Source organism: Adiantum capillus-veneris, chromosome 23 (assembly GCF_014529385.1).
Source record: "Adiantum capillus-veneris isolate H3 chromosome 23, ASM1452938v2, whole genome shotgun sequence".
Classification (NCBI taxonomy): Eukaryota; Viridiplantae; Streptophyta; class Polypodiopsida; order Polypodiales; family Pteridaceae; genus Adiantum; species Adiantum capillus-veneris.
The window spans coordinates 50,487,361-50,599,742 of NC_140953.1; the positions used below are offsets into that span (position 1 = coordinate 50,487,361).

A 112,382-nucleotide genomic window follows, 5' to 3' on the forward strand; every position below is an offset into this window, starting at 1 on the left:
GCAAGGGCCAAAAAGTGGTCATTTTGAGTCATACAAGGTGTCATTGGGAAGCCCTAGCGGTAAGGAAAACACAAAAAGTGACTAGCCAAGAAACAAACCCCAGTGGCATCTACTGTGATTTTTGGCACTGACAGTTTTTTATATACAGGGCATACCAACAGGATCCACAAGCTCCATGTTTGCCAAATCCATTTTCCATAGGTCAAAAAGGTTGAAATTTTGGGTAAAACCAACCAAGATTGCTTAAGTGACCGAGCATGCGGAGTTAACTTATCTAGATCAAAATTTAAAATTACAAGTGACACATAGGTGTAAAAGACTATACAAGTGTATCGAAAGCCATTGGAAGTGGAAGAAGTCAAAAATCTCACCAAAGCCAGCTACCGCAATAGTTGCCACCTGTGCCAGATTGGGACCAAGATGGTGTCATTTGATTCCTAGTAGTGCAACGATCCCAAATATGCCTTCCTTGACTCATGTGGACAAGTAAAAGTCCCCTAATCACCCAAAAACTGAACTTCATAATTGAGCCAACATGCATCAAAAAGTGTACAAACACTTCATACAGAGTGTCAAAAAACTCACCAGGTAAAGGCCCACCAACGGGAATTGATTGGGCTAAAAAATCCCACCAGTGTCAGCTATCGTGATTGCTACCATCAGGTCTAGCTTGGAAATTTGACCCTGCCAGCCTGTAAGCAATCTTGCCAGGTTTCCAAAAATACCTTGGTTGAACCAAAAAAACTCCAAAATCACTCTCAAAAATCTTGTGAAAGATCAAGATTTGATTTGTCAATTCTTAACCTAGGTTTTAGAATTTTTGTAAATTTTTTTTAAAAATGAATTTCAATAACAATTTCAGAGAGAAAATTGGATCACTCAAAAATCCAAGAGGCAAAGTACTTGATCTCGTGTAAACAAATATCCAGTTTACCAAGAGCAAAGGCTGCACAAGGAGCTAGATCACCTCATAGGTAAGAGGTTGGGATTTTGCAAGAGAGTTTCTGTCTTTTTTCATGTATTTGAGATTGGGCAAGTATCTTTTGAGAGACGGTAGAGTAACAACGGACCAAGGGACTCTAGTATCAATAGAGGAGAGTGTAAACCAAGATAAGATAGATCCCTTAGCTCCAGTCATAGAAGAGGGGAGTGATACTGACACCTCTTTCAGCAAATCATATCACTGGATGTCTAACGAGAAACTAGGAGGCTTCCAACATCAAGGGACCATGGGAGGTAGCACCTCCCAAAAACCCTTCCTAAAGGGAACAAACGTCCATGGAGCCTTAGTTTACGCAAATGCTCGAGGAAAACAATGTATCTGTATTGAAGAACGGCCTGCTAGAGGATTATAAATAATCCTAGTAATAAACGATGAATGATGATAGATTTTTCAATGAAGAGGGAGACCACTACCTCACTGTCAAAGACCTAGAAAACTACAATCGGTATGGAGATAATGTACAAAAGGGAAGATGGTTATGGAGACCAAGAACTACCTCCTTAACTTAGCCTTCTTGAGCCTTTCACATTCATGACAAGAGAGTGGCAAGAGTAGCTACAATTCATGAAAATATTGGAATTTATAAGCACCAGGATGGGAGAGTCATCTCTTACTATGGTTTCATGAAACCCCATGTGAATGAATTAAGCAAAGACAAAGTCCTGTACTTGTTTTCTTACGACATGATAATCGGAACGAATATCATTTTTGTCGATAAGTACGGACGAGAATATGAGCTAACAACACATTATATAGATATTGGCGTGCACTTCTTTTCTTATCCTCAAGCTTTATAAATCATACTAACCCATGTTCTATTAACCCCTAAAAACCTATAGACAAGGCTTCTTCTTGCTTTGAATTCGGCAAGCACCTTTTTCCTTTTGTATCATGCAATCTTGCTTTACAATGGGACATGGACAAAACCCCTTCTCTCTCTATAGTATCACCGCATTTGTGGTTCTCTTAAGAAAACAAATCAAATGCACTTTACTCCAAATCTAAGAAAGTGTGCAATGGCTCTCTAATTCTTTATTTTCCACCCGTGCCCACAAAGCATCTTTGATAGACGAGATGAGTGTGCTACCATGAAACAATTGGAATATGTATATTATAAAATCAAAGTAGGCATCTTATCAAGTGGAAAAACATGCAATGGCACCACATTCAAGGCCACGACTCCTAGATAGGTACATGTACAAGATAGTGATCATTGTTGAAGCAAGGAACCCAATCACACCACTTCGAACAGGCTTGCAAAACCTTTTCCCTTAATCATTTATTTTTTGCCTAAGCCGGCATTGTAAATCCTAAACCCAAAAGAGTCTGATTATTTTAAAAAACAAGTATACTTAATAAAGAGGTTAGATGCCTTAGTCCATCACATTTTTTGAAGTAGCTATCCCTTTCTAACCAAGTACCCAATTTTCTACCTTGGATAATAAGTCAAAATTTGTAATTATTAGGGGATCTGTTTTTACTTTAGAGCTCACATAGTGAAGATCATTCCTAGACTTGCACGCTCACTACCTTTTGTATGGGTAAACATTGCTAATGAAACTTCATGCGTTGCTTCCTCATACTCTTGGCATCATGTACATGTTCAAGGTGCTATGTTTAAGTGAGTGTGTGTGACGCAATGAGCGGTTTTATCTCTAGGTTTCCTAGTGTGATTAATTACTTGTTTTGAGTTGTTGATGTTTTTAAGTGAAACTAAGCATCGACAGAGTTAAGTAGGACTTACGAGGAGCCAAATGACCCCTCATTTGTCATTTTTGGTGAAGGTGAGAGGTGGCAACAATTGCGGTTGCTCACCTACCTGACTATGACTTTTGTAGGTTTTGATGTTGAGAACCTATTGCCTATAGCTTAGATACCCCTAATCTCAAGTTTCATGTCATTTGGAGTTCATTTGACATCTCTACTACCTGAGTGTTAGTTAGGCTGCATGGGAGACTTAGGCATTTTCCCTTTTAGTTCCTTGCTTGCTTGAGAGTGACACTTCTCTCCTCAATGCATTGTCATTGGGGCATTGGATTTGACGTTTAGATACACTAGTCGGGTTAGCCACGTCCGTGGATTGACATATGTATGTTGGTTTGAGTTCTCACTAGGCTGTATCATCCAATCACGAACATCTGCCAACATTGGCGTCATTCCCGGGGACATAGAACTTACAATAGCGGAAGTCATGGTGAGATTCTTCTTTACCCAAGGTTCAAGTGTTATAGTTCATTACATTTAGCTTTAGGTAGGAGAGCCAGTGAGACTTGCTGATTTTTGAGGTAGGATGAAGAGCCGTGCATTCTCTTTTGGTTGCCTGGTAGGTTAGGACGACCTTAGTTTTTGGTTTTAGTGCATTGTGCATTGAGTCCGCGATTCGAGTCTTGTTGTAAATTGTGTTTGGTAGGAGGTTGTGGTAAAAAAGAACTAGACTTAGAAATTTCACTATCATCTATCCCAGTATCACTTCTTTCTATTCCGTTTTGTTTTGTATTTTGCTACTTTGTTATTTAGGTTAGATATAGGGTTAGTAGTTAGGTTAACATTACACTTTGGTGTTGCTTGGACAAGCCAAAGTTACTTTTGGATGCCATATTGCAACTTTTTGACGATAAAAGTGATTGAATAGGCTAGAAGTGTGCATTACATGAGAACGGAGTGTATGATATGAGAAATTATTTCTTGTACACTTGCATAAAATCAGGGAGAACGTATCTGGAAATTTTGGCTATAGTTTGAGTCATCAACTATGAGTTAGACATAATTTTGCAATAATTGACCAAGTTGAACTTAAAACTTTGGGTAGGGGCCAAAAAAGTGGTCATTTTGAGTCATACAAGGTGTCATTGGGAAGCCCTAGAGGTAAGAAAACCACAAAAAGTGACCATCTAGGAAACAAACCCTAGTGGCATCTACTTCAATTGCTACCACTATCAGTTTTTTATATACAGGGCATACCAACAGGATCCACAAGCTCCATACTTGCCAAATCCACTTTCCATAGGTCAAAAAGGTTGAAAATTTGGGTAAAACCAACCAAGATTTCTTAAGTGACCGAGCATGGGGAGTTAACTTATCTTTTGATCAGTCAGCATTCAAAATTTCAAGTGACACATAGGTGCAAAAGACTATACAAGTGATTGGAAAGCCCATGGAAGTGCCAGAAGTCAAAAATTTCACCAAAGCCAAGTACCACAATAGTTGTCATCTATGCTAGATTGAGACCAAGATGGTATCAATCTGATTCCTAGGAGTGCAACGATCCCAAATATGCCTTCCTTGACTCATTTGGACCAGTAAAAGTCCCTCTAATCACCCAAAAACTGAATTTCAAAGGCCAACTTCTAATAATTGAGACAACATGCATCAAAAAGTGTACAAACACTTCATATAGAGTATTAAAAGACTCACCAGGTAAAGGCCCACCAACAGGAATTGACTGGGCTAAAAAATCCACCAGTGTCAGCTATCGTGATTGCTGCCATCCGATCTAGCTTGGAAATTCGACCCTGCCAACAAATTGATGGGCATTATCTTCTATGAATTGGAAGGATTCATATGGTGGTGAGTTAAAGAAAGAGGAGGAGGAGGATGTCTCAATGCAAGGTTATATGATGATGTGATGCTCTTGTATGCGGCTCAATTTTTAATGATCCTAATGTGTCTATGCAAAAATATGATGATGTCAATGCTCTTGTATGTGGTTCGCATGTTTATGAACCTGATGTGTTGACTAATGATGAGAATTCTGAAGATACAAGTGTTTCACTCTTCTTATTGCCACAAATGTGGAAGGGTTATGATGATGATTTGAGTAGGGAAGTGGGTGCTATTCTTTAAATGCATGTGGATTTCTAAATAGAAGTGCAGAGGTACTCAAAACAAGGTGAGATATAGGAGATATCTAAGGGTCGTAATGTAAATATGATGATACATGTGATGAGGATTCTTCACACTTTGAGATAGGTAGTCTAGAGGGTTTACATGAATTGAGAGACTAATATGAATGTCAAGAGGGATATTATGTTGAGCTTATGCAACATTTAGATGAAAGATGGTTTGGAATATGACTTCTTTTCATGGGTGGACCAATGGGGGGTTTTGCCAAAAGTCATGAATGTATGGCAATCTTTGGTATTAATTTATGTATGGAAGCTTTTGATATTATTTGATGATCTAGGTGGAGTTGATGGCCAAGATATGGTCTATAAAATTTTAGAAGGGCTGGCATTTGATCCTAGCGATTTTAGAGATTTCTTAAAATAGGATACATTGGAACATGATATTCTATTAAAACATACTATGCCTCCTACATGAACTTTTGATGTTGTACAATCTTGGTAAATTCTATGATGCTTAAGACCTATGGCACTTTATCTACTTGCCTTTTGATCCAAGAGTTTGAATGATGTTAGGGTTTTGCATTATTAACTTACCAAAGGAAAAACCATGCATGCCTTGGATAAGATTGGGACATGGGTGTATATATAAAAGTGGAGAACCACTTGTAAGTGAATCACAAGGGGGAAATAGCTCTTGAGAAGCCCCTTGAGTTCATGGACATGGAGATGTGCATTCTCAATTGGCAAGTGGGATTGTTGAGTCCTGACCATGGTTCTGGCACTAGTGTTTTGAGGTTGATGCTATAATCTCTTGTTGTTGCATCAAATTTCACATGCTTGGCCTTGTGGGCAGCCGATCACTAAGTGGGTTGCTTTTCCCATTGCAGGTTCTTCCCACTTGGGTATGCAGAGGCACATTAAACAATGCCATGAATTATGGAGGGATCTTTCACATGGAGATTACTTAATGGTGTGGCTAAGTGAAAACTCAAAGCCCCAAAATTATAAGAACCCTCTCTTTCTATTTGGAAAAAAAAGACAACGTTCTTTTGGACAGCATGTGATAGTTTTGGATGAAGGAGGGGGAGGAAAAGTGAGGGTTTCTATTGGGTGCATGCAGGAGGAGAGGATAAAGGAGAAAACTTGGCTCTCCTTGGACTTTAGGAGTAAGAGAACAAGAAAATTTCTCTTTTTGGTGTTTTTGGGTTGGACAAGAGGGAGAGAGAAAAATATCTTCTTCTTTGGCTTCTTGTGAGAAGACTTTTAAGAAATAATTAGAAGTCATTTGGCTTGATCAGACTCCGATAACAATAACTATTTCCATTGTAGCTCGCTCATTTTGTGTATTCATTGTATTCAAACAATCAAATTGAGTTTAATTTTTCCCCTATTGCATCTTGTGAGTCTATTTAAGTTCTCCAACCCTCCCATAATAAGAGACCTGACATCTTTTTGGCATCTCTTGAACAACATAATATGTCACACTATGGTAAAGAATGATAGGTACCATGGCTTGTTCTTCCTCAAGCTCGTTATTTTTCCACATAATTGACTCGAACTTGGTTTCCACTGAGAAAAATGAGGATGCAATACCAAAATAGGTTGTGTTCTCCCCCCCCCCCCCCCCCTTAAACCCACCCCGGAATCCTTTGATCGCTAGTCTATTCATTTGTGCCATATTTGGAGGAGAGTTTTTTGCAAGTTCAGCTGATTTTGCAAGGGGCACTTTTGCATGTTACCATCATATACTCTCAGTAGAACACAACTTCATCCTAGTTGGAGCCATGTTTGCTCCAAGTATATGAGATATGATCTTAGCATTCTCGATTCAACTCCCCATGAAGATGGTTTAAGGAGTTCAGTTGCTCATTGTGTCTCTTCTTCTGCGATATCAACTAGATTAAGATTCATAATATGTCCAACTCTAGCTAGCACTATATAAGTCCAAGGTTCACTAATTCCTTCAAGCCTTCTAGAATCCTCACCATAGATATCATAATAGTCATCCAAACCTACAAAATCAAGGAAATGGACTCACTTAAGTTTGTATGTTTCATTACATAAAAGTATTGGGCTATATAGTCTTGCTTAGAAGTCCTTTCAACACACACACACACACACACACACACACACACACCTCTGCTACTCAATAATTCTTTGTTAGGACACCTACCAATATATTTTCTTATTATATTTGTGCAATCATGCACCATCACTCATTTTCTTTTCTCCAATTGTTGATTAGAGGAATTGTATTGTGTTTTATCCCATTTGGAGAGAGTAGCAATAAAGTCTCTAGCCATAGAATTGAGATCTATTATACTTCTTGGTGGTGAGGTCCAAAACCTTGAAAGGGATTTACCTACTAAATTCATCCCAAAACCCTCAAATTGAGTGTGCATCATCTAAATCCCTTTCTATCATCTTTCTTTGCCTTATATTGAGTTTGATTTTGAGTAAATCTTGCTTTGCCTTATATGGATTTTGTTTTTGAGTAAATCTAACTCAATGTTCATACTCTTTCTTTAGTCACCTTGGGACTCTTTATTCATGGGTGATTTGTTTTAAAACCAATTGTTGAGTGATATTCACTTGTAGCTTGTGTTGTGAACCGCCTCCTTGGACATAAGTGAGCAATTGTTTTTGAACTAATCATGATACCACACTTGTGGCAAAGTTGCAATGTCTAAATTTGGATGAGCACCTTTCTATCATACAAGGTTCTTTGTTTTGGATACACTGTCCTTAATAGGACAAAAAAATCCACATTTGCCCAATGATACACGCCAATGGAGGTATCTTTTCATGAGCAAACTATCAGAGTTAGCTTAACATATACCCTTCCATTGCTATGGTTGGTAGTCTTTTTGACACCTCCATACTCTTTCCTTTTTCTTTCACATTATCCCACTACTTTAAAGGATGTTGTTGATCTTGAGGTATTGAGTTCCCTCTTGGTCCATGTACGCATCTTATTTCCATATCACTCTCCCTGTCCTAGACAATAGGATGTCATTGTCACCAATTTATATTTCATATTAACCAAAGGGATCCACATAAATATGATCAATATCCTAGAGAATAGGATGTTGTGGGCAACAATTTTGGTTGCACATTAATTTAAAGGATCCACATAAATGTGAGAACCATTACTACTTTTAGTGAGATATTCCAAATTGGGTTTAATATAAACCTAGAGCTACGCATGAGTCTAAGACCTTTCAAAACTCATGACTCCAAATAGGTGCTTCTCGTATATAGTCTCTAGTTGTGAGCCTTGGTTAACACTTCTAGTAGTTAAATCCTTACTCTTGGAGCCTTTAACACTAGCACACCTAGTTCCTACCAATTTATTAGACCTCAAGTTCACTAGTTTGCAAAGACACTCTACTGAAACCCACGTTGCTACCTAGATTGAGAGTTTAATCACAAAAGTGAATTGCATAGGTTTAGCTACACTCTTGCTCAAACCAACAATTTAGTAATTTTGCAAGTCTTGTCCCTAAATTTATCTAGATTTTAGGTAAGTTTTTAAAGCACGATCACTTTTTCCCAATAACTATTTAAGTAGGTACCAACGATAGCAGACTAGTTCTCTAAGTTGTGTGTTGCACCAAAGCTTTGATTCAATCACTTCCATTTGACTATCTTTGCTTGACATCTATGCCCATCACTTCCATTTCACTATCTTTGTTTGACAATGATGCCAAAAGGACATACTACCCATGTAGACCATGCCAAAAGGACAAATAGACTAATGCTTACTTGCACAAAACGGGGGTTGAGTGTATCATTAAATGGCTAGAAATGAAAAATCTGAGCTAGTTTCCAACCTTGCCTTGAAAAAAACCAATATGTAAAGTTGTGTAAATACTGGAAAGTGCTTCAAATTTTAGCCTAGATATTGGGAAAGTTTCAAGTATGTCCTTTTTTGTAGGCAGTGGGATTATGTAAGAGTTGACTCGAGATACATGACTCTTGGAGTAGCTAAAGACTTGGGAGAGTTCTTTACGCAACTTTGGCACACTTGAATTGTTTGGTTGCTTGTTTTTGCTTTGTATGTGAGCATTGTTGACATCATCCATTTAAACATTTTCAAAACCTATTTTCACCCGCCAAATCATCCTTAGTTATAATTTTTCATACTCTTTTAGCTTAGCATTTTATTTTTCACAAAGAGTATGGTAAGTAGGCAAACACCCTAACACAAACTAGGTTTAAAAGTTGCTAAATAGTGCATCAAGCATGACTATCAAATTTTTGGTTGATTCCTACTTCCCAATATCTAGTTGAGGAGTGTGCACCTTGAAAAGTTCAAAATCTACCAAAAGTTAGAAGAGCCCAAAAGCTCTTTATAATCAGGGTTGAAAGCTTAGTCCAAACCATGCCTAGAGGTGATCATCCCCATGGTGATACATCATTTGGATCACAAAATCCCATCTAGACACATGGAAATGGGTTAATTGAGCGGTAAAATGGGACTTTTGTCTAGATTTCCTAGATAGGTATTCTGTTTGATATTATCTCGTATTATTTGTGCAAGGTAAAATGATGTGATTAGTAGTAGTTGCTATGTATTGCACTTAGCTCAATATACTCACTAGATATAGCAAGTATGTATGTTAGTTAAGAAGTTGATATGTATTATAGCAAGTAGGTGGTACCCGCAAAATGTTTACTTACATCATGTAGAATCATCCTTATAAAATAATATTAAAATGAAAAATTGGAAAAATTTATCGATTCAATATAAGCAAGCTTCTTTTATTGATTCCTTTATATTGTATTTTGTCCAACTACATTTAATGTACATATCTTTTCTCTTGGAAGACACGTTTCTGTTCTAGATTTCAGTATTTAAATATCTTGAAAGAAGTGCTACAAGTATTTATCCCTTTTCTTGGTCATAGCAAAGTGCAGCTGTTGTACTAGCCTTTCACATGTATGGTAAATGAGATCAGCTAATAAGGATTCCCCTGATCAAGATCAATGTGGAAAAATATCAATGAAACAATAGTGTAAAAAAGGTACAATCGTGGGTATAAATGTCCTAGTACAATCCCTAGATTGAGTCAATTATTCCATGGTTCCAAAAAAAAATGTACATGTTTAAAATTCACCCATTGCAAGGAATGCTAGTTATGCTGACCTTTCCATGAGTTGTTGAACTATTTCCATAAAAACATACAACTTGCAAACAATTTTGGTAACTAACTGAGAGAATTTGAGGCCACTTGAATAGGAGGCTATACTGGAAAGTTTGATCTTAATCACTTACTACATTCATCTTTTCAAAACTTCTCTTTAAAGACATCCAAAATTACTTATTCATTACATATAACACTTTCATATGCTTTGTTAAGCATGTTCTTGCTCAAATTTGTTTTCATTTCAACCAGGTAATCTTTCCTTTGAGACTTTGCAGTCACCAATATCATAGCTTTCAAATTGGCACTCTTGCAACAAGTAGCCAAAGCAATCTACATATTTTCTGAGTTTGTACTACCAAAAAAGTTTGCATGATGACAACACGACATTGCGGTATGGTGCATGAAAGTCCTCATGATTATAATCCTTTAAGTCATGACATCATAATTGGAATATGGACAAGACATTTGTACAATCATATTTGACAATAACAATCTCGCATGAAAAATGGCCTAGATTACTTGTACTATTGACCGTCTCTTCTACCCCTAGTCCTTGGTTGAGACTTGATTCTTGTCAAGACATTTCTAGCCATGGTTCTCCTCCATTCATGCCTGCAATGTTTGCGAACCCAACTAGAGGCAAGAAATGTGCACCAAACTTTCTTACTAACTTGACTTCAAGGGGCACAAGCAAAACAACCTTCTTAAGTAATACACAAGTCCTCTCCTTTCTCTCTCTCTCAGATACCAAAATTTGAGTCATCTGAGGTGGAGCGTTTTCATTGGCAGGAACTAGAGTTCAAACCCCGTCCGCGTGTGACCGTGTACTGGCTCTTGGGTGTCCTATACCGTTTTTGCTTCCTTTTAAAAGTAAAATACATTGAAATAAGCATCGTAATAATAAACACCGGTATCATAGCATCGGTATATTTACCAATAACAACCGCCGAAATACACGCAGTTATTTACGCTTGTATACATGTAGGTATTAGAGCCAAAAAATTTATCTAATGCCGACGGTTGTTCTGAGGCCTATATCGGTGCGTGTACTGAACTCTGTTCCCACGACCAAACCTACAAAAATTTAGAGAGGCTTGGGAACTGATAAAACAAGCCGGAAAATCTGCCTATAATCTGTGTGGTCAGCAATCTCAATTTCCTAAAAAGAGGTAAATAACTCACATTTATCTCAAAAGCTTGTGAAACTTGAAAATGTGCGTTGTTAGATTCAAAAATTGCAGCATACATACGCAAGAAAGAATACAAGAGCCTTCACATTGGATGAAGAAAGATTTTCGCTGTTACGGTGCCAAAAACCTCTCACAATGTCAAGTCAAATTGAGCAGAAAAGCAAAATTGTTAGTATACTCACTTTTCAGGCAAATACCTGTCCCCTAACATCATTATTTTTTAAAGTCACTTTGAAAGGAAGGCCTCAAGATTCTTGAGCCATCTTGAGTACTCTCTCTGCTCTTTGTGATACATGTACGTAAGAATGAAGCTACCTAGCTTGGCATCGATTCCTCGAGCCTCTAAGTACTTCAAGAACCCCTTTTGCACAGAATCATCCAGATCCCTGCACCAAGACACAGTACATGACTATGAGAAAACCGTCCTGCAAGATCAATTAGTCTGGAAAAGTTCAAAAATTCAATTCACTTTATAACAGGAAATGTATGTACGATCAACTTACTCAAATAGAGGGCCTTCATAGGGGAGATCCTTCACCCCTGTCGCCACTTCTTTATAAACCACATGTTCAATAACCGGCTCCTCACCGTATGTAAGGCACTGAATCTCCAAGTATGGATCATCACCTCCTTTAGATATCTTTACAGTCATTTGGACAACTTGGGATGGCGCACCCTCGATCTCATCCCCTTCCTCATCAGGCTCAGGATAGGGTTGTACTTGGAACAAACACGACACAGTAATATCTTCATTGTTGTAGCTCCTATACAAGAAAACTTCCTGGGCACCCTCCTTGTCTTTTATTGTGAATGGCTTCGGGGGCGTTTTGGCTTCTCTCTGCACAAATCCAGTCGCTCAATCAGATCCAAAACAACTTTTCATATAATATGCATCATACACCATTATACACATCAAGAAGCTAAAAAATAGCAGAGAACAATTATTGCAGGTCAGTTTCTTTTTTGGTCAATCATGAAGTAAATCACTGAGGAATACTGGGTCAAATTATAAGTCTGTGTCTCACTGTATCAACATGCCAATTAAGAAAGGAAAGCCAAACTTAATCACACATGTCATGAATACTTGTCTTATATTGAACTAAAATCCCAACAAGATGCAGCTTCTTTCGGGGTGGCAGGCTTGATTTCAGCCTCAGGATTTTGGTTACATCTGCCTTCTCTATTTAAGCAGAGAGACAAGGAATAGGGCCATAGGATCATCCTTGCTCGCTTGTACTCCAACCTTCTCTCCAAGAGAAAAATACAATAATGCAGACACATTCCAATCTTTGTTATCCTGGTTATTGTGAGCTTGACAACCTATAAGGGGACTTGCTAGCTGACGCTTGCAAAGTCACACACAACCCAAGGATAGCAGGTAGTTTTCACACAAAAAAAGGTATAGAAACCCGCTTTAAAACATTTTTCCCAGGTCCTTTTCTCCCTCAACTTTTCTTTTCCCTTTCCCAGTTTTATCGGCAATCCTACAATAGTGAAGGCATGTCACTGCCAATCTCATTTAAAAAGCCATCCCCCCCAATAGCATGCTACTAGTTCAATAATTGCTCTTGAAGATGCAAATGTTACAATAAACCCATAGAGGAGAATTTGATACAGAGAAGCCCAGAAAATAGCTGGATCAAAACTGTCTCATGTCATGCACGCCAAGCTTACTATATTTAGACGCCATACTCATCACTCTCTCATATGTTTCTCTGAAGCCATCACTTCACGCTGCAAATTCTCAACTCCAAAACACAAGCAACTCATACGGATATGCCGAGCGATGAATTGGGAACATTCAATCCATCAAAGTGTGCAACCCATAGTGCCCATCTCAGAACGAAGTCACCACCATGGAAGCAATCAATGCGGAAGACATCGGGGCTTCCCATGCTGCAGCCCACCAAGAAGAAGAAACACTGTCATGATCGCTTGAGAGACCCTCAAGGTGCGGTGTGCCATACATCTGATATCTGCAAATTTACACATAGCCGCTCCCGTGCGGCAAGCTCAGTCCCATGCAATGTTGTTGTTAGGGTAACCCAACTTGTGGCACCATGTGGGAAAGCCCTCTAGCCACCTAGGAAGAGATAATTGATGACATGGTCCAATAGCAAAAGGATGCAACCCATCTAGCCAATGATTGTAAAGCACCAAGCCTATATAGAGGCTACTTTCTAATCAATCAATTGCACTTTGAGTCCTATCATTATGTCTATACTCTCTCTCTCTCTCTATGCTCTTCCTAGTTACATGGCACGGCCGGTCGGGGTCGGGAACGGGACACGCATGCCACACACACAGAGCATCACTTTGACCACAAATTTACACTAAATAGACCAAAGAACATGAGTCATATAGACGCAAATGTGCTAATAAAACATCGATGGATACAAAATGAAAAGTACATGCCACAAGGGTTCAAAAAGGACAAGGGTAGAGGTCGTTGGAGAGAGTAGATTGTAGAGGCGAAGGTGGAGAGGAGAGGCTAGACCGTAGCGGCATAGAGCAATTGGCTTGAGAGTTGAGAACTTGAGATATAGTGACCCCAAGGGTGGATTTTATAGCCATTGGGTTGCTTCAAAGTTCCAAAAAATGGCTGTTGGAGCGAAACTGGCCATTAAAACGATCAGTTTTTCAAATTCTAAAAAAAATTGACCGTTGGCTGCCATCCGTCCCTGTGACGTTTTGGCTGTGTTCCCACTTGGCATGCTATTTTCCGTCCGTCCCCACCGGTCCCCATCCCGGAACCGGGCGTACCCCATCTCTAGGCCCCGTCCCCTTCATCCCCTGTTACTATGGTGCTCTTGCTCTTGGCATAACCTAACTCTAATCACCATCTCTCCAACCCTAACCCTAACACCATGGTTAAGTTAAGGCTTCACTCTCCATAGGCTTATGCTAACCATTGGCGATTAGACAGTACGCTTCCACATCAACTAACCCTTCAAGTGGTATCAGACCCGACGGTTCGCGCCTGTTGGGTTAAAGGCCTAAATAACCCCTTTTTGTACATTTTTATACTTTGTTTAGGTTCATACTGAACCTGCACACATTTTTTAGACACATTTTTTAAAGGTCACTTATAATAAAAGTGGGAAAACCCAAAACTCAATTATTGAGTTTTCCCCAAAAACGTGAGCCCTCTCTCTTCTGCTAGCGCTTCCTCTCCTGCTGGCCTTCGCCTCCTCTCTCTGCACACACACTACACTTCCTCGCGTGCTCTTTCACTTGCACACACCGCCGCGCGCTCATCAACTGGTATCAGAGCCCGATTAGGGTTTGCCCCCAAACCTGCAAACGCTGAATTTCAGCCAAGAAGGTCAACTTTCACGCGAGATTTTGCAATTTCGTCGCCAAAGGACTCGTCCTCGGACACTAGAGAGCTCCCGACAACCAAAATTGACCTAAAACAGGCTGAAATTAGGTCAACAGGAAATTACAGGTTATAACAGCAAAATACAGGATTTGCAAATGATGTATTAAGGTGTGGGCATACTTTTGCTAAGTCCCTGCTACCCGAAAACCTTGAAATTGCCGAAAAACAAGCCCTAAAGGCTAAAACAGGTGTTTTAAGCAAATTTCATATTTACGCAGGTTTTTGCAAGTGTTTTTTATGGTGCGATTACATTGGGGAAAGTGCAAATAGATGCAATCCACGCACATTTGACAAATTTTGTCGATGTATGACCATCTGTGGCTCAATTTCATGCAATTTTGATGCTACAAATTGGGGTTTTTGCGCTTACATGCTTCTAAAGGCTATGTATTAGCCTTATGTATGTCTTCTGAGGTTAAAAACAACTAAATTTGTTCTTTTCGAGCACAAATTTGCTCGCTGAAATTTCTTGCGCATAAATTTCAGAAATTGAATTTGTGTCCAAATCGTCCTATTTTGCCCCACATCGCTCCTGTGACCATTTGGAGCTGTAGTGCACATCTCTGTGAGGCTATACTCCGATTTTTGCGCATTTTGCCCTAAAATTCGGCGTATTATCCCTCTTATTTCGTGCAACTATAACCTCATCTTCTTCGGATGTGAAGAACCTCTTCGAGATTAGGAGGTTCGATGGAACAGGTTTTGATCTTTGGAAAGGCAAGATTCAAGAAATCCTATTTCTTAAGTATTTCGAAGGGGCACTTGAACAGGTGAAGCCACAGAATATGACAGATGAAGCATGGGTTAGCATGAACAGGAAAGCCGTTACATATATTAAAATGGCCATGACAGATGAGACCATCATTGATGTGAAAGGTTTCACGACTGCTTTTGATGTGTGGGAGAAGTTAAAGGGAATGTATGAAAATACAACGCCTGTCAACCAGGTGCACTTGATGCGAAAACTTGTTGGCATGCAGCTAGATGAGTCCAAGAGCGCGGCAGAGCACTTGTCATTGTTCGCAGGTACTTTGTCGCAGTTACAGGATTCTGGCTTGCCCCCTTTTGATGATAAGCTGAAAGCTATCTTCTTGCTTATGACCTTACCTGAGTCATGGGAAACTTTGGTGGTTTCGTTGTCCAATAACCCCAATTTGACCTTTGATGGTGTTAGGGGTTCTATCTTGAATGAAGAAATCAAGAGGAAAGCAAGTGGAGAGGGAGGCAGCTCTGCCAACATGGTTAGAGGCAAGACAAAAAAGAAGAATGCTTATGCACAAAGGAGTAAGAGTAAGAGTAAAGAAAGGGGAAATGCAAGCAAAGGCAAGGGTGATGTGACTTGCTATCAATGTGGCAGGAAAGGTCACAAGAAACCGGATTGCAGGTACTATAAAGCTGAGTTAGAAAGGAAAAAGAATGGTGGAGACAAAAAGAAAGAGAAGGAAGTCAAGGCAGATGCACAGGATAGCTCAAAGGACAAAGAGAAGGCCAATGTGGCTTCTAGTGTCGTGATTGAGGAGCTGTCAGATGTAGAGGACATCTTGTGTGCCACTTTGTCAGATGATGATGCTTATGACTTTGATGCCTCTCTAAATGTTCATTCACAGGATATGCAGATCACCAAGAGTGATCTTATTGATGCTTTGTTGACTGTCAATGATGCATTGTCCCAGACTTGGATTGTTAATTCCGGTGCTTCATTTCATGTGACTCCTATCAAGGAGTGTTTCTCTACTTTTGATGCGGGCAAGCGTGGCCATGTATACCTTGGAAACAATCATGCATGTTCCATTGAGGGTATTGGCACTGTGCATCTCTCCATAGATGGCACAAATGAGCTTGTCTTGCATGATGTTCGATATGTGCCGGGAATCAAGAAGAGTCTGCTTTTTGTTGGTCAGATGGATATGCATGGTTACAGCATCTTGTTTGAGAGAGGGTCATGGAAAATGACCCTAGGCTCAAGGCTGATTGTAAAGGGCACAAAGAAAGGGACACTTTACTGCATGCATGGAAAGGCCGTGTTGGGCAAGTTTATTGCATTGGCTGAAATTAACTCTCACATGGAGTTGTGGCACAAGAGGCTTGGCCATATGAGCCAAAAGGGCCTTTCTAAGCTTTGTACTTTGAACAAGCTTGATGCTAAAGGCACAAAGCTTGACTTTTGTAATGAATGTCAATATGGCAAGCAAGTAAAGCGTTCTTATTACTCTGGTGTCTCTCGTAAATCTTGTGTGCTTGATCTTGTACATTCCGATGTATGTAGCATGCCTACTAAGTCTATGGGTGGTGCATGTTATTTTGTCTCCTTTGTTGATGATCATTCTAGGAAAATTTGGGTTTATTTGCTTAAGTCTAGGGATGAAGCCTTTGCTGCGTTTAAGAGATGTCATGCATTTGTGACCACCCAAACTGGTAGAAAGCTAAAATGCTTGCGTACAGACAATGGGGGAGAGTACACAAGTGCTGAATTTAACAAGTTTTGTGAAAATTTGGGCATTAAGATGGAGCTTACTGTGCCATACAACCCCTCTTCTAATGGTGTGGCTCAAAGATTCAATAGGACACTTTGTGAGAGGGTGAGATGCATGTTGTCCACAGCTAATCTCTCTCATGGATTTTGGGGAGAAGCTTTGAAAACTGCAGTGCATATATGCAATCAATCCCCTCACATGTCTTTGAAAGGTGACATCCCTGAAGAGGTTTGGTCTGGCAAGCCTGCTTCATATGATCACTTACGCATTTTTGGTTGCGAAGCTTTTGTGCATGTTAGACCTGAGTTGAGGAGTAAACTAGATGCGAAGTCCATTAAAGGCCTCTTCATGGGATATGGTGAAGAAGGCGAAATGGGTTACAGGATTTGGTTACCTCAGCTCAAAAGGGTTGTACGCAACCGGGATGTTGTTTTTAATGAGGTAAGGCTGCTTCAAAACAATTGTGCCTCAAAGCATGACCATAAAAGGGTGAAATTTCAGCATAACCAACCACCTGTTAGGCCTAATTTTGACCCTCAGGATGCACCACAAATGGCTGAAAATGTAGACGATCCAGTGGTGTTTGAGCCAGATGATGTTGGACAGCAAATTGAGGCTGTCACAAAAATACGAAAGCGTAAACTGACGTTTAATTGCACTTCAAATACTCAAGAGAATTAGAGGGAGCGAGAAAACTTGACACTTCATTGGGGACCAGAAGATGGGCTGGTCCCCCCCCATAAAGAGAATATCTTTATTACTAAGAGAGAATCTTTACAAGCACAGGAACGGGGCATACGCCCGTCCTCTATTCTTTCTTCTGTTCTGTTCTGACTACTGACTGAGAAAGTGTTTCCACTTTCTTTCTGCTTAGGGGATTTCCCATCTTCTGCGAGACTGGTTGGAAGCTCTCGAAAAGAGAGTCTATCTTCCAAAACAGCTCATCGGAAGCTCTCACAGAGGAGAGTCCATCTTCCGTTATGTGTTGCCTTCATGCTCATTCATTCATGCATCGAACACAAAAGAGAAACAAGCAAAATGCACACGCACATGCTTGTTGTAATTTTCTGCACATAACCTGAAATTCTTACCTGTGCACACCCCTACGCCGAAACAGAGGTCTTCTTCGCGATGGAATCGCGTCAAACTTGATGTAGACTTAGGATAAGGAGAGAGAAGAGAATTTCTATGGCTGATCTGCTGAAAACAGCCCTAATCGAGGTGATTAGGGGCTGAAAACAGAGAATTACAGCAGCCGCACTCTGCTAAGAGAGCGTCTACGGCAGCTTCTCGCGATGAAACTTCACCAGAAGGTGTCTATGACTGTGAGATCCCTTCTTCTTGACAATGGGAGCACAAGGCTACCACATATGTCGCAAGGGGCTGCTCTCAAGCTTCAATGGAGGGCTCCACCGCATAGAGCACGCTCACATTAGGGGGGGTAGGTGCACTACCAGCCCTGAAAATGGGGGAGGGGGGGCTCCTAAATAGCCATCAGGGAGAGGGGGCGCTAGGAAGAGAGAGAGGGTGAGAGTGAGAGTGAGAGAGTTAGTTTGCATTGGTAAGTGTGCCACTTGGCACACTTACTTTAAAAACTTAAAAACCATTCAACTTTTGACTTTAAAAACTTCTAGCTCATTAATTAAAAATGTGCAACTAACTAACAAATGCTACCGATGATTCTTTTATGAGAACACCAAAGGTCTGCCGGCGCAATGCCGCACGGGCACTGCACCGCCTTTACCTATTCACACTTGTCCGGCCACCCGCCCGGGCACGAACCGTTAAATTTAATTTCACGAAACTTACCCTAAGGCTTTATTAACTTTATTAGCCTTAGGGTCACTGTTCTAAGGACCCCATCTCATTCATGTGCTTGTACGGACGCGCGTATTTTTCTGAGCCTAAAACCTGAGGCTACTGCTTACCCCTTTCTGAAGACCCGATTTTCCAATCACTAGGGCTTCAGGGTAATTTCTGCTAAGGTCCCTCTGAGGTGTTTTAGCCCGCATTTAGGCTCACCTGAGGCCTTAGAACTGCTAGGTCTATTCTGGTGTGCACACAACTAATTAGATAATTCTTTTCTCGTAAATAAATTAATTATTTACAAAGTCTGACTTAGTTACATCCCTCTTGGTTCTAAACAGTTGACCTCAACTGTAGAACGTCAACATAACTGTGCAAGATGTCAGGGTAGTCCTTGAGATCGGACTCAGTCATCCACTTTGCATCTAAAGGAGTGTAATTCTTGAACTTAACTAAATACTTTCGATGTAGACTCCCCGACTTGAGTTGTCTCTCCGAGTGGTGTATTATCTGTTCAGGTTGAAGGATTTCCTCAGTCTCTTCGACTTCTGGAGGATCTTCTTGTACTGGCGCCACTGGAGGAGGTCCAACATAGGGTCGGAGGAGACTGACATGAAAAGCATTATGGATTCGCCAATTATAAGGTAAATCCAATCTGAAAGTCACATCATTGACTTTATCTGTAATTTTGAAAGGGCCGTAGAATCTATGGGAAAGTTTGACAACTTTCCCTTTGCCGACCCGCTTTTTCAATCTAGCTTTCTCAAACCGAAGCAGGACATATTGTCCTTTTTCAAGATTGAGATTTCTTCTGTGCTTGTCTGCTTTTCTCTTCTGTTGCTCTTGAGTACGAAGAATCGCTTGCTTTACTTGTTGATGGGCAATATCAATATTGCGCACAAATTCATCTACGGCGAAGATGTTTTCTTTGGTCACCATAATAGGAAGTAAGAGTGGCTTCCCGTAAATAATTTCGAAGAGGGCTTTACCAGTTGAGGAATGTATGGTATTATTATACGCAAACTCAACTATTGGTAAGTACTGTTCCCATTCGGATTGTCGTTCCGAAACATAGCACTTGAGGAGATCTAAAACAGTGGCATTAGCGATTTCTCTTTGACCATCTGTTTGAGGGTGATAAGCTGATGAAAAATCAAGCTTAGTTCCCAAGTTTTCAAACAATCCCTGCCAAAATAGACTAGTCATGCGGGGATCTCTATCGCTGACAATAGTCTTTGGCAATCCATGGTGTTTAAAAATCTGAGCTAGAAATATTCTAGCCATGTGATCAACTTTGAAGAAAATGGGCTTGCTTACTGAATCTGTCTACTATAGTCCAGATTGCATCATTTCCATTCTTGGATCGAGGGAGATCCGTAATAAAATCCATGGCAATACTTTCCCATGGCGTGTTAGGCACAGGGAGCGGCTGAAGCTTGCCATAAACTTTATGTCTATCATACTTCACTTTTTGGCATACTAAACACTCACGTACATGTTTTTCAATGTCCGCACGGAGTGTTGGCCAAAAGAAATACCTTTCGAGGGCACTAGTGGTGGAAGCAATTCCCCGATGCCCGGCATAAGGAAAATTATGTGCTTCATCCATCACCTTTTGTCGTAAGGGCTGAGCTATGCATATTGCTTGTTGACGATAGAGTGTATTATCCCTGATAGAATAAGGTGGCTTTGAGTGACCAGCTTGAAGATCTGCCCAAATTGTGGCGAAGTCTGGATCTTGAGGATACATCTCGCTGAGAGATTCTAGTTCCTCATGATAAATTGTTGTTAGTGCATTGATCTTTGGACGCCTGGAGAGAGCATCTGCAACTGCATTCTTTGTTCTTTGTTCCAGAAGTGTGTAAAATCTGAAAATGAAACATTGAAAGAAAGTTGGCCCATCTCATCTGCTTTTCTGATAACTTTCTCTATGTGAGAAAGTAGCGAAGACTTTGATGATCTGTCTTGATAATAAAATCAGCTCCTAATAGATAGTGTTTCCAAATGGAAAGAGCATGAATTACTGTCATTAGCTCTTTTTCGTATATGGAGGCATGCAACTCTGCATCTCTAAGGCGCCGACTTTCATAGGCTATCGCGTGACCCTCTTGGTTCAAAACTACTCCTACACAATCTCCAGATGCATCGCAGTATACCTCGAAAGGTTTGCGAAGATCAGGGACGGTGAGAACAGGTCCGTGACTGAGTAGATACTTAAGCTTTTCAAAAGCTTGTTTTTGTCCAGACCCCCAATGGAATGGAATCCGCTTCTTTGTCAGGTCATGGAGGGGACCTGCTATCGCGGCAAAAGCTCGAATGAAACGCTGATAATAAGAACAGAGGCCAAGGAAACTTCGCACATCATGTACTGTAGTGGGCGTAGGCCATTCTACAACTGCTTGAATCTTATCAGGGTCCATTCTCACCTGGTTGTGAGATACTATATGGCCCAAATAGTGGATTTCTTTTAGAAAGAACTCACTCTTCTTAGCATTCACAAATAATTTGTGTTTGCGTAATTTTTCAAACACTAATGCGAGATGCTTATAGTGTTCGTCTTCCGTCTCTGAGAAGATTAAGACGTCATCAAAAAAAACGCCTGTAAAGCTTCTGTATGAGTGGAAGATTCTATCCATCATTCTGTTGAATGTAGCTGGTGCATTAGTGAGTCCAAAAGGCATCACTAGAAATTCATACAACCCGAAGGTTGTTCTAAATGAAGTCTTATGCACATCCTGAGGAGCTATGCGGATTTGATGATAACCGCTCTTCAAGTCTATACGACTAAAGACACTGGCTCCTTGTAACTTATCAAGAATGTCGTCAATCCGAGGGATTGGAAATCGATTCTTGATTGTGATCTTGTTTAGAGATCTATAGTCTATGCACATGCGGAATGTGCCATCCTTTTTCTGTACTAGCAAGACAGGTGAACAATATGGAGAAGTACTAGGCCTTATTAAGCCCTTCTCCAAAAGTTCGTTAACCTGCTTGAGAATTTCCTCTTGCTGCATGAGACTAACTCGATAAGGGGGCTGATTTAGAGAAGAACTTCCTAGGATCAAATCAATTGTATGATCCTCAGGTCGCGATAGTGGGAGTTCATTTGGAAGATCATCTGCAAAACAATCTTTATATCTTTCTATTAACTTAAGTCTTTTTTGCTCTAAAGAGGAAGAAAGTTGTGAAACAGACACATCTCTCTCTCTTGCAAAAATCAAGTACGCTGAAACACACTTTTTCATTTCTTTCTTGATGGCAATGTGGTTGGCGATACGAATACGCCAATCACCTGCATCTGCAAGTACAAGATACTCCTTTCCTTTATGAGCAAAAGATAAGGTTTTTTGAACATAGTCAGGAATGGGATGCATCTTATAGTGCCAAGGCATTCCCAAGATAACATCGCATCCTTCAAGTGAAGCTAGTAAGAAAGACTCTTGATCCTTGTAGTCGTCGACCTTTAGATTCAACTTCCCTATGATTGGAGTAGAGTTTGAGTTCTGCCCTTTGAAAGCTGATTGCGCTTGAATAGAGACTCCGAAACGATTGGGCTGCAAGTTCAGGTTGTCAGCTAGCTTGGTAGAGATGAAGTTGTCTGTGCTACCAGGGTCAAACAAAATAAGAGCCCGCTGGTTGTTGATACTACCCCATGCTTTAAGAAGAGCTCTTTCTTTTCCATCCTTGGTTGTATTTCCCTGTACGTCTGGGACTGCATTGGAAGAGGGTGGTTGTGGAGGTTTGGTTGGACAGTCACCCTTCATATGACCAACTTGTCCGCACTTGAAGCATCTTCCTTCACTAATGTAGGTTCGCAACTCAGCAGGAGAGAGATATCTCCCTTTCTTGGACTGATTTGGCTTTGCTTCTGCTTCGGAGGCGGTTCTTTTCTTCTTTTGAGAAGAAGTAGAAGAGGTAGGCTGCTCATGGAGAGCCTTCTGCTTAGCATGGTAAGTGCTTTGCTCCATCTTCCTGGGAGTACCCTTGTCATGTATTCCATCAGCTATGCGGGCTGATTCCATAAGTATCTGCAAGTTACCTCGAGGGTAAAGCTTCATAGCCTTTTGCAAGGCTTCATCCAAACCTGCTTCAAACTTGCGCATCTTCTCCGAATCGTCAATCTTCTTAAATGGAGTGACTTTCAAGAGAACGTCCCAAAAGCTATCCACATAGCGTGGAACAGTTTCGTTCTCTGACTGTGAAAGTGGATCCCATTCTTTCTTTACCTCTTCCTCATAGTCTAGAGGAAGGAACTGTGCATAGAACTCCTTCTTGAAAGCGGTCCAATCTTGGGGTTTGCGATCTTCCAAGATAAGGGTTAACCACCAATTGCTGGCGGTGCCTTTCAGGTACAAACTAACATGGCGAAGCTTGGATCTTTCTTTAAAATTCCCTTCAGCAAATGCAACTTCAAATTGGCGGATGAAAGCCAAAGCTTTGTCATTATCACGCCGTCCATTGTAGGTGTCGAATTTCACATCTCTATCTCCCGACTTGAATGTTTTCTGCCTGTGGTGCTTCTTCTTATGGTGCTCCTTCTTTCTATGCTTAGACTCCTTGGGAACAGGAGTCCTTTCCCTTGAATGTACTTCTTGCTGCGACGGATCGTCGAGAAACATGTCTTCCGGAGAAACTATGTCTTCCAGATCCTTCATGAAAGAGAACTGAGGGGAATCAGGGGGATCCTGCTCTTGAACTTTTGGATTAAACCGCAGATGACGTTCTGGAGATTTCTTCTGCCTCTCGTGCATGCGGGAAGTTCCAATCAAAAGATCTTTTCTTGGTTGTGGCGCCTTTGGGTTTTGCGGGATTTCTCCCGACCCCATCGGCATTTTCTCTCCTTCCCTTTTTCAAGAGTATGGAGAATCTTTTGGATTTCTGGATGGGAGAGAGCTTTCTGCAACTCTTCCACCTGCTGTGGAAGGAGAGAGAACTCTATCTCGCGTCCTCCCATTTCTGCAGTCTGCCAAAAGTCGTCAATCCCTTCAGGAAGAGAGAGAGGACATTGCTCTGATACCACTGTCACAAAAATACGGAAGCGTAAACTGACGTTTAATTGCACTTCAAATACTCAAGAGAATTAGAGGGAGCGAGAAAACTTGACACTTCATTGGGGACCAGAAGATGGGCTGGTCCCCCCCCCATAAAGAGAATATCTTTATTACTAAGGGAGAATCTTTACAAGCACAGGGACGGGGCATACGCCCGTCCTCTATTCTTTCTTCTGTTCTGTTCTGACTACTGACTGAGAAAGTGTTTCCACTTTCTTTCTGCTTAGGGGATTTCCCATCTTCTGCGAGACTGGTTGGAAGCTCTCGAAAAGAGAGTCTATCTTCCAAAACAGCTCATCGGAAGCTCTCACAGAGGAGAGTCCATCTTCCGTTATGTGTTGCCTTCATGCTCATTCATTCATGCATCGAACACAAAAGAGAAACAAGCAAAATGCACACGCACATGCTTGCTGTAATTTTCTGCACATAACCTGAAATTCTTACCTGTGCACACCCCTACGCCGAAACAGAGGTCTTCTTCGCGATGGAATCGCGCCAAACTTGATGTAGACTTAGGATAAGGAGAGAGAAGAGAATTTCTATGGCTGATCTGCTGAAAACAGCCCTAATCGAGGTGATTAGGGGCTGAAAACAGAGAATTACAGCAGCCGCACTCTGCTAAGAGAGCGTCTACGGCAGCTTCTCGCGATGAAACTTCACCAGAAGGTGTCTATGACTGTGAGATCCCTTCTTCTTGACAATGGGAGCACAAGGCTACCACATATGTCGCAAGGGGCTGCTCTCAAGCTTCAATGGAGGGCTCCACCGCGTAGAGCACGCTCACATTAGGGGGGGTAGGTGCACTGCCAGCCCTGAAAATGGGGGAGGGGGGGCTCCTAAATAGCCATCAGGGAGAGGGGGCGCTAGGAAGAGAGAGAGGGTGAGAGTGAGAGTGAGAGAGAGTTAGTTTGCATTGGTAAGTGTGCCACTTGCCACACTTACTTTAAAAACTTAAAAACCATTCAACTTTTGACTTTAAAAACTTCTAGCTCATTAATTAAAAATGTGCAACTAACTAACAAATGCTACCGATGATTCTTTTATGAGAACACCAAAGGTCTGCCGGCGCAATGCCGCACGGGCACTGCACCGCCTTTACCTGTTCACACTTGTCCGGCCGCCCGCCCGGGCACGAATGGTTAAATTTAATTTCACGAAACTTACCCTAAGGCTTTATTAACTTTATTAGCCTTAGGGTCACTGTTCTAAGGACCCCATCTCATTCATGTGCTTGTACTGACGCGCGTATTTTTTTGAGCCTAAAACCTGAGGCTACTGCTTACCCCTTTCTGAAGACCCGATTTCCCAATCACTAGGGCTTCAGGGTAATTTCTGCTAAGGTCCCTCTGAGGTGTTTTAGCCCGCATTTAGGCTCACCTGAGGCCTTAGAACTGCTAGGTCTATTCTGGTGTGCACACAACTAATTAGATAATTCTTTTCTCGTAAATAAATTAATTATTTACAAAGTCTGACTTAGTTACAGAGGCTCCTGAAGGGCATTTGCAGCCAAGAAACAATGCTGAAAATGGTGCTGAAAATGATGTACAGCAGCCCATTGTTGATGATTTTGTCGTGCCACCTGATGTAAACCCATTACCGGATAATGTGGATCATTGGGTGAGGCGGTCTACTTGTCAAAGACGGCCTGTGAGTCGATATGACCCCTCTTTGCATTACATTATGTTGACAGATGAGGGAGAGCCTCTTACGTATAAAGAGGCAAAGACATGTGAGCACAGCGACAAGTGGAAGCTTGCTATGCAGGAAGAGATTAAAGCTTTGCAAGCTAATCATACTTGGGATTTGGTTGAATTGCCCAAAGGAAGGAAGGCTATTCCTAACAAATGGGTGTATAAAATCTAAACTGTTGATGCAAAACCCAAGTATAAGGCAAGGCTTGTGGCAAAGGGATATGTTCAAACCAAGGGCCAAGACTTTCAGGAGGTGTTCTCTCCTGTTGTGAAGATGACCACTTTGCGTGTATTGTTTGCCATAGTGGCTGCTCTTCATTTGGAAATGGACCAAATGGATGTACATACGGCTTTCTTGCATGGTGATGTGGAAGAAGAGCTTTACATGAAGCAACCCGAGGGTTTTGTCATCCTGGCAAGGAACATTTGGTATGTATGCTCAATAGAAGCTTGTATGGGCTGAAACAATCATGTAGACAGTGGTACAAGAAGTTTGATCGCTTCATCCTTAAACATGGTTACAAAAGAAGCCATGCAGACCATTGTTTGTATACCAAACGTGATGAGGATGGCAGCCCGATCATTCTTGTGCTCTATGTAGACGATATGTTGAGAGCTGCAAAGAAAAGAAGCACTGTAGATGCTCTTAAAGGGCAGCTGAAATCTGCGTTTTCAATGAAAGACCTTGGGGCAGCTGAACATATACTTGGAGTGCGTGTTACACGGCAAAGAGACAAGCACCTATTGTATTTGTCGCAAGAAAAGTACATTGAAAAGGTACTGAACAAATTTAACATGGCTGAAGCAAAGCCTCTTGGTGTGCCATTACAGCCATATGTTAAAATCTCCAAGGATGATTGTCCTAAGTCAAAGGAAGAAGCCAATGACATGCAAAGTGTGCCTTATGTTTCAGCTTGTGGTTCACTTATGTATGCTATGGTTGCTACTAGGCCTAACATAGCCCATGCAGTGTGAGCCGGTTTATGGCTAATCCAGGCAGGTTGCATTGGGATGCAGTGAAGTCCATTATGAGGTACTTGAAGGGACTAAAAACAAATGCCTCTGCTATGGTAAAGGACCAATGGAGTTGAAGGGATTTTGTGCATAGTTATCAGGAACGGGAACGCGGAACAAAATGCCATTCCCTGTTACGGGTACTCACGTTTGAAACACGGAACGGGGATTCGTAACGGGAACTTGGAATGGGAACGGGGAACAAAGACATGAAAACGGCCATTCCCTGTTACTATGATTTTGTGACTCTGACATGGCTGGTGATGTGGATACGCGGAAATCCAGAAGTGGCTATGTATTTACTCTTGCGGGAGGTGCTGTTTCATGGTGTTCTAGATTGCAAAAGATTGTTGCATTGTCTACTACAGAGGCTAAATATATTTCAGCCACTGAGGCTTCCAAAGAAGCTATTTGGTTAGCACGCCTATGCAGTGAGTTTGGCTTGCCTGCCAAGGCACCTATGCTTGGTTGTGATAGCCAGAGTGCTATATGTGTGGCAAAGAACGCCATGTTTCATGCACGCACAAAGCATATTGATGTGCGGTATCACTTCATACGAGAAGTGCTTGAGGATGGCCTTATTACATTGGTTAAGGTCCATTCATCACAAAATCCAACCGATGCTCTCACTAAGTGCTTACCCAAAGCACAACATCATCTATGCATAGAGATGGTGGGAGTCATGTAGCTTAAAGGCGCCATTTATGCCTTTAAGTGTGAGGTTGTTGGGTTAAAGGCCTAAATAACCCCTTTTTGTACATTTTTATACTTTGTCCAGGTTCATATTGAACCTGAAAAGGTCAATTATAATAAAAGTGGGAAAACCCAAAACTCAATTATTGAGTTTTCCCCAAAAACGTGAGCCCTCTCTCTTCTGCTAGCGCTTCCTCTCCTGCTAGCCTTCGCCTCCCCTCTCTGCACACACACTGCACTTCCTCGCGTGCTCTTTCACTTGCACACACCGCCGCGCGCTCATCAGCACCTAGGCTTAATTACCCTCTCGCCGTATCCCTAATCACTAAGTGTCGCTCATTAGCTTGGGCATGCTCTTGGCAATACCAATAAGCCACTACCCTTCTTAATTTGTGGCATTTTTTGATTAGCGGTGCTTAATAATCTTGTGTATGTATTCAATTTGTGCTCGTTTTCAACCTACTTCATCGCAAAATTGCTCTCATTGGAGCCACCATTGGTTATTGCAATTGATGTGTGTGTGTGTGTGTGTGTGTGAATCCTTTCACGACGCCATTTCATAGAGTGTCCAATTGCAAAATTATCTCAAGTTTTGGGTCTTCCAATTGTGCGTGTAAAATCTCTGCGTTTTCAGCTCTTTGGAGCTTCCTTAATCTCTGCACTTCGTTCCGATTAATCTCTTTAGTCCATTTCCAACTTTAGGTGTGTGTGTGTGTGTGTGTGACTTCTTAGAGCCTGCAGTATTAAATTGATATACTTTATTTTTGGAGACCTCTTATATGGGATATGTCATGGGGTGAAGTGGCTAGCACTCTATGTATAGAGTGTTGACTCCCGGTAGAGCTCAAGTTCAAATACCCATGGCGAGTTTTTTGGTGAGCTTCACGGATTTGGATTGCTTTGTCCTTTTCTTCTTTTTCAAAATCAAAAGCAAGAAAAGCTTGCACGCGAGGAGGCTCGAACTCGATACTTCGACGAGGTAACCCATTTGCCTTAACCACATCCCTGCCTCCTATTCCCTACGCTGAAGTTTTGACAGTCCATAATTTCGCAATTGTTGATACCAGCCGGCATCAATAGCTCTGCACGCCAACTGCCGCCTCTATCACAAACTGGTGACGTGGCAAGCCTTCGGACATAAACACTCGCAAACACCTTGCGGCAGAAATGCCACGTGGCAGCAATACAAGCCCCAAAAAACGCGCCGACAGGCTGACGTGGCAGTGTCGTACGGAAATTGCGTTGGCTAAATTTGGCGACTTTTGGTTACAGTTGCTTTTGAGTTTGAGAAGCTTTTGAGTTTAACTTTTGGGGCTCTGCTTTTGGGCATCCTTTGTGAGAATAAATAAGTCCTTTGGGACTCACTCCTCAGAGCATTTGGACGCAGAGTCTGAGAGTGAGTACCCGCGGACTCTCTTGTACTTTGCATACAGATTAATATAAAAACAAATAACGAAAGGGGCGCCAGTCTTTGGGGCCAATACCTCTTGGCACGGAACTACACCGGGCCGTGTCGTCTTTTGTGAACTGTTTTGAAGTGAATATCTGTTGTGTAGCGGTAGAATCTTGACTTGGGGGTCCAAATTTGTTACAGTGGTATCAACGCACGGCTGATTTCTCTTCTACCAGGAAATCCGACCTTTTTTTCACGACACTTATGGATTCCTCAATCGACTTCTTCTACATCTGCTGATGCGGGAGGAGATCACGAAGAAAATTCAACCGAATTAATAGGGGAAGAGTACGGGCCACCTCGGCCTACTTAGTACGAACTTCAAGAGATGGAACGTCGACAGCAGGTTGACGAGTGCACAAAGCAAATGATTAAATTTGCGGACCCTTAGTTTGCAATTTTTTTGTCTCAGTAATCCATCGCTGAAATGCACACTCAGTGGCATAAAGCCACCGAATCACCCATCAAACCGGCAATCAAGAAACCTCCTTCTCCGAGGATGTTTACAGAACAAGAACTACAGGAGGTGGTTCAGACTCAAATCAGTCAGCTTTTGGACGCGAACAATCAATCCAAAAAGCAAGTGAAAAAGCACAAGAAGGGGACTGACTACCCTGGTTATTTGGGCCGTCGATCTTCTTTTGCATCTGCAAGAAAGTAGAAGAAGCGTGTATGATTTGAAGGACTACCCTGTTCTTCTTCTGACAGTTCTTCTAGCTCTTTTGACTCGAGCGAGGAGGACTGAAAAAGAAAAAAGCGAAGCAAAAAGCAAAGGTTTGGAAAGGGCAAGAAAAAGACAAAGAAACCCAAATTTTGCCCAATTTCTGACAATTCTACAGAGTCATCCTCTAACAGTTCGGACTCAGATGACCATATGTTTAATGAAAAGAAGAAGCGCTTCTACAGAGCCAACCAATATGACTTCCTTGAAGATAAAAGCAAGAAAGCAAAAGAGTTTGATAAAGGTGGACAGTCGATAAAATTTGAATCCTTTTCTGGATTCCGAAATGCTCCGAGAGCTTTGGCCTTCATCCAGCAATTTGACATAGCGTTCTCTGGAGGGTACTACTCAGAGAACTCCAAGCTTAGAAAGGCTGCACCTTTCTTAAAGGAAATGCTCGAACATGTCTGAACTTGCTAAAGAACGCCAAGATATTTGAAACCGGCCTGTTCAATCCAAAAAGGGCGGTAGACTTTACTTTAAACCTTGATTTAGCTTTCACCCATTATTAGTCGTCTATTTTACCTGTACTTTCAAGACACAACAAAGGGGAGAGGGATACAGGCTGCTAGATTGCACCTGTATGAGTGGACAGACACCAGATTGGCCCCTAACTTAGGCGCCCCTTTCGGTATTTCTTTATTGTTCAAAAGAGGGAATAAACGCTGTGGTTCCTACAAGCTGCCCCGCACAAACTCGGCTGAATTTCCACTGTTCCAGCCCGATTTCGGCAGCATAACTGTACTAGAACCTTTCACGGTCAGTATTCCCACGCATTGACTGACTTTCCCGACGCATACGGGCACTTTGCAAAACCTGGCGAGAATCTGCAGCACGCTGAATTCTCTGTTTTCAGCCCTGAAAACGCGCCAGATCACCTGTACAACGGTCCCCTTGCGTCCCCGAACCTCCTGGGGGTATTAGGGTCCGTTTAGGGCCAAAACCCTAAACCTGCAAAAATACACAGCAGGCTGTAATTCACTGTTTCGGGCTCCGTTTCGCGTGCCGGTCGCATCCGTAGCAAGTCCTCGAGCTCCCGCACTTGTAGGGCTACTTGCCCTTTGAATCGGACGAGATTTCTGGCGTGAAAGCTCTCCGAATTCACCTGTACCTGCGGGGGGATTAGCCGCTAGCTAATCCAGTACCTGTGCAAGAGGCTCTTGCCTCGGCAATCGCGCATGAACCCACACAACTGTACATTGGTCAAATGAAAAGCCCACTAGAGGGGCATAACATACTGCCAAAGGGGAGAGAGAGGGCAGTGCGTAGCGTGCAGGGCATCACTCCTGGCACCGCACTGTGCATAAGAGGGAAAGCAAGCACTCCATAGCTCTTAACCTGTGACAAAGACTTGCAAAATGAGCCTCCCAGCTATAAATCACGTTTTTGCCTTCTCTATAGGTAGTAAACTGGCCTCAGAGTGCCAAGTGTCACTCATTTGTGCATTTTCCCGCTTTAGACCCTCGGGTCTAAAAATATCTCACCTGCAGCCTCTGTTGACTTGGCCACAGAGTAACAAAATGATCCCCATGTCAAACTGCACGTAATGACGCGAAGACATTTTCAGGTCCCAAAATAGCAATTCCCTAAATTTTAGGAGATGCTGCCATTGTATCTTTCTAGGTCATCCGACCCTCTTTGTACACTGCGGCCACATCCAGAACTGAAATGTAGCCTCTGTAGCAAAGGATTCCACTTTGGCTAGTCAATGACCCCACTTGGCTAACCATAGTCCTTGTCCAACCTTAGTGCTCTCTTGCCCTCAGGCCTGGACTCCCTCTGGACAGTTCCACACTAGCTATGCAATGCAGGGCAGTTAGATTTCCCGAGGGGTGTTTCCAAAAAGTGAAAGTAAATAGATAATAAGAAAGAAATCAACAAAAAGGATAGATAGTAGTCACACGCTGGTGACATACCCCCCTCTTGAAATCTCAAACGTCCTCGTTTGCATCTATGTCGTCCATGCTTACTGTCAACACTGATGTATTCAACACATGTCGACACATATACGACACATACATGCTCATTGTCAACCCTGGTGTATTCAACACCTCGTCGACTCATGTATTGCCTGCGTGTGAACCCTGTCCCAATGACATAGTGGTAGCTTCGCACTCTGCCATTGCTTTGAGTCACTAACTTTCCAATGACAAAATGGTAGCTGCTCATTTTGCCACTGTCTTATAGTACACGTTGGATCCCGTAACACTTTCGAGCATACCCAAACCGACAGTTTAAGAATGCAGTTACACATGTACTCCTGAATAGAAGCAATCATTGTATCCTTGACAAACTGACAAGAAATACTCACTTCTATAGCACTAACCAAACTTTTGGACATTCCATAAGAGCAATTGCCAAACTGACAATCTGTACAGCTCTAACATTCATGTAACAGGTATTTCATTTGAGCTCACTTTAAATACCATGTACATCATTTGTTTCAGAAGCCATTGTCACACTGACAATCCATGTAGCTTTGAAACTCAAGGGGTCAAGGTAGGTTGCAAATCGAAGGCTTCCAAGTAAAGTGATAACACAGTTGGTGACTCTGCAAGTTCACCTTCTTCCATCCACTTAGCATCCATTGGTGGATAGTTTCTGAACTTTACCAAGTAACGCCTAGCAACCTTGCCTTTCACTTTCCTTTCTTTGTGTGCCAAAATCTGTTCAGGGACCAAGATCTCGTCAAGTTCCTCGACTTCCGGCTGATCTTCAGCTGGAATAGCTTCTGGCACATCACCCACATAGGGTCTGAGAAGACTCACATGAAACGCATTGTGAATCTTCCAACTGTCAGGCAATTTCAGCCTATATGCAACATCACTGATTATGTCGCACACTTGAAAAGGCCCATAGTAACGCATGCTGAGCTTTGGAAAGAGTCTTTCCTTGCCCTTCATCTTCTTTAACCTTGCCTTTTCAAACCGTAGAAGCACCCAATCACCAAGTGAATATACCACTTCACGACGGTGACGATCAGCTGCTTTCTTTTGCTTTGCCTGAGTCCTTTCTAAGGCCACTTTGACCTTCTTGTACATTTCATCCATGTCTTGAACATACTTATCTGCTTCAAATATCTTGTCCTTTGTATGCAGTATGGGAGGAACTTTCTTGCCACCTTCAACTATCTCAAAGGGTGCCTTGCCAGTTGATGAATGCACTGTATTATTGTATGCATACTCCACCAATGGCAAATACTGCTCCCACTTTCCTTTATGCTCTGACACATAGCACTTCAGCAGATCTAGGACAGTAGAATTTGCCTCTTCTGACTGCCCATCTGTTTGAGGATGAAATGACGAAGAGAATTTGAGCGTGGTACCCATATTCTCAAACAAGCCTTTCCAGAACAAACTAGTCATGCGTGGATCACGGTCGCTAATAATCGACTGTGGCATGCCATGATACTTGAAAATATTGCTCATAAACAAGCGTGCCATCTGATCTGGCTTTATCTTCTTCCTGACAGGAATAAAATGAGCCTGTTTGCTGAATCTGCAAATAATGGTCCAAATACCATCATTTCCTGTCTGCGTTCTTGGAAGATCAAAGATAAAATCCATAGCAATACTTTCCCATGGTTTATCTGGAATAGGTAGTGGTTGCAATAACCCTGGTGCCTTTTGCCTGTCAAACTTGACCTTTTGGCATATTAGGCATTCTCGCACAAAGGCATCCACATCCCTTCTCAATGTAGGCCAATAGAAGAATGTCTCAACCGCTTTAACTGTAGCATCGATACCACGATGCCCTGCATACGGTGGGACATGACTCTCTTCCATAACTTTGCGTCGCAATGGCTTTGTGACACACAATCTGCCATGCATCATCATGAACCCGTCTTTAAGAAGATAGTGTTCATGACGTTGTCCATCCATTAGTTGCTCGAAGACCCTTGCAAAATCTTCATCATTTGCATACTGTTCTCTCATATCATCAAGTTCATGATGATAAGGAATCGACACAGCTGAAATTTGTGGCTTTCTTGACAAGGCATCAGCCACAACGTTCTTCTTGCCTTCCACATGCACAATCTGAAAATGGAACATGGACAAGATATTTGCCCATCGCATATGCTTCTCAGATAACTTTGTCTGTGTCAAGAAGTATCGCAAGGTCTGATGGTCCGTTTGGACAACAAAGTCTGCACCTAGCAGGTAGTGTTTCCAACTTAAGAGCGCATGAATCACAGCCAGTAACTCTTTCTCATAGACCTGCATGGTCATCTCTGGCCCTTGCAAAATTCTGCTCTCATAGGCTACTACCCTGCCATCTTGCATTAGCACAGCACCAATGCTACTACCGCAGGCATCACACTGGACCACAAATGACTTCCTAAGATCCGGCAACACAATGACTGGATCTGAAGTCATCTTTTCCTTTAAGAGATTAAAAGCTGAAATCTCTTTCTGTGTCCATCTGAAGGTGACTGCCTTCTTTTGAAGAGCATGTAAAGGTGAAGCAATCTCAGCGAAATTTCGGATAAACCGTCTGTAATAGGAGCATAGTCCCAAAAAGCTTCGGACATCATGCACCGTCTTCAAATTTGGCCATGACTTGATCGCTTCAACTTTTGCAGGATCCATTCTGACACCATCCTTTGAGACAATGTGTCCCAGAAAGTGAATCTCTTCCAGAAAAAACTCACTTTTCTTTGCATTGATGAGCAACCTATGACTGCGTAGCTCTTTGAACACAATGGCCAAGTGATGCCTATGCTCCTCTTCATTCTTTGAGTAGACTATCATGTCATCAAAGAATGTACCAACAAACTGCTGGTGTGGACGGAAAATTCTGTCCATCATCCTATTAAACGTAGCAGGAGCATTTGTGAGACCAAAGGGCATCACTAAAAATTCGTAAAGGCCAAACGTTGTTCTAAAAGCAGTCTTGTGCACATCCTCTGATCTAATTTCTTTAGATCTATCCTGCTAAACATAGCTGCTCCTTCTAATTTGTCCATAATATCATCAATTCTAGGTATAGGAAACCTATTCTTGATGGTATTCTTGTTCAGTGCACGGTAGTCGATGCACATACGCCATGAGCCATCCTTTTTCTGCACCAACAACACTGGAGAACAGAATGGAGATGAACTGGGCTGAATCAGCCCCTTTTCTAACAACTCCTGTACTTGGCCCATTATCTCTTTCTGCTGAGCCGCACTAACCCTGTATGGAGGCTTATTTGGTGGGCTACTGCCTGGCACCAAATCTATCGCATGGTCCTCGGGTCTCTCTGGCGGTAATTGAGACGGTAATGAATCGGAAAAACAGTCACTATACTGTTGTAAAAACATTGACCTTTCTTTATCTAGCACAGATAAATTTGATTCATCACAATCTGACACTTCACGTGCAAAAACCAAGTACGCAGAAAGATGCTTTTTCATTACAGAAGTAATAGCAGAAGCTGATACAGTAGGAATAGACTCCCCTTTAAGCTTTACATCCAGAATATGAGTCTTTCCCCTGCTCTGTACAGTGATCTTTTTGTTGTAGGCATCCATGATTCCCTGTACACGAAACAACCAAGGAATACCTAACAACACATCACATCCGTCCAGTGGCATGATGTAAAATTCTTCAGCATCTACATAGGACTGGATATGTAGACGCAACTTTCCAATGATGGGTGTCACAGCCTCTGTATGGCCAGGACATGCCAAACCTGCCTCTGCTGTATACCCCATCTCTTCAGGTCTGATTCCCAACTTTGAAGCCAATTCTGGGGAAATAAAGTTGGCTTTGGCACCTGGATCAAAGAAGATAAGCACTGTTTGATCCCTAACCTTTCCCCATGCTCTGCAAAGCTCACTTGCATCTGAATTTGGCTTGTCGCCCACCATATCTGGCACTAGACCAGCCATGGGCTTCTTTCCCTTCCTGTCCTCCTTGTCTTCAGAATCAGCTGGCCTTTTCTTTGTAGGACAGTTGTAAGCAATGTGGCCAGGCTGCTCACATATAAAGCATTTGTTCTCTGTCCTCAGGACCTTCTTTTGCTCTTCTGACTTGCGAGGAAAACGTCTTTTCCATTTCTTTGCGGGTCCTTTTTCTGATTCAGCCGTAGCTTTGTCTTTCCCTGCGTTGGCCGACTCCTGAGTCCCTTTAGGAGCCTCATTGGGAACGTGCTTCTTGGCTGAATTTTTCTTGCCTGATCCTGCCTTGACGCCAGTGTTAAATTCACAATCTTCTCCCTTGAGCAAACCATTGCCAGTGTTTGCTACCTCGATGAGCTGCGTCAAAGTAGTGACTTTTGTCTTCGTGCAGTATTTTCTCAATCCTTTGGGTAGGCCACAACAGTATTTTTCAATCTGTTCTGTCAATGGCACAAACCTATAGGAAGTTACTGGAAGTAGAGCTTTCCAAAACTTCCGATTGTAATCATCTAGATTTCTGCAAGTGGCAGCATTTAGCTGGTGCCATTCTGTCATGACATCTGCTTCGAAATCATCAGATAACCATGCTGCTGCAAAAATCTGCTTAAAGTAAATCCATGTGGACGGAGCTTGCCCTTGAAGCAATAAAGTTGTCCACCATTGTCCCGCATTCCCTGTCAAGAAAGTGGCTGCCTTGCGGACCTTTGAAGCCTCTGTAAAGTTTCCCCCTGCATAGGCCTTGTCAAACTGCTGGAGGAATGAAAGAGCCTTCTTCCTGTCATCAAACCCTGTAAAGGTCGTGAATGACACTCCTTTGCCACCTTCTTTGTACGGAGTTGGCCTCTCCAGCGGCGTTAAATTGTCATATGGAAGTGACTGAAACATGGGAACACTATTAGGGTTCATCTGTGTTCCTTGGCCGCTATTAACTTGACCTGGAAATGCCATATTTGGCTGCTGATTTGTAATTCCAGCCATACCAAAATTTGCTTGTGGCATCCCAAATTGTCCCTGAGTGCTTTGAAACCCTGGTTGCATACCCATGACACTGTACATGGGGTTAGGCATCATCGTTTGAGCACCCCCAAACACTGTTCCTGGCGTATAAAACTGATTTCCAGGTGCATGACCAGCCATGCTCTGAAATACCGATCCACCTCCAAAATAGCCAGGGTGTACTGAAGGTGGTGGGAAGACCTGTTGCATAGCCTGTAAGTTGCTTCCCTGCCCATTAGAACCAGCTATAGGCTGCTGAAAGGTGGCGGGCTGAACTGGTACAGCTTGAAAAACTGGCATCTCAGCCACCTGTTCTTGCACCTTAGGCACAGGTTGTGGAGACTGCATGTTCTCCGTCAAGTGTACAGGTGTTTCCATTGACTGTGCGGTATGAATCACCTGTGCTCGAGCCTTAACAGGCTTTTGAATATGATCCAGTGACCCAACTTGCTGAGACGGAACAGGAGGTTGCAGAAAGGCTAAAAACCTCGGATTCTGCATTACTTGTGTGAACATAGCCACAGCAGTAGCCAACTGGGTCCTGAATATATCATCATCAGTCTGTGGTGGTCTTGAGGACTCACCCACTTCATGTGTCTGTTGACCCTGTGAAGAGGAAACCTCTTCAGTCACATCATCTGGTCTGTCAGCCATAATTACAATTCCCTGTGTCTCGTCTATGATCCCCTGTGTCTTCAAGCCCAAAACTGACCAAGGCTCACTTCTATGGGAAAAAGTGATATAATCCCGTCGATGGAACCATGAAACCGGCCTGTTCAATCCAAAAAGGGCGGTAGACTTTACTTTAAACCTTGATTTAGCTTTCACCCATTATTAGTCGTCTATTTTACCTGTACTTTCAAGACACAACAAAGGGGAGAGGGATACAGGCTGCTAGATTGCACCTGTATGAGTGGACAGACACCAGATTGGCCCCTAACTTAGGCGCCCCTTTCGGTATTTCTTTATTGTTCAAAAGAGGGAATAAACGCTGTGGTTCCTACAAGCTGCCCCGCACAAACTCGGCTGAATTTCCACTGTTCCAGCCCGATTTCGGCAGCATAACTGTACTAGAACCTTTCACGGTCAGTATTCCCACGCATTGACTGACTTTCCCGACGCATACGGGCACTTTGCAAAACCTGGCGAGAATCTGCAGCACGCTGAATTCTCTGTTTTCAGCCCTGAAAACGCGCCAGATCACCTGTACAACGGTCCCCTTGCGTCCCCGAACCTCCTGGGGGTATTAGGGTCCGTTTAGGGCCAAAACCCTAAACCTGCAAAAATACACAGCAGGCTGTAATTCACTGTTTCGGGCTCCGTTTCGCGTGCCGGTCGCATCCGTAGCAAGTCCTCGAGCTCCCGCACTTGTAGGGCTACTTGCCCTTTGAATCGGACGAGATTTCTGGCGTGAAAGCTCTCCGAATTCACCTGTACCTGCGGGGGGATTAGCCGCTAGCTAATCCAGTACCTGTGCAAGAGGCTCTTGCCTCGGCAATCGCGCATGAACCCACACAACTGTACATTGGTCAAATGAAAAGCCCACTAGAGGGGCATAACATACTGCCAAAGGGGAGAGAGAGGGCAGTGCGTAGCGTGCAGGGCATCACTCCTGGCACCGCACTGTGCATAAGAGGGAAAGCAAGCACTCCATAGCTCTTAACCTGTGACAAAGACTTGCAAAATGAGCCTCCCAGCTATAAATCACGTTTTTGCCTTCTCTATAGGTAGTAAACTGGCCTCAGAGTGCCAAGTGTCACTCATTTGTGCATTTTCCCGCTTTAGACCCTCGGGTCTAAAAATATCTCACCTGCAGCCTCTGTTGACTTGGCCACAGAGTAACAAAATGATCCCCATGTCAAACTGCACGTAATGACGCGAAGACATTTTCAGGTCCCAAAATAGCAATTCCCTAAATTTTAGGAGATGCTGCCATTGTATCTTTCTAGGTCATCCGACCCTCTTTGTACACTGCGGCCACATCCAGAACTGAAATGTAGCCTCTGTAGCAAAGGATTCCACTTTGGCTAGTCAATGACCCCACTTGGCTAACCATAGTCCTTGTCCAACCTTAGTGCTCTCTTGCCCTCAGGCCTGGACTCCCTCTGGACAGTTCCACACTAGCTATGCAATGCAGGGCAGTTAGATTTCCCGAGGGGTGTTTCCAAAAAGTGAAAGTAAATAGATAATAAGAAAGAAATCAACAAAAAGGATAGATAGTAGTCACACGCTGGTGACAATATTCTCCACACACATGCTGATTGTTTCTCTGAGGGCCTACCAGGCGAGTTGCCCCCATCTCGTCCTGAGGATCACACCATTGATCTGATTCCTGGAAGCACACCACCGAACCACCGTGTTAGCCGAGCCGAGAATGAAGAGATCATGAACCAATTGAAAGACCTTCTGGAAAAGGGTCTTATCCAGCTGAGTACTTCACACTACTGCTCTTCGGTGTTGTTGGTATTAAAGAAAGACGGATCTTGGAGAATGTGCATTGATTACAGAGCTCTCAATAAAATTACCATCAAGAACATAGTTCCGATTCCAAGGATTCCTAATATTCTTGGCAGACTTCAGGGATCCTCTTGTTTCAGCAGAATTGATTTGAAAAGCGGATATCATCGTATCGGAATCGCTACGGGAGATGTTTACAAGACAGCCTTTCAGACGAGCTTCAGTTTGTATGAATTTTTAATGATGCCTTTTGGCCTTACCAATGCTCCAGTGACTTTCAACCGAATGATGGATAGGATTTTCCGAGAGTATAGATCATTTATCGGCACTTTCTTTAATGACATTATAGTCTTCTCCAAGGATGAAACAGAACATAGACACCATCTGCTACAAGTCTTTCAGGCATTGCGTGATCACAAATTAGTTATCAATGCCAAAAAGAGTGAAACCGGAGATACACTTTTTGAGATTTTACACTACTTCTTGTCACAGAAGCAGCTTTCAGAAAAGAAGATGCGGTGGGCTAACATCTTGTCACAGTTTCACTTCCAAATTGTCCATGTTCAAGGACAGAAAAACTTGGTGGCAGATGCTTTGTCTCGGAAGCCGTTAGTCTTGGCTATTTCCACGATTCATCATAGAATCTTGGAGGACATGGTCGATCAGTACGCCACAAATCCGGATTTTTCCGATGTATTCACTCGAATACAATGGGGAGGAAGTAGCGGGATATTCCACACGGGATGGCTACTTGATGAAGAAAACGATGTTGTGCGTCACACATCCGTTGAGGGAAAAGGTTTTGACTGAGTGCCATTGTCCACCTTTTACGGGTCACTGCGGCATCGACACCACCTTGAAAGGTGTGGAGCGTTACTTCTTTTGGCCGAGACTCAAGACGGATGTGGACGACTTTGTACGTAGTTGTTTAGTATGTCATAAGGTGAAGTTTGACTTGCATAAGCCACAAGGTTTGTTACAGCCTTACCCATTCCAACGCGTCCCTGGGAAAGTATTGCTATGGATTTCATTTTTGATCTCCCGAAGTGTCACAAACTGGTGACGTGGCTGCTGGCTGCCTAGTACACACACACATCCTCTCTTGCAAGAACCCCCACCCGCTGTAATGCTGACATGGCAAGCACCGTACAGACAGGCCCGCAAATTGCGGCGCATATCACGGAATTTCGTACTACTGACGTGGCAGATTTTGCGTACAGAAAAACTGGCAACTTTTTGCGTGGCTTTGCTTTATTTTGGCTACGCAATTTGAGAGAGAGAGAGAGAGAGAGAGAGAGAGAGAGAGAGAGCTTTTGCTTTATTTCTCTCAAGAAAGAGAGCTTGTGAGAGAGAGACAGGCTTTTGATTTACCAGCTTTTGGGCTCTGCTTTTAGCATCCCTTGTAAACCCTTTAAATAAGTGGGTAGGCTTCCCCACTTCTTAGAGCATCTGGACGCAGAGTCTGAGAGGCAACAGATTAATACAAAAAGAAATACCAAAAGGGGAGCCAGTCTTTGGGGCCAATATCTCTAGGCACAGAACTCCGTCGGGCCAATGTCAAATCATTTGTGAATTGTGAACAGTTTTGAAGTGATTTATTGTGGTGTCGCGATAGATTCTCGACTTGGAGTGTCCAAGTCTGTTACAGTGGTATCAGAGCACGGTCGATTTCTCTCCTACGGGAAATTTGATCCGTTTTACACTTATGGCTTCAGACGGAGATCAGTCAACTTCCTCTGCATCCGGAGATGCGGGAAGAGATCACAACGAAGATTCACGCGAGGAGTACGGCTCGCCTCAGCCTACTCGGGCGGAGATCGAAGAGATGGAGCATCGACGATTGATCGGTGATGCAACAAAGATGATGCTAAATTTTGCGAAGGATCCAAAATTTGCAAAATTTATGAGCCAGACCTCCTTTGACGAGGTGCATACACAGTGGCGGCAGACCACAGAACCACCCCTCAAACCGGCACTGAAGAAACCTCCTACTCCAAGGATGTACACAGAGCAAGAATTAGAAGAGGTGGTTGATGCACGAATTGCTCAGCTTTTTGACGCGCAAAACAAAGCAGAAAAGCACGACAAAAAGCAAAAGAAAGGAACTGACTTCCGGATTATTTGGGTCATTAGTCTACATTTGCGTCGGCAAGAAAACATAAGAAGCGTGTTCGATTTGAAGGAGTACCCGGTTCTTCTTCTTCTTCTTCTTCTTCTTCTTCTAGCTCCTCTGACTCGAGCGAAGAAGACAGAAAAGGCAAAAAGCGAAGCAAAAAGCAAAGCTTCGGAAAGGGCAAGAAGAAGGCAAAGAAGCCTCAATCTCACCCCGTGGTTGACAATTCTACAGAGGACTCGTCTTCAGATAGTTCGGACTCTGACGACAGCAACTTTTATGCAAAGAATAAAAAAATTTATAAAGCCAACCAGTATGACTTTCTAAAAGATAAAAGAAAGAAAGGAAGGTGGACAGTCAATTAAATTTGACACGTTTTCTGGTTATAGAGATGCTTCTAAGACTTTGTCTTTCATACAGCAGTTTGACATAGCTTTCTTAGGAGGGCGTTACTCAAAGCACTCCAAGATTCGGAGAGCTGCATCTTATTTCAAGGGAAATGCTCGAACTTGGTGGTCCACGCTTCTTTTAAACAAGGCAATGCCAGTTAAATGGCTGAAATTTAAAAGGCTTTTTATTTCTTCTTGGCTGACTCGAGAGTATGAACACGACATACGAGCTGCTTGGAACCATCTTCAGATGACCAAGAAGGATACGTGGACGCTTATTGCGAGAAATTCTAGAGCTCTTTTCTACCCGCCTCTTCATTTAAGAAGATCTCGTTCAAAGAACAGATTGAGCGGTTTACCTTGGGTCTTCCTACAGAGATCCGAGATCACTGCTTAGAACAAAAGTCGGCTTCCATTCAGGAACTGATGAGTCATGCGAAACGGGGTTTTGCCATTCACTCAGGCAGTTTGACCTGCCCCACAAATGAAATCATGACGCAAAGGACCGAACAGACTTCGAAAAATGAAAGTAGAACGAGAAAGAGCAACCCAAAAAAGAAAGAAAAGGACACACGACCCAAACTCACTCCTCAAGAGAGAGCTCTTTACATCAAAGAGGGGAAGTGTTTTGGATGCAGGGAAACTGGGCATATCTCCGCGAAGTGCCCTAAAAAGGCACCGAAAGAACAGAACGACAAGGACGATGGAAGGCCTGAGAGTTCGAGAGCAGCTGAGGAACGCGGACGAAAAGGCAAGATGAAAACAGGACTGGTTCCAGATTGCGTGAGTACTGACCCCAGCACGATGGACGCGAGTACTGAACTTTGTCGAGCTTGGGACAAAGTAAACGACCAAGAAGCCCTGATCTTCTTTGATGGAGGAGCCAAGGCCAACTTCATTTCACCTCAATTGGCGGCGCGGCTCGAGATCACACCCAATCGGATGGGACCACTAGCAGTGGCAGTTCTAGCGGCACCCGGCAGGGACGTAGCCATTACACATGTCATTGGCAAACTTCGCTTGCATTGTCAGGGGTATTTGGGGCATGAAGACTTCTACATAATGCCTTTGGAAGGTTGTGATGTCCTATTGGGAATTCCCTGGTACCACAAGAACAACGCCGTGGTCGACTATCGGGCAAGAAAAGCGACTTTGAGTACAGACAAGGGCAGAACCATTGTACTCAATGTAAAACTTAAGGGCAAGTCTGTCCCTACTGTATCGGCTTCGGCCGTTTCAAAATTAAAGAAATCCAGTCTGTTTGTTTACTCGATCTTCTTGAGAGAGATGAACGATGAGAATAGGACAAATATGTCTAAACTTGATAAAGAATGCCAAGATTTTCTCCACACTCATGCAGATTGCTTCTCAAAGGGCCTGTCGGGCGAGTTACCACCCGCTCTTCCTATAGATCATACTATTGATCTGATACCTGGAAGCACACCACCGAACTCGCCACCTTATCGTGTGAGTCGATCCCATAACGAAGAGAACCAAGAGAAAGACCTCTTGGAAAAGGGTCTCGTCCACCTTACTGTGTGAGCCGAGCCCAGAACGAAGAGATTATGAACCAAGTGAAAGACCTCTTGGAAAAGGGTCTTGTCCAGCCTAGTACTTCACCGTACTGCTCTTCGGTGTTGTTGGTTTTGAAGAAAGACGGATCTTGGAGAATGTGCATTGATTATAGAGCTCTCAACAAAATCACCATCAAGAACAGAGTTCCGATTCCTAGAATCGATGATATACTTGAACAACTACAAGGATCCTCGTGCTTTAGTAGGATCGACTTGAAAAGTAGATATCATCAGATCCGAATCGCGCCGGCAGATGTCTACAAGACAGCCTTTCGGACGACTTTTGGGTTATTTGAGTTTTTGGTGATGCCTTTTGGCCTAACCAATGCTCCTGCGACATTTAACTGGATGATGGACAGGATTTTTCGAGAGTACAGACTATTTGTTGGCACTTTCTTTGACGACATCATTGTTTTATCGAAGGATGAGGCAGAACATAGAGAACATCTTCTTCAGGTCTTTCAAGCATTACGAGATCACAAGTTGGTGATTAATGCGAAGAAAAGTGAATTTTTGTCACAAAAATACGGAAGCGAAAACTAACTGTTAAATGCAATTTATATACTCAAGAGACTTTGGTGAGAAAGAGAGAAAGCTTGACACATCATTGGGGACCAGAAGATAGGCTGGTCCCCCCCCCCCATAAAGAGAATATCTTCATTACTAAGGGAGAATTCTTTACAAGCACAGGAACGGGACGAAAGCCCGTCCTCTATTCTTTCTTGTCCTTCTTCTTCTTCTTCTGACAGAGAGTAGAAGAACTGCTCTCATGACTACTAAGAGGATCCTTCCTCTTCTGTGAGATTTTGGGAAGCTCTCGTAGATGAGAGTCTATCTTCCACAAAACTCATCGGAAGCTCTCAAAAACAAGAGTCTATCTTCCGCTAACTATGTCTCTTCGGACATAATCATTCCTGCACTCAACCCACGAAAGAAACATGCAAAACACACGCACACACGCTTGCTGTAATTTTCTGCACATAACCAGAAATTGTTACCTGAGCACGTTCCAATGCCGAAACGGAGGTCCTTTTCGCGACGAAAATGCTCCAAACTTTGTGTGTGTGTATAGTAGGTAGAGAGGAATAGTTTCCTACAAAAGCTTTGCTGAAATTCACCCTAATACAGGTGATTAGGGGCTGAAAACAGAGAATTTGCAACAGTTGGTAGAGAGAGAAAAAGAGTTTTCTACTACTTTACGCGATGAAACTTCTCCCACGACTGCCTATGACCATGAGAGGCCTTGTTCTAGGTGATGGGTGCACAGAGGCTCCACATACACCACAAGGTGCTGCTCTCAAGCTTCAATGGAGAGCTTCACTGCGTAGAGGACGTTCAACTTAGGGGGGGTAGTGCACTGCCAACCTGGCAAGAGGGGGAGGGGCTGCTCTCTTATAGCCTCCCAGAAGAGGGGGCGCTAGCATGAAGAGAGAGAGAGAGAGAGAGAGAGAGAGAGAGAGAGAGAGAGAGATTGCATGGGAAAGTGTGCCAAGTGGCAAACTTACTTTAAAATTTAAAAACCATTCAACTTTTGACTCTAAAATTCCTATGCTAGTTAATAAAATGTGCAATTAAGTGCACAACTGCACACATAGATGCAACCAATTAAATTGTTAGCTGCTCCCCAACGCAATGCCGTACCGACACTGCTCTGGCATTACCTGTTCACACTTGTCCGGCCATTTGGTCTAGCGCAAATCATTTAAGAATACTTTAACTAACTTATCCTAAGGCCGTAAAATAATCAGGCCTTAGGGTTATTATTCTAAGGACCCTATCTCATTCCTGTGCTTGCACTAGCGCGCGTAATTTTCTGAGCCTGAAATCTGAGGCTACTATCTACCCCTTCATTGAAGACCCGATTTCCCAATCGCTAGGGCTTCACGGTATTTTCTGCTAGGGTCTCCCTGAGGTGCACTGGCCCAAACTTGGGCGCACCTGAGGCGCCAGAACTGCTAAATCTATTTTGATGTGCACACAACTAATTAGATAATTCTTTTCTTGTAAATAAATTAATTATTTACAAAGTCTGACTTAGTTACATCCCTTTTGGTTCTAAACAGTTGACCTCAACTGTAGAGCGTCAACATAACCGTGTAAGATGTCTGGGTAGTCCTTAAGATCGGACTCAATCATCCACTTTGCATCTAAAGGGATGTAATTCTTGAACTTGACTAAATACTTTCGATGTAAACTCCCCGACTTGAGTTGTCTCTCCGAGTGGTGTATTATCTGTTCATGTTGAAGGATTTCCTCAGTCTCTTCGACTTCTCGAGGATCTTCTTGTACTGGCGCCACTGGAGGAGGTCCAACATATGGTCGGAGGAAACTGACATGAAAAGCATTATGGATGTGCCAGCGAGAAGGCAAATCCAATCTGAAAGTCACGTGATTGACTTTATCTGTAATTTTGAAAGGGCCGTAAAATCTATGGGAAAGTTTGACAACTTTCCCTTTGCCGACCCGCTTTTTCAATCTAGCTTTCTCAAACCGAAGCAGGACATATTGTCCTTTTTCTAGATTGAGATTCCTTCTGTGCTTGTTTGCTTTTCTCTTTTGTTGCTCTTGAGTACGAAGAATCGCTTGCTTTACTTGTTGATGGGCAATATCAATATTGCGCACAAATTCATCTGCGGCGAAGATGTTTTCGTTGGTAACCATAATAGGAAGTAAAATGCGGGGATCTCTATCGCTGACAATAGTCTTTGGCAATCCATGGTGTTTAAAAATCTGAGCTAGAAATATTCTAGCCATGTGATCAGCTTTGATCGTCTTCTTTACTGGAAGAAAATTTGCTTGCTTACTGAATCTGTCTACTATAGTCCAAATTGCATCATTTCCATTCTTGGATCGAGGAAGATCCGTAATAAAATCCATGGCAATACTTTCCCATGGCGTGTTAGGCACAGGAAGCGGCTGAAGCTTGCCATAAACTTTATGTCTGTCATATTTTACTTTTTGGCAGACTAAACACTCACGTACATGTTTTTCAATGTCTGCATGGAGTGTTGGCCAAAAGAAATACCTTTCGAGGGCACTAGTGGTGGAAGCAATTCCTCGATGCCCGGCATAAGGAGAATTATGTGCTTCATCCATCACCTTCTGTCGTAAGGGCTGAGCTATGCATATTGCTTGTTGACGATAGAGTGTATTATCCCTGATGGAATAAGGTGGCTTTGAGTGACCAGCTTGAAGATCTGCCCAAATTGTGGCGAAGTCTGGATCTTGAGGATACATCTCGCTGAGAGATTCTAGTTCCTCATGATAAATTGTTGTTAGTGCATTGATCTTTGGACGCTTGGAGAGAGCATCTGCAAATGCACTCTTCGTTCCATAAGTATGTAAAATCTGAAAATGGAACATTGAAAGAAAGTTGGCCCATCTCATCTGCTTTTCTGATAACTTTCTCTATGTGAGAAAGTAGCGAAGACTTTGATGATCTGTCTTGATAATAAAATCAGCTCCTAATAGATAGTGTTTCCAAATGGAAAGAGCATGAATTACTCCCATTAGCTCTTTCTCGTATATGGAGACATGCAACTCTGCATCTTTAAGGCGCCGACTTTCATAGGCTATCGCGTGACCCTCTTGGTTTAAAACTGCTCCTACACAATCTCCAGATGCATCGCAGTATACCTCGAAAGGTTTGCGAAGATCAGGGACGGTGAGACCAAGTCCGTGACTGAGTAGATACTTAAGCTTTTCGAAAGCTTGTTTTTGTCCAGACCCCCAATGGAATGGAATCCCCTTCTTTGTCAGGTCATGGAGGGGACCTGCTATCGCAGCAAAAGCTCGAATGAAACGCCGACAATAGGAACAGAGGCCAAGGAAACTTCGTACATCATGTACTGTAGTTGGCGTAGGCCATTCTACAACTGCTTGAATCTTATCAGGGTCCATTCTCACCTGGTTGTGAGATACTATATGCCCAAATAGTGGATTTCTTTTAGAAAGAACTCACTCTTCTTAGCATTCACAAATAATTTGTGTTTGCGTAATTTTTCAAACACTAAGGCGAGATGCTTATAGTGTTCGTCTTCCGTCTCTGAGAAGATTAAGACATCATCAAAGAAAACGCCTGTGAAGCTTCTATATGAGTGGAAGATTCTATCCATCATTCTGTTGAATGTGGCTGGCGCATTAGTGAGTCCAAAAGGCATCACTAAGAATTCATACAACCCGAAGGTTGTTCTAAATGAAGTCTTATGCACATCCTGAGGAGTTATGAGGATTTGATGATAACCGCTCTTCAAGTCTATACGACTAAAAACACTTGCTCCTTGTAACTTGTCAAGAATGTCGACAATCCGAGGGATTGGAAATCGATTCTTGATTGTGATCTTGTTTAGAGATCTATAATCTATGCACATGCGGAATGTGCCATCCTTTTTCTGTACTAGCAAGACAGGTGAACAATATGGAGAAGTACTAGGCCTTATTAAGCCCTTCTCCAAAAGTTCGTTAACCTGCTTGAGAATTTCCTCTTGCTGCATTAGACTAACTCGATAAGGGGGCTGATTTGGAGGAGAACTTCCTGGGATCAAATCAATTGTATGATCCTCAGGTCGCGAAGGTGGGAGTTTATTTGGAAGTTCATCTGCAAAGCAATCTTTATAAGTTTCTAATAACTTAAGTCTTTTTTGCTCTAAAGAGGAAGAAAGTTGTGAACAGACACATCTCTCTCTCTTGCAAAAATCAAGTACGTTGAAACACACTTTTTCATTTCTTTCTTGATGGCAATGTGATTGGCGATAGGAATACGCCAATCACCTGCATCTGCAAGTACAAGATACTCCTTTCCTTTATGAGCAAAGGATAAGGTTTTCTGAACATAGTCAGGAATGGGATGCATCTTGTAGTGCCAAGGCATTCCCAAGATAACATCGCATCCTTCAAGTGAAGCTAGTAAGAAAGACTCTTGATCTTTGTAGTCGTCGACCTTTAGATTCAACTTCCCTATGATTGGAGTAGAGTTTGAGTTCTGCCCTTTGAAAGCGGATTATGTTTGAATAGAAACTCCAAAACGGTTGGGCTGCAAGTTCAGGTCATCAGCTAGCTTGGTAGAGATGAAGTTGTCTGTACTGCCAGGGTCAAACAAAATGAGAGCCCGTTGATTGTTGATGCTACCCCATGCTTTAAGAAGAGCTCTTTCTTTTCCATCCTTGGTTGTATTTCCCTGTACATCTGGGACTGCATTGGAAGAGGGTGGTTGTGGAGGTTTGGTAGGACAGACACCCTTCATATGACCAACTTGTCCACACTTGAAGCATCTTCCTTCATTAATGTAAGTTCGCAACTCAGCAGGAGAGAGATATCTCCCTTTCTTGGGCTGATTTGGCTTTGCTTCTGCTTCGGAGGCGGTTCTTTTCTTCTTTTGAGAAGAAGTAGAGGTAGGCTGCTCATGGAGAGCCTTCTGCTTGGCATGGTAAGTGCTTTGCTCCATCTTTCTGGGAGTACCCTTGTCATGTATTCCATCAGCTATGCGGGTTGATTCCAGAAGTATCTGCAAGTTACCTCAAGGGTAAAGCTTCATAGCCTTTTGCAAGGCTTCATGCAATCCTGCTTCAAACTTGTGCATCTTTTCCGAATCGTCAATCTTCTTGAATGGAGTGACTTTCAATACGACGTCCCAAAACCTATCCACATAGCGTGGAACAGTTTCGTTCTCCGACTATGAAAGTCGATCCCATTCTTTCTTTACCTCTTCCTCATAGTCTGGAGGAAGGAACTGTGCGTAGAACTCCTTCTTGAAAGCAGTCCAATCTTGGGGTTTACGATCTTCCAAGATAAGGGTTAACCACCAACTGCTGGCGGTGCCTTTCAGGTACATACTAACATATACTAACATGGCGAAGCTTGGATCTTTCTTTAAAATTCCCTTCAGCAAATGCAACTTCGAATTGGCGAATGAAAGCCAACGCTTTGTCATTATCACGCCGCCCATTGTAGGTGTCGAATTTCAAATCTTTGTCTCTCGACTTGAATGTTTTCTGCCTGTGGCGCTTCTTCTTATGATGCTCCTTCTTTCTATGCTTAGACTCCTTATGGACAGGAGTCTTTTCCCTTGAATGCACTTCTTGCTGCGACGGATCTTCCAGGAACATGTCTTCCGGAGCAACTATGTCATCCAGATCCTTCATGAAAGAGAACTGAGGGGAATCAGGGGGATCCTGCTCTTAAACCTTTGGGTTAAACCGCACATGACGTTCTGGAGGTTTCCTGTGCCTCTCGTGCATGCGGGAGGTTCCAATCAAAGGATCTTTCCTTGGTTCTGGCGCCTTTGGGTTCTGTGGGATTTCTCCCGATCCCATCGGCATTTTCTCCTTCTCTTTCTCAAGAGTATGGAGAATCTTTTGGACTTCTGGATGGGAGAGAGCTTTTTGCAACTCTTCCACCTGCTGTTGAAGGAGAGAGAACTCTATCTCGCATCCTCCCATTTCTGCAGTCTGCCAAAAGTCGTCAATCCCTTAAGGAAGAGAGAAATGACCTTGCTCTGATACCACCGTCACAAAAAATACGGAAGCGAAAACTGATTGTTAAATGCACTTTATATACTCAAGAGACTTTGGTGAGAAAGAGAGAAAGCTTGACACATCATTGGGGACCAGAAGATGGTTGGTCCCCACCATAAAGAGAATATCTTTATTACTAAGGGAGAATTCTTTACAAGCACAGGAACGGGGCGAAAGCCCGTCCTCTATTCTTTCTTGTCCTTCTTCTTCTTCTTCTTCTAACTGAGAGAGTAGAAGAACTGCTCTCCTAACTACTAAGAGGATCCTTCCTCTTCTGTGAGATTTTGGGAAGCTCTCGTAGATGAGAGTCTATCTTCCACAAAACTCATCGGAAGCTCTCAAAAACAAGAGTCTATCTGCCGCTAACTATGTCTCTTCGGACATAATCATTCCTGCACTCAACCCACGAAAGAAACATGCAAAACACACGCACACACGCTTGCTGTAATTTTCTGCACATAACCAGAAATTGTTACCTGAGCGCGTTCCAATGCCGAAACGGAGGTCCTTTTCGCGACGAAAATGCTCCAAACTTTGTGTGTGTGTATAGTAGGTAGAGAGGAATAGTTTCCTACTAAAGCTTTGCTGAAATTCACCCTAATACAGGTGATTAGGAGCTGAAAACAGAGAATTTGCAGCAGCTAGTAGAGAGAGAAAAAGAGTTTTCTACTACTTTACGCGATGAAACTTCTCCCACAACTGCCTATGACCATGAGAGGCCTTGTTCTAGGTGATGGGTGCACAGAGGCTCCACATACACCACAAGGTGCTGCTCTCAAGCTTCAATGGAGAGCATTACTGCGTAGAGGACGTTCAACTTAGGGGGGGTAGTGCACTGCCAACCTGGCAAGAGGGGGAGGGGCTGCTCTCTTATAGCCTCCCAGAAGAGGGAGCGCTAGCATGAAGAGGAGTGAGAGAGAGAGAGAGAGAGAGAGAGAGAGAGAGAGATTGCATGGGAAAGTGTGCCAAGTGCCACACTTACTTTAAAATTTAAAAACCATTCAACTTTTGACTTTAAAAATCCTATGCTAGTTAATAAAATGTGCAATTAAGTGCACAACTGCACACATAGATGCAACCAATTAAATTGTTAGCTGCTCCCCAGCGTAATGCCATACCGACACTGCTCTGGCATTACCTGTTCGCACTTGTCCGGCCATTTGGTCCAGCGCAAATCATTTAAGAATACTTTAACTAACTTATCCTAAGGCCGTAAAATAATCAGGCCTTAGGGTTATTATTCTAAGGACCCTATCTCATTCCTGTGCTTGCACTAGCGCGCGTAATTTTCTGAGCCTGAAATCTGAGGCTACTATCTACCCCTTCATTGAAGACCCGATTTCCCAATCGCTAGGGCTTCAGGGTATTTTCTGCTAGGGTCTCCCTGAGGTGCACTGGCCCAAACTTGGGCGCACCTGAGGCCCCAGAACTGCTAAATCTATTCCGATGTGCACACAACTAATTAGATAATTCTTTTCTCGTAAATAAATTAATTATTTACAAAGTCTGACTTAGTTACAATTTTTCCTACCAGAGATACACTTTTTGGGACACATTGTCTCAGCAGCGGGAGTGGAGATGGACTTGCCGGCCAAGATAGAGACTATCCATGATTGGCCCGATTTAAAGAATGTCCATGAAGTTAGAAGCTTCTTGGGATTGTGTTCGTACTACAGGCGGTTCATTAGAAAGTTTGCAGAGGTTGCTTCCTCTTTGCATATCTTGACACAAAAAGGAGTCCCTTCTCGTGGGGACCCACAGAGGTGACTGCCTTTCATACTTTGAAAGAAAAATTGACTACAGGACCAGTTTTGACTTTGCCGGACTTACAGAAGTCATTTGAAGTATATTGTGATGCTTGTGGTCATAATCTGGGTACGGTCTTGATGCAAGAAGGCGATGCCATTGCCTACGAGAGCTGATTGTTCTCAAGGCCGGAATTGACAGCACAGATTTATGAGAAAGAGCTTTTGGCAGTTATCCATGCTCTTACTCAATGGCGACATTACCTACTCGGAGCGGATTTAATGTCTTTACAGACCATCAAAGTTTACGCTACTTCTTGTCACAAAAGCAGCTATCCGAAAAGCAGATGCGGTGGGTAAACATCTTGTCACAATTTCACTTCCAGATTGTCCATGTGCAGGGACGGAAGAATTTGGTGGCAGATGCTTTGTCTCCGAAGTCGTTGGTTCTGGCTATTTCCGCCATTCATTGTAGGAGCTTCGAGGATATGGTCGACAGTATGCCACAGATACAGATTTTGCAGACATTTCACACGGATATGGAATGGGGAGACAGTAGTGGGATATTCCATTCGGGATGGCTACTTGATGAGGAAAACCATGTTGTGCGTTACACAGCTGTTGAGAGAAAAGGTTATGACCGAATACCACTGTCCGCCTTTTACGGGTCACCGCGGCATTGCTACCACCTTGAAAGGGGTAGAGAGAGACTTCTTTTGGCCGAGATCAAGAAGGAAGTGGAAGACTTTGTGCGCAGTTGCTTGGTATGCAAGAAGGTCAAGTTTGACATGCATAAAGCACAGGGATTGTTACAACCTTTGCCCATACCAACCCACCCCTCGGAAAGTATTGCAATGGATTTCATTTTTGATCTCTCGAGAACACGGAGTGGTCACGATGGTATCTGGACTGATATTGATAGCAAGCAAGCTCATTTCATTCTAGTGAAGAAAACAGTCAAGCTGGATCACTTAGCGAGACTGTTTGTGGCCCAGATCTTCAGATTACATGGCATGCCTGAGACGATTGTCTCCGACAGGGACCCAGATTCACGAGTTTGTTTTGGAAGGCAATTTGGGAGAACATTGGCACGCACTTGCAGTTCTAGTCATCTTTCCACCCGCAAACTGACGGGCAATCTGAGATTGCCAATTCAGTGGTTTTAGATTTATTGAAGTCTTACATCTCGAATCAGAAGACTTAATGGGCAAAGTATCTACCTTTGGTGGAATTTGCCTACAATAACACGATACACTCTTCAACGAGGAAGGCGCCATTTGAGATAATTGAAGGTGTTGCGAAGGTTCCACCCTTCCTAAGCACGAAAGATAAGATTTTTGAAGCCGATGAGTACACGTGCGACTTGGACACGGCTTTTGCCAAGGTACGCGAGGCTTTGCAAAAATCTCAAGAACGACAGAAAAAGGCAGCAGATCGCCATCGTTGCGATTTGAAATTGAAGGAGAATGATTGGGTGCTCTTACATTTTGAGAAGGCACGCCTGAGAAAGAAAAAGGGAAAGGAGAGGCTTTTTCCAAAGCTTAGTATGCGATACTACGGACCTTTCCAGATCTCCGAAAAGATCAATGATGTCTCCTTCCGACTGAAACTGCCCAGAACTTCGAGGATTCACAATGCTTTTCATGTAAGTCTCCCGAAGCCTTTTAAAGGCGATGTGCCTGAAGACGGGGAGCCTGATGAGCAACCCGAAGTGGAAGAAAACGAGGAGATCCTTGTTCCAGAATAGATATTGGCACATAAGGACAGAAAGATTAAGGGTAAAGTGAGAAGGCGGTTCTTAGTTAAATTCAAGAACTATCCTACATTGGATGCGAAGTGGATGGAGGAGGAGGACCTAGCAGATACTCCTCAAATTATGAAACTTTACCTTGAAGCTTTTGGTTTATGTTAGTGCAGCCGAAGTGAAAGTTGAACTTTGCTCAAGATGAGTGCTCCGAACGGTGCTCAAGGTTCCTTTTTCTTAAGGAAGGGAGAGCCTTCCGTTCTTTAATGAGAGAGTGCAATGGACACAAACAAAGTGACCGGACATTGTGCGTGAAGGTGCATGAGACTGAGAGATAGAGAGAGAAGACAATACAACACCGGGAAGTTATCAAACCCTCCTCCAAGGGCCCCACTCTCTATGGCGAGAGTAGTCTACTATTGATTGCACAAATCTTTACAATGCTTGGACTTGCCGACGATGTCGATGACAATGAGGACGACGACCAAACAAGCTGAAATCTGAAAACGCTAATGGCTGAAATCTGCAAATCTTGAATCTGCTGAATTCTGACTCTATGTCGATGACGACGACGCGCTGAAAACCCAGACGCTGTGTTATGTCCCACTTACAAGAGAGGGGATCTAGCCCAAATGCCGTCGGGATGGGCGTCCAGTGTCCGAGGGACATAGTGTGAACACGGTGTCAGGAGTTTTTTGGAGCAAGGCATTGCACATATGTACATACACATGCATGGTGCATCGAATAAAGGATTGCCCATTTTCCAGAGCCAGGTGGTTACGTGGGGCCCACATGTGTACAGGTAGGACAGCATGTACATAGTGCATCGATTTTCACTGTCACCAGTACCAATGTGTTTTTTCTTTAATAATGAGGAGTTGGTAGCCAGTAAAACTTCTCGAGGAAGCTATCCGCGGGCCGACGACGTGAGATAAGTAGGTGCGTCAAATGGCATCTAGTGGCGTCAGAGGTCGAATGGGGTCAATATTTGCACATGGATGAGTATGGACACGACGTGGGTGTTTTCTTGTGATAATTATGCAGAAAGGTCATCATGAGGACCATCTTTTGGGTCCACTTCACGTGGTGGCGGGAAGCATTATTGGAAAAAGTTGAGTGCCAGGTGTGCGGATGATGCAAAAAGGTGACAATTATGCACTGCGAGGTCAGTTTTTGGCCTGTTCGGGATCCGTTTGAGGTCAACTAAAAGGCCAAGGGTGCCCAAGTAGTAAAGCTAAGTGTGGAAACTGAAAAAACAGAGAGAAGACCAGAAAAAACGTGGAGAGAAGAAGAGGAACAGCCGCAACTGTGTTTTTGCTCATTTTGGAGTCTGTTTTGGCCGCAAACTGCTCATCCGAGGTCGGATTTCAGCACTTTGACATTGTAGATTGGGGTTTTGGGCCGTTCCGGACGCGATGGCGCTGTCCATTTTGCTAAATTCCTCACTGTTTTCCTGTTGTTTTGGCTGTGGAAGTTTCTCCTATGAGCGAAGTTTCTGCTCCAATTTGTGATTGTATCTGGCATCTTTTACCCATATTGTGTAAGCTATTTGCCCCATTGGTGTTGGCCCAAGCTCAGTTGTATCTAAACATCAGGAATTCTCCTCTTTTGAGCTGAGGTTTTTTGGATGTATGTGTGTGTGTGTCTCTCTCTGTGTGGAGTGGGTAAATGGGTAGTCTCTCTCCTCTCACTCCATCAGTGTGTTCCCTGTCTCGGCCAAGTGGGTTGTGTAAGCCGAGTGGTGCCCCATAGTGGTGTGTGTATCTTCCCAAGAGTGTGTGTCGGGTCATTATAGAGGCGTTCTGTGTGTTTCCATCCCACTCACATTCTTTTGGCGTCCCCACGGAGGATCTTCTTCGAGTACCTTCTACTTCGAACTTCAAGCTTCGAGATTCGGGATTACAGGTTGCAGACTATAGGTTATAGGTTACAGGGACAGGTACAGGTACAGGTGATTCACACAGGTACAGGTAGCTGGAGTACAGTGATATACTAGCAGTGGTGTCACTTGCAGTTGTTGTGGGTATGCATCACTTGGCGCCTGTTTGAGCGCATTGTCTGCTGGATTGTACGTTACTTGTGGAAACTGCTATTGTACGCCTTTGTGGAGCCATATTTGGTTTTATTTAGCAGTCCCAGCTATTTCTGAGACTTGGTCTGGAAGATAGTCATTTCTGAGACTTGACTATACGCGATTTGCATTAGCCTTCGTGAGAGCGTCGATAGTGTGAGGTTTTATTGAGCTGGGGGATTCTCAAATGTGGAGATCCTTTCGGTGATACAGGTGACTGGAGCACCCTTTTCGGGACCTCGCCATAAGCTATGTACTAGTGATTCCTACTTGATGCTCGAGTTCTATTGTTGACAGTTTATGCATACATATACAATCTATATTTTGGGTTCACACTCCTCTACTTCTGGGAAAACTCTGCCAAAATTTTCCAGGTTATGATGGCTAGTTTTTTTGTCTTTTAAGCCATTTATATTGTTATGCTGCTGAAATTTTGGCAAAATCAGAGGATAAGTCAGGTATGCCTTCTTGGAAGCTTCATGGTTTGCTTTAATGGATGATCAAAATGGACCTCAATTCACTCCTTTTCATTTAACTCAGAGAAACAGAAAAAGGTTCATGTGTCCAGGAAGATTTTTTTCCAGCAGCGCATAGTCTTTATGTTCGGGCCAAGAAGATTAAGAGAGATACTGGAATGTCCTTTGCCTGTTGTAATTTCGATGATTAACTATGAAAACTCATTTGATGTGCATGTGTTTGTCCTTATCTAAAGTTAAGCTCCATTGAAGTTTCTGGGAATTGAGTCAGTAAAAAGTTTTGGGTTCTTGCACGTGTGTTCGAAGGGGTTCTCAAAGCATCGTAACTTAGGTAGCCATGGCTTTCTCTTATCCGGAGTTTCATGGAAGAAGTGATGAAGATGAAGAAGACTTTTTGGAAAAGATGAAGGTTGGCTGTATTAGCAACCAGATTCATGACCCTACACAGATGTTACGTCTTCTCCAAAAAAATTTGAAGAGTGATGCACGAGTTTGGTCCAACGCATTTGAAGAGGAGTTGCGTGTGGCTGATCCACCCGTAAGGTTGAGTTGGGACAATCTAAGGCATGGATTGGAAGTGGAGTTTGTGAAGACAGAAGATCCTGACAAAGTGTGCCGAGAAGTACAAGGTTTGGTGCACAAGGAAGGTGAGCCAGTAGATGTGTACATACGTAAGTTCTCATTGGCATGGGAGCGGATGTGCAAGGCCTTAGTACCACAAGTACCCCCGCCTAACATGATGAAGAAGGACAGGTTCTTGGCTGGTCTTTGGGAGAATATACGTTGGAGAGTGGAACTAAAGAAGCCTAGGACATATGAAGATGTACTAGAGGTGGCAAGGAACAAAGAGTGGAAGCTGAGAAAAATGAGCCAGCTAAAAGTAGAGTCTTTGCCCATGAGGTCTGAATTTCAGCCTATGGATTCTTTACAAGGTCGCATGATAGGGGTTCATCATGAACCAGTGGTTTCTGTTACTCCTCAGGTTATGCCAACAACGGTCACTACAACAATGCAAGATGATGGGCTAAGGCAAAACATGAGGCAAGTGGTAGATTTAATGAAGAATCTCAGCCTAAACATGCTAGGTCAAGTGGGAAATAATCGAGGTCGAAGAAGGTTTGCAAATCAGCCAAGAGGTGAAGAAAAACCTAGGAATGGTGTTGGACAAAGCAATGGTAGGTTTTGGAAGCAAACGCCCACATGTTATAATTGTGGAAGAGTTGGGACACATCAGCCGACAATGTGATGAGCCACCAAGGATGGGGGGAGACATGTATCCATTGCCAAGACAGGTGCTAACTAAGTCAAATGATTATGGCATCGAAATCAAGGGAGAGGAAGGAACTAGTGGATTAACCCAGAAGGAAAAAGGAAAGACAAAAGTGATCAGTGTAGTCACCTTGGAGAAAGCATCAAAGCTAGAGGATACATTAGTGATGCCTATTGAGAAGAGGACCACAGAGGACAAGGAAGGAATAAGTGCCCCAGGTCCTAGTAAGAAGAAGGGAAAGAGTCATGAAGGCGAGAATGTCAAGGCCAAGAGGAAAAGAAGGGCTCGTCGCAAGTTTCATGTTTCAGATTTTCCACTAGGGGATGGGCAATTAAGCTATGACTTGAAGGAGGATCTGACAAGCAAGAAAGCAGATGTTACTTTTGGGCAGCTTATAGAAATGGTGCCTAAGCTAAAGCGACAATGGAAGAGAATGGTTAACCCAATGGAGAAAGAGCCAGAGAGAGGTTCAGTAAAGGTGTTGGCGATGAATGAGCTACCAGACATTTGCCCAATAGTAGATGTGTGGCACAAAAGAAAAAATCTAGGACAAGGTTATGTGGATGGCGGAGCCCAAATATGTGTCATAACACACTCATGCGTTGAGAAGATGGGCCTTACAGTGACTGGGGTGTCAGGCTTCCGGATTAGATTGGCAAACCATCAAAAGGTAAAATTTTTGGGTGTTGTAAAGAGCTTAGAAGTGGAGGCATATGATGCAAAGGCGGTGGTTGATTTTCATGTGATGCCAGCGGGGTTGGAAGCATATCCTATTATACTGGGCAGACCATGGTTACGTGCAGTGGGAGTTGTTCAAGATTGGAGACGTGGTACGATTAGCCTCCATGGAAAGACAGGTGCAAAGAAGCTATATAATATGGACACAAGGAAACGATTGGAGAAGCTTTATGAAGATGAGGATGAGTCTAGTGATGAAGACTATTCCACAGTGTCTGATGAGGATAGTGATAGTACTACCAGCATTGATGAGGATGTTGATGTTGCATTTGTTTTGATGGACAAAGAAATCCAGGAGTCTGGTTTAGTCGCATTTGCGAATGAGATCGAAGATGAAAGTGAAGGGCCTTATGAAATGATTGAAGGGCTGATGCAAACCAAGGTTGAATCGTCAAAGAAGCAGGAATTGATGACATAAATGATCAATGGAGACCTCTCAGCTATAGAGAAGGAGATATATTTGCACATGCAGGTCTATGCCAAAGTAATTGATGGTTTTCTTGATGCAAAGTTGATATATGGTATCTCTATAGGTTTTCCTTGGAAACCAGGTGGAACCTTGATTAAGCTTTTGATGCAAGAAATGCCAAGTGTTTTTGTGTGCGATCCAGGTGGAATGAGCATCTACTAGTGTTGCTACTGCTGAGCATGAATACTCTAGCAGGCTAAGGGATGGGCAAATTATGTTAGGAGTTTTTTGGAGCAAGGGATTGCACATATGTACATACACATGCATGGTGCATCGAATAAAGGATTGCCCATTTTCCAGAGCCAGGTGGTTACGTGGGGCATACATGTGTACAGGTAGGACAGCATGTACATAGTGCATCGATTTTCACTGTCACCAGTACTACTGTGTTTTTTCTTTAATAATGAGGAGTTGGTAGCGCGTAAAACTTCTCGAGGAAGCTATCCGCGGGCCGACGACATGAGATAAGCAGGTGCGTCAAATGGCATCTAGTGGCGTCAGAGGTCGAATGGGGTCAATATTTGCACGTGGATGAGTATGGACACGACGTGGGTGTTTTCTTGTGATAATTATGTAGAAAGGTCATCATGAGGACCATCTTTTGGGTCCACTTCACGTGGTGGCAGGAGGCATTATTGGAAAAAGTTGAGTGCCAGGTGTGCGGATGATGCAAAAAGGTGACAATTATGCACTGCGAGGTCAGTTTTTGGCCTGTTCGGGGTCCGTTTGAGGTCAACTAAAAGGCCAAGTGTGCCCAAGTAATAAAGCTAAGTGTGGAAACTGAAAAAACAGAGAGAAGACAAGAAAAAACGTGGAGAGAAGAGGAGGAACAGCCGCAACTGTGTTTTTGCTCATTTTGGAGCCTTTTTTGGCCACAAACTGCTCATCCGAGGTCGGATTTGAGCACTTTGACATTGTAGACTGGAGTTTTGGGCCATTCCGAACGCGAGGCGCTGTCCATTTTGCCAAATTCCTCACTGTTTTCTGCTGTTTTGGCTGTGTAATTTTCTCCTATGAGCGAAGTTTCTGCTCCAATTTGTGATTGTATCTGGCATCTTTTACCCATATTGTGTGAGCTATTTGCCCCATTGGTGTTGGCCCAAGCTCAGTTGTATCTAAACATCAGGAATTCTCCTCTTTTGAGCTGAGTTTTTTGGGGGTGTGTGTGTGTGTGTATCTCTCTGTGTGGAGTGGGTAAATGGGTAGTCTCTCTCCTCTCACTCCATCGGTGTGTTCCTTGTCTCGGCTAGGTGGGTTGTGTAAGCCGAGTGGTGCCCTATAGTGGTGTGTGTATCTTCCCAAGAGTGTGTGTCGGGTCATTATAGAGGCGTTCTGTGTGTTTCCATCCCGCTCACAACGGCCAGTGTGGCCGGCCATTATTATAAAAGGGAGGCCAAGGCCTCATTTACAGTTATCGACCCCACTGGCAGAATACCAGTGGTTAGCCCGCGAGGCTAGGAGTGCGCGAGGTCACCTCGAGGAGGTGAGGCCGGGTGGTGTGGAACGCTCGGTCTTACAGGTGCACACCTACGTCCTCGGACGCTGGCCCCAACCCAGGGGAGCTGCCGAATGGTGGCTATGGTCGGGTGGTTCGTCCGACGCGTGTCTATAGGCGGTCTGTGTAGCTGGGAGATCCTATCTCTTCGTTCGTTTCATGGTATCAAAGCCGGCTTGGCTGCACTAAGGACCGTGTACACACCTACAGACTGGTTCAATCGGATAATACCTGTGTTATGCAAGTTTTGATGAAATAATTGCCTAATTGATTATTTTCTTCTCATGAGCATATGCACGGGTGAAATTTAATGCTTATTTTACTGATTTTGCATGATAATCAGTGTTTTTAATTGGTGGGAGTGTTTAAAATCAGCAATTTTATTGACTCCTTGTGTTTTACTGCAGTAGAATACAAGATTTACAGATTTTTGTGAGATTTATGATGAAAATCCACTGGTTACCTTTCAATTTGCTGGTTTTTAATTGAAATCCGGCATATAGTCAATTCTCTCTCTACTGTTGATTTTTTCGTGTGGTTTTCGATGAAAATCACTCTATTGCAGTTTAATCTGTTCATTGGGCATGAGATTCAGCATCTTTTACCAGAGTCTCTGTATCCCTCTCTACGTAGTGCTACAGTGAGTAGTACAGAGAGAGAAAGAGAGGGTTGACTCTCTATAAAGAGAGAGAGAGAGAGAGAGAGAGAGTGATGCAGTATGCAGCGAAGGCACCAGAATTCTTCCGCTGCAAGAAGAGAGGGAGCTCTCGTGTGTAGAGAGAGAATTGGCGCACAAGGACAGAGAGGGAATCATGCGTGGCAACAGGCTGCAATTGAAGGGCGAAGGCTCGGCGTGTGCTGGCCATGAATGCGTTGTATATAGACTATATAAATCACTCTCTTGTTTTTGTTAAACAAAACATGCCTCATGTATCTGTGTCGCTTTGTAATCAGAAGTCTGTAAATAATGGTTTTGCAATACCAGTTGTTACTGCTTTGGAAATGTATAAAGAAATAAAGTCTTCTGATGTTGACTTTTATCAATGTGTACCATCTGCTTGGTTTGATTCATTAGTGCTTGGTACTTCTGTCACTGAATTTCGTAAAAATGTTTCATGTTCTTCTATTGAACTTGGGGATTCCGACGAATCCAAGCTTATCCGAGAAATCATGACTGATTTCAAGGATGTTTTTCCTGATGATCTACCTCCTGGCTTGCCGCCTTCGAGAGGAGTAGATCATGGCATTGAGTTGGTGGCTGGCAGTCAGCCCTTCTCAAAGCAACCCTATCGGTTTAGTAAAACTGAGGAGGACGAGATTCAGCGACAGCTGAAAGATTATCTCGACAGGGGTTTTGTTCGGCCTAGCAAATCCCCGTGGGGAGCGCCAGTGCTACTTTCTCGAAAGAAGGATAACACTGCGCTTTTGCGTGGATTACAAGGGGTTGAATAAGCTCACTGTCAAGAACAAGTACCCGCTCCCGCGTATGGACGATCTGATAGATCGGCTCCATGGAGCGTTGTATTTTACGAAGGTAGACCTGCGATCAGGCTATCATCAGATACGAATCAAACTGGAAGATATTCCTAAGACAAGCTTCCATACGCGTTATGGTCATTACGAGTTTTTGGTCTTGCCTTTTGGTTTGACCAATGCTCAAGCTACGTTCCAGCAGATGATGAATGATCTCCTGAGACCATTTTTAGGCAACTTCATTGTTGTATTTCTCGATGATATCTTGATCTACAGCCGAAGTTTGTTTGAGCACCTAGTGCATATACGCATTGTTCTCAAAGTACTGAGAACTGAGAAGCTTTATGCTAAGGCTTCTAAGTGTGAATTCTTTAAGAAAGAGCTTCTGTACTTGGGTCACATCATTACTCGCGATGGAATTCGCGTCGACCCTGAAAAATTGGATAAAGTGCGAAATTGGCCATTCTGAAGAATGTGCCCAAGTAAAGTCCTTTTTAGGCTTTACCGGATTCTTTCGCAAGTTTATCAAGGACTACTCTAAAGTTGCTGCTCCGCTTACCCAACTTTTAAAAGGAGGGGTGAAAGGGCCGAAGACTTCGGGTCCTCGTCGTAAAGGTAATCCCCCTGCTGTCTAGAATGAGCGTCTTGACGAGAGCTTTTGGACACTAAAGCACTTGGTGACTACTGCGCCAATATTGCACATTGTGGATCCTAGCAAACCGTTTGTGGTTGAAACGGATGCTAGCGATTATGCTATTGGTGCGGCGTTATACCAAGACGGACGTCCTGTTGCGTTTGAAAGTAAGAAGCTTTCTGACGCAGAGATGCGTTATCCAACGTACGAGAAGGAGCTCTACACCGTAGCCCACGCCTTGAGGAAATGGCGGCACTACTTGTATGGCTCTACGTTTGTTGCATGGACAGATCATCATTCCTTGCGTTATATCTGTGATCAGGGTGATCTTAGAGGCCGAAAGGCTAGATGGGTTGAGCTTATGCAAGAGTTTGACTTTGAGATCCGTTATAGAAAAGGATCCAGCAATCGAGTTGCCGATGCGCTCAGCAGGATTCCTGAGGTCAATGTCTTGTCTATGGCTGAAATCTCGACAGATTTCTATCTCTCTCTCTCCGAGCGCTATGTCGTTCCGATGGCCATTTTGGCAAGATATGGAACGAGGTCGAAGCGGGGCATGACTCGCATACAAGCTTGGGTGGTCCGGAGACCCAAGTGAGTCATGCTGGAGAGACGAGACAACGACAATATTCCATTAGAGGTGGACTATTGTTCAGAAATGGTAAAGTCTACGTGCCGGAAATCGATGAGATTCGACGAAGGATTTTGTGCGAATGCCACGATGTTCCTGGCGCTAGGCACCCAAGCATCCAGAGAACTTTGGCTTTGGTCAAGCGATATTTCTATTGGCCAAGAATGCGCTCCTACATAGAGAGCTATGTGAAGAGATGCGCTCAGTGTCAGGTCAATAAGGCAGAGCGCCTTAGGAAAGCTGGCCTGCTACATCCATTGGAAATCCCAGATGCCAAGTGGCAGAGTATTTCCATGGACTTCATCGTTGGTTTGCCAAATACTAGTCGGGGCAATGACGCTACTTAGGTTGTGGTCGATAGACTCACAAAAATGGCGAAGTTTATACCAACGAAGTAGATATTGTCTCTCACAGGCAATCTGATTGGGAAAGGTATCTTCCACAATTAGAGTTTCCCTATAATAGTAGCAAGCATTCTGCTACTGGATTTAGCCCATTCATGCTGATGTATGGATTCGAGCCTAAATCCCCAATTGCTATTGGCTTAGAGAAAGTCTAGGAACCCCAAGCTCGTGATTTCCTGTATGATATGCAAGAAATGCTCAAATTGGCTAAGGATAGTATAAGAACGGCTCGTGATCGAGTCACTACTTATGCTAATCAAAAGAGGTCTCCAAGGACTCTAGATGTGGGACAATGGGTTTATCTGAAGATACTCAAGGATTCCAAGACTAAAGCATTATAAGCTTTTAGCTAGATATTGTGGTCCGTTCCTGATCACAAAGAAAATTGGCCAAGTTGCCTACAAACTGGCTCTTCCTTCGGATGTTAGTGTACATCCAGTGTTTCATGTCAGCCGCCTTAAAGTGAAATTAGGCGAAGCTGACGTTGTCGTGCCTATCGAGGAAAATGTATGGCAAGATATGCAAATTGAGTATATTCCTCGAGAACCAAAAGCAGTTTTGGATCATCGTACCCGTCATTCTTGCCAAAAGGCTTATGACGAGTACTTAATTAAATGGAAGGGTCAATCTGAAAGGTTTGCTACTTGGGAACCTGCTAGAGCTTTGAAGGCTGAGTATCCCCACTTCATTGATGAGGAGATCAATGGTTCTTAAGGGGGGAAGTATGTTATGTCCCGCTCACAGGAGAGAGGATCTAGCCCAGATGCCGTCGGGATGGGCGTCCAGTGTCCGGGCGGACGTAGTGTGAACACGGCCAGTGTGGCCGGCCATTATTATAAAAGGGAGGCCAAGGCCTCATTTACAGTTATCGACCCCACTTGCAGAATGCCACTGGTTAGCCCGCGAGGCTAGGAGTGCGCTTTAGGTCACCTCGAGGAGGTGAGGCCGGGTGGTATGGGACGCTCGGTCTTACAGGTGCACGCCTACGTCCTCGGACGCTGGCCCCAGCACGGTGGAGCTACCGAATGTGGCTATGGTCGGGTGGTTCGTCCGACGCGTATCTGTAGCCGGTCTGTGTAGCTGGGAGATCCTATCTCTTTGTTCGTTTCACGCTGAAATCTGCGTTTTCCGGGCTGAATCTGCAAACTTCGCGGGATCTGACCGTGCGGCGAGGATCAACTGTGGGAAGGTGAGATCTGCAAGGTTCGGGGGTTCTACTGCAGGTACTGACTGCTGAAAACTGAAAACACTGATGCTCACTGAGGTCTTGTCGCGAGGGAACTGCAAAACGCTGAGACGTAAGGCTGATTCAAAAACGCTAGTGCTGATCTTTGTCCTGCTGTAGAGAATCTGCTAACGCTGGGGAGTCTACTGCTTCTTGCTGTTGCCAATGCAAAAACACTGGCTGATCTGGTCCAAAAACGCTAGCCTTCTCCTGTGATGCAAAAACGCTAGGGCATTTGGGGATTCTGCTAAGAAGTTGCCTGTTGAGCGAGTGCTCCCGCTACCTCTTCTGCCAGAAAGTGCTAGCTTTGGTTTGCTTATATATTATCTTAGCAAAATTGCCCTACCTACTTCCCAACAAAAGTCACTTAAAAATAATAAGTGAAAAATGTCAAAAATAGGGAAAATAGGTCTATGCACTGTAAAAATGCTCCTGATGGGTTCTGATGAAAATCTGATGATCATGTTGTGTGCAACCAGCGGATATGCATCTACTCTAAGTGTTTGGACATGCACGGTCTGCGAACAAATTCACAAAAGTGCGAAATCACTTCCTATTCTAAACTGACTTGACTGAACTGAACCCTGGTCATGCTGTAGCTTGTCCACGGACACATAGGGTTGGATGTGTCACGTGACATCCCCTCCTTTTCAAAGTGAGGTACTGGTACCGGACTGTATGGCGTCGAGGGAGATGGCCAACAACATCCGGAATCCTCGAAAGGACTCTTCACCGGCCCACTCTGAGGTGTGGGTCGTGCGATACTTGAACTTCATAAAGGTCTGCAACGCTTGCTTCTTTGGGCCGCGCCGAAAGCGACACAAAGTCATCTTCAATGCTTCCACTTCGTCGAGAGTCATGCGTCTACCTTCTTCGAGAATCTCCGATGCTGAGATTTCCTGAAACCACTTCCAACATAAAAACATGAACATACCCATTCCATGTAAAGTGAGTGGGAAAAATCCCGTCTTCTCTAAAGACTGTGCCTGCAATGTGGATGAACAAATAGACGGAGTGCCAACCCATTCATCCAACACATGCAAACAATGAGATCGAATCTTTTCTTTCTGATATAAATCAATCAACTGTGGCAAACCATAATGGAAATGCCGATGCTTGATGCTCAATCTTTCTTGTGCTCTTTCCACCAAGTGTCATGCCAAGAGAGAGACATGGGATGTGACTTCCTTGAATGCATACTTTTTAGCTTTTCATGAGAAATCCGCATATATCCGTGCTCATTCATGAGTGAATCGTGCTCATCGTACAATATGTCATGCCTATGAAAAGGGAACACATAAGGACGGTAACTAAAATAAAGGAAACGACCACGAATGAAACACTCGATCAATGCGTGCTGACTAATCATTCGAACACATAGTACTTCCTGTGGGGGTTCTTTGGACCTAGGCTCGAGAGCCAAGATCGGTTCTTCGGGATCTATCGAATCTTCCTGTGGGGGTTCTATGGACCTCGACTCGAGAGCCAAGATCAGTTCTTCGTGATTGATCGAATCTGCAATGAGGTTAGCTTTACTAGAAAAAGTATCAACTAACACATCATCCTTGTGAACAATCACATCATCTTCATGCAAATCATCATGCTTGTGAGAAATCACATCTTGATCATCATGCTTATCATTATCAGGCAATTCATCATGATTATCATTATGCAAATCCTATTCCGATAGTGGCAAGGCCGCGGAGATGCTTGCTGCGGAGTGGACAAGCACCATAGAGATCACCGGCCCGGAGAATGTCCTTTGTATGGTTGCAGATGGAGAGGCGTCAAATAGGGCAACCAGAGCTATCATTGAGGGCATGTATCCCACCATCCATGTCACATTTTGCATGGCGCATTGCCTCAATAACCTCCTCAAGGACATAGGGAACTTGTCATGGATTTCACCCACCATTGGTGACGCCTCTCGAATTGTCTCCTTTGTGCTCAACCATCAAAAAGTGCGCCATGAATTCTCAAAGAGGAGCCACTTGTCCTTGTTCAAATATTCAGAGACAAGATTTGCATTCAATTGGCTTATGCTAGGCCGCTTGTCTACATGTGGCGGAGCCTTAAGGGGCCTCTTTCTCAATGATTAGTTCCAGGCCATGCCGGAGTCTACATCAGCACAACAGGATTGAAATGCCGACAATGGGCCGACGACGCCGCTTGGTGGGAGGAGGTCAAGACTCTTGACGCCATGGTCAAGCCTATTCTACACCTACTTCGAGTTGTGGATGGCTTGCAGCCATGCATTGGCAAAGTCTACGAAGCCATGATCGGATGATAGAGGCACTTGAGAAGCTTGTGCCTGACCCTGTTCAGTATACGGATATTCATGGCTTGTGTGAGTCGAGGTGGAATGGATACTACTCTCCACTTCATGCGGCAGCTTATGTGCTTGACCCTGAGTTTCAGGGAAGGTGTCAAGAGACCGACAAGGAGGTGAGCAAAGGATGGCGGCTTGCATTGGAGCGCCTTGAGCCTAGCAGTGACACTAGGCGCAAGATTAGAGACGAGCTACTCAACTACAAGCAAAAGAAGGGGTCCTATGGAAGTGTAGATGCAAAGGTTGATCGCAACAAGATTGGCTCGGTTTTGTGGTGGGAGGACTATGGAGGAGATGGCCCACATTTGCAGGGCTTGGCTGTTCGTGTCCTTAGCCAAGCATGTACCACTAGTTGCTTGGAGCAACTATGGAGTGTGTACAGCCACATTGCCTCTAAGAAGAGAAATTGCCTTGGGGTCGAGAGGGCCAATGATTTGGTGTTTGTGAGCGCTAACTTGCGCATGCTTGCCAAGAGCGTCACACACAAGGCAGATCCCTTCACTGAGTGGGAGATGGCACAAGAGAATCCATCTATGGCCGATACACTTTTGGAGAAGCTAGAGGAGGACTTCAAGCCTCAATGCGAGCCTCCCGAGGCCTCATACGTCGCTGATGACCTCGACTACGACGACGATATGGAGATTCAGCAGGCGAGCACTTCTTGAGTTTGATGATCATTGATCACTCTCGAGTCTAGACTCTTGAGTCTACGACTCTACCTACTACATAGCCCTTTGTACTTTTTGTTATCCTTTAGGCTTTTTGACTCTTAAGCCCTTGTGGCATGCACTTTTCATTTTGTATCCATCGATGTTTTATTAGCACATTTCCGCCTACATGACTCGTGTTCTTTGGTCTATTTACTGTAAATTTGTGGTCAAAGTGATGCTCTATGTGTGTGGCATGTGTGTAGGTCAAAAAATGCCAAAAAAACTCTCTTTTTTTGGCCGTTCCGACCCCCGTCCCCGTTTCCTGACTTTTGCCGTCCCGTCCCCCTCCCCGACCCCGACCCCGACCCCGACCCGCCATCCCATGTAACTATGCCTCCAAGGGCCCCACTCTCTATGGCGAGAGTGGTCTACTATTGATTGCACAAATCTCTACAATGCTTGGACTTGCCGACGATGTCAACAACGATGAGGACGACGACGAGACGACTGAAATCTGAAAACGCTAATGGTTGAAATCTGCAAATCTTGTATCTACTGAATTCCGACTCTATGTCGATGACGACGATGCAACGACGACACGCTGAAAACGCAGATGCTGAAATCTGCGTTTTCCAGGCTGAATCTGCAAACTTTGTAGGATCTGACCGTGCGGCGAGGATCTGCTGCGGGAAGGTGAGATCTGCAAGGTTCGGGGGTTCTACTGCGGGTACTGACTGCTGAAAACTGAAAACGTTGATGCTAACTGAGGTCTTGTCGCGAGCGAACTGCAAAACGCCGAGACATCAGGCTGATCCAAAAACGCTAGGGCTGATCTTTGTCTTGTTGTGGAGAATCCGCTAACAAAGATCGGAGTCTACTGCTTCTTGCTGTCCCCAGGCTGTTGCCAATGCAAAAACGCTAGCTGATTTGGTCCAAAAGAGGTAGACTTTTGCTGTGATGCAAAAACGCTAGGGCATCTGGGGTTCTGCTGAGAAGTTGCCTCTTGAGCGAGTGCTCCTGTTGCCTCTTCTGCCAGAAAGTGCTAGCTCTGGTTTGCTTATATATTATCTTAGCAAAATTGCCCTACCTACTTTCCAACAAAAGTCACTTAAAAATAATAAGTGAAAAATGTCAAAAATAGGGAAAATAGGTCTATGCATTGTAAAAATGCTCCTCATGGGTTCTGATGGAAATCTGATGATCATGCTGTGTGCAACCAGAAGATATGCATCTACTCTAAGTGTCTGGAGATGCACGGTCTACGAACAGACTCACAAAAGTGCCAGATCACTTCCTATTCTAGACTGACTTGACTGAATTGAACCCTAGTCATGTTGTCGCTTGTCCACGGACACATAGGGTTGGATGTGTCACGTGACAGTTTAGCATAGTCTATTCCAAATGGAACCCCAAATTCAGCTTGGCCGGATATCTGGTGCAGTGGGTTTGCACAAGAGGGGAGTTACTCCGCTCCTTTGTCAACAGATATACCTCGATTTTTTAATACTAGAGTCACTGATGTCTGTTTGAGCTTCAAGGATACTAAGAGCTGACAGTATTCTCTTGTATGGCTTTATGAAATGGAATTCCGGATAATATGATATTGATTTGTTCTTGACTTGTTTAAGTGCAGGAACTGATAGACGAAATGACTGCAGCATTTTGATCTAAACGATCTCAATAGACATGGTTACAATAGGGATTAGTCAATTGGGCATCTATGAGTCCTGAGTGGATCTAGATGCGATTGCTAGTTGCATTGCCGATAAATCATGGTCTAAGATCCGAATGAATGTTGAATGTGATTTGTCATGTGATGTCAAGAGATGTCCTGTGATGTCGAGTGATGTGACTGTTGATTGGTACATGTGCTAGATGTGTGTTCCTAAAATAGGTACTAACAATCAGTGTCTGCTAAGAAATTATGGCTTCCATCTGTTTTGCAGGCGTAATCAAGGGCGATTACAATTTACAATGCTTTCAAGTCTTGTTTTCATCTTGCCTTTTCTTCCACGTTCCTCAGCTGCTCTTGAACTCTCAGGCCTTTCGTCGTCCTTGTCATTCTGTTCTTTTTGTGCCTTTTTAGGACACTTCGCGGAGACATGTCCAGTTTCCCCGCATCCAAAGCACTTCCCCTCCTTGATGAAGCGAGCCCGCTCCTGAGGAGTAAGCTTGGGTCGTGCATCCTTCTTTTCTGAGTTGCTCTTTCTCTTTCTACTTTCATTTGTCGAAGTTTTCTCAGCTCTTTGTGTCATGATCTCATTGGTGGGGTAAGTCAGATTGCCAGAGTTGATGGCAAAACCCCGTTTCGCATGACCCATTAACTCCTCAATAGAAGCTGACTTTTGTTCCAAGCAGTGGTCTCGGATCTCTATAGGTAGACCCAAGGTAAACCGCTCAATCTGTTCTTTGAACGAGATCTTCTTTATGTAAGGTGCAGCGCAAGTGAATGTTGAACTTTGCTCCAGATGAGTGCTCCGAACTGTGCTCAAGGGTTCCTTTTACTTACGGAAGGGAGAGCCTTTCGTTCCTTTAGTGAGAGAGTGCATTGGACACAAACAAAGTGATGAACACTGTGAATGAAGGTGCTGAGACTAAGAGATAAGAGAGAGAAGAATACGACACCAGAATGATGTCAAACTCTCCTCCGAAGGCCCCACTCTCTATGGCGAGAGCGGTCTACTTATGATTGCACAAAACTCTACAATGCTTGGACTTGCTGACGATGTCGACGACGATGAGGACGACGACGAGACGGCTGAAATCTGAAAATGGTAAGGGCTGAAATTTGCAAATCTTTATCTGCTGAATTCTGACTCTATGTCGATGACGACGACGCGCTGAAAACGCAGATGCTGAAATCTGCGTTTTCCGGGCTGAAACTGCAAACTACGCTGGATTTGACCGTGCAGCGAGGATCTGCTGCGGGAAGGTGAGATCTACGAGGTTCGAAAGTTCTAGTGCGGGTACTGACTACTGAAAACTGAAAACGCTGAGTCTAGGGCTGGTTCCATCGCGAAGATCTGCAAAAACGTTGAGGTGTCTTGCAGATGCAAAAACGCTAGGGCTGAAAATCTTCTGCTGCGGTGGAAATCTGCTAACTGTTGTAGAATCTACTAACGCTAGTGGATCTGCTGTCTGCTGTGGTCGCCGAGGCTGATCTGCTGTGCAAAAACGCCAGAGCTGGTCTATGGTGCAAAAACGCCAGTGTTGATGCCGTGTTGCAAAAACGCTAGGCCTTGCGGGGGGGGTTTCTTGCTGAGAAGTTGCCTGTTGAGCAAGGTGCTCTTGCTGCCTCTTCTGCCAGAAAGTGCTAGCGCTAGGTTTCTATATATACAAACTTAGCAAAATTGCCCTACCTACTTTCCAGCAAAAGTCACTTAAAAATAATAAGTGAAAAATGTCAAAAATAGGGAAAATATGTCTATGCATTGTAAAAATGCTCCTAATGGGTTCTGACTGTAATCTGATGATCATGCTGTGTGCAACCAGAGGATATGCATCTAGTCTAAGTGTCTGGACATGCACGGTCTGCGAACAGACTCACAAAGGTGCTAGATCACTTGACTTGACTGAACTGAACCCTGGTCATGCTGCAGCTTGTCCACGGACACAAAGGGTTGGATGTGTCACGTGACACTAAAATGAAGAGGCGGTTAGAAAAGAGCTCCACAATCTCTCGCAATAAGCGTCCACTGTATCTTTCTTGGTCATCCGAAGATGGTTCCAAGCAATTCGTATATCATGTTCATACTCTCGAGTCAGCCAAGAAGAAATAGAAAGCCTCTTAAATTTCAACCATTTTACTGGCGCAGTCTTGCTTAATAGAAGCGTGGACCACCAAGTTCGAGCGTTCCCCTTAAAGTAAGAGGCAGCTCTCCGAATCTTAATGTGCTCTGAGTAACGCCCTACCGTGAAAGCGATGTCAAACTGCTGTACAAAAGACAAAGCCTTCGAAGCATCTCTATATCCCGAAAACGTGTCAAATTTAATTGAGACTGTCCACCTTCTTTAAACTCTCGGACTTTCTTGCTTTTGTCTTCCAGAAAGTCATACTGGTTGGCTTTGTAAAACTTCTTCTTTGCATGAAAGTTGATGTCATCAGAGTCTGAACTGTCTGTAGACGAGTCCTCTGTAGAACTGTCACTCAACGGGCGAGATTTAGACTTCTTTGTCTTTTTCTTGCCCTTTCCGAAGTGTTGCTTCTTGCTTCGCTTTTTGCCTTTTCGATCTTTTTCGCTTGAGTCAGATGAGCTAGAAGAACTATCAGAAGAAGAAGAAGAAGAAGAACTGGGTACTTCTTCAAATTGAACACGCTTCTTCTGTTTCTTTGCTTTTTCAAATGTCGACTGACGACCCAAGTAGCCGGGGAAGTCAGTGCCTTTCTTTTGCTTTTTGTCGTGCTTTTCAGCTTTGTTTTGCGCGTCAAAAAGCTGAGCAATTCGTGCATCAACCGCTTCTTCTAATTCTTTCTCTGTATACTTCTTGGAAGTAGGGGGTTTCTTGAGAGCGGGTTTTCGGGGTGGTTCTGTGGTTTTCTGCCACTGCGCGTGCACTTCCTGGAAAGAAGTCTCGCTCATATATTTTGCAAATTTTGGGTCCTTCATAAAATTGAGCATCATCTTTATTGCATCGCCGATAAATTGACGACACTCCATCTCTCGACGCTCCGCATGAGTAGGCTGAGGCGGGCCATACTCCTTGCCGGAATCTTCGTTGCAATCCCTTCCCGCATCTCCGGATGCAGAGGGAGTCGATTGATCTTTGCCTGAAGCCATAGGTACCGCAGAAAAAAATTTGGGATCGGATTTCCCGTAGAAGAGAAATCGGCCGTGCTCTGATACCACTGTAACAGACTTGGATACTCCAAGTCAAGAATCTACCGCGACAACACCAAATAACCACTTCAAAACAGTTCAGAGTTCACATTTATTCGACACTGGCCGGGGGGAGTTCCGTGCCTAGAGATATTGGCCCCAAAGACTGGCGCCCCTTTCGGTATGCGGGCAGGCGCTCACACTCGGACTCTGCGTCCAGATGCAAGAGTCTGAGTTCAAAGTACAAGAATGCAGGCAGGCACTCACACTCGGACTCTGCATCCAGATGCTCTGAGTTGTGAGAAGCCAGCCCATTAATTTAAAGGTTACATGGGATGCCAAAAGCAGAGCCCCCAAAAGCTGAAAATCAAAAGCTTCCTAAAAATAAAGCAAAAGATTTTTCTCTCTCTCTCTCTTGCTTAATAAAGCAAAGAGGATTTCTCTCAATTGCGTAGAAATCAGCAACCAGCAAAACCGTAGCAAAAAGCATCGCCCAAAAGCTGCCAACAAAATCCTGCAAACTGCGCCGCAAAACGCGGAGTTCCGTAGAGCTTCCACGTGTCAACTCGCCACGTCAACAAATCAGTTAGGGTTTCCCAGAAAATTAAGGTTTCTGATTTTCTACAGTTAGGGTTAGGGTTTCAACAATAAGGGTTAGGATTTCCAGCAATTAGGGTTTCTAGCAGAGGGTGTGTGTGTATAGCGGGCAGCCACATCATCACTTTGTGACATCAAGCCGTCACGTTTGAGACGTTTTCAGGCTACCAAGGCACCCATCGAGCCCTCATGCGCCATGCCGATCTCCTTTGTCAAATCTTTATCATCGTTATCTCTATCCAGCTTGCCTTTGCCTTTGTCTCTTTGTGATTTCCTGCTTTTGTCTTTGGCTTCAAACTCCCGGGCCAAACAAAGCATCGTGTCACATTTATAACATTGGTTGTCAAACCTCATGGGTACCCAGGCAACTAATTGAGTACTGGTACTGCCATCCTTGTCAAGCATGCCTTTGCATTTGTCCTTTAGCGATGTCGTGCAACTCATGCACATTAAGTTTGTTTGAAGCTTATATGTTTAATGAACAGTGATTAAGGGCTGGTTGCAGGCCGAGTTCAATGTTGAATGTATGTCAAATGCGGCTGAAAGGGCCAAAACATGCTTTAATGATGCTAAAACGGTGTTATGCTTGAAGTGAACACGGATGGGGTATTGTGCCCTAGAACTGCAATGCTCGATGTGCTCTACCGGCCTGTCTTTACGGCTCGTCAATCGGAGCTACGGATAAGAAGTTATGACAATTTTAAGTTGAGTCAGTAGCAGATCCGTACCGGATTGGGAAACTGCAACTGAGGGGACAAGAATGAAATGAATGCGTCGGGCTGAAGTGCTCACTTCGTGAAGCGCGTCGGTCTTTTCAGATCAGTGATCGGAGTCCCGCTTGCCAAGTTATGGGCTGTTAAAGATTCTCCGGGGGTCGGTTCCGTGTCAGTCTAGTCGGCTCAACCGGAGTGCCATCTAAGAATTTTTTAGCTTTATTTGGGTTTTGATAGAATGTCGTCTTTTGGAATGCAATGATTGCGGGGAAAGGCCAACACTGCCTTGGCTGGATTGTATACGAAATGTTGTGCTTGACAATGCCTTAGCCGATATGTATGCCAAATGTGGTGCCGTTATGAAAGCACAAAAAGCTCTTGATGAGCTCATCATCCGAAATGACGTATTGTGGAGTGCATTGAGTAGAGAATTTCGACTTTGCCGGTGCCTTGGTTAATTTACATGCCAATCGGTGCCTTGGTTAAGTTGTTTGCCAAATGTGATGCCCACTAAGGCCGGCTGCCCAAGGAGCTAAGCCAAGGGCTGTCCACTAATTTGTGGCCAACTAAGGGCCATTGGCTAAATGTGATGAGAGGCCATTAAACATTGGCCAAGGGCTCAAATAAAGGCCGCCACACCCTAGATGGGCTAGCCCGCCCAAGTCAACCAAGGCCGCCCAAGGGCACATAAAAAGGCCGCCCGGCCATTGGCTAAAGAAGGGTGGCCACCCAATTAAAAACTTGGGGCTTAATGTGAAGCCAAGCAAAGAAAAAGGGGGCATGGCGTGCAAGGAGGTCGTAGGCAGCGTAGGTAGAAGAGATGCGCTCGTAGCGCGCAGTGTAAAGCTCGGACAAGCCCGCTGAAGAAGCGAGATACACTCAGAAGAGCCTCGCGATCGTGTTTGGTGCCATTCCCGGCAAAATCCAAGCTGTTCAATTTCGGCCTGCCACGTCAGCAAGAGGCCGGACCCATTAGCGACATCGATAATGGGTGCCTCGCTATTTTTAGCCCAAGGGACATGCACCCATAAAAAGGAAGGGAAAACGTGTGATTTAGGGTTTTTTTTTTTCACCTCATCATCGGAAGTCCTACTCCTCCTCCTTGGAAGCTCCATATCCTTAAGCTCTTGATAATCCCCAAGCGCTTAATCTGGATTCTTAAGCTCCTCGTGCCTTCAAGCTCGAGAATTCCTAATCACCTCCTCATAAGATTTAAGCTCTGAAGCCTTCACGCTCTTAATCCCTTAAGCTCGCTAATCTCGCCCTTAAATAATTCCTAAAGCTCTCTAATCTCCCAAGCTTAACCTATTTAGCTCTTAAGCTTTCCTCCTCATCGGAGGGAAAGCTCTCTCTATCCAGAAGCAAGGGAAGCCAAAGCTCTTAAGCTATTAGGAGCAGAGTTAATCCTCAAGTTTAAGCTCTTTTAACCTCTCTTAATCTAATCTATCACCATAAGCTAAGCCTAATCAAGTTTCTATCTCCTAAACCGAGCCTAATCTTCTGAGCTTTCATTACCTGAGTCATAAGCTCTCTTAAGCCATCTTAAACCTTCCCTAAGCTTATTAGCCATTCGAATCGAGGAGCAAAAGGCAAAGTAAGCAGAATTTCATCAATTTCTTGTTTAAGCACCTGATTTAAGCAAGATTTTTCCTTGTAAGAGCATTTAAGCTTCCATTAGGGATTGATTAATCATGGATTATGTCGATTAACTTGAAATTAGACGGACTGCTTGTTTTGAATACTGTTGTCGGTAATTGCATCTGCTACACCTTGTTTCCCACACCTCTCACAGCCAGGGGCCTGGTGCCTTCCCGACTCACCTTTTGCACAATTATCCCTCGACAGCGAACTCGTCCTTTTGCTTTTGGCTTCACAACGTCAAATGCAGGTTTACACGCGTGTGATAAGATTTATTAAGTACTCCCACAACCCAAAATTTGTGAAGTATCTGTAGACTTATCCGATGGATCAGATTCACCTGAAATGGCGAGTAGGCATTGATTCTTCTCTCGGGTCGGAAAGAAAGCTGAAAGAACAAACGAGTGCAGAAAAGCGGAAGTTGTACTCGCAGAAAGAGCTGGATGGAGCTCTTGAAAAGAAGATAAACCAGATAATGAAAGGCTTGAAGCACTCTCGGAAGAAGAGGAAATCGGTGGATTTCCCCGGTTATTTGGACCGGAAGTCGAGTTTCGAGGTGGCAAGCAGATCCAAGAAGCATGCTTGTTTCAAGGATGACTCAGATTTTTCTTCGTCTTTAGAGTTTCGACAGTTCATCGTCCTCTAGTTCCAGAGAGGATGAGAAAAGGCGAAAGAAGCGGAGAAAGAGCAAGAAAAGCAGAATTCTAGAAAAGTCTAGAAGGCATGAGAGGCCATCTAGCAGTTCGGAGAAGGAGAGCTCGTCCTCTTTTGACAATGAACAGATGAGCAAGAAAACCAAGGAGGTCAAGCCCTCACGTTTGAGACGTTTTCAGGCTACCAAGACACCCATCGCGCCCTTGAGTTTGTACAACAGTTTGACATCGCCTTCTCTTGTCACGTGCACAACCCTATGTGCATGTGGACAAGCTACTTCATGTCTAAGGTTTAGGTCAGCTTAGGAAGTGTTCTGGCACCTTTGTGAGTCTGTTCGCAGGCCGTGCATGTCCAGGCACTTAGAGTAGTTGCATATCCTCTGATTGCACACAGCATGATCATCATAATTACAATTAGTAGCCATCATGAGCATTTTACAGTGCATAGAACCTATTTTCCCTATTTTAGCCATTTTTCAATAATTATTATTAAGTGACTTTGTTGGGAAACTGGGTAGGGCAAATTGACTAAGGCAATAGAAAAGCTAGCACTAGCACTTTCTAGTAGAAGAGGCAACAGATAGCATCTGGCAGTGCACCTTCTCAGCAAGGCCGGCAAGGGAACCTAGCGATTTCAGCCACAAGGACCAGCCAGCGTTTTTCAGTTGCAGATCAGCCTTGGCGTTCATCTACAGCAGATCAGCCATGGCGTTTTCCACAGCATCAGATCACCTAGCGTTTGCAGACTCCCAGATCAGCCTGGCGTTTTTGCAAACAACAGATCAGCCTAGCGTTTTTGCAACATGCAGATCATCCTAGCGTTTTGCAGATTCCCCGCGACAAGCACATCCATTGCATCAGCGTTTTCAGTTTTCAGCAGTTAGACTCCGCTCCGCAACCCCCAAACCTCGCAGATCTCACCTTCCCGCAGCAGATCCTCGCCGCACGGTCAGATCACCCTGCATTTGCAGATTCAGCCCGCTATTCGCAGATTTCAGCATCTGCGTTTTCAGTGCATCGTCATCGCATCGCCGTCGTCAGCGACATAGAGTCAAAATTCAGCAGATACAAGATTTGCAGATTTCAGTCCCTACGTTTTCATTTTTCAGCCCGTCTCGTCGTTGTCGTTGTCGTCATCATCGTCGACATCGTCGGCAAGTCCATTGCATTTAGACCATTGTACGAGGATTGTGCAATCAATAGCATAGACCTCTCTCGCCATAGAGACTGGGGCCTTAGAGGAGGGTTTGACAACATTCTGGTGTCGTATTCTTCTCTCTCTTTCTCTCAGTCTCAGTACCTTCATGCATAGTGTTTACCCACTTTGTTTGTGATCATTTGCACTCTCACTAAAGGAACGTAAGGCTCTCGCTTCCGTAAGTAAAAGGAACCCTTGAGCACAGTTCGGAGCACTCATCTTGAGCAAAGTTCAACATTCACTTCCACTGCACCTTACATCTCTAGAGGTTGGTTCACGGAACACTCCAAGGTGCGAAGGTTGGCATCAAGGAAATGCACAGACAACGTTGTTGTTACACAGAGAAACACCTGCGACATGGTTAAAATTCAAGAGAATTTTCACGTCAACTTGGATATCAGATGAATATGAAAGAGATGTGATCACGGCTTGAAATCACTTGAGAATGACTAAGAAAGATACGTTGGATGACTACTACCAGAGGTTTTGGGATACTTATTTGCCAATGTCTTCGTTTTGGAAGATTACTTGGAGAGACCAGATTGAGCAGTTTTGTTGTGGTTTGCCAAAAGAAATTCAAGAGTATTGTCTAAACCAGAAGTTTGACTCTATTCCAAGACTTATGGGACATGCTAAGCAAGGATCTGGAATGCATGCCGGCTCATTGACTTATCCTACGGACATGATAGTATCCACCTCAACAAGGCAAGAGTCTGCCAGTGAAGAGAATGAATCAGGGGAATCGGATGACGGCTCATCACAGGATTCTAGAGCAATAAGAGAATCAGATGGTAGCGCCTTCGAGGGTTTCGACGAACTAAGAGAACCAAATGCAATTTCATCACTTCATCACAGGATCCCGGAGAAGAAAGGGGGTCAAATGATAGCGCTTGAACTTAGTGCATCTAGACATCTATTAGAGATAGGTGAGATCTGGATGTGATGGCTAAGTGAATGAAGAATGAATGTGATTTGAACTTAGTGCATCTCGACATCTATTAGAGATCGGTCACATCTCGATGTGATGCCTAAGTGAATGAAATTCTAGTGCATCAAGATGTCTATCTGGAGGAGTTGATTGGACACTGTTGCAAGTGCATCAAGAGTTCCGGAAGGATGAGATGGTTGCACAGTGATCTAGGTGCATCAAGAGTTCTAGATGGAATGAGATGGCTAGATTGAATGATTGAAAGACAAGTGTTCAATGTGAACTAAGCGTGTGATTTGTGAATTGCATGCTATGTGGATGTACTGTCTGGGGGGATAGTCATGGGCATGGTTTGCTTGATTGAAATGTGAAATGAAAGATATGAATATGATAGTAACAACATTTAGTAGATCAAGACATCCTTGAAAGATTATTGTGGTTTGGATGTGATTTGCTAAACGAAACAAACTTGGATACCCCAAGTCGGGAATCTGGCACGACACACAAGAAAATACTTAAAATCACATAACAAAATTATCATAGTTAGAGAGAGATGACACGGCCCGGCGTAGTTCCGTGCCCAAAGGTATTGGCCCCAAAGTCAGGCGCCCCTTTTGGTGCCAGAGAGAGAGCACACGCAACACGCAGTGGCGGAATTCCATCCCCAGAAAGTACTGACATGTCACGTGCACAAGGCTCTGTGTGCCATGTGGACATGCTTCATCGACTTCTAGAGCCAGTTTTCCCCTTCTTAGATAGGGATGTCTAGAATCCTAGGAGCATCAGTACCGGCAATTTTGTGAGCATGTTCGCAAGACCCGCATGTCCGAACAAGTCCATCAGATTAGGTTTTCCAGTTTTAAAACCCTCTTGCATAAATAATTTGTATATGCATTTTGAAAGATGTTATTACACTACGGTAGGCATCTGGCATGACGAGCATATAGTTCTAGGTTAGAGGAATCCAACGAGCCATTCCCCGCGTCGACCGGATTCCTGGATGGTGAGATGTGCGACAGTTTCAATGTTCACACGGTTCAGATACTCCTGCTCAGTTTTAAAATAAATTGATTTATTGATTTATCTGTTGGAAAACCTAGTGGACACTTGCCCTACCCAAGCCAAATAAAGTTTATAAGGCCTATTCCTCGCCTATAAAGGGAGCACTCACCTTAGCCATTCAATCAGATTGCACAGTGCTAGCTTGAGGAGCAAGGCAGCCGAGCGTTTTTGCAACACATCAGCCTAATGTTCTCAGCCTGCAAACCAGCCAGCATTTGGGGAGCGGAGCAGCTAGCGATTTGCAGATTCAGCACTAGCGCTGCAGTTCCCTTGCAGTACAGCCAGCATTTTCAGTTTTCAGCCCATCAACGGCAAGGTGGTGCGAGATCCTTTAGCGCTAGCCCATCACGGTTGTGGTCCGGTACTTTAGCAGCCCATTGAGCTCTCACCTCGGCCATTCCCTCGTCGTCATCGAGTGCTCCATTTGTAACAAAGTTCATTCCCTTGGAGGACCAGTGCGAGCGCTACACCATTGGACTACCATCACCATTGCAGGAATATTCTCTCTCGAAGCAAGTCTCTACCATGCAAGAGCTTATGGACCATGCCGCGGTCGGCTACAAGCTCATGAAAGGAAAATTGGAGTTTACCACAGAAGAACCTCCGGCCACTAACCAGAACTCCCGGCAACAACGAACAAATTCTAGGGAATCCCGTGAAAACCAACCTCAAAGGCCTCGTCTGACACAACGTCAACGAGACGCCTTGTTACAAGAAAGCCGATGCTTCGAATGTTTCCAAACAGGGCATACGTTCAATACATGTCCTAAGCGAACCTCGACGTCCTCAGTGCAACCTTCTGCTCCCACGACAGATAGATCCCCGCGGCCACCTCCGGCCAAGAAGGCTAGACCTGCTATTGGACCAGTACCCGATATTTATGGTATACACCTCGAGAGTTTTAATGAATTATGCAGAGCTTATGGAAAAGTCAACGGCTTGAAAGCCCTTACTTCATTTGACCCCGGAGCTATGGAGAACTTCATCCATCCAGAATTCTTGAAGCAGATGCACTTTAATTATGATGCAGAGAGTGGAGAAATTGAAGCTGAGCTAGCCACGGGGCAAACTCAGAAAGTGGTACCGCTCATTGGTGCACTTCCAGTGACTATACAAGATTATCATGCAAAAGCCGATTTCCACATTACAAAGATGGGCAATTGCGACGTTCTCTTGGGCATGCCCTGGCACGTCAAGAAAGATGTACCTCTCCAGGTCCGGAACCGAACCATCACCGTGATGCAGAAGGGCAAGCCCGTTGTCCTCAAAGTTCGGTTGTCCAAACAAAACCCTGAATGACCTGTCTAGTTGTTTTCTAGTTAGATACTTTTGAACATTGTTTGAGAAAGTATTGTTTGAACTTTGTTTGAAATGGATGCTATCTGTTTTAAACCTATCTTGGTGCTGATTTCAAATGTTTGACTCTGGTTTTAATACTGGTTTCATAGATAGGTGATTTTTACTCCCGTGTCGCGTGTCATCTCTCTCTTTCAGTATTGAAGTGCTAAAAGTTTGTTCAGTCTGTTCTTTTCTATTGGCACGTGGTGCCCGTCTTGTGACACCAATGTTGTCCATCATCGGCATCGTCAAGATCTCCGTTTTCAACCCTTCATTCCTCTCACATCCGGAGCGCAAATCAGCCCCTTGGTGGCCATCCGCAATCCCACATCGAGAAGGATCCAAGGTGCATCGAGTCAGCCGCGGAGGTGCCTCTTCTTGAGGAGTTACCGCGGCGATTGTCATCATTCGAATCAATAGAGTCTGTATTGAGATATTGCATTGTGTGTACATTCCATTTACGCAGTCTAAAGCACATACCACATTGGTAACGGTGTGGGGGCCCTTGAGAGGGTCATCGGGTTTTACTCTTCTCTTCTCTCTCTTTCTCTCTCCCTCTACACATCTCTATTGCATTCTCTCAGCCCCTCTCTTCAGGGGAAAGTAAAAGGAACCATCATCTAAGCTAAAAGGAATCACTAACGCAAGGAAAGAAGTTGAAGGATTTTGTGGAAGTGTAAAACTAGTTCTTCACCATTTCAAATCCACTGCACCTAACATTTGTATCAGAGCTTTGAAGATTTTGCACTAATCTGCTAATCCCCAAAAAGTTTTTTTTCTCGTGTGTTTGATTGCGTTGGCAGCCCTTCGGTGTATAGTCCTCCCACTCTAGGAACAACAAGCCTGCCATTGCATGTAGAGCCGTGCGCCTTGAGCGTCGGGAAATATCAACCAATTGTATACCGGGTATTACATGCAGGGTGCGTCGATGAAGGGGTAGATAGTCTCCCGAAGATTACTCTGCAACCTTCCTTGAACCAAGAAGAGAAATCCTTGCATGGTCAAGACTCATAGCGGTATGGAGACCTCCACCAAAAAAGAAGGGACGCAAGTGCCACCTACGGATCCTCCTAGCCCTCCCCCAACCCCTCCTCCTTCGCCACCAAATCCCATAGATGCTATGATGCGGATGATGATGGAGATGATGATGCGGCAAGAAGAGACAAGTCGTCAAGAGCGGGTGGTAGCGGCGGAGTCTTGGGCGTCGATTGGCAGCCGAAGCCGAGGCTCGTATACTGGAGAGGGCAGTCATGCGTGATCTCATCACCACCTGGGCGGCGCGATCCGATACCCCTCCTTCGGAGCCCGATTATGACAAGCTTGCCAAGACCATCGCGGACGCGACCAAGGCTACACAATCAGCCAATGAACCAATTCCCAAGAAGATCATGTTCAGTAAGTATGACGGTAAGATGGACGCTATTGTCATTTATTCTTGGTTGCATCAATTTACATCTTATTTTGCGGTTATGAAAAAGTCCGATAATAACAAAGTTCTCTTGGCTTCCATGCATCTAACGGATGAGGCCATCATTTGGAAGGATGAGCGGATGGAGAAGGAGGAGGAAGCCCACATGGCTGCCCATTCCAAGTCTCTTCTCGTTCCCCCTCTCGAGCTTAGTTAGGAGGAGTTTGCGGAGGATCTAAAGACTCGCTTCTTACCTCCACAGTACTTGAAGCGATTGAAAAAGGATTTTCGGGCTTTGTCTCAACAAGGTAAACCTGTGATGTCGTATGCTAACCGTGTGTTGCAACTAGGTGAACAATTGCGAAAATCGGATGAGGAAAGGTTAAAGGCCTTTCTCTTTGGATTGGACCACTCGATCAAGTTTGATGTGGAGGCCGGTGATCCAAAGACATTGCAACTTGCAAGACGCTATACACTTGGCTCAACTCCAAGAGATGAAGCATAACAAGGATAAGCTCAAGACGGCCTCAGGTAATGGTACCTCTTCCTCTCATGACTGGTTTAAGGACAAGAATTCTAATGGGAATGGTAACCATAAGAAGAACTCTCTTAGTTCTTCTTCTCAACCTAATTCTCCATCTCAATCTCAATCTCAATCTAAGGGCGATAAATCTAAGGATAAGGGTGAAGGAAAATCTAGGACCGGAACGGCTGGGAATGGGCAGATTTTCAAATTTTGGTGATTTGTCTTGTGAGCCTTCCCCTTGCTAAATGTCCCTTCCCCGACCCCTTACCTTCACAATGCACACAAGCTTTCAAGGGCCAAAGCTAAAGCTCTACCCTCTCGAGTCTCAACTCTCAAGCTCTAGCCTCTTTTAAGCTTTCAAGTCTAGACTATAGAGTCTACAAGGCTAAAAGCTCTCCCCCTCTCTCTCTCAACTTTCAAGCTCTCTCTCTCCCCCCTTCCCTCTCTCCCCCTCTCAATCTCTCAAGTCTACACGACACACGTTTGCCATAGTAAGACTAAATGGTCTTCAAATCAAGTGTTTTGTGAGTGTTAAGAGTCAAAGGACTCTAATACTACTTCTATTCAATCACACAGAGCTTGAAATTGCATTATTTGGGTGTTTTTATGCCTCTCGTTCCGCGCCGTTCCCGTTCCGGACCCCATCCCGTTCCCCCGTTACACGGGGGATCCCGTCGCCGTTCCTGTTCCGCGTAACTATGACGCACACATACACACTCTCTCTGCTCATGTGGCAGCAGCTTGAAAAACGCACCGCAATTTCCGCTGGAAAATGCGCTAAACAGGCTAACGTGGCAGACAGTACGGACATCCGCAATTTGCGTTGGTCATGCCAACGTGGCACTATACGGACACACGTAATTTGCAATGGTTGCTTTTGGCTGGCAGATTTTGGAGCAAAGCTTTTGAGTTTAAAAAGCTTGTGAGTTAAACTTTTGGGTCTCTGCTTTTGGGGCAACCCTTGTAAGAATAAATATGTCTATTGGGCCCTCATTACTCAGAGCATCTGGATGCAGAGTCTAAGTGTGAGTTCCCGCAGACTCCCTTGTACTTTGCACGCAGGTTAATATAAAAAGAAATACCGAAAGGACCGGGCCGTGTCATCTTTTGTGAACTGTTTTAAAGTGAATCTCTCCTATGTCGCAGTAGAATCTAGACTTGGGATGTCCAACTTTGTTACAATGGTATCAGAGCACACAAAGATTCTTCTTCTACGGAGGATCCGATCCTTTTTGCAACGCGCACAGCTTTTGGGAAAGAAGTCACTCCCCCCGACCCCAGACTTATTAGTCACTCCCACCCTTCATACATCGCACTCTCTCTAGCGTTTTGCACATTCTCTCTCTAGCGTTTTTTGCAGGAGGCGACAGCTAGCGATCTCTCTCTAACCCTTCCCTTTCTGGCCTGTTATCATCGCTCCGTAGCGGTTGTGCATCCCCGGTAAGATCCAGTGCCCGTTCGGTGGGCGGTACGTGCTTGTACCTATACGGCGAGGAGATTCATCGAGATAGATTCGAGATCTATTGTCTTCCCATCACAGAGAGGTGTTTTGATCGCAGTTGCAGACAAGTTCCTCGTTCGATTCACCTTCTTTCCGTTGCACCTTTGACATGGTATCAGAACCACGGCGTGCTCTTGAATCGGATCAGTGATTTGTACAAGATTGAGTTGCTGTTTTTTGCGACAAAAAGAGACAGTTTGCTGTTTTTTTTGCGTTTTTCACTCTTTTAGGATTGATTTCGGCTGTAGTAGACAAATTTGTAGATTTCCTATCTTCCACTTGACATGCCCAAATTCTCCGACACCATGGAGAAGAGTGATGACTCTGACACACTTTCAGTCCATAGTGATGAAGGACACCAAGAGGATGGGATCGGTAGCATTGACCACACCGTCAATGACGAATGGGGAGATTGGTCCCAGTTCTATTCCGGAGTAGGTGATCAACCAATCAAGATACCTACACTTCCTAACTTTCCCTCGGATCGGCAATTGAATGGAGACAATTATGCCATTTGGAAAGCAACCATGATGGGAGGACACGGAAGCCATAGACCGCACCCGAAACCTGGCAGACAAGTGGCGTGCCCCTGCCTTTGGCAACTCCGTGTAGATTCAGTTTAATGTTGTTTTTTATGCTAGTAAGCATGAGGCCATGTGTAACCATTCCTCGCTCTCTCTCTCTCTCTCTCTCTCTCTCAAAGTTACCTCAGAAACGGCATCAGTCTGCTTCTCGTGCTCAATTTCGGTTTTTAAAATGCTCAGAAGCTCCTGATCAGCGCTGGATGGTGTGCAGAAGTAGCGGAGGCTGCGAAGATACAGGGGGGAAGGAGAAGGAGGAGGGTTGGCGTTGTAGATATGGCGTGACACGGCGGTAGCAGTGCGAGATGATGAGCGTAGCAAGCCTCGAAATGCAGGCACGCGTCGTAGGAGCTGCGGCGTCGTCATGGATGAACGTCTGGCTTCAAGGTTTAAGGAGGGTCCTCAGCTCTTCAAAAACTAGCCTAGAAAACACATGGAGGGGGACATTTAGCATTTGGTTTGAGATGGGTGTGCTGTGTTGCTTGTGTCTTGAGTAAGATGATTGTGTGTTCCGATAGACACTCTCTAGTGTAGCCTTGTGTCTTTACAATGTATCTCTCTTGTGTATTGAGTAAGAGGACACAGGAAACTTTTGCATCAGGTGCAGCCATTGGTCATTGCTGACAAAAACGATGTTTAATGCATGTTGTCTCCCTAGTACAAACTAGATGGGGATAACTACCTACTTTGGGCATACATGACGCAATATCTCTCCCTTGCAAAGGGATTGGAGCATTATGTGGGGTTTGTGATGTATGACCAAGTTCTGTGGATGATGGTGCAGGTTCCAGCAGCTCTACAACTAGATTTATTTTGTCTACTATTCAAGCAAGCACATTGGAATGTTAAAGATACACATGCTCTTGCATTGATTTCACTTTCTGTTGAGCATAAATTATTCCACACATTCACTCTACACAAGTAGCAAAGTAAGCATGCAATAGATTAGCTTCTTTGTATGCAGGCTTAATCTAGAAAAAATTGTTTAACAATGTAAGGAGTCATAATCAAAGTTTATGCACAAGGAGGATGGTATGGATGTATTTCTTGCGGAGATTAAAAATATCAATGGGCGGTTAATTGCCATTCATGAGGTTATTCCCAATAGTTCTCTTCTGCAGACCGTCTTGATGCTTTGTCAGATTCTTGTCAAACTTTTACCTCCACTTGGAGATTGTTGGTAGAGAATAAACCTGATGAAGTTTGATGGTCTTGTCTCTTGCATTGTTGCAAGAGGCCCAATCCAAAAAAAGACAAGATTAAGTAGCATGTTGTTGAATAGGCATGTGGGGTTACGTAGCAAAAGAAGGATATCACTATTACCAAAGGCCCAATCCAAAATAAACAAAGTTAAGTAGCGTGTTGTTGAATAGGCATGTGGGGTTATGCACAAAAAGAAGAATGTCACTATTGCCACCTCCAATGATTCTTCAAGTAGTAGGCATGTCCGTGTAACTGTTGCTTCTTAAAACAAATATAGGCCTAAGAAGTTTGGCGATAAAGGCAACATGAAGATAAAATACCATTACTATAGTGAAAAGGATCATCTCATCAAGCACAATCATAAGCTTAAGGTGAAAGAGATTTGAAAGAAAGAGGCAAATTCAATCATTGTAGATGCTTTTTCAAACATAGATTTGGTAAAGATTATCTAAGATTCAGCATGTGATTTTAGTGAAGAGTGTCAATATGACCTCTATTCATAAGCTTAAGGTGAAAGAGATTTCAAAGAAAGAGGCAAATTCAACTAGTGTAGATGCTTTTTCAAATACAGATTTGGTAACTATTATGTAAGATGCAACATGTGATTTTAGTACACGATGTCAATATGACTCATCCGATGGGTTACTCGATGTGGAAGCATACTCCCTAATCACCAATGATTAGCATTAGGCTATGGAAGGTGAAGCCTTAGCTCAACCACGGTGTTAAGGTTAGGGTTAGAGAGATGGTGACTAGGGTTACGTTATGCCAAGAGCAAGAGAGAGAGAGAGAGTATAAACACAATGATAATGCTCAAAGTGCAATGCTTCATTAGGAAGTAGCATCTAATATAAGCTTGGTGCTTTACATTAATCATTCACTAGAGAGGGTTGCACCCTCTTGCTATTGGACCATCTCATCACTTATCTTCTCTAGCTGGCTAGAGGGCTCCCCCACATGGTACCACAAGTTGGGCTTACCCTAGCAATCACCCCCTTAAGCCGAACTTGTGGTTGTGCAAAGACTTCATATGTTTTGGTTCACATGGCTGACACATAGGTTTCACACAAATAAGGGTATTGTCACATAACACAAAAGGTATTGCACTCACACAAATTGTCTCCCCTCAAACACAAATTTTCATCCCCTAGACATAAATTGTGTAGGCACACAAATCATCAGGGTGAGTTCCTGCAGTGCAACAAACCCGGCACCTTAACTATTAAGTATGGAGCTTGATTTATGCCTCGTAATTTTTTGTTTTAAAAATGCACATTTGTAAGGCCCCCGTCATCCATCGTGCATGAAGAAAAATTACTCACCGGAAAACCAAAATTTTCACGTTGAGAGTGACTTCGTCGGAATATTATGGCTGAACGACGGTCGAAAAGTGGTTGAAAAACGGCCGGTTGGTTGGCCAATTGGCTAGTGGCCGAAAGTCAATGATCGGTGGCCAATTTCAAATCGGACTTGTCTTCTCAAGGGAGGCCACACATGGACGCATGGGAGAATTCAACTCGGACTTGTCTACAAGGGCGGTTGCACAGGGCTGCCTCTCATGAGAGAGCGCAACCCTTTTAGCCTATAAAAGGAGGCCTTTTCTACACACAAAAACGGATTGAAGAGGTGAAGCATTGTGATGCATTGTGAAGTTGATGCAACAAGGTGGACATGAGTCGGTGAGAGTGAAGCAAGGCGGGAGCTCCAAAAGGGTATAATCCCTTTGTAATCTACTTCTTGTTTTGAAGTTCTAAAGCCATTGAGTGGCTGCTTTCCCGTGGACGTAGCCCACATTGAGTGAACCACGTATATCGTGTGCTCTCTCTCTACTCTATATCTCTCTTCTGTGAAAATTTATCTCTCTCTATTAAGTAAACTACTCAAATATCTACTTAGCTACATCATATTCACTAACAACTGGTATCAGAGCAAGGTTTGCTCGTAGCTAAAGTATCTCAAGGAAAGGATTCCTTGAATTGAGTGGGAGTAATGGCGGAGGAAGGGAAGCTCAAGATCGAGAAGGTCAACGGCAAAAACCACCAACATTGGAAGATGCATATTGAAGGCTATCTCTACCAGAAGGACCTTTATTTGCCACTAAGAAATCTTGCAAAGAAGCCCGCAACAATGGCAGATGAAGCATGGATTGTCCTTGATCGAAAGGCATTAGGAACAATCCATCTAAGCTTGGAGTCGATGGTGGCTTTCAACGTTTTGGAGATGAAGACCACGGAGGACTTGATGAAGTCACTTGACGGCCTCTACAAGAAACCATCGGCATCCAATAAGGTATTTCTCATGAAGCGCTTGTTCAATCTAAAGATGGCAAAGAATGGTTTAGTTACAAAACATTTAAATGACTTTAGCACCAGCATAAGTCAACTTCAATAGGTGAAATTCAATTTTGATGACAAAGTACGAGCTCTCCTTATACTATTGTATACCCGATAGTTGGCACAGCCTTGTCATGGTTGTAAGTAACTCTATCTCTGGCACAAATACTCTTAAGTTTGATGATGTTGTGGGTATTCTCCTAAGTGAGGAAATGTGAAGGAGAAGCACATGTGAATCATCAAGTGTTGCACTATCAGTGGAAACAAGAGGAAGACCTAAGGAGAGGTTCAAAAACCAAAAGGGTTGTGATCGCTCAAGGCGGAGCAAGTCACGCACAAAGTCAGTTCTTGGATGTTGAAACTACAGCAAGAAGGGCCATGTCAAGAAGATTTGTTGGTCTAAGAAGAAGAAGGAGTCGGAGTCTCAAGACAATAAGCCAACATCAGAGGCCAATGTGGCAGATAAAGTAGAGCAAGATTCTGTCTTAAGCCTTGTGGCTGCTCATAATTTAAATCTTGAGCAAATGGATGTAAATATGGCATTCCCTCACGGTGACTTAGAGGAGAAAATTTACATGCTTCAACCAAAGGGATATGAAGTAAAAGGTAAGGAGAAAATGGTTTGCAGATTAAATAAGAGCTTGTACGGTTTAAAGCAAGCATCAAGACACTGGTACTTGAAGTTCAATCGATGGATGTTGGATCATGGATTTAGAAGATGCAACTCAGATCGTTGTGTTTACACAAAGAATTTGGGAGATGGAAAGTTCATTATCCTAATGTTGTATGTTGATGACATGCTGATTGAAAGTGCTAACATGTAGGACATCAAATACCTAAAAGAGGAGCTATCTCAATCTTTGTCAATGAAAGATTTAGGTGCTGCAAAGAGGATACTTGGTATGAAGATATCAAGGGATAGGACAAAGAAGACACTAAAGCTATCTCAAGAGGATTACATCAAGAAGGTACTAGAAAGGTTTGCAATCCAAGATGCAAAATCTGTTTCTACACCTTTGGCTAGTCACTTTAAACTAACCAAGGATATGTGTCCAAAGACACAAGAGGATATAGCCTATATGTCTAAAGTTTCTATATGCTGCATTGATAGGTTCTCTAATTGATGCTATGGTCTGGACAAGGCCATATATTGCACATGCACTTGGAGTTGTGAGTAGGTTCATAGATAATCCAAGTAAAGAGCATTGGCAAGCTGTGAAGTGGATACTTAGGTATCTAAAGGGGACAACCACGAATGCTTTGTATTTTGGGGGCACTGACATTTTCTTGCAAGGGTATGCTGATGCAGATATGGCAGGTAACAAAAACACTCAAAGGAGCACTACTGGCTACGTCTTCAAAATTGGAGGCACAACAGTAAGTTGGGCTTCAAAGTTGCAAAAAGTGGTCTCACTTTCTACCAGTAGAATATGTAGCAATGACAGAAGCTAGCAAAGAGATTTTGTGGCTTCACAAATTCTTGGAGGAGCTTGGATACAAGCAAGACAATTGTGTCTTGTATAGTGACAGTCAAAGCGCCATTCATCTTGCGAAGAATTCAGCCTTTCACTTAAGGAAAAATCACATTGAGGTGAGATATCACTTCATATGTACTCTTTTGGAAGAGGGACAACTAAAGCTAGGAAAGGTGTACACAAGTGAAAATCTTGCAGACATGTTTACAAAAGTAGTTAACAAGTAGAAGTTGAGATTTTGCTCATCTTCAATCAACATTCAATAATAAGAAGCCAGGATGGAAATCAGTCACAGGTTTGGTGTGGAGGTTAGTCTCCAAGTGGGAGATTGGTATCAGAGCAGTTGTTAGGAAATAGGACATAGCTAAATAGATAGTAGAGTAGCTTACTTAATGGAGAGAGACAAATTTTCATACACGAGAGATTATACAGTAGAGAGACAGAGAGCAAACATGATATACGTGGTTCAACCAATGTGGGCTACATCCACGGGAAAGTAGCCACTCCATGGCTTTAGTACTTCAAACAAGAAGTAGGTTACAAAGGGATTATACCCTTAATAGAGCTCCCACCTTGCTTCACTCTCACCACCTCACACCCACCTTGTTACATCAACTTCAGAATGCAAAATGTGTGTAGAAAAGTCCTCCTTTTATAGGCCAAAAGAGTTTCCCTCTTGTGTAGACAGGTCCAATGCGCCCATGTGTAGTCGCCCTTGAGAGGACAAGTATGTCTTGAATTCGGCCATCGGCCATCGGCCATTGACTATCGATCAACCGACCGGCCATTTTTCGACCACTTTTCGATCGCCGTTCGGTCATAATATTCCGGCAAAAAAGAAATATTTTGACGAAGCCGATTTCGTGGATAGCTTTAGGGAAGGGGGCTGCCCACAGGTAGCTCTGGGTAGGCGTGGTCAATGAGCAAGGTGCTGGGCACGATCGGTCGGCTGATGGCCAAAGAAGAGGCGGCCAATAGTAGTGGTTGATCAGAGTGCAAGGATGCAAAAGTTGTGTTCAACCAGCGTGCAGGTCCGTCCAGACCTGACGGCCTTAGTTTCCAAAACTAGTGCGACAAGTTTCGAGCCTTGACTTAGGAGGTGAACACCCTATGTTTAGGGGGCTAACCACCAAGACGACCCACCTTGCACATGGGGTGAGCATCACAAATTTAACTTTTACCCTTGGACAAGCAGGGCTTCACACTCATACACACACTTATTTTGGAAACAAGATTAAAGGCTAATAATGAAGCTCTAATCCGGAGTTTGGAGGCTCAAAATGAGGTTGGAAACACACAAATTTTGGACGCACACTTGAAGAGCAAAACCTCGATCAATTTTTTCAAATAGGGGCTCTATGAGAAGGCGTCGAGAAGCACTTTGCACACACACAAGTTGCACAAGCAAATGAAAAATACAACGAGAGTAATATTAATGCAAAATGGGCTGAAAATGGACACAAAGGATGCACACTAAGTGAAAAATTACACACACAACCAAAGCTAAATGTGGTTCCTCCTCACCTAATCACCAAAGGGTAGTGGAGCATGCTCGTGCCCAAGTGAATTATTAGACTAATGCAACTAGAGATTAGTTGAGCGATAGGCCTAGGTACAAAATTGTCATCTCTAACACCACTTGATGAGTTAGTCAATGCAGAAGTGTACTCCCTAATCACCAATGATTAGCATTAGGCTATGGAGGGTGAAGCCTTAGCTCAAGCATGGTGTTAGGGTTAGGGTTAGAGAGATGGTGCTTAGGATTGGGTTATGCCACAAGCAAGAGAAATGCTTCATTAGAAAGTAGCCTCTAATATAGGCTTGGTGCTTTACAATCATTGGCTAGAGAGGTTGCACCCTCTTGCTATTGGACCATCTCATCACTATCTCTTCCTAGGTGGCTAGAGGGCTTTCCCACAAGGGACCACAAGTTGGGCTTACCCTAACACCATCTATTCATGATGCATATATTGTGGAGCTTGTGGATCATGCATGGCACTTTGACATTGGCACAATATTGCGTTTATTATGATTTGCTCACTTTCTAGAGAATGTCCTTAACGGGAATACTGTCATGCGTGCCAACTATTATCTCTTATCCAAACAAGGACGAAGAGCCTTGTGTCTATATCTACATTTGCAAAACTTGGTCTTAAGATAACAAATATACATGTGGCGTCCACTTAGAGAAAACACTATATATCATGCATGAATGGAGAGTCATTTTTAAAACCCTATGTAGGTTTTTTAGGCGCATTAAGTTCTCCCTTATGTAAATTTTAGGTCTAATTAAAATAATTCTTCGTATAAATAAATAAAATTGATCATCTCTTTAAAAAAGATCCTACAATAGAAATAGTATATTTTCCAACTATAAGCAGATATCCAAATGGATTCACTTATGCTTTTGGGGAAATGTCATTTGTGTGAAACCATAAAGGGAAAACCCCTGTTTACATACCCTATAGCACTTTAATTCATCCCCCTATCTACAAATGCTAAAGCAATCATCTGCACCCCTTTTCTACAATGTTTCTATAGTTGGCTTGACCCCCTCCATAATATATATACAAGTTTTAAATCTCTTCCAACAATTGTAAATATTGTGATTTTATCAAAATACTTCAGATTCTCCTTTATATGTTGACACTTATTTCAAAATTTTATCAAATAAATATGCCTCCTACTTGATTGGGTCTCCACAACAATTTATGGATTCCAAAACCAAAAAAAAAAAGGGAAAATTGCAAAAATAAAGTTATAATAAATATATAAAACCACAATCTTTTTATGTCACTTGTTTTTTGCTTGCCAAAGGCCAAAGTCCATAGAGATGCCTTTCCTTTTTTTCTCGAGAAAGATACAATTTATTTATCTTTGAGTGTCCATGAGTGGGAGTGATGTGTTCTTTGAGTGGAAGTAGTGGGCTCAAGTTGTGGCAAGTATTGGTCATTGTTAAAGGGGATTCATACCAAATATTACAAGCTAATTAAATGATAATTTAAATAGTGCATTGTCACTTTAGTTGTTTGCATTGTGTTTGTTGACTACTACATGTTGCAGAATGGGTGGAAGATAGTCTTAAAAGATAGTCTTAATGCACTAGCCAAGTTCAATTGTAAGCTTGCCTCCTTGACACCTCTACCGTGCAGCCTTGGAAAGCCACCCAAGTTTGCAAGTTATACAAGAGCTGGGCAAAGGTGGCAAGGCATTATTCTCCTCTATATAGAGCACAAAACTTTCACACCAAGGGTCCCTTGCAAAACCATCAAGTTGCATGTTAACATATCATGCCCTAGCAATAGGAACAACAAGAAACATCCAAGATTTGACTTGTCTACATCCCCACGAGAAAGACTCAACTCATGGTCATGACCTCCGATGTGTAAGAAAACAAAAGTTGAGCCCTACAAAGGTGCTTGCAAACACTTAGCTTGGATGGGGGCGGACGTGCTTCAAGACTTGCATGACATACCCAGGGTCCTCCCCATCCTATCCACCTTTGAGGGTGATAAAATCTCTCTCTCTCTCTCTCTCTCTCTCTCTCTCTCTCTCTCTCTCTCTCTCTCTCTCTCTCTCTCTCTCTCTCTCTCTCTCTCTCTCCAAGCACAAGTCTTAAGGGAGGTTGGCACTGACAAGCAAGGAAACTCATCATGGGGGCTTGTGAAGCGGATGAGCAAAGTTGTGGAGGTGTATCAGTGCCAACAGAGCAACAAAATGCCCTGTAAAAGGTAGATGATTGCGACACCAAGGTTTTCATCCCCCTTCTCACCTGTTTTTAGTTACGCTTACTTGCATTTATGGATTGTTTGCAAGGGTGAAATGTGATGAGTGTGTAGATGCATATGTGCACGGTGTGGGAAAGGGAGAGAAGTAGAGCATACACGGTGTGTGGGTGGAGAATAGAGCAGGGAATCTCCATCTCCTTATTCTTTTATATATAAAGAATAAGCAGGTTAGTGAGTGAGCGGGCTATCGGACATCCGACATCTGGCTCGGGGTAAGGCACATGGCCTTTACCCCAGCAACCTCCCGTTTAAAGGCGAATGTATTGATAAGTGAGTGCTACTAGCTAGACTACTAGTATGTACAAGAAAATAGGTGAGAGACTCTCTCAACCTATGCCCACTAGCTCACTCACTTGATCTACATGCAGCCGTATTGGCTCTATGTTGGAATTAGGGTTGCAGGAAAACACACACAACTTGGAGAAGATGAAGGAAGCTCAAGGCACACAACTAAGAGTGTATTACTTAGTGTGCAATGGAAAGATAGATAGCCCTAGAGTGATGGGCGTATATACAATGCATGGGGGAAAAAAACTCCTAAAGAGGGAAAAAATGCCCCGACGGTCCTAGTGTGTTCACACACATCACTACTACATGTATATGGTAACAAATCCCCCTCGAGTGATGCGGTGAACGAGAGCTGGCACATGAGTAAAGGGAAGTGCCATGCCCTGAGGACATGATCAGTCCACAAAGGGGAGTAAGCCCAAAGCTTTGTGGAAAGCTTCAAGCTTCTCATGAGACAATGCCTTTGTGAAAAGATCTGCAAGGTTGTCCTGTATTGGCACATAAGCCAAGTTGATCTCTCCTACTGAGAGCCTCTCCCTGACATAGTGGTAATGCACCTCAATGTGCTTTGTGCGAGCATGAAAAACTGGGTTCCTCGCAACTGCCAATGCGCTCTGATTGTCAGTGTAGATAGTGTTGACAGTGTCCTGTCCAACACCCAAATTAGTCATAAGGCATCTGAGCACACTTAACAGTAGTTGTGAAGACTGCCATGTACTCGGCCTCACAACTCAAAGTGGCCACAGTAGGTTGCTTCTTGCTCAACCATGATATACATGAACTACCAAGCAGGAAACAAAAACCACTTGTGGACACTCGCGTGTCAAAACAACTAGCCCAATCTGAGTCCGAAAAAGCATGTAAGCATGGCGGCAATGATCCCCCTTGGGATAAACCAAGCCAAGATGTAAAGTGCCACTAAGGTAGCGGAAAATCCTCTTGACAGCATGCCAATGCTTAGACCCTGGGCTATGTATAAATCTGCTGACCTGTGAGACTGCAAACTGAATATCTGGCCTCGTGTTGCATACATAAATGAGGCAGGCAACAGCAGGTTGGTAAAGAGTGACATCAGTAGCATTGCCAGCATCATGTAGACTCAACTTCAACCTGTTTCCATGGGAGTGGCAATAGGTTTGCAATCCCCATGTCCAAACTTACATAGCAATGTCTCTATGTAACTTTTCTGACACAAGGCAATACCACCATCACATTGCTTAAACTGTATGCCCAAATAATAATGCAACAGTCCCAAATCTTTCATCTTGAAAGTAGCATTCAAATTAGTTTTACATTTAGCAATGTGTGCCTCATTGGGACTGATCAGCAAATCATCCACATAAAGAACAACAATGAGAAGTACATCACCCTCACGCTTGACATACAATGTGCTTTCTGTTGGACTGTTACAAAAGCCTCGTTTGACCAAATGAGTGTCAGCTTTCTCATACCAAGCACGAGGAGATTGCTTCAACCCATACAAAGCCTTCTTACATCTGCAAACTTTGTCCTCTTGTCCTTTCTTGACAAAACCGCGAGGCTGTGTTACATAAACTTCCTCAAATATGTCACCATTCAAGAAAGCAGTAAGAATGTCTGATTGATGTACATCCCAACCAAAATGAGCTGCCAATGCACATAGAAAACGCACAGTAGTCATACAACAAGTGGGAGCAAAAGTCTCTTCATAATCTATGCCTTTTTGTTGTGCATAACCCTTTGCAACAACAAGTCAAGCCTTATGGCGATTGATCTCACCATCCGGCTTGCATTTCAACTTGTAAACCCACTTCGTACCAATGGCCTTTTTGCCAGGAGGCAAATCACATAAAGTCCATGTGTCATTTTCTATAAGTGCATCATATACTGATTGCATGGCAGCCATCCAATTTTTTGAATTCTGTGCTTCATCAAAAGAGAGAGGTTTCTCAATATCATGTAAGCTAGACGCAACCAAAGCATAACAATCTGATGCATAAGATGCATGGTGAGAGCCTGAATGAGTACGACTAGACAAAGGTGCATCCAATTTACTGTCACGCAATGTACGCACCAGTCATTTTGGCATACCTCTAGCCTGTTCATTTTCAGCCCTTTCCTCATCAAGTACATCATGTTCATCTGCATCAGTAATAGGCTGTCTGTAAAATTTTCGGAAACCCCCATAGGCTATACACTTGCCTCATTGGAATTTACATTCGAACTTCCACCACTAAGAGAGGCAACAAAATGTCATAAATGTCTCGTGAGCTTACATTACACTCTCTAGTACATGACAGCAAGGGCTGAACAGAATCTTCCACAAACACTACATCCCGTGAAACCAAAATACGCTTTGTTTGCGAATGATACAACCTGTAACCTTTGCTTTCAGTACTATAACCAACAAAAATACATTTGACAGCCTTATCATCCAATTTTTTGCGCCGTGTTTGTGGCACCAAAGCATATGCCAAACAACCAAAAACACGCATGTGCTCAATAGAAGGCTTGCTATCATGCCATGCTTCACATGGAGTAATAGACTACAAAGCTTTTGTAGGACACGTGCTAAGTACATAAGTGGCACACATGATGGACTCAAGCCAAAAATAATGCGACAAAGCTTGACTTTTGACCATACATTGTGCCATTTCCATAAGTGACCTATTTTTCCTCTCAGCAACACCATTTTGCTGAGGTGTATAAGGCACTCTACATTGGTGTTTTATCCCACGACTAGACAGAAATGCATTAAATTCATGAGACATATACTCCCCCCCTCGATCGGGATGGAGGGTGCCCATAATACATTTCGATACATTTTCAGCCATAGCCAAAAATTCTTTGAAGCACATAAAAACTCCGGACTTCGCTTTAAGGGAAAATACCCATGCATGCTTGGAGTACCATCAATGAAAGTCACAAAGTACAGGTAATTGCCCAAGGACGGAGTTTGCATGGGCCCACAAACATCACCATCCACAAGCTGCAACTTGCATGTGGCCCTAATTGAACCATCCTTTGGAAACATAGAACACTGCATTTTACCCAAAATACAGCCTTCACAAACAGGTTTGATAGGTGCTTCCAGAGGCGGCAAAGAAGCAACCATATCATATTTCTACAAACGCAACAAACTAGTAAAATTCAGATACCCAAAACGTGCATGCCACAGTTTTGCATCTGAAATAGCCCTTGAATCTGCAACTGCATTTGCAAAATTTTGTCCACACTTGTCATACAAAGTGAGCTTATACAACCCGTGGCACAAAAGGCCAGATACAATAATTTCATCACCAAAACTGAGATCATGAACTGTACATCTGTCATCCACAAATTTGACTACAAGTCCAAGTCTAGTAAGTGCATAGACAGACAAAAGATTCTTCTTGATCCCAAGTACATAAAGTGCACCATCAAGTGTGAAAGAACTACCATTTGCAGCAATACGCACAATATTTCCAACTCCCTGAACCGGATAAGAGGCATTGTTGGCACAAGTGACTGAATTCCCCCATGAGGGACAAACTTGAGAGAGGTGAACAATTCACAATGTGATGTAATCTGCTTTGTAGCACCACAAAATACCACACATGTGAATCTGTAGCAACTGACATGCATGCATCATGGACAGCAGGATTGTAAGTGCACTCTACACTAAAAGCCCATTCTGCATCAACATCAGCATCACAATCTCCTTTCACAGAAGACTGAACAATGTCTGCATTTGTAGTGGAACCACCCTCTTTCTTCTTAGCCTCTTTGGCCTTCAACTTAGGACACTGCTTGATCAAGTATTCTTTTTGCCCTTATCACCAGAATTTCTAGACAAATTGATTCCAGCAGAAGCATAAGGAACAGAAGTTTTGCCACTCGCAGCAGAACCATAAGAAGTGGATGTATTGATGTTACCACTCTTTCTTTGAGAAGCAATAATAGCCTGTTCAACTGCATGCTGCCTAGTCTTGTTTTTTTTGGAAAGTGACTCTTGCAACGCAATGTGCATAATGCATCAAACTTGACAACTTCAGGATTTCCTTGGGTCATAAGTCTCCAAGTACTAGCAAAAGTCTGGTAAGAATATGGCAAGGCATCAAGAACAGTCTGCACAAGGGAACTGTTTGAGATGACTTCACCTGCAGAAATAAGTTGCTCATTGATATCCTTAACACCAGCAAGGAAAGTGTCCATATCATCTTCCTCATGCATAATCTTCGATTCCAGCTCTTTATGTAGCAAAGCAATTTTTGCCTCATTGCGGCTTGCATAAAGACCATCCATAATATCCCAAGCCTGTTTTGCAAATTTTGCTGAATAAATGTGAGGAGTAATGGTGTGCTTCACAGACAACGCAATCAATGCATGAGCCTGCGCATCCTTTACATCCCAACGAGCTTGTTCTGCCATAGGCAAAACAACTCTAACAACATCAATCCTTGCAGCAAGACCTACAACATCCTCAATATCGCCTACATCCTCAGAACCAGGACGTACGTCAATGCCCTGCACAATATTCCAGACGCACTTTGACACAAGAACATGTTGCATCATGTAAGCCCACATAGGGTAACTGTCCCCATCCAATTTGTCCTCAGCAGCAAACATCTTGAACACATCTATGTTGTTGTCAGCCATGGAAAATGCCTGCACCTGATGTGGAAACAGCCCAAAATGAGGAGAAACTGAGTGAGACCAGCACGTGCTATATAGCACAACCCGCAGTAGATTGTGTGGGAATTGTTATGCAGTATTTGGCACTGAGAGAAATTTTGCACAAAATGATGAAATTGCCTGCGCAGTCTTGGCTGTAGTGGAAACGGAGGCCGAAATGAGCCTGAATTATAAATCTGAGCAGACTACGAATGCTCGACCTGTGAACGCTTGCCAAAGCTCACAGAAATAGGAGAAAGTGATCAGGCGTGTGCTGGAGCTGCTGGCGATTAAGCCCGTGAGGACGCAACCTACTATGATACCAATTAGGGTTGCAGGAAAACACACACAGCTTGGAGAAGACGAAAGAAGCTCAAGGCACACAACTGAGAGTGTATTACTTAGTGTGCAATGGAAAGATAGATAGCCCTAGAGTGATGGGCGTATATACAATGCATGGGGAAAAAATATTCCTAAAGAGGGAAAAAATGCCCCGACGGTCCTAGTGTGTTCACACACATCACTACCACATGTATATGATAACACTCTAGTGATAGGCGAGCATGCGTATCCACCCTAGAGCCTGCATGCAAATCCCATAGACATCTCTGTATAGTCTCTGTACTCCATGAATGCGGTATGTGCGCGGAGAGAGAGAGAGAGAGAGAGAGAGAGAGAGAGAGAGAGAGAGAGAGAGAGAGAGAGAGAGAGAGAGAGAGAGAGAGAGAGAGAGAGAGAGAGAGAGAGATCACGCAAAGTGGGTGACAAAGTGGCAAGAAGCAACACTCACTCCTTATTCTTCTATGGATATAAAGAATAAGTGAGTGGGTTAGTGAGGTTAGTGGGCAGCAGACATTGGACGTCCATCCTAGGGCAAGCCACATATTGCCTTTACCCCAAGAACCTCCCACTTAAAGCAAATGTGCCGATAAGTGGGTCCTACTAGCTAAACTACTAGTACATACAAGAATATAGGTGAGACACTCTTTCAACCTATGCCCACTGTCTTGCTCACTCAATCTACACGTAGCCAGATTAGCTATCATGATAGGCGAGCATGCGTATCCACGCTAAAGCCTGTATGCAAATCCTACAGATATCTCTACATGGTCTGCATAGCTCCATAATGCATCATGCTAGTGATGGCCGGCTTTCAAAAGCCTTGGCCGCAGGAACAAACCCCAAGAGGGGAGCATAAAAATAAAATTAAAAAAAAATTCTCCTGTTGTTGTAGGCCGCCGCCACCACCCTCCCTCCTTGTCTCAACGCCCACAGACGGGGCCACCATTCTCTCTCTCTCTCCTCGATTATCGAAAGAGGACAAGCTCTCTCTCTCTCTTTCTCTCTCTCTCTCTCTCTCTCTCTCTCTCTCTCTCTCTCTCTCTCTCTCTCTCTCTCTTTTATGTCAAAAATCCACGCCATCTCTCTCTCTCTCTCTCTCTCTCTCTCTCTCTCTCTCTCTCAACCATTATGCATGGCGATAATATCTCTCTCTCTCTCTTAGCACACACACACACACCACACTCCCTCTCCCACTCTCAGCTCCCTCTCTCTCTCTCTCTCTTAGCACACACACACACCACACTCCCTCTCCCACTCTCAGCTCTCTCTCTCTCTCTCTCTCTCTCTCTCTCTCTCTCTCTCTCTTACACACACACACACACCCTCACACCTCTCTCTCCATCTTGCTCTCTCTCTCTCTCTCTCTCTCTCTCTCTCTCTCTCTCTCTCTCTCTCTCTCTCTCTCTCTCTCTCTCTCTCTCTCTCTCTCCCTGTAAAATTTAGCCCACTCTCTCTTTCTAAACACACACACACACACACACTCACGAGCACGTACATATACACACACATACATACGCACACACAAGAAGGAAAACCAAAGAAGCTCGACATCAACGCCCAAAGCAATGAAGAAGAACGATCAAAATCATGCGATGACGACACAGATCAAGAAATGACACCGAAGGCATGCCCCGACCAGCCTCGAAAGTGACAAATGCGCTACACCGATGCACTAGTGAATGCCTACGATTCACCGACAATTCATCCACGACGCACTTCTCCGGTAACCAACCCGTAGGACAATCTATATTCCTTTTTCCAGCCAAGCTTTGTAAAAAAACAAACATTAGTATATTGCCACCTCTCTCTAGGTGATGGTCACAAAGGCCCACCTGGGAGATAACATTTTAAAATTCTCCTGAAACAAAGCAGGATTCAACCATTTGGGGCCCGGCTCCTTGCTTTGTCTCTCCTGATTAGGGCCTAAGCCTAATCATATTATCGTAACTAAGCAATCCTGCACCTATAAAAGAGCACTGAGAGGTCCTTATCGGGGGGAGTCAGGACTTGAGAGGGAAGCCATGCACACACACTGACTCCAAGGGTCGCTACGCACAGGAGTGGGATCTCCGTACATGTGAATCTTCCCTAGAGAACGCACTATAGGCTCTCTCTCTCTCTCTATCTCTCTCTATCTGTGTGTGTGTGTGTGTGTGTGTGTATCTCTGTCTATCACCACGATCTCCACCTCACCAAAACAAAGGTTTCTATAAATACCACCTTGCATCAAGTTTCTCACATCCCGATGGGTTTTCATCATCTATGTGTTAGACCAGCGGGTAGACAGACATGCGAATAACCTCCCAACCATCCTATATATAGGCCCCTGGCCCTCTTCCATATATAGACCCCTTTACTGCATGTGTGTCTGGCACATTGCCCGGGCCGTGCCCGTCTAGTCCTACCCTTGGCATGACATTACCCCCCCTTGGAGAAGCGTTTTCGTCCTCGAAAACACAAGTGGTGGTATCTTCATAAGAACGCTAATGTTTTCCACCGTGGCATCCCTCATGGATCCAACGGTTCGTTGAATCGGAACCCGGTTCCTTGGGAGGTTCAATGAAATCAAGAGTAACATCTTGATTTTCTACATTGTTGTCCCTATGCAACCGTCTTGGTTAACCGACTCATAATCAAAAGAGCGTGAAGGCTCCATTTAGAACTCTCACTTGAGAATGCTAAACGAGTTATCACAACTAAGAGGTGTTTAACTGCATACCCAGGTTTCAGACTTTCTGAAGGTACTGGAATGTGCAATATAACCTCGGCTCATCTTTCCATGAAAGTACTATGCTGACATATTCATCAGCAGCAACCAAGTCTTTGACTTGTGGTGGTTTCTTGCCAATAGTCAACCTCATCCAAACTGATGATTAAGGTTGCTAACTTGAGAATAACAGGCAGAGACTAGAACCAGCCGTAACATGCCTTTCATCATATGAAGAAAACTCCAAACGAGAAAGGTAACCGATCTAGTTGTTTCACTTCTTGCTAACGTATGCACTTAGCAAATCCTTTAGCGTGCTTTACTAACGTATGCACTTTGCATATCCTTTAGTACCAAATAGAATGCTTGTAAGCTGCCCATCCTACACGGGATGAATAGCAACAGTAAGAGTGAGATGATTTCCCCCAACCACTTACAGACAGTCGCCCACGACTGACGACAAACTATGACTCAATCATTGAGTATCCAGCCATATACTCGAGATGGAATGGAGACAACCAACTAGGTTGAAGGCAGATTGGAGTTTCACGCAGCCAATCATGAACACCCATACTCAGCCATCACCTTGTATGGCAGGGTGTAAACTCATACTAAATCTGCAGGAGAGATTGCACTGGCAGTGCAAAAAATTGCAGAAACAATAATGTCCATGAATTTGCATGCCGCTCCGAATAAATTTGTGGTAAACACTAGGGCCCATAACACCTAGTGTGCATGCATTTAACACAAACATATCCGAACCGCAATTCCATGACGAGACTTTCCACGATACGTACGTGAAAGTTTTGCAACAAATTTGGACCATAATAGAATGTGACAACCCGATCACACCTAGGTACCAACCATGAGACATTCTCATGTACATAGCATACTGAGCTATATGTAGAAACGACCCCCCGTTAAGGTGGTTTCACAACACTTGGAATCGTAACAAGTTTGTACTTAGTACCCGACAATTTTTGGCCACTGAAATTGCTCCTGATACTGTGTGCGTAAAATGGTCGAACCTATGGATGCGACCAGCACCTAGGGACTTCGTCGCGACACATTGGTAAAATTTGGCGCCAGTGTCAGTCCAAGAGACTCATATTCTCCACATGTGGAATATGTCTCAAACAAGGATATTAAGAAAAGCGACATCCATCAAGTACGAGCTGGTACTTGTGTGTGGAGGTAACTGCAAACACTCCGCGACAAGAGTGAGAGAGACCCTCATTAACATGCTCCACACTGGCTAAACTGAACTCCTTGAGTTCCTAGACCATGTTGTATCCCATGTGACAACATGTGCCAAATCGAACCCTACAACGCTACAGTCCAAAATACTCTGTTCCAACATGCCCTTGGCATGGCTTTGAAACATTCAAGCGTATTTATACGACTTTCACTGGAAACCGTGGGTGTTGCTTGTGCAATCCAACCCCTTTGGTTAACATCTACATAGTCAAACCCTTGGTAAGACCCTCTGTAGAAACTACTCAACTAGCAGGCAACGGTAATCGACATAGTTAACCGTGTACATAATGATTGGAGTCAACGCGAAAAGTTGAATTCGTCCGCTATCGTGTGGTAGATTGCGGAATTCTTTCCTTGAAACTGGGAGAGATCAAACTGTGATCCTCAATGCCTATGGGGTGATTGAGCAGTCACCCTCTAGGTCATGCCCCAAACAATACGTCCATAGACACTCCGTAGTGCTATAGAGCGGGCTGGAAATCCACACAAGTGAATTGCCTAGCTCTAGTGGACAGCAATGCTGTCTCAACTGATTGCTGCATCTATACTGCCTTGTAAAGATCAGCTGTTGTGAGTTGAAGATGTATCAAAAACTCAACTTGAGTGTTGCACTAAAAACATGTAGTGCAAAAATGACACCCTAAACATCCGTAATGACAAGACTCTTGCTTGTGCATTAACGTCGATGTATACTTCCCTGGGTAGATCTGTTCGATCTGGAAAACAATCACCCAAAGAATGCCAATAATTGGGTCTTACCCTTGGCCTGACAATGGCTCTTAGCCTGTGTGGCTCATAGCCCTTATGCAAATTAGTTGAGAGTTAGAGCACCTTGGCTAAGGCTCCATTGAACCGTTGAAGACTAATATGAGTAACATCTTAGCCACGTGCTAGCTGATAGGTAGAGTATCTTGGCTCAGGCTGCACGTATCAAAAGCTTCTTAGAAGATTTTCATTTTTCCCTTAAAGAGAAAGAGAGAGAAGAATAGCATGCTGGGCTGAGGAACTTTCCTTAAGTTTTTAGAGTGTGTGCCCAAACTATGTGCTCTTACGCATCTTATGTCTAACTTGCAGCTTATCATATAAGCATTCCACAGGTTGTCGGTATGACTGTCTCATCAAGAGAGATAACAGGAAAACACAAAACTCACTCCGACCCACCTACCTTGTAGGGGTCGTGATTGTATGAGTACAACATAGCTTTGGCACTTTGCCTGGAAAATAAGTGCTAGATTGAGGTTCCTTTTAGTATTGTTGGGTGGTAATAGCAACCAACCATCAGGTTCAACAATCCATCACTTAGTCTGTACTTGACAGAGTTGCGAGTGTGATAACGGAAGCGTAATCTATGAAGTGGTGGATTCCATGCCACTTGCTTAGCATGCCTTGCATGAAAAAGCGTAAGCCCTTGGCTAATATGACGGCCTCAAGTGTGAGAGCAGAAACCAAAAGTGCCTTGCACAATCTGCATTGGTAGTGGTACATCATAATGGGATATCACCACACCTAAAATGGGAGCAAACTTCTGGTCATACCAGTTCCCCAAACTTGTGTGCCAACGCCCGTGATTCAAGGTCAATGGGCAGTAATGCGGCACAAGGGAGAAGTCTTGCTTCGAGTAAAATTGCCAAAGCACTTTGCTTTGCACAATGATAGTAATTGCCAAGGAAAGTGTAAACATGGAAAAAACAAGAAAAACTTAAACTTGGCGAACCTGGTTGTTGCTGTAACCAGCTGTCCCGAGATTTTGTAGGAGAAAAATTGCTCACAGATGGCTCATAGCCATATGTGGTTGTCGGATAGATGGCTCATAGCCATATCTGATGTCTCATAGATGGTTGATAGCCGTCTTTGCTGTGCGAGTGGGAGTTTTCGTGTACACAACTACGTCTTCTTATGGCAGATACATCAGTCGTGTACGGAATGAAATATCCTGCAGACAGTTTGCTATATCCTTCCCAAGTTGTATGCTCATAGCATATGCCAAACATGGGGAGTGTCAATGCAAGAAGCCTGATGGGAAGCCTTGCTTCATAGAAATATGTTTGTGCTGACAGTCAACGAATGTGGCTGCAGATATCATAACAAAAAGAATCGACTTTGTCGAGCAATTTCAAGTGAAATTAACCAGTATTGTGCACAAGCATCCTCTGTCAGTTTGTAGAAACAGTGACAAGGAGTCAACCATGGCGAGCAACTTGCTGCCCACTACAAATCTAGTAATAGGCCATGCCTATCTCCTTGAGATACTGAAAAATTGGTCCTTGGCCGTGCCTTTGAAGCAAAATGTAACCTATGACGATCGTGCTCTATCAAGGTACTCAGGAGAAGCCATGCTTCATATAACTATGTTTGTCCTCATTGCCAACAAATGCTATCAGCGACGACAGATGTCATAGCAAAGAGAGTCGACCTTGTCGATCATGCACAAACAATTGACCGTGTCGAATTGTAATGTAATGGAAAAATAGTAGAACCCGTGCAAATTATGCAGCTCGTACCTGCTTGGCTCTATGAACGATAGCCGTGATCATCCATGCTAGTGCATACTAGAGTTATCAAACACATGCTCCATACTACTCTACTTCTTGCTGCCAAGGGCCTTGCCCAATGCGCAACCAATTTGGAATCTTGTGAGAACTTCCATAGCGTTGCCGTAGAATCATTCAAGCCTTGCTTGATAAATTCTACCTATCTCTTGGGCGGCAACCATTGCACCAGTTGGAATTCACAAAACCAAACAAAGCGCAGATGATTGTAAAGAATGCAAAAAGTAATGCCGAAACATAAACAAAAATACCTGGAGCGTTAGCAGATGCACCTTGAAGCCTCGCCAAGATGCCAACCCACGACCTTGTCGTGCATGGTGTTGGATCTCTCCCGTGGGATCCATAAATTCTCGAGTCTGGTGTCCAAATCTGTACCAGACTTGGTACTGCTTGAATTTGGGAGTCGTCCGGATTCCTTTCAAAAACAATCGGCGTCCGCCGCTAGTGATGCCTTGCATGTGATTTCCAATCCATATCGAAGTTAGAAACCTTGCATCATGGCAAACTAAACGCGTTGCTTGCCGAGCACTGCTCTTCATGCATGCCTTGGACTCCGCTTTCAATCCCGACATGAAGAGGTTTTTAGAGGTAGCTTGTAAATTTTCTGCACATGAGCTATGTAGAAAATTCATAGCGAGCTTCTCCTTTTGCTGAGATCGTACCTTGAATCGGAGGTCCCTCCGGAGCCATGGCCAAGATAGCTTTGGACTATCCAGCTCATTTGTATGCAGTCCGCCTGTAGGATCATCCGCTTGTGTGGGGAGGGTGCCCAAGTTGGGGCGCCCATTGGTAAGTAAAGGAAAAAAAAAAGAACAAAAAAAAAACTCCTGCTGCAGCAATGGCGGAAACCGCAGGGCTGTCACCGAACGGCATTCGCGCTGCTCCAACCACGTCCTTACAGGGCTCCGTGCTGTGACGAACCTTGTTTATCCTGTCGGGGTGCACCCTTTTGGTGCCAGGCCCGCCCGAAATGGCACAAGTCCATCTTCCTCTCCCCTTCCCGCAAGCGGCCCTTCCTGTGAGCTTCCACGAAGGTCTTGCTCGGTTCTGCAGGGGCCGTTTCCTGCGGCCGGAAGAGACAAAGAGACCGAGAGCGCTTGAAGAACTTGCAACCCTGACCCTACCTTGCCATGCAAGGCCATGCAACCACGTCCCCTCCATAGCTCGTGAGAGAGAGAAATATTCCGGGAGAGAGGGAGAGAGAGAGAGAGTACATGCCTCGAAAAGAAAACCATGCCTTCTTCCCCCCATGGCTCCACCCTCCTTCCTCCTCTCCGCCTTGCTCTGATACCAATGTTAGACCAGCGGGTAGACAAACATGCGAATAACCTCCCAACCATCCTATATATAGGCCCCTGGCCCTCTTCCATATATAGACCCCTGTACTGCATGTGTGTCTGGCACATTGCCCGGGCCGTGCTCGTCTAGTCCTACCCTTGGCATGACATTATGTGTGTCTGGCACATTGCCCGGGCCGTGCCCGTCTAGTCCTACCCTTGGCATGACACTATGTCTCTCTCTCTCTCTCTCTCTCTCTCTCTCTCTCTCTCTCTCTCTCTCTTTTTGTGTGGTGTACTGTGATTAATGTTATTTGCATCGCTATTGTCTGTGTCCTAGCCGCTCAAAGCTAGGTGGTGCCCCCTATTCACTCCCCGTGACGAGTTCGGCGTGCACTGTCCAAGCGTAAAGGCCGTTGGGGTCCGTTTTGCGCTTGCACTTGTAATTTGGTGCCCCCATGGAGGAGGGCTTCTCAGAAACCTTCCGTTTAAAACACCAAAGACGATGCACGTCTTCGACCATGGACGAGTGGCTGCTGGAATTCTCCAATTGGAGAACGGAGGAGGAAGAAATTGAAGAAGCACTAACAGCCTTCATCGAAGTGCCGCCGCCGGAATACACCGTCATCAACATCCAGAAAGTAAGTTCTCCATCTCGTAGCTCTCATTCTAATCGTAAATCAAGAGCCACCAGAGGGAGGGCAACAGGCTGCTCTCATTGCTGTTACCCACCGCACTCTGTCAATGAGTGCCATCAACGGAAGTAAAGGAGAAGCAGAAATCCTTTACATCGACATCCACCGCAAAGAAATCATCCATATTAAGGAAGGAAAGAGGTTAGTGAAGCCTCTCTTCCCCAAGGAGTTCGAAAATAAAAGTGTAGCCTTTGCTCCTAAGTGGCCCAAAGGGGCTGCTCGTGCCAAAGGAAAAGGAGGGCTAGGCCAATCCTAAACCACATGACCTCCAAGGAAGGAGAAACACCTGGCCACGCGAGTGCTTTGAGTTCGGAAAGCAGAATCGTGCCTAGGCTGCCAAAAAAAAGGTCATCCGAAGCAAAGCGGCGGAAGATCGCCTATCAATTCATGGCGCGCATGCGAGTGCTACTAGTTCACTTCGACAACCCCGAAGCGGAGGTGATAAGGAGGTTCCCATGCCCTAGAGAGGAGTGGTTTGGCTACTGTCCTCGTTGTTTTAGAGGGCCTTCCTCCTCTCCCCGTACAACTCATCCTGAAGAAGTGGTCTACCACGGGTGAAACCCAGTGGGCTGGAGATGAGCTACAGTTAAATGGTGTGGAATTTATGCAACGAGCCGATTAAGGTAACTACTTGCAACTGTTGTTAGCTAAAAGGCTATGAGTGGTCAAACACGTCACCATCACTCCATACGTGCTGAGCAATGAAGGGAAGGTGGAGCCTATGAAGGGCAATGACCTCCTGTGGATGTGCCGACTTGTCAACATCGGCATGGTAAGGGTATAAGTGAGTACTCTACACTCTATGCATCATGGATAACATACCAACCGCTTTTCCGTTTAGGTTTTTGCAACGCATGCACGTAAATATATATGTAGATAGGAAGATCTTCTATCAACAGAAGATTGTGTATTTGTTTAGTGCTGCGGTGCTAGGAGAGATCCTTAGCTCCCCAAACCCCATTATCCTCCCCATGTTGGATTACCGTCACTCCTTTAATGTTTCAATTTTCATCATGTTTTGATCTATCCACCCAACCTTGTAAGAAAGCTGCTATAAGCCGCTAAGTCATTTGTGTTTAAGAAAAAAAAAGTTTGAATAAATCTTGTTTTTGCAATGGTAAACGTTTCTTTCCCAACCTTCACGGGTAAGGTGGGGGAAGATGCTTCGGATTTCTTAGATAATCTTGAAATAGCATGTGTCGTCTCTGGAAGGGATGACGATGCTTCGTGTCTGGGTATTTTTCCACTGTTAATGAAAGTGGAAGCAAGATCATGGTACAACGCCTTGGTGCAAGCTACCAAGGAGAGGTGAGACCTGCTAATAAGAGTAGCATTTCTAAGGCACTTTGGAGAAGGCACCAATCTAAAAAATTGTGGCAATTGCTGATTGAGTTGAAGCAAGGAAGTATGGTTGAATATGCAGCATACAAATCAAAGTTCGTGCATCTATGGGGATGATGGGTTGCATCACTGAGGGAGGGCGAAGGCATAACTTCAATAGAGAAGTAAGGCAGAATCAGGTCTCTTCACCAAGGACGAGACCACCACCGCCCAGGCAACCAGTGCCGATTCCAATGGTCCAAATCCTTCAACCGCCCGTACAACGACCACCACCACCGCAACCTCTCATTCCATTGCTACCTCCACCACCTACTAGAAACCAAGTAGTAAGTGTCATCAGTCTTGAAGCTAAAGGAAAGGCGAAGGTAGAAGAGCGCGTCAAAAGAGAAGGAGAAAGGAAAAGGAAATGTAGAAGAAGTGGATGCCATGGGAGTGAAGCATGCTAGGCACAAAGAGGCCTCTCAAAGGGAGGAAAAGATGAAAGGAAAAGGAGAGTCTAGCAAGCATGTGTCAAAGCCTTGGCGGAAGATCGACATCGTGGATTTTTCGCTGGGTGAGTATGTTAAACCATATGACCTAGTTCAAGATGTTTTGATGCAGGGTCCGAAAATAACTTGGCCCCAATTACTCCATCTTGCACCAAGGATGAGGAGATAATGGACGAAGATGGTAAGTACTAGAAAGTCAAGACTAAGAATAGCTGGGGCTATCTCTGGGAGGAATCTAGACGCCATCCTACCTATCATGGATGCCCACATCAAGAGGCAACGTATCTCAAACATCTACATAGATGGCGACAAACAAATATGCGTCATGAGTGAAAACGTGATGCGCCATCTAGGCCTAGAGGTAAGTAGGCTGGCACCCTGCCCAGCTAAAATGGCAAATAACGTCAAGTGAAATGCATAGGCATTGTGAATGCTGTCAAGGTGAAGGCATTCAACACGGAAGTGGAGGTAGACATTTTTGTCATGCCACAAAAAGGGGAGGGCTACCCTATCATTCTCGGAAGGCCATGGCTCATGGTGGTGGAGGCAAAGCAGGACTGGAGTACCGGAATGATCTAGATGAAGGATGCTAAGGGAAAGCCCATATTTTACAACATGAAGACTGGGAAGCAACACAACATGATCTTGGAGGCATCAAAAGATGAATTCACCAGTGACTCTTTGACCACCTCTGGAGAAGAGACGACAACAACTGAGGAGAGCGATAGTAGCACCGAAGTGATGGGAGTCATCCTCAAAGATCCAAAAGGATTTACACAATCTGAAGCACCACCGGAGAACCAAGAGGGACCATCAGGTATGCAATCCTTGGTGGATACAAGTAAGTTACATCGGATGCTCTCCAGTGAGTTAGCTAGTGAAGAGAGAGAAGAGAACATCTCTATGTTGGGTAACTTCACCACACTTTTCATTGATGTGTATGACAAGATCACAGGCATCAGAGTGGTGCATCACCGTATAAGACTCAAGGAAGGAAGTAAGCATGTAGTGCAAAAGCTCAGAAGGCTTGGGGTAGTTCAGCAAGAGGCATTGCTCACAAAGAGGTGAGGAATTTGCTACAGGCAGGTTTTATTTACCTCGTCAAAGACTCAGAGTGGGTCTCTCTAGTGGTGATCACACCAAAGAAGAACGGTAAGTGAAGGGTTTGTGTAGACTACAAAACTCTCAATGCAGCAACAAAGAGGGATCATTTTCCCCTCCCATTCCAAGACGAGATTCTCAACGAGGTAGCAGGTCATGAGCGCTACACAGTATGTGATGGCTACTCAGGCTACTTCCAAATCAGCATTGTAGAAGAAGACCAGAAAAAGACAACCTTCATAACACCATGGGGATGTTTTGCTTACAGAGTGATGGTTTTTGGCCTCATCAATGCTCCGGCCACATTCCAACGCTATGTAACTTTTGTCTTCCAACCATACTTTGGTAAGTCAATACGGGTTTTCATAGATGATTTTTGCATCTACAATTCTGGCTCCCTCCATTTGAGCAACATTTATGATGGTCTGGCTAGGCTGCAAACCTTGGGTGGCCAACTTAACGTAGATAAGTGTCACATTGGTGAAAGCAAGGTCACTCTTCTCGGCCATGTAATTTCAGCCGAAGGAATTGAGGCTGACCCAAGCAAGGTTCAAGCTTTAGTATCTTTGTCATCACCCACAAGAGCTAAGCAATTGGTCTCTTTACTTCAGAAGGTAAGGTACTTGAGTAGGTTCATTCACTTGCTCTCTCAAGTGGTTCTCACTTTACAACAAGTCACCCATAGAGATGTCTTCCTATGGAGTGAAGAAAATGAGCAACAGTTCAGCAAAGTGAAATAGATCCTGGCTTCACTTCCCACCATTGCACCCCCTAGATGGGACAAGCCATTTTATGTTAACCCCAGTAGAGGAAGAGATACACTTGGGGCCGTACTAATGCAGAAGGACCCCCAAACCTCTTCCATGGGTCATATCTACTTCTCTTATCGTGTCATGACCTCATCAGAAAAAGGATTCCCCACGGTAGAGCACATGGTGCTTGCATTGATGTTTGCCACTACAAAGCTCCGCTCTTATCTCCTGCATAGACCCTTTGTAATTCTAACAATGGAAGAAGTCTTTCCGTATGTAATGCAACACATGGACGTCTCATCTAGAATCTCCAAATGGCTTGTTACATTACAAGAGTTCGATTACACTATGCAAGTGGAAAAATCCACCAGAGCTAGTCTAGCAGGTATTCTTACTCATCGTCACTATGAGAAGAGGCTAAAGGTCAACTCAGAAGGCAGAGGAGTGATACCAATGGTGGAAGTTCCTAAGCTAGAAGGAGCTCACTCTCTTGATGGAGCTTACAAAAGAACAGTGGACCAGGCTCTGGCATCGTCATTTTCAATGAGCAAAAGAAAAGGTATTCTCTATTGGGTAGCTGCTGCTACACTCCCACTCCAACAATGAAGCAGAGTACGCTGTCGAGAAATTTGCGGTCTTGCCAGGAAAGCACCGGGCTTATGGCTGTGAGAGTTTGTGAGAGAACTCGACAAAAACTATATGAAGGAGTTAAACCATAGATGCCATGAAGACTAGGGTTTGGAAAGAAGTACAATCAAAGAAGCCCACCCATTCTCTCTTACACTCACACGCACAAAGAAAGAACACAAAAGAAGATGTCAAAATAACACAAAGATGAAAACATCAAGGCTATGGTCATATCGTATCATGGGTAATATGAAAGGGTTAACAGATGAGTTAATGGCATTCAATCTTGGCTGGCCAAATAGGCTACGAATTGTTCTTTGGAATTGTAGTTTTGTGCTTACCATAATATATATATATTGTCTAGTGATTGGGATTAATTGTGTGTACAAATCCTCTTGGTTCATAGCAAGATAACTACGCTTACGTCAAAAGAAAAGTTATAGTCTATGAGAGGTAGTATGATGGGATCCGGTGATAGAAGTATTTCATTGAGCCTTTCTGGGCCAAAGAGAAACACTATACGTTGTTGAAAGTGTATTTTACGGCTAATCCATACGTTAATTCTAATAGATCGTACAGAGTGAAAGTGATAGAAATTATCATCATGTGGGTTATTCATCTAGGATAGTATGTGAGAAATGTAGATATGAGAGAAGTGAAGAGATGAGAAGTTTCCCTCCCAAGCCCTATTCTTGCCCGTAGGCAATAAGGATACTGCGGGGAGAGATGTACCTGTAGCAAAGAGAACCTAGAGAGGATGAATTACTAAGAATGAGAGAGATAGGTTTGGTTAAGGAGATGAGATTAGATAGATATATATATATATATATATATATATATATATGTTGGATTAGAGATGAAAATGAAAACAACAAGAAATCAAGAAAACATCAATGTAGAACACATCTTACTTAAAACCCTTCGGCACCATTATTGATGGGAGAGAGAAGAAGAGTGGATAATTCCACTTTGAATGATACACCAAGTGCAAGACCTTCTTTGATTAGAGTTGATCTTCCAAGGTTAGCTTGTTGCAAGAATGGCTAGTCTCCCTCTAGGATAAAGTGTAGGCTTGGGCTTATGTTAATGGCTAGGTACAATTAGGCATTACTACTCACTCCCTCAAGAATTCCTCTCATCAATGGCTTGAATGCTTGAGTTCTTTCCAAGGAAGAAGAGGTCCCCTTTTATAGGTGAAGGGAATCCCCAAGGGTTTACACAAGAAGAGAGGAGCCAGTGTGAACATGAATTGGAAAAGTTGGAAATGAGCTGTCCTTGCATTATGTGGGCAGACTGGGGTCCAGTATTTTGATCATATCTCCTCAACAGTGGCTCCAAATAAAAAAGTAAAAATATGGGCAAAAAGTTCAGCTCATTAGCTACGATTTTCATTTTAAAATCGTTTTCCAATTCGGATTAGAACCTTGTGTAAAAAATTCATCAAAATAGGGTCCATTTATGGCAGCAAAAGTCTTCATGTGGTCTCCTTAGCCTAGACTTTCATTTAATTCACAAGGACACCTCATGCCATATGAAAGCATGACATTGCTCCTTGACAAAGTTTTGTAATCATGCTTGCAATAATACATTAAAATAAGTGTATCTTTGAAATCTTGCCACCTAGTGTCCCACTACGATTTGATTCTCTCCTAGTAGCTATTTAAAAAGAAATATAAGAAAAGTATAAAAAATACGTAGAATATATATATATTGGAGTTTACCCTAGATATAGGATCTAGCTAGGGTGTGAGATGATAATGAAATAGTAGAAATAAAGAATCAATGCTTTTTGCCCCAAGTTAAAGAGGCGGAGCTATT

General features: G+C 43.8%; 2 protein-coding genes across 2 annotated transcripts; both read right to left on the reverse strand.

The window, feature by feature from the left end:
- Positions 1-11,256: 11,256 nt before the first annotated feature.
- On the reverse strand, positions 11,257-84,135 carry LOC147427764 (uncharacterized protein At2g39795, mitochondrial-like). The gene is made up of 3 exons (XM_086496998.1): positions 83,836-84,135; positions 11,692-12,026; positions 11,257-11,574 (listed from the first exon to the last, which is right to left on the reverse strand). Exons 1-3 carry the CDS (start codon positions 84,073-84,075, stop codon positions 11,415-11,417), a joined length of 735 nt encoding a protein of 244 aa, XP_086353124.1. The 5' UTR covers positions 84,076-84,135; the 3' UTR covers positions 11,257-11,414.
- A 20,085-nt stretch (positions 84,136-104,220) lies between these two features.
- LOC147427765 (uncharacterized) lies at positions 104,221-105,444 on the reverse strand. The gene is made up of 3 exons (XM_086496770.1): positions 105,205-105,444; positions 104,535-105,161; positions 104,221-104,283 (listed from the first exon to the last, which is right to left on the reverse strand). Exons 1-3 carry the CDS (start codon positions 105,442-105,444, stop codon positions 104,221-104,223), a joined length of 930 nt encoding a protein of 309 aa, XP_086352896.1.
- Positions 105,445-112,382: the final 6,938 nt, after the last annotated feature.

Excerpts from the sequence above, each read along its gene's own strand:
- LOC147427764 (XM_086496998.1), bottom strand. The coding sequence starts at position 84,075 with ATGACGACGCCGCAGCTCCTACGACGCGTGCCTGCATTTCGAGGCTTG. Across the intron at positions 12,027-83,835 it reads AGACTGATGCCGTTTCTGAG|AGAGAAGCCAAAACGCCCCC; the intron begins GTAACTTTGAGA and ends GGATTTGTGCAG. Across the intron at positions 11,575-11,691 it reads TATGAAGGCCCTCTATTTGA|GGATCTGGATGATTCTGTGC; the intron begins GTAAGTTGATCG and ends GTCTTGGTGCAG.
- LOC147427765 (XM_086496770.1), bottom strand. The coding sequence starts at position 105,444 with ATGGAGGGGACGTGGTTGCATGGCCTTGCATGGCAAGGTAGGGTCAGG. Across the intron at positions 105,162-105,204 it reads ACCCCGACAGGATAAACAAG|CGCGAATGCCGTTCGGTGAC; the intron begins GTTCGTCACAGC and ends TGGTTGGAGCAG. Across the intron at positions 104,284-104,534 it reads TGCATCTGCTAACGCTCCAG|TATGCACTAGCATGGATGAT; the intron begins GTATTTTTGTTT and ends TGATAACTCTAG.